The sequence below is a fragment of the Sander lucioperca genome, chromosome 1 (genome assembly GCF_008315115.2).
Source record: "Sander lucioperca isolate FBNREF2018 chromosome 1, SLUC_FBN_1.2, whole genome shotgun sequence".
Classification (NCBI taxonomy): domain Eukaryota; kingdom Metazoa; phylum Chordata; class Actinopteri; order Perciformes; family Percidae; genus Sander; species Sander lucioperca.
In genome coordinates, this window is record NC_050173.1 from 3,730,052 (window position 1) to 3,874,230 (window position 144,179).

At 41.6% G+C, this 144,179-nt stretch overlaps 2 protein-coding genes and 1 long non-coding RNA gene across 4 annotated transcripts; 2 read left to right on the forward strand and 1 right to left on the reverse strand.

Moving 5' to 3' along the window:
- Window positions 1-76,688: 76,688 nt before the first annotated feature.
- Window positions 76,689-88,723, forward strand: LOC118495295. The gene is made up of 3 exons (XR_004897661.1): window positions 76,689-76,703; window positions 88,349-88,350; window positions 88,645-88,723. It is a non-coding gene; the product is annotated as an uncharacterized LOC118495295 (long non-coding RNA).
- Window positions 80,281-90,705, reverse strand: LOC116048027. 2 transcript variants are annotated; one of them, XM_036002341.1, is made up of 7 exons: window positions 90,447-90,704; window positions 88,291-88,440; window positions 86,154-86,277; window positions 85,657-85,745; window positions 85,173-85,317; window positions 81,614-81,694; window positions 80,287-80,645 (listed from the first exon to the last, which is right to left on the reverse strand). In XM_036002341.1, exons 2-7 carry the CDS (start codon window positions 88,336-88,338, stop codon window positions 80,536-80,538), a joined length of 597 nt encoding a protein of 198 aa, XP_035858234.1. In that variant the 5' UTR covers window positions 88,339-88,440; window positions 90,447-90,704; the 3' UTR covers window positions 80,287-80,535. The 2 variants fall into 2 exon arrangements, with proteins under 2 accessions (XP_031152958.1, XP_035858234.1); XM_031297098.2 differs by lacking the exon at window positions 88,291-88,440 and having other exon boundaries at window positions 80,281-80,645; window positions 90,447-90,705.
- Window positions 90,706-91,120: 415 nt separating this feature from the next.
- Window positions 91,121-96,305, forward strand: LOC116048026. The gene is made up of 4 exons (XM_036006203.1): window positions 91,121-91,129; window positions 92,228-92,623; window positions 92,903-93,358; window positions 93,628-96,305. Exons 1-4 carry the CDS (start codon window positions 91,121-91,123, stop codon window positions 94,825-94,827), a joined length of 2,061 nt encoding a protein of 686 aa, XP_035862096.1. The 3' UTR covers window positions 94,828-96,305.
- Window positions 96,306-144,179: the final 47,874 nt, after the last annotated feature.

Below are 144,179 nucleotides of genomic sequence, written 5' to 3' on the forward strand. Positions count from 1 at the left end.
TAAAGGAGAACTCCGGCCAATTTTTACGTTAATCTTGATCGCAATAACTATGTTAGTACTGTCGATAGCAAAAAAAACGAGCCTAATCGGTCCTAGCAAACTGGAGTTGCTGCAGCCAATGCCCAGAGCTCCCACTGAGCTAAAACGGCAATTTTGGTGGCATATCATAAAGAGTGCCTTTGTGCCTCTTAAAGACAAAAATACAATTAAAATGTCTCTGAAACAGGGCCCTTACATGACAACAAGATGCGTTTTCAACTCAGACATTGTTTAAATTCACCTACCCTGTTGCTGCTAGTTGCCGTCTGGGATGAGTGAGTGTGTTCAGCCCGGCTTCGGTGATAATCAACAAGCAGCAGTTCTGTGTGTATTTGTAGCATATATATCAATTTTGTGTGTGAACGATCTGGCGTTGGTGAGTAGGAGTCTTGGCAGTGGCGATCTATGTGGTAGTTTCCTTAGCCGTGCTAGCAGGCCCGCCAGGCGGCATCCTTGCTTCTGCTTCCTCCCCGCCTTCCTCTCCCTGCCACGGCCGACAACAATCCAACTAGTGCCCGCTGGTCTGGTGGATGTCCTCCGGGGGACAGGTCATGCTCACTGAGAGCTCTGGGCATTAGCTGCAGCAACTCCAGTTTGCTAGGACCGATTCGGCTCGTTTTTTTTTTTTGCTATCGACAGTTGTTCTAGTTATAGCGATCAAGATTAACGTAAAAATTGGCCGGAGTTCTCCTTTAAATGCTGTTCACTCAAATCCATCTCTATCTGTGGACATCTATAGTAGAGTTGTGCCTTTACGCTAGTCTATGCACAGATCCAATATCACGTAATTTATTATTATCAAATTTTTTTTTACTTGAAAGTAATTTCACCCATAAACGTCCGTTTTTCCAGAAATTAATTATTCTTTGCCACTCTAAAACAGTAACCTACAAAACATGTTGTGCTGTTCTTCTACTGGCAACTACTGTTTTAAAGGCAAAGAAGAATTGATTTTCAGTAATTTATCACATGATGATAGTTGATTTACACTACATAGGCAAACAACACATGCAGTGCTAGCGTAGAGTGTAACATTAGTCAGAGCTAGAAAAATGTTTGGCAATATTTTACAATAGAAAATTGATCGGTACTCGATATCGGGAAGGGAAAATATTGCATTGGGAGATGTCTAATTTATTGAAATTGAGATACCAATTTTTTATAAATAAGAAATTAGTATCTTGGTCTCAACCCTTCCTAATCTACATCAGACAGTGAGGTTAGGCTGAAGAGATTAAACCAGTGTTACTGTAGACAGAAGTCAAAGCATCATACATGTAACCTTTCCACTCAGCCCTGATTGCAAAGTCAATGAGTCATGCATAACAATGAGTCATGCATAACATCTTAAGGTGAGGAATAGTATTGCGTAATGTTGTAATGGATACAACATGGCAAAATCAGTGTGGATTATTAAACGGAGGTATCACACTGTTTTAATTGATTGATGGCCTCTGATTTATCTGCAAGGCATTTTACTTTCTCTCTTGTTTTCTCTTTTCTTTTGAGCACACACAATAGAAAACAATTTCCTCAATACATTAAGAAGCCAAGAGCAAGTGTGATTTGATCAACCTCTCTTTGAGGAGACTGAATCTCTGAAGACTATTCTTTATCAAATGTAAATGAAGATACCAAGCAAACGACTTGGGATTTATTATGTGCAAAATATGCGTCTTAAAGAGGACCTACTTTGTTTCAAATGTGCATCTTTGACTTGAAAATGAAGGTGAGGAAGATATAAGTTAAGCAATCTGTTGACTTTTGATCATCTTTGAATTCATTTGTGGCCCGTGGGCAACATTTACTTGCTTTGTTATTGACCCCTATTTTATGTAGAAGGCTTTATTTGACATTTCCAATCAATAACTGGAGCTGCAGACGTTTTGTGCTTGCAGGAAGTGAGCTGCTACTCTGAAGAGATTGGCAGCCCCTGCACTGGGCCATGACCCTGAACCCCCCAACGGTTATTAGAGGAACAATCTGGGAAATAAAGAAATATGGAATTAAAGGTAGTCAGCAGGCCAAGCCATTCACCTTGTTGTCTCCATGGACTTCTTGGCCAAGCGCCGAGCCAAAACACTAAGGGGCAAACACTGAGGAAATTAGTTTCACCCTGATATAACACTCTTAAAGCAGATTGTGCTTTTTTGAAACGCTTTTATTTGGTTGGGAATGTTTGCTGAGCATGTGGTGCCCTTCAGTTTCACACCTGGGAGTTGCCCTGTATAACCAGTCCAAAGCAGAAAGGTTTGGCAATCATAGAACTTCCTTAGGTAACCTTTAGGACTGCACAGACTCTTTCCATGACAATGCATGACATATGGTAGATTTCTGTAGCCAGACAAGTGGCATTTTTGTTGGCTATCTAAAGGACTTTTTTCCTCCCTTGCGCCTGTTTAGTGTTTTGGTGTCTCACTGTGAACTTTTACTAGTAAAATTACCAATTGCCAATTCAAGGCAGTCATCTCTAGAATGACAAGAAATGCATGGGAAAATCTTTACAGCGCTGGCAGGAAATGGGGAGCACAAGATGGACTGTACAGGCTTCTACACTGGCAAAGCATTGTGTTATAACATAAAAACAAACTGCGATGTTGGGCAATATTGAGATAGCTTGACGACGGTGTTATACGGTAAATGACCCCCAAATTAAATTTAGATTAAAACATTCTGTTGAAGCCATTTTTATGGAAGTAATAATATTTAGTGTTTATTTTGTAATACCTGAGAAAACCTGTGTTGCAAATCTGATCTAGAATAATGTAATTTGATTGGCTGTTAGATTTAATATAAAAGAAATTTAACACTGCGAAACAGCCAGAAGCCACTGGACTTTGGAGCAACACAGTCTTTTGACCTACACGGAACCACAGTTAATTTGTAAGAAAAGTAAAGAGCCTAAGTTTTTTATATTTTATGTTTTGAAATTCATAAGTAAACAGTCAAAAGAAGAACTTTGGATTCAAGACTTTTATTTACTGACGTTTTGTGTTGAGTACAAAAGAATTTTGAGGTCCTAGGCTAGTGAGTCAGCTTCCTGCACTCACATCAAAGTCAAAAGACTGCTCAACATATATCGAGCAAATTCTGAAGTTTGCTCGACGAAGCCGAAAAACGAGCTGCGTAAAGAAGAAGCCAGCCATTCGTGAGGACGGCTAGCTAATGACGGCGAGCTAATCAACTGGGCTGAGCTGAGGAAACCTGCTAGCGGCTGCTAGCGAGGACAATAGACCAAGATGGCCGAAAACTGAAGAAATTGAAGAAATCCTACACCACAATAACTCTTTTCACAAGTGTTCGTAAATGCATAAGAAGAGTAGAAGCTGTGGACAATTCGAGGAATTGTGACAGTTTTGTGTAAAGATTTTCGAGTGACATGACATGGCAGATGAAAGCGCAGCTGCACGTGTTGACCAAAAGAGGACGCCAAAGACCACAGAAAAAGCTGTAGAGGAGAAAATACAGAGGCTGAAAGGGCAACGCAAGGGAAAGTTGGCACAAGTAACTAAACAGAAGAATGACTTGAAGGAAAATGAACACAATGTTAATTTCATTAAAGATGAAGCATTGCTAATGTTTGAAAGATACTTAGGACAGTATGAACAGATTAATGAAGAGTTGTGTGAGTTAATAAATGAAGACGATAAGAAAGCGGATCAAGATGCTTATGAGAACAGATATTCAGAATTTAAGGGGTTTATAGAAGACACCAACAAATGGATTGCAGATGTCTTAAAAGATGAGGAAGATGATATTAAGCCACATGATAGCATCTCCAAAGCTAACTCTGTGGTAAGCCACACTTCCAGTACTAACTCTGCAATGCTGAGAATTAGAGCTGAACGTGAAGTGCTGTTGGCAAGAGCTGCAGCAATGAAAAAGAGAGAAGCAATAGAACAGGAAGAAATTCGCTTGAGAATTAGAAAAGAGCAATTGGAGCTTGAAACTGAGCTTGCTGCTTCAGAAGCCAAATTAAAGGTGTATGAAGAATTTGAAGATGCTCATGAATCTATCGATTTATTAGAGCCACCTTCAGGACCCAGATTTGAACCTCTGACGTGTAGACAAGAAAAACACAATGTTGACGATTATGTGTGTCGTGGAGCTAGTAAGCCATCTCTTACCTTCAATCAAAAGCCAGCCACTCAAGTTGGTGCTTCAGATAGAAGAAAGTCATCATCAAGATTTGATGCCGGCAGCAGCACGCCGCGTCTTAATCTCATGATCACACTGATTCTTCTACAGATAGCCTGCACGAAGTGCTACAGCGTCAAAACGAAGTCACCGAGATGCTCATTAAACAACAGAGTTTATCTCAACTGCCTCAAAGAGACATATCCACGTTCACAGGAGATCCTCTGACTTACAGATCTTTCATAAGGGCATTTGAGCATGCTATTGACAGTAAGACAGACAGTCATCAAGATCGGCTGTACTACCTTGAACAGTTCACAAGTGGAGAGCCACTTGATCTCATTCGGAGCTGTGAGCACATGAGACCCGACAGAGCTTACAAAGAAGCCAGAGACCTGCTTGATCGTCACTATGGAGATGAAATGACCATTGCTACAGCTTATATCAAGAAGGCTATGGAATGGCCTCAGATAAGGCCAGAAGACAGAAAAGGATTGAATGCCTTTGCTTTGTTCCTGATTGGATGTTGTAACACAGTGAATGATGTGGACTACATGGACGAAATGAACAATCCTACCAACATGAAGTCCATGTTATCCAAACTTCCATTCAAACTGAAAGAAAGATGGAGAAGTTATGCTTATGACATTCAAGAAAGAAGAAGAAAACGAGCCAGGTTTCCTGATTTAGTGGAATTTGTGTACCGCCAAGCAAAGGTTGCCAATGACCCGCTGTTTGGAGATATCCTGGATTCCACAGGTAATCAGAAAAACTCAACGAAGCAACCAAGCATCAGCAAAAGTGAGTTTAAAAGAAGCAGCTTTGCTGTGAACGTGTCTGCTACCGAAAATGTCAGTAAAAGCCAACCTGAGAAGAAACCTCTTGCAGTCAAGTCAGCAAGTGTCTTCCAAAGTTCCTGTCTTTACTGCCAGAAGAACCATGCACTGAATGTGTGCGGCAAGATTCGAGAACAGCCTCTGAAAGAAAGAATTCAGTTCTTGAAAATGAACGGCCTTTGTTTTGGGTGTCTGACGGCAGGTCATATGTCCAAGGACTGTAAGAAAAGGGCCTCTTGCCCAGAAGCCATGGGAGATCATCAATAGCCAGAACGACGGACCATACGCTGTGAAGACAGCTCTTGGTTGGGTGGTCAATGGCCCAATCAGTAGATGCCAAGAGAAGGAATTAGATGATGGAAAAAGACAAAGTTTTCTTGTCAACCGTACTTCTGTGATAAGCATTGAAGACATGCTGATGAAGCACTACAATGCAGATTTTCCAGAAAGAAGATGTGACAACAGACGAGAACAGTCTCAACATGACAAGCAGTTCATGCACACAGTGACAACATCAGCACAGCTCGTGGATGGTCACTTCCGCATCAAGCTGCCCTTGAAGGATGACAAGGTGAAGATGCCTTGCAACCGTGGTATTGCTGAACAGAGGCTTAACTCTTTGAAGAGGAAGTTCAGTAAGAAATTCTTTCAAGAGTACAAGGCTTTTATGGACAACATACTGGAAAAAGGCTACACTAGAAGGATTCCAGAAGAACAGTTGAGTCGCAATGATGGAAGAGTATGGTTCATCCCGCACCATGGGGTGTACCACCGGAAAAAGAGGAAACTTCGAGTCGTCTTTGACTGTGCGGCAACTTACCAAGGTGTGTCGCTAAATGACCAGTTGTTACAAGGGCCTGACCTAACTAACACCCTCATCGGAGAGTTGCTGAGATTCAGACAGGAGTCTGTCACCATGATGGCAGATATTGAGTCCATGTTCTACCAGGTGTGGATTCCAGACAAGGACACAGATATGCTACGCTTTCTCTGGTGGCCAGACGGCAATCTGAATGTGGAAGCAGAAGAGTACAGAATGTGCGTACATCTGTTCGGTGCTACATCATCCCCTAGTTGTGCGTCATATGCATTGAGAAGAACAACAGAAGATGCAGCATCAAAGAGCACCCCAGAAGCCAGCATTTAGCTGTTATTTCTCCATTGCTTGTTGTTCTGTGGTTTCCATTTTACTCACCATTTGACAAAATAATTAGAAAACAGTAATGGGCATGATTCTGAACTGTCCAAATGTTGTCTCTGTTTCCATAGAGGTTTTTTTTATACAGCTTTTCAGTTTAATAATACACCATACATGTAAATGTCTTTTATTCAGAAACAGGGATGAAACCCTTAAAACTTTAAAACATTCACAAATAAAACTCATAATAAATAACTATTGCACATAAATGGGCTTTATTAACCCGCACCCCAGTCTGCTTGTTGGGCTCTGCAGTGCAGTGCAGTGCTGGCTGTGTGGCAGTATGCAGCCTGCCCTCTCTCTGACTTGTCTCTATTAAATGGATGGTGCTTTTGGCAGCAGAGCCTGTGTGGTTTGTTTGCCCTAGGTATAAATTATGTCTGGTCTCCCCAGCAGGTTCCAGACTCTGCAGACTGCTCATTAATGGAGAAAATCTACCCCAGCACAACGACATGTTAGCTGATTCTATGATCCATAAAGTGTAGGTTCCTCCTTAAACAATAATACTGGAGATGAAAGATGAACAGCATCTCAGTCAGTTTGGAGGGTGATTTGTAAATTGGGCAAAATCAATGTGGACACGTTTTTGTATGGCTGTAGAACTGAAACTAGGAGTGCCCGGACACTAGGCCATCCTGTTGTGGTGTTCAGTGTCTCCGGACCTTGTTTGAAGATGTATTGGATATACATGGATATACTAACATTTTCTCTTGAGGACTCCTCAGAATTTAACAGATTATACTTTTAGCATTCTATGGACCTCACACCTATGCAATGCTAATTACTAGAATGGCACACGAAAAGCGCAGACCTCCATAAATGCGTAATGTGGAAACAACATGGACGCTACAAAGATGTTTAAACAACACAACAACACATTGATGGCTGCTTCCAGTACTTGCCTGACATTGAAGAGCAACAAAAACAGATCAGGTGAGTCATCAAATATTCTGACACCACATGAATGCAGCATAAATGGCCTATCTTGCAGTGTTAAAACTAATCTGTGTATGCACCACGTGATTCGGATCCGCTCTAAAATGTAATGGGTTCTTCCTTGGCCCCAGTTACACCCTTACGCCCGTTTGGACGTGGCTCATAAACAGTCGCTCCGGATCTCAACCCTCTCAGCGGCCCTCCAGGATACAGCGCCTTGGGATCCATCTGCCTGCCTGCGTCCATCATCTTGCTCGACACCGACCATCAAGGCATCCTGGACTGAGGTTGTTTGCGGCCAAAAGAAAGCCTCAGATAGGTCTGCATCGCCTCCTACCCTCAGCCTCTCCAACGCTTCGATGCCTTGTCGGAGCTGGATGACGGCCTGGCAGGCTGTCCTGGCTCGCGCTCGGTGACCGGGGTTGCTGAAGCTCCCTTTCTGTCGGCGGCTGGTGGAGTGGCGGCCTATCGCGGCCCAGCCCTCCCGGTAGCGGCTGCCATGGTTCCCCGCGGCTCGGCGTCCCCTCCTTGAGTGTCCGAAGTTAAGGCCCTGATACCCTCACTCCCAATCTCCATTAAACGCATTGTGGTCCATTGTGGACATAATGACATATTCTATCAGGAGAGTTAACGCACAAAGCGGGACTTCAACCTTCTCATTGATGCTTTAAAGAGCACTGGGAAGTCGTTTTTTATTTCGGGCCCACTTCCATTTCTAGGTCGCGGAGTAGGCCTTTTTCGCTATTTAGCCTTAACACCTGGCTTCAGTTTACATGCAGAATTCACAATATAGGTTTTATTGACAATTTTAACCTATTTTGGGAACGTGGCTCGCTATTTGGCAGGGATGGTATTCATCCCAATACACAAGGCAGTCAAATGCTCTGTGGTAACTTGCGGCATGCCCTGCAAACACAGACTCATGATTGACTGTTTACATTTTGTGGACATGTGCCCATGCGCACTTCCACAGACCAGCTCCATCCACAGACCAGCTCCATCATTCCAGTTAGAATCAATAATAGACCAAACAAATTGGTGAAGTGTAATAACAACTACTTAACTGCAAAGACAGTGAATTTAGTATCCATTCCTTGTCAGCCACAGTCTGTCCCAAAAAATTAGACAGCTAATACATTTAACACACTGACATTTGCCCTACTAAACGTCAGGTCCTTGGCGGGAAAATCATTTTTAATCAATGATTTTATTATTAAGCACAATCTTGATTTTATGTTTTTAACTGAAACCTGGTTAGACCATAACAACAGTGCTGCTGTTCTTATCGGGTCAGCTCCCCCTAACTTCAGTTTTATGAGTGAGCATAGAATGAACAAGAAAGGAGGTGGAGTCGCCATTTTCTTTAATGACTCATTCCAATGTACGCAAATATCTTATGGAAATTTTGCTTCTTTTGAATATGTAGCTCTTCTGCTAAGGTCGTTCCCTCGACCTATATTTCTAAATATAATTTAAATAAATTAGTGCTGGTGATTTCAACATTCATGTTGACAACCCCCAGGATAGAGGGACCAAATAACTGTGTTGTGTTTTTGAGAACTATGGACTGACTCAGCATGTGACGGAGCCCACGCACAATAAGGGACACACTCTGGACTTGATTATCTCCAAAGGTCTGAACAATTCCAAAATTGTGGTGACCGATGTTGCTCTCTCTGATCATTCCTGTGTTTTCTTTAACGGCACTATCTCTGCGCAGAAAAGTGTTCGAAGGTAATCAGAAAATGGTACATCACTGAAAACACCAGTGAATCATTCATTCAGCTTTTCTCCTCCACACCGCCCTCTGTGGGGTCTCAGTCACTGAGCTTGTAGATAATTTCAATTGTAAAATTACGAATGTTATTGATACCATTGCTCCCACTAGAGTTAAAGCTGTCTCTAGTAAGAAAAAAGCTCCTTGGAGAAATGCCACACTGGTAAGAACAGAAAAAAGAGACTGTCGAAAAGCTGAACGAAGGTGGCGAAAAATTATGAAACCTATAAAGAGAGACTTCGCATTTATAATTTGGAACTGAGGAATGCAAGGCGGTCCTTCTTCTCTGACATCATTGCTAGAAACAAGAATAATTCACGTGCTTTGTTTGCTACTGTCGATAGGTTAAAAAAATGTCCAGTACCAGTAGCATCTGAACTTTTAACCACCGAGGCCTGCAATGACTTTGCCATCTTCTTCAGAGACAAAATTCAGAAAATCAGACAAACAGTCAATGCCTCCATATCAAGTACAGGAAATATGTTGTCACAGTGTCCAGGCAAAACAAATTCCAAAATGACACAATTTCATACAATCAACCAAAAAACCCTGGAGGACATTATACAACATCTGAAAACCTCCTCCTTTTGTCTTGATATTCTACCAACGGGTGTTTTCAAAAATGTTTTAAATTGTTTGGCTTCAGATCTACAGATTGTAAACACGTCTCTTCTTTCAGGTATCTTCCCACAGGCCCTGAAAACTGCAGTCATCAAGCCACTCTTAAAAAATAACAATCTAGACACGTCACTAATGAGCAACTATAGGCCGATATCAAACCTTCTATTTTTAAGTAAAATCATTGAAAAAGTGTTTTTTCAACAAATTAACCTTTTCTTATCACTAAACAACAAGTTTGATGCTTTCCAGTCGGGTTTTCGACCACACCACAGTACTGAGACGGCTCTTGTTAATGTCTCTAATGACATCCACTTAAACACAGACAGTGACAAAATTTCAGTCTTAGTATTACTGGATCTCAGTGCTGCATTTGATACGGTCGACCATGACATATTACTAGACCGATTGGAAAACTGGGTTGGCCTTTCTGGCTCAGTACTAAACTGGTCTGAATCATATTTAAAGAATAGGGACTACTTTGTGTCTATAGGTAATTTTGCATCTGAGCATACTAATATGACGTGTGGAGTTCCCCAAGGCTCTGTTCTGGGGCCTCTTCTGTTTAACATCTACATGCTTCCACCGGCTCAGATTATGGAAAACAACAAGATTAGTTACCATAGTTACACGGATGACACACAAATTTAGATAACCTTAACGCCTGGGGACTATAGTCCAATACAAAAATTGACTAAGTGCATTGATCAAATTAATGACTGGATGTGCCAGAATTTTCTTAAATTAAATGAAGAAAAAACTGAGGTGGTTGTTTTTGGAGCAAAAGAGGAAAGATTGAAAGTTAGTGCTCAGCTTCAAACGGCAATGTTAAAAACAACAAAGCCAGAAATCTTGGTGTAATTATGGACTCAGACCTGAATTTCAACAGCCATATTAAGTCAATAACAAAGTCAGCTTACTATCACCTTAAGAATATATCAAGGGTTAAAGGACTCATGTCTCAGCAGGATTTGGAAAAACTTGTCCATGCTTTTATTTTCAGTAGACATGACTATTGTAATGGTGTCCTTACAGGTCTCCCTAAAAAATCAATCAGACAGTTGATTTAAAATGCTGCTGCTCGAGTTCTCACTAAGACCAAGAAAGTGGATCACATCACTCCAGTTCTGAAGTCTTTACACTGGCTTCCGGTGCCTCAAAGAATTGATTTCAAAATACTTTTGCTGGTTTATAAATCATTAAATGGTTTAGGGCCAAAATACATTTCTGATCTGTTAATGCACTACGAACCTCCCAGACCTCTAAGGTCATCTGGGACAGGTCTTCTCTCCGTCCTAACTAAGAAAGGGGAATCAGCGTTAAATTTTTATGCTCCGCACATCTGGAACAACCTTCCAGAAAGCTGCAGGTCCGCTGCAACTCTCACTTCTTTTAAATCAAGGCTGAAGACCTATCTTTTTGATATTGCCTTTCTTTAAATTATTATACTGCACTATGAATTTTATTCTCGTATTGTATCTGATTTTACTTTTGTTTTCTTTTTATTATTTGTTTTTAATTGCTTTTAATGTTTTATGTAAAGCACTTTGAATTGCCTGTTGCTGAAATGTGCTATATAAATAAAATTGCCTTGCCTTGCCTCGCCTTGCCTTCCATCAAGTTTCATGACAATCCAGTAGTTTATTCCGTAATCCTGCTGACAGATAAACCGAGCCAAAAACATAACCTCCCTGGCAGGAGTAAAAAATAATATGCATAAGCATAACACAGAACATATACTGTATACCGTATATCTGTTTTGATCCCATGCAAACACCTTTGAAAAATAATATGTTTACTGTTCATTCTGTCTTTTGATTTTACAGCGAAAACACACCGGGCGCGTAAGATATAGCCCACACACAGCTATTTTTATTTCGGCACCCATGTTATCCAATCTGTCCATTCATACCGGGCATGTAGCGTCTGCATTGGCCGGGGCGCTGCAGCGATAGTTTCGGCGTCTCCTCTATTTCTTGCGCGAGACGCGAGCGTATGTGTCAAGCCAGGCAGGTAATCATATACAGGAAGACCACAGTGCAGCCGGATACTTTACAAAAATAAAACACATTCAAAATAAAACACCTAGGTTCCTGGTGGAGACCGACGGACATGACACACACACACACACACACACAACACACACATTTCCACAGTTTTCCTCACTCATCCTGTCTCTTTCTATCAGAGAGAGAGAGAGAGAGACAGAGAGAGAGAGAGGAGAAGGATCGCTTTGTGACTGGCGCATTGAAATACGCGTCTGGTATGAATGGCCAGGTGTGGGATCAGGCACGTATCTACGCTATGCGGGCTATACGTGCCAGGTGTGTTTTCGCTGTTAGTCTTAATCAAGGTCTGGAAGTGGCCTGAACCCCGACTAAAGTTGGGAAACCGACAAACCTACAAGGTTGACACCTACAAACACTAGACACTTCACACATTGCAACCTTTTCCACACAGATGTTTTCTGTAGTCTTGTCAGTCAGAAAGGAACCAGTATTAAATGATTGAGCAACTACACACAGGACTACCACAGAAACAACACACTGGGAAACAAGTAGACTGGTTACAGTCACATTGGTAGGCAACCTCTCAAAATCCTTCTGGAACATGAAACCTTGCATGTTCGTCCACCAAAACAGGCTATTATATGGTGACTATTATATGGTGACATTTTTAAGGAAAACACAAAGAAACTACAGCTACATAAGGGTGTAACGCTGAAGGCTTCTGATAGTCCCTGTCTCCATCTTGGTGTTAAATTAGGTTGTCGAAGTCATCGATGAAGAGTCAGTGGATGGCTAGAAAGAGATCAAGGGGGCCATTCCATACGCGGAGTTTGCGGGGGGGCAGGGGGAGCACTGCCCCCCTGGCAGCTGAAGCGGGTAATTGCATTGTTTCATGGCATGACCAGATATTTTATAAATATTTTAAATAACACAAAACAACTGAATTGTGGTAGGTAATACATCTGATTTCATATAGCATAGGCCTACTGCTTTAGTAAAAAAAAATTTTTCAGGGCTCTGGCTCTCACCTGAGACTATTGTTGACGCATATGCAGGACGCAAAAAATGAAAATGAATGTTGCACTAGTCTGGACATCTTACCGTGCCAACGTTGCAATAAAGGTTGCCTAAATGCCATGTAGCCTATATAAATTTGCTGTCAGCTTACTAATTGATTGCGCGTTTTGTGTAGATTTGGACTTTTATACGTTTTTATTCCACATTGTTTAAACGGCGTGGATCTACTGATCGCTGTGGATTACTTTTTTCCGTGTCATTGGATTACGGCAAAATACGGATCTTATTTCTTAACGTGTCTTAATGGTTTATGGTGTGACTGCGCTTGGTTTCTGCGTTTGGAGAGACATCTCAACAGACTGGAGGTCCAACACTGATTGTTCACTTTTACATTTTAGTTGAATTTAAGTGTCGGGGCATTCCGCCACATCTGTCTATTGCATTCCAAGACAGCCGTGCCGCGATTGGATTTCATAAGGGCGAATTGTTAAATTGTTAGAATGTAATTTAAAATCTTCTTTAAAAATAAACATATATGTTTATTTAGCATGTTTGTTTTATCCATATGTGCTCGTGCTGTGTTCCCCAAGTGGTAGGCCAGGTCTCAGCTTCTACAATGAGTTTTTTTTTTTTTTTTGCCCCCCCTGGCTCGAATGTCAAACTCCGCCTATGGGCCATTCATATCTGACCCCAGAGATTTGTTAGTCAAATGTGGTTTTTTTTTGGGAGATTTTTCAAAGGCAGGCCCTCCCTTTCTCCCCTTCCCAATTGTCTAAAAGATGCTCACTAAAATGAAAAGTAGGCTACTTTTGGTAATTTACTGTTCCTGGCCATAAAACGATGGCTGGTTGGCCGGCGTAGGGAGCAGAAAGGAGGTTTGGGGGGGGGGCAGACAGGAAAATCAAATGTTGGGACATTAAACAGATGCAACGTGACTGAAATAATGCTAAAACATTGGCTGGGGCAGCTCATATAAATGCTGAGATGTTGGCTGGCAAGGTTAATATGATTGCTTAAATATTGGCGAGGTTGGCTAATATGAATGGCGCTGAGATATTAACACTGAAATATGGCCACAGCTTTGGCTGATGCAACTATTACAGGAAACACTAGCCAGGCCATGTCTTTGTTTTTCCAGCTGTCCTTTGCCTTCTTTAAGGTTATATCTGAGCATTCTATCTTCATTTTAATCATGCAAGTTGACGGATGGATGGATGGGTGGACAGTTGAGGAGACAGCTGGATGGGACAGAGATGTGGCAGACACTCAGAGAGACATGCAGCGACAAAGTCAAACCTCGAAACTGTTTACTTTTTTACAGAGCTGTTTCATTTTTAATAGTAAAACCTGACATATGTTGGAGCTTTGTCTGCTTTTTTCAACACAAGTAAAGCAACAGCAGCGGAGGCTGTGAATCCATGCATACATAGGAAGCTGTGTGGTCCAAATAAAAAGTTAGATCACCCCCATCACAAACCTTAATGTCTTTGCTCCCTCTCTTCCTCTTGTCCCCTTTTCTCTTCCCGCCATCCTCTCTTGTTCTGTCAACACAGACAAACTCATGTGCATTTAGCAACCAAGAGACCATAACACATTTGTCTGAATCTTAATTATGGGCCTCTCCACTTGGAGGGTGAGCGCTTTTTACCAACATGAAGTAAAAAAAAAATCAAAACATTTCATTGGTCATTTGATCACAGCCGGCATGTGATTGCTTATCTTGAGATCAGACCTTTGAATTTGCCCAATCCACCGTGTTGACTGATTCATCTGGCACCATGAAAAAAAACGGTGGTTTCTTGGTTAAAAACAATTGATCCAATGAGCGCGGGGGGGATAACACCGTCTTCAAGCTGTTGTCAAGCTCTCTCAATATTGCCCAACATCGCAGTTTGTTTTCACGTTACAACACAAAGATTTTCCCATGCATTTTTTTCCATTCTAGAGATGACTGCCTTGAATCGGCTACTGGATTTAATATTATAAATATATAATGTAAAGAAGATGCTCAATGCAATTCCACTCTTAAACCCCAGACAAAACCAGTATGTTGGCATAGCTATGCATTAGTGTCAACTTAAAATCAGTTAGAGTGCGGGCGCCTGGATAGCTCGATTAGTGGAGCGGGCGGCCATGTGTGGAGGTTTGCTCCTCGACGCAGCGGGCCCTGGTTCGACTCCAGCCTGCCGCCCTTTGCTGTCCTATCCAAATAAAGGCTGAAAATGCCTAAAAAAACATAATCTTAAAAAATCAGTTAGAGTGGAGGCAATGTCAGACTGAAGATGGAAACAGAGTGTAACGAGTTGAGAATTCTGTCTGATATCAGGCAAGTGATTGCCCCTGTTACTTTTTGGCGAATACAGCAGTTTTTACTGCCTGCTCATTTTTATGTAATCACAAAGATCCAGATTAAAGTTAATCAAAAAATGTATATATTTAAATCTTCCCAAACAATAGTTTCATATCAACAATGGATCAGTTTACACATGTAATAAGAGTATGTCGCAGTGATGAAACAACAGAGAATTATAACTGGACTCTGCTGTTCTCCCCAGCTCACTGCTTTGTTTTTCTAGGCTTCACCTTTACTGTTGCGGTTCACTGTCAACGCTCTTCTAACTTGTTTTCAGCTGCCGTAGGCAGATGTTTTCAAAGAGAAAAAACTCTGATAAACCCACTGTACACCTGCCCAGCACCAAACAACACAGACAAATTTAGCAATTAGTTGTTAAACATAGTGGTGCATTGACATTGCAGTTCATTACAGTGGTAAGGTGCATTGTACCGGAAAGAAGCCTTCCCCAGTTCACAGTTAATTTATGGAAATGTTAAAGGTCCCATAATATGCTCATTTTCAGGTGTATGTGTGTATTTTGGGTTTCTACTAGAACATGTTTAAATGTTCAAAAAATACATTGGTTTTCTCATACTGTCTGTCTGAATATACCTGTATTCACCCTTGGTCTGAAAATCTCCGTTTTAGCGTCTGTCTCTTTAAGCTGTTGTGTGATCAGATGTCATGGTTGTTCACTCAACTAAGGATGTTAAATACATTGACAATTTAGATAGCATGGCCTTATGAACACATGTATGGTAATGCCTTATACAGTGATGTCCAAAGGAAGCCTTATAAAAGCTTCCTTTGGCCATCACTAAGGGATAATGAAGAGGGAAGTTTGTCTAAAATAAGGCCCTAAGGCCTGTCAAATCTGACTTCAATTTATTAATTCCCGCGCCTTCTTACATCGGACTTAAGTTTACTAGAACACAAGGATCAATCTGAGACGAAGAGTTCAGTTAAAGGTGCTGTAGGTAGGATTGTGAAGATCCAGGTCCATCGACAACTTCTCGGTCCCTCCCCCCTTTCCGCTAAAGCCCAAAACGGTCTCCTAAGCCCCTCCCCACACAAGGGAGAATGAATGCGTGTGCATGAGCAGTGATTGACACGCAGTTAGACACTGCTAATATTCTACAATAGAAACACAAAAAGAGAAATTCTTATAAAAGACTTTGGAGGCTACCTACTTTTTCTTTGACTACCTCCGACGTCTGAAGTCTCATGGTAGCTTCAGATTAGTCTAGCATAGCCAGACCATTATATCACATCTCTGGAGTATAGTCTACACTGCTTATAATTCTGGGACAGGGAGAAGAACACTGGCTTTTTTGCATTCAATCAATCGTCTTGGGCTGCATGGAGTTGGTGATGTAATGTAATGGATGCTAATGTTGTTGATGATGGTCATTGTTCATTATATTGTGTCAACTTTGTAGGCTGATATGCACTTTTCCTTCCCTATGTAGGTTACTTTGACGCTGCTATCCATGCACCTTGTACTGGTATTTATTTGTTCTCGTACTGTTAAGGTTGTGTTCCAGTTGGCCTGTGTGTAGAACTTGAATGTATGTTTGTGTCTTGTATGTGTTTATACTTGCTGCACACCTAATCGCCCTTCGGGGTAACAAATAAAGTTGAAGTTGAGTTGAAGATAAACTTTTGAGGACTGTGGATTTTGTCTCTCATTACTTACATTGAAATCAGAGTCAGATGGGATCTCTTAATGGGCAGTGTGAACATGTGGAATGATTACAGCAAGCAAAACCTGTTTTAATGTTTGTATAAGCAACTGACAGTTGTTACATTATACTATACTATTAATTGAAAAAAAAATGCGGATCTATCCTTCGTATACAGAATATGGTCCTAATCCAGTGTAGATAATACAGAGAAGTGTATAATGTTGATTTTAATGATATTTCTTTATATTTGCATCAATGCCATCTAATAATAAATCAGATACTTTTTTTTTTTTTTAAAGGTTCAATACCTTCATATTTGTGTATTGTGACAGTTTCAGGCCATCTTGACATAAATAAGATTACATAATGTACAGAGATAGCCTGTGTGTGTGTGTGTGTGTGTGTGTGTGTGTGTGTGTGTGTGTGGTCAATAGAAAGATAGAGAGAGTTTTCTGTTCGACTTGATGATGGAATTCTTCAGTCAGCCTAGTTGAACATTCACCAGGTCAGGAGCTTTTTTTAACTCAATAGCTTTTACCATGTTCAAATCAGCAGGTCAGGGAAGTCTAGCAGTGAAGCAAAAATGTCTTCACTGGCAAAGTACATGAGATGAGATTGGAATAAAAGTCGGAAAAGAGATCACAGATTTAGATTCCAAGCTGCAAAAAATGTACATTTTATCACAAGGAGGGACTTGCAGCAAAAGTATTTAACTATACCAGGTGGCCTTTACAAGACATCTAACGTTTTTACTCACCCACAATTTGAAGACCTTATGGAGCCTTTTTATGTCTCTGGGTACAGTCTAAGGGCATGCTCAATGTTGAAATTAGCCCATAGTTTATCCCAGTTGCTAAATATGAATGAGACCAAGAGCTTATTCTTCTGTGCCATAGAGCTTGATTGTTCAAAATGTATTAAAAACACATCAATGAGACACGCTGTTGCACTGGGTGATGTATTCCTTTCATTACCATGAACACACACGCTGTAGTTTATTTTGACTCAGTCCCACACACACACACTGTCCTGCTGGCCCAAATACTCACTAGAGCACCAAATGTGGATTAATCTTCCTGTTAGAGTGAGGTTTGCTGTAAACTACAGTGCCCAGCTGTTTGAGGAAATTACTGAGCCTTTAAAGAGAAAATGTAACTACATTTGTGAGACGTTTCTAAATATGTACAGTATGTCCTCAGTTGGAACAAATAGGCTCGGGGATACGAGAAACAGACACAAGGAAGTCAGAAATGATTGCGAGACACACTAAGGCACTGTTGGTTTTGGTCTTTTCATGGGATTTGATGACAGTTAAGAAAAATATATTTTTAACGTGATAACGACCACCACAGCTATAATGACATGTAAACAAGAAGTGGACTCCTATTTCTTTTTTAACAAAATATTCACTCGAAATACACAAATATGTAGTTGTTGTTTTTTTTGGAAGAGTCTTGCTGTAAAGCAATAGTTTTATTTGCTAGTTACTGTAATGTAAAAATGACAAATGTACTGTTTTATGGGACGTTGCTGCTGGAACTATTTCTTGGCCAGGTCAGTGAACTCCCAGTTAAAACTGCAGGAAGTCAAGCACCCAGCCAAGGAATAATTCCAGCGCTTAAAGATATAGTGCGTAGTTTCTGTCTCCCCCATGAGGAATTCTAAGTAATGACAACACAACACTGTCGGTGCTGTCGGTACACGATCCGTGCTGCTTGTACGACCCGTTCTGCGCATGCGCAAGATGTTCGCGCATGCGCTGTTGTATGAGGATTTATGACACTGCACGATCTGTTCCACGCTTCCGGTCGTAGTTGTAGCGGTCTGCCGTTAGCCTCCACAGGCAAGCTAACGTTAGTTTAGCTAACAGCTAATTCGGCTAACCGCTAGCTGATTGTAGCGGTCTGCCGTTAGCCTCCACAGGCAAACTAACAATAGTTTAGCTAACAGCTAATTCGGCTAACCGCTAGCTGAGACAGCATGTAATAACTTTAAAAGACCCTCAAAATAAAACCTGAAAATAACCATTAAAATATATAACAGCTGTTACATCAGTTCTGCTTTACTTGTGCTCATTGAAAATACAATCACTCAATACTTGTCTTTATTGTTATTACTGTAAAGTCTTAATTTAGCTGTAGCCTGCTTTTCCCATTGTTGTCAAGTTTGAGTTAACGTTATTTTAGACTGAATCAAGCTGTCAGCTAGTAGTTAGCCGATTTAGCTGTTAGCTAAACTAATGTTAGCTTCCCGGTGGAGGCTAGCGTGGAACAGATCGTGCAGTGTCGTATCCTAGGTAAAACAGGATTATCATCTGCGCATGCACGAGCATCTTGCGCATGCGCATGACCCCTTAGTCCCATAGGCTGATAGTTGATGATTTGGCTTTATTGTCACACGTTTTTTTTTACACCAAATTCTCAACACTAAATCAACTTACTTCATATTTTTTTAAGCTTTCGACCACATCCCTCGGTGTAATGACAACTTAACCATCTCCATGACAACAGAGCAACTCCATCTACTGACAATTTTCTTTTATCAAGCTAATGATACACATCTGATTGAAAGACAACATAAAATAAGCACGGACTCACCCAGATAGAGAGTGTTGCATTGTGCACGCTGCACCAACTACTTCTGTTACCTTTCTACGACAAACACAGATGGGGTGATGGGGGGGGGTTTAAAAGACAGAAGACAGATGAAGACAGAGACAATGACAGAGTGGCAGTGTATGAGCCTTCAGCCCCGTGCGCTGTGCTCAATGCTAACTGCTTGACTTGGTTCCCTGCCAGAAGCTTATTCAGGTCCAAGGACAGCTCCCCTGCTCTCTAAACCCTCTCACTGGGGAGGGACACATTTAGATAAAGTCTCTCTCCCTCACTTTTCATCGCTCCCATTTTCTTTTCTCTCAGACTCGTTCTGTCTCATCGGGGAGCCCACATTTAGCCACGCTCTCTTTCTTTGTCGCTCTCTCTACTCAAACTCTCCGAGGAATGTCAAATTTATAGTCATGTATCGCCCTCTTTCCCTCTCCCTCCCTCCCTCCTTCTCTGTGTCGCTAAGCTCCATTTCCCCTTGGTTCCATACCAGCGAGGCCACATTTAGAGTCTGCACTATAGGGGAACACCATGGCCTTTACCTCCTATTCAATTAAACTCTGCCTTGAACACACACACACACACACACACACACACACACACACACATAGACATAAACACACAATTACAGCCTACTGGTGTCTGGAGACTGATGGAACAGAGATATGACCTCAGAGAAATAAGCATGGGGAGACAAGCACGTACATATGCAAACATATGCAATGGACACTTACACTGAAGAATGAGTGAATTTGACACACACACACACACACACACACACACACACACACACACACACACACACACACACACGGCAACTACAACAACACTTAGCAATTACCAGTCAGTAAATCTCTATGGTAATTTTCAGATGGCAAATCTCTGTGGTAATTTTGGACCGACTTCAATTTGATCCCCCCCACACACACACCCCAATGGGCCTGCAGTATTTAGTTAAACACACACAGACTTCACACTTTGTTCCACTCTGTTTCAGGGCTATACTCATCAAGAGACATATCTGGCACAAGCCAACTGTCAGGAGAAGATTAAAATGAAACATCCACAAAGATGCATGGGTGTGCTTTTTTTTTTTTTTATATATACAACTAATTTGACAGAAATAGGTTATAGAAGATAATAAAATTGTAAATAATTTTTCCGATACAAAGCAACAAAGCAGACGGTGCGAGAATAGAATCACTTTCATTTGTCGTGTCACACAAGCAATGGGATGTCAGTACTGAAGTTGATGATGACAATTTGCAGGGTAAAACACTATGTCAGAATACATTTGAAGACACCCCTGTCCACATACTTTTGGTCTGGGGCTTTTTTTTTTTTACGACTCATCTTTACGTTTATAGTAACAGTGCCCGCTAGTGGCCGTAGTAACTATGATGGGAGCAAAGCAGGAAGTAAGGTGGCGAAGTATAAGAGCGGCAAATTTCTGCCTAAAGCGGCAGGTTGGGGTGGTTTTGGGATCAAACAAACACAGGACTTTCACCCAAAAGAGCGGAGTTCAAGTCCCGTTTGAGAATAAAAGTAAACAGTGAGTTGTTTGTTTTTTTTCTTTTACGAACATGACTTTCAGTGTCACGTGCATAACCAGAAGTAACGTCTGATTTGAACCCAAACCACAATCTTCTTTTAAACTTAACTATGTGTTTTTTGTGCCTAAACATAACCAAATTGTGACAGTTTTACAACGTAAAAGACATATTTAAAACTGCAAACTTTAAAGGGTAACTGCCGTTTTTTTCAACCTGGACCCTATTTTCCTATGTTTTTGTGTCTAAGTGACTGATGGGAACAACAATCTTTGACAATGGTCCAGTATTAAACAAGATTGCTGCAGTCAGCAGCGGCGAAACAAGCTACAATGTAAGTTAAAGGGATACTTCACCGACAGTGTTGGGGAGTAACGGAATACATGTTACGTATTCAGAATACAAATTATGAGTAACTGTATTCCATTACAGTTACAATTTAAATAGTTGGTATTTAGAATACAGTTACATTGTTGAAATCAATGGATTACATGACGATACTTCTCTGTTTCACGAGTTTATTCACTAAAAAACTTAGCTATTTGGTGATCAGTCACAATGGATTCGGAAGCGGCACAACAGAGCCAGGGCAGGAATGCGTTTCTATCTTGGAAATTCCAACAGCATTTCACATTAAAGAAAGAGAAGGGAGAACGAAATATAACTGTGCAGTGCAACCTCTGCTTGCCAGCAACCGTCCAAATTACTCCACCTCCAACCTGAAGAAGCATCTTAAAGTAAGTTATTTTTTTTATTAGCCAAGGGTAGTCGTTTTACTGGTCACCTTGCTATTTTATAGTTGACGTGCAACTTTACATTCTCCTACGTGCTGATTTACTAGCCCCAGAGCCATTGAAAGAAAACAAATTACCTCGTGGTAGCTTAGATTTGACGGTGGTTAGATTTTTGTAGTTTGCAGTTCGGGACTACAAATACAAAAATCTATCTGCTTGTTCAGGTACACATTCAGCCAGTTGGAACAGAAGAACACACCAGAATAGGCCTGTTTAGTAAGCTGTATGTGATGGCCGCATTCCTACACTTATAAAATGCAATTCAATGTGGAAGTAATCCAAGTATTCAGAATACGTTACTCAGCTTGAGGCGAGCTTTTTGGCCAGAGGCGATGGTGGATATGGCACATGGGGATCTGGTGCGCGAATCCGATGCTCGTGGCTATCTGTACGAGCTGCAGTACCAGCCCGGTCTCACGGCAGTTTGTGTAAATGTGACGTTATTTTAATCTATTGATACGTGTTCACGGAGACGTTTTTGTCGGTTTTTACGTGGTCGCCAGCACGAAAATGGTAGGGAGTAATATAAAAAGCCAAAAATCCGCTTAGGGAGGTTGGTCAAACAACACAGGACTTTCACCCGGGCGAGCGGGGATCGCGTCCCGCGTGTAGCGCGTCCCGTGTGTATCACTTTGTTTCCCGGGGATAGTGGCGCTTTGTTTCCCGAGGAAAGTTACTTGTGGCGCCTCCCCCGTCCCCCGTGGCTGTCTTCCGGCGTGTAAGGCGCCCTTTCCCCGTAAGTTATGGAGCGTCCTTTTCGGCCGCCTCCCGGCGTCCTTTCCCCGAAAAAATAACGTGACATTTACACGTAAAAAACGAGAAAAACGTCTCCGTGAACACGTATCAATAGATTAAGAATAACGTGACATTTACACGAACTGCCGTGAGACTGTGTTGGCAGTACAGCGAGGAACAGTTGCGGATGATGGAGGAACAAGAGGCGGCCAGAGCAGCTGCTGCAGTAGAGGAGCGAGACCTGCATGGCGGTCAGGAGGAAGAGCCTGGGCAGACTCAAGCTGGGGCGGACTAGTGTGGTCAGTGCTCTTCCTGTGCGCCTATGGACACAGATATAGAGTCCTGTTGCTGTCGCGAATTTCAGCGATTCCATTTTCTTCTGGAAGAAATCGCTGAATCTGCTAAGGAAACGGCACCGCCAGCATGTGTAACAGAGCACCCTAATTTTGATCCAAACATGGACAGGGGGGTCCTGGAAACTTATCGCTATCGTTGTTATATTTACATCTATGCTAGCCTACTGTAGGCGCAAATAGCTTGCATCGCTAACGTTGTGCTTACTGTTTTGTAGACAATATCGCCTAACAGCCTACCGTCACTTCGTGTTCTATTTCATATAGGCTTTGCCCTCTAAGGGCTGTCGCTATTGGGTTTATCCCTTCGCGCATGCGCAGTCGTGAAGATTTTCTTTCCCGCCCTTGCGCTTAGCACAGGCCTCAATTACGTCCGCAGATACTGTATCTTACAGGAGTCGAGGGGAGGGCCCTCTCACAACTTTTTGAAATTGAATCCCACTATCATTCAGATACTGTGGAGCAGGTTCGGGAAAGCGGAAGTGGATCTGTTCGCCTCATGAGAAAACACACAGTGCGCACTGTGGTTTTCCTTGAACACACGGGACAATCCACCCTAGTGGTTGACGCCTTCTCTCACCAACCCTGGCCCAGAGCCCTCCTATACGCTTTTCCCTCGGTCCCTCTGATCCCTCGCCTCCTGGCACGCATCCAGGAGGAGAACCTGTCAGTCATTCTGGTGGCACCAGAGCGCACGAGCACATCCTGGTTCCCGACTCTGGTTCAACTACTGGCGGGGCCCCCTTGGCAGCTACTGTGTCGCGAGGATGCACTGTCACAGCTGAATGGCGTGATATTCCACCCCCCGGTGATAAGCCAGCGGCTATGGGCCTGACCGCTGAGCGGGATCGCTTGGAGAAATTGCGTTGTGTGCACTATCTAAGGGGCCGCTTTCCAGCGCTGGTGTGTGGAGAAAGGTCCAGAGCCCACATCGTGCCCTCTGCCCCTTGTGTTAACTTATCTCCAAACATTAGTGGATAATGATTTGGCTCTGTATACAGTCAAAGCCTACACGGTGGCCATTTCATCCTGCCACGAAGGTTATGGAGAGAGGTCGGTGTTTGCGCACCCCCTGGTGAAGCGTTTTTTGAAGGGGGTCAGACGACAGAAGCCCGCTGTACGCTCTCTCACACCTCAATGGGACTTAGCCCTGGTGCTCCGAACTCTGGGGAAACTTCCTTTCGAGCCTTTGGCACAAGCCTCTCAGGATGCTGTCACTAAAAATAGTGCTTCTCCTTGCCTTGACGTCAGCTAAGAAGGTGAGTGATTTATGTGCGCTGTCGGTTTCACCGTCCTGCCTCTCCATTAGAGGGCACGGGAGCTCAGCCACTTTACAACCAAACCCTTCATTCACGCCGAAAGTTTTAACAAGCTCATTTCGGTCGGGGGTGTTTTCCCTCGAGGGTTTTTTTTCCCCCGCCTCATGACAACGACGCGGAGGAGGCGTTTCACAGACTGTGTCTGGTGCGTGCGTTAGTACGTTTTACGCACGGCAGACATCAGACAAACACAGCAGCTGTTCGTGCACTACAGGGAGCACTCCCAAGGCATGGCTCTTTCAAAACAGCGTCTGTCTCACTCGCACGGAGGGAGCAGAGCCCCCTCAGGGCATCTGAGAGCATTCTACGGGAGCGCTGTCAGCGTCTGCGGCCCTTTTCAGGGGCATGACAGTAGCCGACATCTGCGCAGCGGCTTCCTGGGCATCCCCATGCCCATTCATCCATTTCTATCTGCGTGATATGTCCAAGCCCTCCACGACCCACACGGTCCTATACTCACTCAACAGCAAATGATGCGCCGTTGTGTTTTTCCTGCTGTCCCCATCCCTCCTGCACTGGTGGCTGAGAGGAATGCAGGTGTCCCATAATTATTAATCAAACAATTTATCACTAATAATGCACTCCCACAATCATGACTTGGGCCTTACAATCAGTATTAGGCCAATTCATAATCATGACAGGTTTTTTATCAAAATAATATATTATTTGATACATTGACTTGTCAGTGCAAATAAGGAGAGGAATTAGTCTATGTTCTGCTTGTGGACCTTGTGTCGCAGGTGGCATTGACTACATCAGCTTCACCCTAACCCAATAGCGACACCCCTTAGAGGGCGAAGCCTATACGAAATAGAACGATAGTTACATTATTGTAACTCCAGATTCTATAAGTATAGGCGCAGCCCTCTAAGGTTTGGGCCACCTGCTCCACTAACATTGGCTGAAGAAAATGCTGATGTTGGGAGCAGAGCAACGATTCCGCTCCTGTAATATACAGTATCTGCGGACGTAGTTGAGGGCCGTGCTGAGAGCAAGGGCGGGAAAGAAAATCTTCACAACTGCGCATGCGCAAAGGGATAAACCCAATAGCAACAGCCCTTAGAGGGCTGCGCCTATACTCATAGAATCTCGAGTTACAATAACGTAACTATCGGAATGGGTCCTGCAAGGCGAGAGACTGGTGAAAGCCTATCGTCTTGTTTTGCCTGCCTGTGTTGTCCCAGACATCAGACAGCGATATCCAGCTCATGACGGGCAATACTGCGGCTATAAAGAAACTGCTGAAGCTCTGGATGAGCTATGAGTGTAAAATTTTTCATATTATGTTTTCTAATTAAAAGTTCGAACTCACATTGGTTGTGGTTCGTGTTATAGTCCTTAGTGTTGCTCCATTAGAGTATGTATTATTCATTTCCCTCTGATACTGCCCTCTGTAACCGGTACGCGTAGCTTGGGAGTGGCCTCGTAGGGAAGCGAAGCAAGTGCATTCTGGGAGTTGTTGTCTTTCATCCACATGAGCCAAAAATACATTCTGGCTTTTCTCGGTCTAGAAGGCACCAACTTCTAAAATTATTTCACATTTCTACTACATAAATGACCCAATTTAAATACATATTCATCTTTCCAGCGGTGAAATATCCCTTTAATAGGGCAATTGTCCATGAATCTGGTGGGTTTAACGCTAGCGACTTCAGAGCTGTTTCTAGTTAAACAGAAAAGGTCTCAAAGAGGTTTTAAAGGTCTATATCTGAAGGGCTCCTTTCCATAATGTTGTCAGACACTTATAATATTAATCTAAGCCTGTCAGTGACAAAAATGAACACTTTTGTGAAGGTAAATACAAGCTGGACAATTGCCCCATAACTTACATTGTAGCTTGTTTCGCCGCTGCTGACTGCAGCAATCTTGCTTAATACTGGACCAAAAATGGCCCAAAAAAAAAAAAAAAATATATATATATTTATAAGATATTTATAATATATATAAGATTGTTGTTCCCATTACTCACTTAAACACAATAACATAGGAAAATAGGGTCCAGGTTGAAAAAAACGGTAGTTACCCTTTAAGTTCAAAACTGCAACTGACCTTCTCTGGTTTAGTTATGAGGACTGGAAATTTGGGTCGTATTACAGGGTAGGAACAAACCACCTATATTGTCGTATGGTTAAGAGGACTTATTAGTAACGGTTCTCTAAAAACCTGAGGTGTTTGTTTTGTAAAACACCCGTGCATTTAAGGGTTAATGCTCTATAAAACAGGATGTACTGAGTGACAACAGATGCTACAGCTTTGTCTCAGTTGGGGTTGGATTTCTCTGCGTCCCAGTTTGTGGTTCTTTTGTGCTGATATGGGTTTATTTTTGCCTAAAATAAATAAAGTTGTGCATTCTGGACCCCAGCAGAGAGATGACTCAGAGGCTGGATACAGGCAAACGTCTTTTTGCTTAAAGCTCAGCAGGAGATGTGGTGGAAAACAACAAAAGACTACTGCCAACAGGAAAGTAACTAAAGTTAGTGTCTAATCCACGGAGAAAAAAACAAACAAACAGGTGCAGGCAATGACAAGCAGATTCTGGATCTTTCTTTTGGTCATCAGCTCAGGTGCTAAACAGACAATTCCTGCCACACTGCCAGCTGTGGGATCAGTACTCTTAAAAAAAAAAGCTTACAGAGTACAGTTAGAAGTCTTTATTAATAACCTGACATCAAACCTCATCATCTCTTATTGTATTCTTATTTATAGAAACAAGACGACAAAGAACAATAAATCCTGAGGTTAGAGCATACAGACGCAGCAACTCCTCTTTTATTTTCTCAATATTAAAATGAGTCATGTAGGCATTACAAATGCACATTTCACTGCAGGATGATCTGTAGAGTGTGATTAGTAAAAAGCCTCTTTATTTATCATCTTCCAATTTTTTTTTCTTTTTCTGATTGCCATTTGCACTTTGCTCAATAAGTCAATAATACACTCTCTCTCATGCACACACAGAAAAGTCTTTCAGATACCTCTAGCTGGGGGAGACTGGTTTCGGCATCAATACACACCAGGGAAACACTGACCTTTGTGTGTGTGTGTGTGTGTGTGTGTGTGTGTGTGTGTGTTTGTGTGTGTGTGTGTGTGTGTGTGTGTGTGTGTGTGCGTGCATCTTCAGCGCATTCATCCATGTAGGGGTCTAAATGTATGCATGTGTTGCAAGTGTATGTGTGTGTGTGTGTGTGTGTGTGTGTGTGTGTGTGTGTGTGTGTGTGACCTTTCTACCAACTGCTCTTTCTGTGTGTTCCAGTCATCAGGATGGTATTTTCCCTGACCGGTGTCTCTACATCACCAACATATGAAACAGGAGAGATCTCTCTCTTTTCTCCCCTTTACAAGACAATGTGTCTTGGTGTGTTTCTGTTCAACTGTAAAGTTAATTGTCATATTTTTTAAATGTCACAAGAAAATCAAATGCGAATTAGGTGTTGTTTCATTGGTTTGGTTGAAAAAAACAACCAACAAGTCCTCCAAACCATACGGGTTTTTTTTATTCCTACCCTGTAATACGACCCACAGGTGCGTTTTCCATGCTCATAACTAAACCAGAGAACGTCGCCCACGGTTTTGAACTTAAAAGTCACAGTTTTAAAGTTGTTAACATTGTGAAATGGTCGCAGTTTGGTTAGGTTTAGGCACAAAAACCACTTGGTTAAGTTTAGAAAAAGATTGTGGTTTGGGTCAAAATCAGATGTTACTTCACTTCCGGTTACTCAACATGACGCTGAACGTGATGTTCATAAAGTTAAAGTACAATTCCGGCGGAAAACGAACCTAGGGATTAATAACGGATGTGTACCCACTCTGTCGTTCTCTGGGACATGTTTTCATGCTAATTGATTGTGTTTGTAGCTTCAAAGAAGCTAGCGCAGACCGCTGATCAGCTTACAACGCTAGTATTCGGGGCACAGGGAAAGTAAAAATAAATCGCTATTTTGTACCACTAAAAAGGCTCAAAATATCACCAAACTTCAACGGTAGCATAGTGAGGGTCCCTACATGTTAACCGAAGCATTGAGAACTTTGTAAGTACAGACAGTTTATTGAATGAAGAGCTGCAGGAGCTCTGTGAAAGGGCTACGAGAGAGAGAGCTATGCCGCAACAGAGCCTCATACTCCGTTATTAATTAACCCCTAGGTTCGTTTTGCGCCGGAATTGTCCTTTAAAGCTATAGTGCATAGTTTCTGTCGCCCTCATGAGGAATTCTAAGTAATGACAACAACACTGTCAGCGCGTCCACATGACACAAGCCTTCCGTGATAGCGCTTCAGTCTTAATAAGCTTTTTATCAACTCATTTGGCAATGGCTTGAATGTAACGGACGTTCGTTATTATAAAAAAGTTACGCACTAAAGCTTTACATTTTTTTTTTGGCACTTCGTCACCTTACTTCCTGCTTTGCTCCTGTCATAACTACTACAGCCACTAGAAGGCGCTATAAACGTAAATATAGGTTGTAATTGCTGCGTGAACAAACGACCTATGGGAGCGTTTTTCGGGGGAGGACGGTCTCGAATTAACATATGTTAAGAATCATGACAACATCATACAAAAATCATAGTGTTCATAGAAGTATCACACATTTTACTCGTTCACAAGCATCAGCTCATGATGAAGAAAAAAACCAATATTCTCATACACCAGCTAGTGATTAAATACGTAGGAGTCAGGATTATGTATTGAAGCAATCTTCCTCTTTTACATAAAAACATTGAACTGGAAAACACCATTATGTTAATAGTCATTCAATAAATGTGTTCCCAGAACAAAAGGCTTTTTCACCACAGGCATACAAGCACATTTACTTTTACTTAACTGAATGACTTTTATTGAAATTGCCAATTTCATCCACTCTCTTCAATATTATACATAATCATTTACATACCAAACTAAATTAAACTCAACTTTCTTTATTTATTTTTTGCATTTTTTTAACTTCACTGCAAGAAAGCAGGAAAACAGTAGGCACATTGCATCTCCACACATACACAGACAAGATGGGGAATAATCTAAGTGCATGCAGTTTGAGTGAATAGACAGGTGGTGTTTGAAATGAGGAAAAGAAAAGCTCTACCCTGCATTCACATCATCAGGTCAACAGATCCGCTGTTTTGCTTACTTCCTGCAGACAGAGCCGTCGCGGGGGGTGGTGGTGCGAATTTAATGTGCGAGGCCCTGCTCATTAACATACACCGTGATGCACGCGTAAGAATTACTGTCAACTGTTAACTGTCAATCAGGGACTGCCGTTATTCAGACAGCTATATAATCATATCCTGCATGTGTGTGTGCACATGCATGTTCTCTGCCTTGCTGTGTGTGCATGTGTTAAATGTGGACGTGTGCCCTCTGTCCACGTCGCTGAAATATGTGCCATAATCGATAGGATGAAAGGCATTGCCACAGAGATGGTTGTGTTTGTACAGTTGTTGGCGTTAAAAGAGATAATGGACTATATAGCAGTCAGAATAATAGGTCGTCTGACCTACGGCATGGCAACTCAGCTGCATGTCACTTTATTTTAATAACTTTTCGTCAGGTCGGTCTGTAGATGCTACATGCCAAGTTTCGTGCAGGTCGGTCGCACGGTCTAGGAGGAGATCAAAAAAGTAGGTTTTTGATAAATCGCGATTTTTCACGCATAAAAGTCTAGGCAGAAATGGGCGTGGCCTATATCAGGCGATTCAGTTGGATCCAGGGAACGCGTAGATATATGGTTTTTGAATGTCCAGTGTACGGTGTTGGAGTTATAGGGCCAAACACGTTTCGTCTGCTATAGCGCCACCTAGTGGTGGAAATGAGTCAATTGTTGCGCCTCAGGTCCTTGCGGAGTTTTGGACCCGTCCTGAAAATGGCACCACCATGTACGGTTTAGGCTGTAGTGGGAATTTTAGGCAGAGAAGAAAAATGAATAATAATCCTTAGAAAAACAATAGGGTTCCACAGCCCTGCTGTGAGAACGGCATAGCTTTGCTACCGCCAGTTCTTCCAGACTCGGGCTTGGACCCCTAAGGGCCCTGACACACCAACCAGACGGGCCGACCGTCGGCAGAAAAGCCAGTTGGACTGATCAGTCGGGTCCCGAGGTCCAAAAAATGCCTCAGAACACACTGAGGCGACGCCGACTTGAGCGTACGCTCTGCGCGTGCACAAAACGTAATACGTCTCCATAGCAGCAGGCGGCGCTGCTCTGTATTGTTTCCATTAACAGTCTGATTATTTCCCAGAAAATGAAAACCGGCAGCTGATTGGATTTTCTCCGGAAATTCACAGCCAGACTGTCATGGTGGCTTGTTCAGAATACGATCTCATATTGTACTAAAATAGTTCACCGAAACGTGTTTCTGAAAACATTTTAAGCGAGAAATAGGCCATGCAGTTGCTGAATCTGTCTTCATTTCAGATTGACAAAGGTCAGTTTAAAAGATTTTCGTCAGATTTTGAGCGGCTCATCCGCTCCCCATTACCGGGTGAGTCCCGACTGCCCAGTCCCCGACTGAACATGTCAGCTGGACAATAGAATGAATGTTTAAATTAGAGTAGCCATTCGTGTAGACAAAACAAATTTAATCTTTCGGCTCCCTTATCCTGTACGGCCTTGCCAAGGCCGTTTCTTGGAACAAACAGTCACCCTGTTGGGGCTCTGCAAGCGAGATGCTCTTGGTTCCTCCCCCGTGTTCCCCACTGCCTGCTGATTGTCGTATCGGTTCTGGACTGTTCAAGGGTGTCACCACGGCAACGTGCTGTGTTATCGCTATAACATTCTGCGGACTGGGACACTAGTGGGACTGCCCTGCTGTGCGTTTCTCAGCAGGCCAAACTCCCCCATTCTACCCTCTCCCCAGTCCCACGCCTTCGCCGCTAAATGTGCAACTGTACATTTATGTTATGTTATGTTATGTTATGTTCAGCAGTGCAAATGTACTGTTTGTGTGCTTACGTGCTGAGGTGTTTTTTCCTGTTCCTACACTGTTCTTATCTTTATGAGGATAGTCTTTTTTTCCCCCTCTCCTCATGTAATGCTGTATTGTCCCTGCGAGAGTTAAGAGAGAGTTGTGATGGCGCCGCATATGGCGACTCGGTGTGTCTGTGCGTGTTGCTTTAATGTGACATACACCTACAACACCAGGACAAATTCCTTGTGTGTGTAAACGTACTTGGCAATAAAGCTTTTTCTGATTCTGATTCTGATTCTGATATGTATGGTGGAGAGAGAGTCTCTTCACTCAGAGAACCAAGGTTACAACATAACTATACGTTTTCTGGCAGTAGTTGAGACCAGTTGTTTTGTACTTGAATTTGTCAATGTACAGTAGACAGAGAGAAATAAAAGCTTATTTTACTATTGTTTCACAGTGATTACGTTCTAAAGCACAAATACATTACCATCAAACACTTAACAGATGATTTTTGTGAAGATAGATGCTCTTTTCTCCTCTGCATTTTATTCAAGGAAGTAGGCTACATTAGTATCAATTTATGACCATTATAGACGAACAGAAAATTTGTCTTTGTTTAATATCATTAAAAGTAAAGTTAGGTTTTGCTGTCCGCTTCCCGACTCATCATAACAGAGAGAGAGAGATCTGTGCGAGACAGCACAACAGTGAACTGCACGCTGCGGACACGTGTGTGCCTCGGCCAAGAGAGAGGGAGAGAGAGCGCCGGTAATCTCTAACATTCTAACTCCGGATTTCCACTGAATGCAGAACGTCTGCGGACCGGCTCCGCTCTGTGTGTCGGCTGCGTGCTCCGCCATCCGTCAATACCCACTAGGTCCGGATTTGTTGCAGCACGGCTGCGGCCATGACCGACAGCTGTAGTCACGAGAACCCACAAGATCTCGCAAATTCACGTAGAATAGAACCACAAAACCAACAACAGTTTGTTTCCATCCAGAGGAGTAGAGGGGAAACAACTCTGTGCTGTGTTTTCAAGGTGTAGTGCAGGGAAATATGATCCGCCGTGAGCACGGTGTATTTTATTTTGAAAATTAACCGGATGTTTATTTTGTTTCTGTGCTCAACTTCCTGTCCCGCACTATCTGTTGTGTGCTGAATTGCGGCGGAGCTCTCCAGCATCTGCGGATCGCCGCAGCTGTGCCGGGTCGGAACGCAGCCGTTTTGCAGTCAGTGGAAATACACACATTGACTTTAATGGAAACCTAATGACTCCGCCGCCATTACGCAACCCACTAGAATTTACAGGCAGCCTTTTTCTTCCACTATCGCTCTGCAAAAGTAAACTCAGTCAACTTTGGAGAACGGGCGGGGGATCTTCTATGCTAATTTCGAGGCTGCTGCTCTGCACTTGTGTACTGATGTACTGTACACTTTTTACCTCGACGAGAGATCTCAGAGGACATCTCATCACACCTCTACAATGATATCATATTGCAAAAATGTAGTCATTAAGGTTGATGTTGAGAACCTGCATGTTACGTAAATCGAAGTTTACTTGGTTTTCCCCTGCTCCACATCAGGTGACATTAAACACCATGTTGTGACAACCAGGTCCAACAGTCAACACTGTATTTTGACAGCCACTTAAATCCAGCCAGGAGCTAGAAACATTGTAATGCAGGTGGATATACAGTACATGCATTTCAAGATTGAGCGGATGGCACTTGCATACATTATTCAAAGGTTACCAGGGGTTCAGGGAATATGCCTCCCTCCAGAAACAGCCTTCCAAGGTTCATGGGCTTGATTCATTTTATGTCATTAATACAATCGAGCTGCTGGCACCATGACGAGCTAAAGGGGATAAAGCTCTTTCACTCGAACCCTCTATGCACACAATACACACATTCACGTACACACGTTTCTTTCAGTCAACTGGCGATTGTGTCTCCAGAAAGGCTCCCTATTAAATAAAGTGGCATCCAAGTGCTTTAATGCAGCACTGTTTAGAGCAACAGAGAGCTGATGTAGCGGTAGAGAGAGCAAATGACTGAAGGGAAAGAGATATGGAGAAGATGAAGAGGATGTATAGAGAGGCGAAATCCCTCCCCATCCGGTGGACCCCATGGTACACAACCCGGTCTCACGCCAGTTAGAGAGTTAGTCACGTTATTTTGATTTGTGTACAGGTTACGATTTCCTCACACGCCACACGCTGGCGACAACAACAGGACGGACGGCGCAGGGACACAATCCGCGGTCTCTGTGGCACGCAACAACGGGGACATGAAACGCCACAACAACGGGACGGTTGAGGTTAGGAAAACAAGATACTGGGAAAGGAACCGTCATATGCAGGACACGCCGAAAACAACGGGACGGTTGTGGTTAGGAAGAGAATAACGCGGAAACGAACTGCAACACGCCGGACGCGATCACCGCTTTGCGGGGTGAAAGTCCTGTATTGTTTGACCCATCCACCACCCCGACCAACCTCCCTACGCGGATTTTCTGCTTTTCATACTACTCCCTACCGTTGTCGTGCTGTGATCACGAAATATGCTTCCCATTTAAATACATTAAATTAAAATTCTTAATCACCACACAATAAAAACTACATAATTGTGTCCTGTTCACGAATCAATAGATTCAATAACGTAACCATTTCACAAACTGCCATGAGACTGGGCTGTGGTACAATACAGTAGTAGTCACGCAATGCCAGACCTATTTCCACAGCGCTGCAGAGGAGGGTCTGGCTAGTCAACACAGCATTCCAGGATTGGAGAAAAACGTGCTCTGGTTAATTGCCATTTCTTTAAACCAATCACAATCGTCTCAGTTTACGCCGGACGCAGAGACGGTGCCTCTGCAAAATAGCCTCTGGAAGGAACTTGTTTTGGTGGAAACGTATAGGCGAGCTCTGAAATTAAAATGGCTGTCAGTGCGATTTTTACCCAAAAATAAATAGATAAATACAATTTAATTGTCGGTTCTAGCTCAGAGGATGTTTTCCGAATCAACCGGAGTTTAGAATTTCCAACACAAAGAAAGCGGAAGGTGGGAGACATCCGGCCAGAAAAGAGTTTTGTGTGAAACCGCTCAGTGAACTACATATCTTGCCTCGCACAATTTACGCCACCCTGTTTGATGCTCGGCTTGCTTGCTAGCTAGCTAGGCTACGTTCCACAACACATGTAACGTTCTCTTACCTGATGTGTTTTATCCAACCTCTTTTTATCAGCCAGGAAGCAAAAGATCTGTTACATCTCGGTACGAAACATGCAGGCATCGTAGCTTCAGCAAGACGTCACACATGCGACTTTCTAATTAAGTATTTTCACAGTCTCATACAACAGCTTTATGACAAACTGAGACTTTCTTGACTTGCAAAATTATCTTTTATGTTGATGAACATCATGCCTAATTCTTAGTTCAGTTCAAACGTGATCAAAACATTTATTGTCTCTCCCCCTGTTCACTGCTGTACATATTTTTTCCGAAAAATAAGTTCCCGTTGTGGTCGACCGGAAGGGGAAAAACTTTGCCTCTCTATGGCATGATGTATGCATCTCCTAGTGAGTGTGTGTGTCTTTTCAACTCCTACTCTGACTCGTACACTTCATTATTCACACAGTCTTTTAGGACTGTGATGCACACATACAGCGAACATTTCGCATTCAAACCCATAAGCATAAAGTATAAAATAACCGAACACACACAGACACATTTATGCAGGTGCTAACTCACAGCGTGCCGTTAGCGCTGTGATTTATTCACACACAGCCAGGGTGTGGATGTGGGTACAAACACACTGACGCACACTTTCACAAACACGCAAAATGTACAGAGTGAGAGACTAAACAGTACAGTTTTAAATCCCTAACTCTTCACTTACTGTAACTGTGTCTGAATGTGTCTTGTGTGTGCTGGAATAAAAATACCTACATGCCTGCTTACATACATTTTTGTCTTTGTCTACTACAGTGCTGTGCATACATTATACAATGTGTGCTTTGTGCACGTGTTTCCATATGTATGTGCATTACATACCTAATTAAATATACGCTGGTCCCTGCTCTCTCCAAAAAGCCATTTGATGAATATGCATGGCAAAAAAAAAAACACTCTAATAACCGTATATAAGAACAGTATAAAGCATACTGAATCTGATTAAACATTGAGGTCATGCAGATGGGATATAAAGTTTTTTTTTGTCTTGATTGAGAATGTCTTCATAATAAGTTCTATCCACCTTTCAGTTTTATGATATTGAAGGTTTGTGGATTAACAAAAAACAAACAGATTTGGATATTATATACTGGATATTTGGATACTATTTTGGCCTATAGACCAATTGTTATTAGGATAACTGCACAAGTGAACAGCAACTGATTTTCCATTGTGAGTGTCTGGGTTTCTGTGGAGTTGTGAAGATGGTGGTGGTGGTGGGGAGAGCGATGGCCTGACAAGCAGTCTTGTGTAAAGTACTTGAAAGCCATTCTACAAAGTAAAAGTACAAGTATCTTACCAGAAAATGACTTTGGTAGAAGTTAAAGTCTCCTTTTAGAATATTACTTGAGTTAAAGTATCTGATATGTACTGTACTTAAGTATCAAAAATAATTTTCTGATATTAAATGTACTTAAGTATTAGAAGTAAAAGTAAAAAAAAAACTTTGATTATGAACTTTATGGCCAAAAGGTGTGTAACGTTATCTTCATCACCATTGTTGTCGGGGTGGTTATTGTCTGGTGCTTCCTTGACACTATCAGGCATTATGCTTCCTCCTCTTCTTCTTTAGTTTTGGCCTATGGTTTTTAGGCATTAGGTCACCAGCTGAAATGGAGGGTGCATTATCTTGGCAATTTTGGAGCAATGATTCGCCAAACCTGCTTTTTTCCAGTGTAACAAATTTCTTCTGATTTTATTTTGTAGTAACGAGTAACTAAGATGCTCAGGGGAAATGTAGTGGAGTAAAAGTATAAATTTTATTTAGGAAATGTAGTGGAGTAAAAGTAAAAGTGTCCGGAAAGATAAATAACATAGTAAAGTACAGATACATGAAAATTCTACTTAAGTACAGTAACGAAGTATTTGTGCTTTGTTACATTACAACACTGCTGACAAGTTCACTGCTGATGTGGGCTTGAGCTGCCCTGTTTCCTAAAAATGTTGTTCCATACAACAAAACTGCATTCTCAATTATATTTTCAAGTATATTGTCCCGGATGACATTGTTTTATACCTATCACAAATACATTTCTAATCAAAGTCTGCAAAAGTGTACGTGTATATAGGAAGTAGGGCTGGGTTAAAATAATCAATTCTTTGTTTGAGTGATCTGATATTGATTAATCAAATCCCAAAAATCTATCTTTTAAAATATGCCTTTTTCGGGGCGCCCTGGCAGCTCATCTGGTTGAGCATGCCCCATGTACCTAGGCTCAGTCCTTACTGCAGTGGCTAGGGTTTGATTCCAACCAGTGGCCCTTTGCTGCAAGTTATTCCCCCTTTCCTGTCTACAGCTGTCCTATCAATTAAAGGCCAAAAATCCCCCCAAAATAACCTTGCCCCATCCTTGCTTGTGAAAGACTGAGCCTTTTGGGGGTGCTTCTGTTATACCCAATCTTGACACTCACCTGTTTCCAATTAACCTGTTTACCTGGGGAATGTTCAGGGTCCGTTTCAGAAAGCAGGTTTTGTTAACCCCTGCATTTTAGCGCAGTTTGTTATCTGCATGAATACAAAAACCGTATTGGTTTATCAACTATGTTAGGCAGATTATAAAACGTTTTTTTCTCGAACACGGCATGTCCTTTTGTCGACGATCCCGTTGATGAAGAAGCTGTATTACTTCATAGGGAGTTAAACATACGTCAGGAGATGATATTGAGGCCCCGACTAGATGTATTTTCATTTCCAGATAACTACCTATTTGAGAGGTATCGTTTTTTAATCAGATATGGAGGTAACTTATCCTTCCTCATATCACTAACATCCACCATCTTGGACATGCTTTTACATCCCAGCAGATTCTTTGTGTCGCATTATGTTTTTTGCTAATGGCAGTTTTCTTTACAACATCGGTGATGTGGAGCATATTAGTAAAGCCACTGTATGCTGAGCCATCAGAAAAGTGTGCCTTGCTCTGAAACGTTTTTGTAATGTTCCCTGGACACATACCAGTGAGAGCCATTAAAAATAATTAAATGATTATAAATTATAGTTCTGTTAATGACATGGTGCTGCAGCCTCAGAATGGAATTAGTAGTAGCTTACTTTTTTTGCCTGCAGGATTGCACCTAAATGAAATTATAGGTGTAATACCATTCCAGTAATATTTTAGGTTACCTGTGATTAAATATGAAATGAATACACTGCCAATGCTTATGCATTGACTCGAGCAGCAATTTTCTCCCACACCAATTCTCGCTATTTTGCAGCAGCAGCCATGTTGCTATTTTTAACAAAATATATATTCAAACTCGCTGTATAGCGGTAAAGTATGCCATTCGATTGAACCAACTCAAATCAGCTGTTCTGGAACCGAAAACTCAGAGTTTCCCATCTCAGGGTAATACAACTCAGAATTCAGGGTTAGACTCAGAGTTTGTTAAACCTCCTTCCTGAAAGGGGCCCCTGGTGTTTTTTGAGCATTCCTCAACTTTCCCAGTCTTTTGTTGCCCCTGTCCCAGCTTTTTTTTGGAAAAAAAAAAAAAAAGTTTATCAGTTTGAACATTAAAGGTCCCATGGCATGAAAATTTCACTTTATGAGGTTTTTTAACATTAATATGTTCCCCCAGCCTGCCTATGGTCCCCCAGTGGCTAGAAATGGCGATAGGTGTAAACCGAGCCCTGGGTATCCTGCTCTGCCTTTGAGAAAATGAAAGCTCAGATGGGCCGATCTGGAATCTTCCCCTTTCTCTGCTTTGCCCAGCCAGAGAATTTGGCCCACCCGTGAGAGAGAGACATCATGGCTTTCAAATGAGCAAAGTGGCAGTTGGTCAAGGCCACACCCCCATCCTCCACCTTGACCCCCCCCTCTCCTCCTCAATAGCTACAGACACAGAAATGACACATACTAAGGAAAGCTCATTGTGGGACTGACTCTAGTGGCTGTAATTCTGCACCAAGGCTGAATTTCAGGAAAGAGACTTCAGATACAGTATTAGGGGACCACTAAGGTCTATATAAAAGCATCCAAAGAGCACCATGTCATGGGACCTTTAAATATCTTGTCTTTGTAGTGTATTCAATTGAGTATAGGTTGAAAAAGATTTGCAAATCATTGTATTCTGTTTTTATTTACGTTTTACGCAACGTCCTAACTTAATTGGAATTGGGGTTTGTAAATTAACAAACGTACGTTAAGGTACATTTGTTACTTAACAACGTTAAGTAACAAATGTACTTATTTTAACCCAAACAATTATCTTTTTCTAAACCTTACCAAATATTTTTTGTTTCAGTTCAACGTTAACCAACATTTGACTGTTTCACAATGTGCACCTGTCACTGGAAAATACGTTTCCCTGGAAACGTAATTGAGAGTTTTGTTGTATGGGAATTTTTTAGGAGACAGGGTTGGCTTGAGGCACATACTGTAGATACAGGAACATGAGATTGGGGATGTGAAAGCAAACTAATGATCAGATTCCACAAAAGGAGTACATTAGGATTTCTGATTGGATGATTCAAACTAAGAGGAAGATGCCAAAAATGAAAAATAGGGTTCTATGAAGTACTCTTTCTGATTCAACATTTGCTCCAAGCTTCATTATTTCTGATGTCCCATTAGAATTTGTGAAAATGGCCAAATCAAGATTCATGGAAGATGTGAAACATTTTCTTTATTTTCTGAGCCTAAAAGGGTTGAAAGCACACTGAATTGCCATTCCTTGAGCCTTTTTCTGTGCTGTCTTGTGGGCTCAGAAAATAAAGAAAACGATTTGCAAACCTCTATGAAGCTTCATATGGCCATCACTAGATATTTCAGCCTGGCTGAAGTGGCTGAGTGACCAAGTATACTTCTATACTTTTACCGAAGAAAGATTTTGATGGCTTTCTCTTTCAAGAAACAATGTTCCAGTTTCTAATTAAAAATCTACGGACCTTGCTGTTTTCAGTGGACCCATTTTCCACCATAGAAACACTCAAAAAACTCAAACAAACTCACCAAAAGAGAATTTAAGAGAATGTCTTTCTGAACTTCTGAGCACAGATGTACCCTCGTTGAACTTTGAGAGGCGCCGCAACTCTTGAGGTGAGAAAACGAGATTTGAGCTGGCATTACTACCTAACCTCTGCACTGGTGGAGGTGGCCAGTATTCTCAGTGTGATAAAGGCTGGCCTGCAGGCCTGCAGCCACACTGCTCGCTGCTAGACTGGAGATGACACATCACAAGCAATAAGAATCCCCTGCTGCAGCACCTCTCTTCTTTTATTCGTTTTCCCCTTTCTTTTATCTGTTTTTTTCCGCCCCTGATGTGTTTTTTTATGCCATTATTGTCTGTATTCACTTGTATTCTCTCTTATTCAAGTCCCTTCCTCTCAAATAAAGAGGTTAGCAAACTTCAAACCTCTCATTTCTCTCCTACAAATATCCTGTAACGGACATACTTTATTTTGATACCACATTATTTGGTGTAAATTTAAGAAATAAAACTGGGTGGTAAACGTCAAGAGGGTGTTTTGTAGTTTTGGTTCAGCATAGTACACAGCTGTCTGCAGTGTACACAGAGGGAAAGGAGTGGTCTTGTAATAGGTAAAACTACAGTGTCTATACTGAGTCTTAATAGGATGGCACAGGATGGTTTAACCCTTGTGTTGTCTTAGGGTCAAATTTGACCCATTTTTTTTTTTACCAACATTCTTTTTATTGTTTTCACAACATAACAGAGAAATACAAAGAAATGCAATTACATGTCTTGAACAAACATGTCTACCCCCACCCCCATCCTCTCATGTGGTTCCAAATCTTGGTTGGGAATCAGGTCAAGGAATTAGTCCATTCTGGTCCATTATATAGAAAAAAGAATAAAACAAACATATTTCTGTAATCTCAGGTACTGCAAAGTGCCACTGTTTACATGTCCCCAGGCTCTTCCATCACATGTAACAAATCTGTTCTCAATACATAGCAAATGAAGGGGTCCCATATCTGGTGAAAATTATGTTGTTGATGTTTTATTGTATATGTAATTTTCTCCAAGGGGAGAGTTGTAGATAGCTCAGACAACCACCTGCTTATACTTGGACTTCTGGTGTTTTTCCATGAGAGGGCTACTACTCTCTTTGCCATTAACACACTTAAGTCTACAAATGTTCGTTGATATTTCTTAATCTTCAAATTGGATGCATTGTTGTACATTGTATGGAAGCCATACAACATTCTTCGCAGGTAAAATTAATGACTTCCATTGAATTTTGGGTGTTTTATTGAATTAATAGCATTTTAAAAACATAAATTGTGATTCCCTCAACATCAGCTGATCCGAACTATTAGTCAAAATAATTCATAATTTCAGCTTTTTTTAAACTGAAATATTAGTTATAGTGACATTTAAATTAGGTTTATTGACCATGAATTGAAAAAAGTGACAAAACGTTTAAAAAAAAAACACCAAACGCCTTAAAAAGTTCATTTTCAATTTGACCCGGAAGGACAACAAGTTCATGGTCGACGAGGTGACACCACAAGGCTTAACTGTGATGAAAAAAAACAAACAGGCCATAATACCTTACGGGGGCCACAAGGCAGCATTTTAAAGAAAGGAGGTTGTGCGTGCAATCCAGGGGGAAATAAAGTGCCTAAAGAAAGATTAAAAGAAAGCTATTGAGAAAAAAAGGCCTTTTGGCATGCACTTTTTTGACGGCCCCTAACTTCAGCTACTCTACTGTCAAGTTTCCATGGTGGCAGTATCAGATCAGAAGATAAAATAACACCTGTGTGGCTTGGGGGTTAAGATATTGAACTCCAATGTGCGTTTCTTTCTCTCTCTTGCTGCCAGTGATTTCTTTGTCGGCATCTAATAAAATCTTAAAATCCCACAAAAAGTTGAAGTTATTTAGGAAAAAACAAGCCAAATAACTGACTATTGAACTTACAGTAAACCTTTCTGCACCGCCATGTTTTTAGCCTACAGTCTTATTTGTTTACATTTCACCACATCTACATCATGGAGAGTCATGCTGCCATGGCTACTAGCAGTTCCTGTTCAGACTGTACAGACAACAATCACCTGCATTATTGTTGACACTGAAGAAAAGGTTATGAGGGTCTTTTTTAATATGATTTGTAAGCAGATTTATGGACGTTTAGTCTGGCTAGTCCACACAGCATTCCGGGATGGGAGAAAAACGTGCTCTGGTTTATTGGCATGTCTTTAATCACAGTCGTCTTGGGCGATGCAAAGCTCCGCATGGAGCCGCTGCATAATAGCCTCGGGAAGGAACTTGTTTTGGTGGAATATGTGTACGTTCAAAGGTTGTTTTAGTCGTGCAACAGAAAACTCAAATTGGACAGATCTAGGTCTAGCTAGCTGTCTCAATATACCCTGCAAAGATCTGAGGAGAAGTTAACCATAGTCCTCATAAATCGACCGGAGTTTAAAATTCCAACACAAAGAAAGCGGAAGGAAACGGACATCAGCAAAAAGACATGCATCCGGTGTAATTTCCTGCAACACCGGAGCAATCCTGGAAGTGGAACATCGAGGATATAGACTAATGGACACCTATCCTTTCAGTTCAGTTTTGTTTATTTTGAACATGTTAAAAAATCAAATTAAAAAGTAACAGATAAATAAGAATGTGTACATTTCAGCACAATCTTCCAAAATTATAGTAAATTATTCAAATAAGGCAGTAGGAAGAATTTTTCTATTTTTATACTGTAGTTAAATACAAAACAATTTGATGCTTCACTTATTTATATGTTTACATACACATACATGTACAGTATATCTACCTACCTACACACACATACACACATGTACACATATAGTACATGCATACACACATACATATATACTTTTTTTTCTTTTACATCTATCTACTTCTATACTTCAATAAAAACATAAATTATCCTGCCTGTAAAGAGGGAGTTAGCAGTGTGTGCATGATGTGTGTGTTGTTGTTTTTATGTCTCAGAATAAGTAATGTATATATAAATACATATAGCCCACAACTAATTTTTGCCCTCAGTCTCCCTAGCAGGTGGGCCACACTTGGAGAACCCTTTGCTGTATTAACACCACCAGTAGGAAACAGAGGATGTATTTTGTATGTATCATACAATGATGATGACAAAAACACATTCAAATAACAAGATTAAACAGGGAAAAGGATAGAAAAACTTTGAAAGTGCTAATAAAAGCTTAAGCGCCTTCAAAGGGGTTGTCAATAACTTCTACATCGACAACATCAACTGCAAATCCGCCACTGGATTTCTGGAACTGTTAAACTGCTTCAACTTCTCACAACATGTTAACTTCCCCACCCACACTCATGGTCATATCCTTAATCTGGTCTGCTCCACTGGTCTCACAGTAAATCATCTCTCCAAGCATCAACCTCCATATCTCAGAACATTTTGCAATCATCACGGGCATCAACATCCCCATTTCTATCCCAAAAGACGTAAAAAGTGTAAAATTTCATTCAGGAACCTCAAATCCATAAAGTTATCTGCTCTCTCAGCTTCTCTCTCTAATTCAATATCTGCCCCCCCCCCCCCTCAGTGTCTAATTATCCAACCCACCTTGTGGACTACTACAACAACACTCTGTCCTCCTGTCTCGACCTACTGGCTCCCATCATTACTAAAACTGTCTCCTTCGCAAAATCAGCCCCCTGGTACACTCCTGAACTTCACCAAATGAAGTCCCGCAAACGTCAGCTGGAAAGACTCTACAATAAAACCGGTTTAACAGTTCACCTCCACGCATATACAGACTACCTTCACCAATACAAAAACGCCCTAAACACTGCCCGGTCCTACTACCACTCACAGCTCATACACTCCGTCTCCCACAACCCCAAGACTCTCTTCTCTACAATAAACAAACTTCTTAACCCCCCTGACAACATTTCTACAACCTTCACAGTGGACAAATGCAACTATTTTCTCAAATTCTTTCAATCCAAAATCAACACCATTTACAACAACTTGACCACCTCCCCTGATCCTTCAACCACCACACCTGCCTCTCCCCCTCCACCCTCTCAGTCACTCTCTCATTTCTCTCTGCTGTCCCATCCCATCAGCTTTCATTAAGACCTGTCTACCATCCATCACCCCGCTCATCACTACAATCATCAATTCCTCTCTCAGTTCCAGATCAGTCCCCACAACACTCAAGCTTGCATCAGTCACCCCCATCCTCAAGAAACCTGGTCTAAACCCGGACACCATGTCCAACCACCGACCCATATCCAACCTCCCCTTCCTATCAAAACCCCTGGAACTTGTTGTCGCTGCTCAAATTAAAACCCACCTCTCCTCCAATAACCTGTTTGAAACATTTCAATCTGGATTCCGCTCACAACACAGCACTGAAACAGCCCTCCTCAAAGTCACCAATGACCTCCTCCTCTCCTCTGACTCTGGCTACCTCACCATTCTTATCATGCTTGACCTCACTGCAGCCTTCAACACCATCAACCACTCCATCCTCCTGTCCCGACTGGAAACCTACTGCAACATCAGTGGCACCGCACTCTCCTGGTTCCGTTCAACTCACCAACAGACAACAGTTCATACACATCAACAACTGCACCTCCTCCGTTGCTCCTCTGTCACAAGACGTCCCCCAAGGTTCGGTGCTTGGTCCTCTCTTTTTCATCTTTTGCATCCTGCCACTCGGAAATATCATATGTAAACATGGTCTTCACTTCTACTGCTACGCCGATGATGTCCAGATCTACAGCTCTACCAAATCCATCACCACAGCTACATCCTCCACCCTGACCAACTTCCTCCAACTCAACTACAATAAATCCGACTTGATGCTCATCGGCCCGAAATCCCTCACAAAGAACACCCATAACTTCGGTCTCACAACTCCACCCTGTCGCCATCCCCACACATCCGTAACCTGGGAGTCATCTTTGACAGCAACCTCACTTTTGAAAACCACATCAACCAAATAACCAGAACTGCCTTCTTTCACCTCAAAAACATTGCACGTCTTCGCCCACGCACCGTACCTGGGGTGACAGAGCTTTCACCATTGCAGCTCCCTCCCTCTGGAACTCCCTACCCATACACATCCGTGACTGTGCTGACCTGGACACATTCAAAACACTAATCAAAACACACCTCTTCAGATTATCTTTCCACATACAATAGTCTTACAATTCTCACCTGAAAGTTACTGGTTTTATTGTTTTTAATTGCTTTTAATATGCTTGTTTTATGTGTTGGTTGTATTGCTTATCTGTTTTTAATGTGCTATATGGCCTAGTTTTACTGTAAAGTGTCTTTGAGTACCATGTAAAGCGCTATATAAATAAAATGTATTATTATTATTATTCAAGTATTTCATAGTGTGCAGAAAGGTCAATCAGCATTCATTGATATTTCATCTGCGTCTCAAAGAAAGCCCACGGATCGCCTCTCTCAGATGTTTAATGAGCCTCCATTTGTCTCCAATCACCTTTTTTTTCCTCCCCATCTTTTTAATTAAAACGTCTTCTTTTACCTTTACATGGAACTTCAAAAGAGAAGAGACACAAACTCCAGCTAATTGGAGGTAGATTTGCCACGTTAGTAATATTTTGTTTTCACTAAGAAAACAAAAAGGGATTAGTACAGGTAAAAATAGTACAGAACAGTTCATTTCCTCTCTTTTGCACAGGTGGGGTGTGTCTGTTAAGGGGGAATTAGTTAAAGTAAAAATAGGGAAGGGATCGAGAATTAAAGAGGAAGGACATGATCGCTAAAGATAGCAAGGAAAGGCAGAAAGCTATAAAGAGAATAATCAACATGGGAACCAGTAACAAGGCACTCAAGAGGAAAAAAAGCTAACACGTTATTTAAAGGCAGCAATCACTGTTTTGTTGCACCTATTTTGGCGGTTAATGACTTAAAATAGCAAGGTGATGGTAAAACAAGGTAAAAGGTCAGGTGGAAAGAAGCAAAAATAGGCCTAATTATCACTTCTTGTGTTCGTTGCATAATTATACCTTATTATCTTAAAAAGTAAAAGGCTAAACAGCTCTGCAGGGAGTTTGGTGTGCTTCTGTTTATCAAGTCAAAACATTCGCCCACTTAAAGACTTTTGGGTAGCTCACCTGGTAGAGCGCGTGCCCACATACAGAGGTTTACTCCTCAATGCAGCGGCCGCAGGTTAGACTCCGACCTGCGGCCCTTTGCTGCATGTCATTTCCCCTCTCTCTCTTCTCAAATAAAAAGGCCTAAAATGATCGATCACACAAAAAAATAAAATCTTTTGGGGCGACCTCTAGCTCACCCAGTAGTGTGTGTGCCCCATGTAGGCTGAGGCCTTGGCAGCAGCCCGGGTTTGAATCAGGCCTTTGCTGCGTGTTGCCCCTTTTCTCTCTCCCCTGTCTTCAAGCTGTCCTGTCAATTAAAGGCCATAAAACGCCCAAAAAATAATCTTTAAAAAAAAAAAAAACAGGCCTGAATAAGTGGGCTGAGAGGAACGATGACACGTTTCCATAAGAGTGCTTCAGAAAGCTCATATGTGAAATGTGACGAGCAGAGGGCCTGTTGCTTTTCGACAAATTACAGATGAAGTAGTACTAATGTAACCAGACAGGTTATTCTCTTAATGTCTATATTCTAATAATTAAAAAAACCAGTATGGGCTGTGGCATTTTAATTACGTTAGTTTTATATTCATTTAATTGTGCTTACCATCTGTGGCCCAGTTTACATTCTGACATACAATTCTGGTTGTCTATCAGGGTGATCTGCATGAAGCTCGACTTTGCATTATTTCCCACGGGACAGTGAATGTTGCACACATTTATTTAGCAAGAACACACAGGCTTGGACAACAAGTACGTGGCTTCACAGCTGAGGAGGACCGGGAGTGTTTTTAAGATAGATATACGGGTTGTATATTAACCTTATGTGAACGGATGCTTCACATATGACCAAGCAGAGTATCGGGAGCAGCAGCAGTAACAGGAGCAACACGCCTGGCCAATAAATGCTATTGAAGGGCGGGTCTTGGCGTGGCCATAGTGGGATTCGTAATATCGCGAGCAGCACCGGGAGCTGGAGGGCCACTGCTGAAGGCTTCCCTGCGGACTGCAAACGTGTGACGGTCAGGAAGACATTTTGGCAGGGGGAAAAACTGATCCGAAAATGTAACAGAATGTTGTAGAAATTTAGTGGAGTAGAAAGTATAGATAATTGCTGCAAAATGTAACGAAGTAAAAGTCAAAAGTATGCACTATTGATTGTACTTAAGTAAAGTACAGATACGTGAAAAATGTACTTAAGTACAGTAACGAAGTATTTGTACTTCGTTACATTCCACCACTGCATTCAAGCCATTGCCAAATGAGTTGCTACAAAGCTAATTTAGCCTATCAGCTCCACACAACTCTCTCTGTATTTGTCAGTTTGGCTATGTTCACAAGATTGTATCGTCTGGCGACTTTCGCACGCAGAAACTCGAGTTAAGATAATTACCTCTTCTGAAGAGTCAATCATGTATTTTTAATCCACCGGGTCGTCCTTGACTACTAGCAACTGTGTGGAGGAGGGGTGGTGGGGGGTTGCGAGATCACTGAAGGCTTTTATCACGTGGATGCGCCGGCAATTTTGTTATCATTACTTAGAATTAATCATGGGGGCGGCAGAAACTATGCACTATAGCTTTAACATTGCAAGACAGAGCATGGCCTTGGCGGAAGTCTGTACTCCCTGAGTGCCCTTCTACTTGCAAATGTTTTAATGCTGACCAACATAACCTAACCAATAGCATTAGTATAATCAACTTTTATTGTATAGAGTGAAATGTATTGATGGCTTAATCGATCTCTTTTTAGGGTGACCTCTTACCACCAGTCCAGGGACAGCGGATGTAAAATAGCCTCCAGGCTAATTCTGGCACATTTTACTTTAATGTATTATTAGTGTGCATTGTCCCTGATAAATAAACCTGAAATAAATAAAAAATAAATAAACACATTCTCACTCCCAGTGCGTCAAAAAGCGACGCTTGGTCAGGGGCCTTTGGCGTTTGTTACTGAAGCAAAAAGTCTCCTTTAGCGTCATATTTAGACGCGCCGGGTCAGGATTCTTGGCGTCACTTTTTGACGCTCTGGGTCTGGATGTACGTTTAACTAACATGCGGTACAAATACGGGACAGTTAGGTTAAGGAAAAGATTGTGGCTGGGGTTACAAAATGTGCTTTTCAGTGACATGCAGGACAAGAATGGGGACACGAACCCCAGTCTCCTGGGTGAAAGTTGACCTGTGTTTAACCCTACCATCACCACAACCTTTTCGGTCTTTCGTACTACTCGCTACCGTTGTCGCTCTTAATACTACATCATCTTACTGTTAGAGCTGCTGCTCTGCCTCGTGTTTTTCATATAGACGCTAAAGGGTGATAAAGGTTTTGCTAACAGGTCGCTGCCGGGTGAATACCTTGTATGTCCAAAACCACTAATTTGAAAACATTTTAGTGAGCTATTTATCTCAGACAAAATCGCCTAGTCACTGTTTTAATATTTGTAAAACCCGCAGACAGACGTAATGGGTGACAATAGCATTGATTTATGAAAAAAATTAAACTGGAGATACAAGGTTTCTGCCTGACAGCAATGATATGCAACATACTGTATAACTGCTTATTAGCATTAGCATTTAGCTCCACTGTGCAGCCTCACAGAGCTGCTAGCTTGGCTGTAAACTCTTGATTGTTGTTAATTTAGTCATCAATATTTAATATTTTTTGAGAAATAAATAAGGCTTGAAGCTAGATTTTCAGAAGATATACAATAGCAGTATGTTTATTATTTCAAAGGCTACTCTGGTGGTTGGGGATGGTTGTGGTCTTTCTGTTTACATGTTCTCCTCAGGCCCACATAGGTTTCCTCCAAGTATATAAACACACAAGTTAGGTTAAGTGGCAACACAGGCTCACTTTAAAGGTTGTTTGACATTAGTTTATTGGGCTCAGCCTCTCCAGTTCTGTACTTTAGAACAGTGAAATGAAAACTCCGGAGACTTCTAACTGCGTTAGAGGTAGGGTAATTCATCTGTATGTGTGACTGTACACTACACTCTGCAAAGTTGCAACAAAATGCTAATATTAACTTTCAAAATAAATGTTGGGGGCACTGCAGTGACGCAGGTTGTTGAAGTTCATCTTTCCAAACTAACATTTCAAAGAGCTTCAATTCTCTGTGGCCACGCTAAGATATGCCGTAAAATCAGTAGCATACATTCCTAAACCGTTGACCAGCGAGCAGTTTCGGCAGAGCAGGGTTCATTCAAAATCACCTTTGATGGTTTTAAAGGAGGCAGGGCAGCATTACTCACAAACTATCCCTCCCCACACTCTTCCTGTTGCCCTGAGCATTTAAATTGGGTTTTAAATGTCATATAAGCAAATGTACGCAGCTTACATCAGCTGAATCAGATCAGTGACTCACACCCTGACTCATGAGTGAACTTCACAAACTAGTTTCAGACCAGGAAACTCCAACAGCAATAACTGAGGGACATGAATAAACACTATGTGGGGATCAAGTAGCTGTGTGGCTGTGTGACCTCTGGAAAAATTAAGCATTACTACAAGTATGTACAAGGCTAAGCTAACCTCGGCTCGTATAACAAAGACACACAGCTACTAAAGGCTAACCGAGCTCGTAACATTAATCCCTCTGTCTCCTTGGTGGATGGATGGATCGGTCGGTCAAACCAACACAGGGCTTTCACCCAGGGGACCGCTGTTTGTGTCCTGTGTTAAAGCAAAAGTCAATGCTGACTTTTTTGGGTGGCTGTGGCTCAGCTTGTAGCGCGGTCGTCTACCAATCGGAAGGTTCAATCCCTACAGTCCCATGTCGAAGTGTCACCAAAATACACCAAAAAAAACTGTATGCAAACCCCCCCCCTTTATTGTTTATTTGTTTATTAGGTAAACCAGCTGGTATTCAGTGAATAAGTTTCCATGCAGACTCAGAGCAAGGGAACAAATTGAGTTTCAGGGGCAGTTTGTATCAGGCTGGGTCACCCACAATACAAATACTACTGTAGCTTCCTCCTGCAGCTTCCCTCAGACATTCTGCAGTGCTGATGTTACTCCTGGTGTTTAAAGGATTGCCATGCTGTGGAACACATGATACTGCTGTTTGTATATGATACTGCTGTTTGTGACAATTTAAATGGATTTATTTTAAACTTTTAAAGTGCTCATATTATGCTTTTTGACTTTTTCCCTTTCCTTTATTGTGTTATATATCTTTTTTGTGCGCGTTATAGGTTTACAAAGTGAAAAAGCTCTATTGTAGTCCAGCCTTTACTTCCATGATGAATGTGCGTCACTTTGTAACACACGTTATAATGCTCGCCTAGCTGCTAGCATGGCACGCCTTAATACTCTGCTTCTGACTGGCTAGTAGTCCTTACCTGCATGTGCGACTCCCAACAAAGATGGAATATAAGTGAGAAGCCTCACTCTGTAGCTAAATGTGCAGTACAACAAAAATGTGGTGTTTTTTGAAAATTAAACCATGTAAACCTATTATGATATAACCTGTAAATACAATTATGAACCTGAAAATGAGCATAATATGAGCACTTTAAGAGCACAATTTTTGTGTAGTCTGTCACTGAGGTTTTAAATTTTGCTTGGTCTTAATGTCAACTGACAGCATTACCCCAGCTTCATTTGAGTTAAAAGTAGGCTCCTACCTCCTGTAATCAGACGTGCATGTACAATGGCTTAGTGTCCAGCAGTTGTGACCGTGTGCACTGTCTAATATCTCCAGAGATCCATGCTGTGTGCCAACGACCATCAGTCCACTCTGTTCAGCTGACACAAAGCCCACTCTGGGGTCCTGTGGTGATGAATGTCTCAGTCAAATGTCAGCTAAAGGAGAAGACACTTTCACAAAGCTGAAAAAGTCCAGAGAATGGACAGTAGCACTGAAGCAGTTTTCCAGCGGGCGAGTTGCATTGTTGGTTAATGTACGGGTCATGTTTTGACAAGGAAGTAGAATGTGTAAAATCAAAAAGACGATATCTCTGGTTCTGCTCTATCGTTTTTTTTATTCTATTTTTTAAACTGGCCATCATGTGTCTGACAATAGACAATAACCCATTGAGACACTTGAGTGGATGAGAAGATATACAGTATTTACCTCGTAGCTGGTAGATTAAACATGTCGTTTTAAGAAGCTTAAACGTACAATATGTAATTTTCTGCCGCTAGGGGTCTCTCAATCAAAACAATGGATGGTAAACACAGACTTTTGATGACGTTGTGAAGTAGCGTGGAATTATGGGAGTTGTAGTTGTCATTGTGAAACACCATTGCTGATTAAAATGCATCGGGTCATGGACAATTTAAGCCCATTTTAAGTTTATATACGTTACGTTTAGTAACGTTTATTCATGTCATTCTAATAAAATAGCTGCAGTTTCCCCAACATAATTACGCTTTTTGTGATTCATTTTGTATTGGTAGCTGACCAGTTAGCTAGTGAGCAGGCAAGCTAACATTAGCCAGCAGCTAAAACCACACTATTACAATATATTTCACATGTCAATGTCACCTTTTGGATAGTTTTAACACAGGGGAGGACAGGGTTTGTTACTCAACGACGGGTGTGTGTTGGGATGGCTGGGGGAATCTCCGGGGTGGTTAGGACGTCCAATGGCCGACTTGCAGCAGCAGAAGATCTTCCAGCTGCCCGGGATTATCTCCCCCTTCACTTTTTTGTAATCTTAACTAGTCGTTTTGGTACCTTACCCACCCATCTCGGGTAAATTTAACTGTAAAGACAGCTAAACGCGAAGGGGGGAGAAATTCTGCAGGGAGGACATTTTCGGCACAAACACCGCTAACGTTAATGAAGACGTAATGTTACGGATGGCCGCTGTTTTTTTGTTGTTGTGTTTTTTGAAAGATATTTTTTTGGGCATTCTAGGCCCCCATTTTTTTTTTTATAGGACAGCTGAAAACATGGAAGGGGAGAGGGGAAACGACACGCAGCAAAGGACCGCAGGTCGGAAGCGAACCCGCGGCCACTGCGTCGAGAAGTGAACCCCTACACACAGGCCCGCGCTCCACCAGGTGAACCAAGCATATGGTCTGTTTCCCGACAGTTCATTAAACTGCCGTTAGCGTCGTTGGCACCCAGCGCTGGAGTTAAATGCTGGCCGGGTTTGGATTGCTGTAATGATAGTGGCTGGCTGCTAGCTGGCTGGGGGCTAACATTAACTATATGTACCGGGGCAGCTCTCATCCTGAAGTCTCTTAGTGCTGCGGGAGAGAGGCAGACAGACTGGGGTGTGCTAGCTGACTAAATTAGCATTAGATTAGTCGTCTATCGATACAGCTAACGTTACTGGTGAACTTATTTATGGGTTAGCCCAGTGCTGTTTATCGTGGTCAAAATAATCATACTAAAAACAACTTTATGAGCGTGTTGAAGATAGTGTAACCGTACAATGTTACCCACCAAGCATTAGCATTAGCTACTTGTCAACCAGCACATTGTAATAACTAACCTGGATCAATTGATATTTAAATGTATCAATAAATAATGTCTCTGCTGTATTATTGTGTTGCAAAGTGGCATGTAATTAATGACAAAATGATGCCGTTTGGTAGACAAAAGCAGTATTACGGTTATAAATCTTTCTGTGACACTCATTGTATGATTTACAATTACTCTCGAACATATCATCTGCGTTCCCGTGTTTTGACAGAATAACTAGAGGGTAGAAAATTGTTGGAAACATTTGGGATAGTGTAAGTACACAACTCAACAAAATATATAACATAAGTATATTCATTTTTAGACATTTTAATGCAGACATTTTACATATTGTACCTTTAAATGTTAGGAACCTAAACAAAAAAAAAAGTATTTTCACAGGAGTAGCCCTTTAAATATTGTTGTGAAATTAATCCTTGCTTGCCCTCATGTTCTGAAATGATTGGATCATTACGTTTAAACACTCGAACATTTGGTACTTTGTAGGAATTTCCCCATCTCTGCTCCATAGGGAGGTTATGATCTTTTAGTTAAAGCTGCTTCATATTTCAAGGTTAATGGAAAGGGCACGCCAACACACACACACACACACACACACACACACACACACACGGAACAATAAAATAATAAAACAATCCTTCAGAAACAAGCAATTTACAACTACACACAGATATTTGGACCACACATGCACTCAAACAAACAAAGTGCTACATCAATCCACGCACCTATCCATCAGCCTTCACATAAAATCCCCAAAACACACCCGCAGATCCATCTCATCAACAAGCCTCCTCTCTCTCTCACACATATATACACACACACACACACACACACACCATCTTCAAGATCTTCTGCTAACGAACATGGGCAGCCATTATGAAATTACCCTGCTCATTTTCTCTCCTTAAAGAGCTTCAATCAGCTAACGAACCACTTTGAAGTTGCGACAGACTCCAATAATTAGAGAACACTGAGGAAATGATGACGGTGAAAAAGAAAAGACAGGAGGCAGGTAGAGAATGAAGTGGGGAAAGATGGACAAAAAACAAATGGAAAAACTGAAAAAAGCAAATAAAGGAGAGAAGAAGCACTATATGTTTTGTGTTTTTGTCTATATTTTCCTGCTTCTTTTTGGCCAATTTCACCACGGGTACGTGGTGGAGATGAGCGCAGGGAGCAAGGATTATTTTAATTGTTTTCCATCCTGTATTTTCACCTTTATTGCCTCCAGGGAAAGAGAAAGAAAGGTGAGACCAGGAGAAAGTAGAGCGAAAGAAAAAGCTCAGGAAAGACAGCAAGGGAGGAAAAAAGGGTGGATATGCGCAGAAGAGGTGGAAGGAGGAAGGATGATGCCAAAACAGCTTCTGATAAATACACAGGGCACAAATGCTTGCGGCAAACACAGAAACAAATACAGCAAAAGGGAGAAACAAACACAGTAACGTCCTGCACACACAGTCACACACATGCACAAAATTTCAGGAAAGTGCAGACAGGAGGCCGCACACACAAAAGGGTTTGCATGTAAATGTGGGTGGATAAAAGGGAAACCGAATGAGAAACCCAGAGTAGTAGATCTAGAAAAGCAGATCTCCGCCCTGCGCGTCACACTTGGTTTTATCAGCCGAGACAAATTGAGAAAACAGTTTTATCTTCGCTGCTATTTTTATATATTTGAAATGCTCCACTGTTTTCATTCTCTAACAATGTGAATGCTTCGATATGAATCACCACCCAGCTAATAGCATTCATGATGGGGGTTTATGGATCAGATATGTCTGATAACATGTATATGTTTTTCCCTCTTCTTTAAGGGGAGCGCTGAGGTCACGGTCAGATACAGAACACAAGGCATGGAGCTGGCAGGTTTATTGACTTGCTCAAGGATACTTCAGCACACTCAAATTGCCAAGCTAAAAGGTTTCTTTCTTTGTATTAACGACCCAGTAGTTGGGTCAACAAAGCTTTAGATTTTAACATGCTAGAGCGCTCCTGTTTCCTACCAACAATCCCTTTTAAAATGGGTTACAGCTACGGCTGGAAAAATCTAAATTTAATATAGTAATATAGTTTGAATACTTTCAGCCAGGAAGCACATGTCCGTTCCTCTGGAGTGTTTTAATCCTGTGACGGCCCAGAGCCTGTTGTTTTGTGCATGTATACTGTTGTCTGTCTTGTGAACTTGCAGGTCCGTGGGTGAGGTGCTAACGAGATGACTGGGAGCACCTGGCAAGTTCTCCCAGTCTATTAAACCCTGCCTGCCCTGAGACCAGTGTGCAACATTCTCTTCACCTAGCACCATCATGATGTCTTTCTGTTTAGTTATTTACTTTGTTAGCGACCGACAACATGCACCACACATTGGTCACTGCATCCATACACTCTCATACATCACTGATCCTGACAACCACACCTCATCGCCTATCTTTGCATTCCCGTTTGCATTATTATTTAATAAATGTCAGTTTGTTATTATTAAAGCTATAGTGCGTAGTTTCTGTCGCCCCCATGAGGAATTCTAAGTAATGACAACAAAATAAACAAAAAAACCCACAAAACTGTCGGCACGTCCACATGATACAAGCCTTCCATGATTGCGCACCGCCCCCCACCCACTCCGCCAGACAGTTGCTAGTAGCCAAGGAGAACATGGAGGATTAGAAAAAAACATGATGGACTCTTCAGAAGAGGTAATTATCTTCACTCAAATTTCTGCCGTGAAAGTCGGCGGGTGACACAATCTTCTGAACATAGCCATACTGAGAAATACAGAGAGAGTTGTGTGGAGCCGATAGTCTTAATTAGCTTTGTAGCAACTCATTTGGCAACGGCTTGAATGTAACGGATGTTCATTAATATTAATAAGTTACGCACTAAAGCTTTCAGTTGGCTGTGCATCTCCTTCTTTTGTTGTGGCCTGTGAGCCAGTCGTAACATTCCAAACCACGATGTTTTTCGTTTAAGTCGTTTTGGTGCCTAAACTTAACTGTCGTCGCCGTAGCTGTATCCTTTCAAGCCTTAACCTTGTTTTCTGAGCTCTCTGGTAGAGTGCTGTACAGTATACCACAGGACAGCAGGACATGATGATTTATTTCAATATCTTAGGTTTTTTATTTGTTTATATTTCTAGAATTTCTAACAAAAATGCATAGAAAAACAGGTGAATGGAAACTAGTGATTATTTATTGTCCAACCCTGTCTTCTATGAATTACTTTTCCAGGCCTGTCTTCTATAAATTACTTTCCTATACAACTAAACTGCATTCTCATTTGTTTTTGGCGTATCAGAAATAAGTTTGTATTCAAAGTCTGTTTAGGGAGGATGTCGACAAATTCAGGACCTTCACCCAGGAGAGCGCTGTTCGTGTCCGGTGTGAAACCAAAAGTCACTGTTGACTTGTTTACGTAACATACATAACTTAAGTATGTGAATTAAATTACTTTAACAAACCCTAACCATCATATTTTCTAAACCTAACCAAGTAGTTTTCTTTCAATTCATAACATTAACCTTATGTTTAAAACTTTCCAGTGTACCTCAAAACGTAATTGAGAAAGCAGTTTCGTTGTATGGAAACGGAAATTTTATGAGACAAGTTTGGGAGGGGGAGATGAGAAGGAAATCTTTTTAAAAGACCATTACTAATATGGCAACAATACCACTTTTTGCTTTCTGGTTATGGGCGAGGGAACATTCTATTCAATGTAAATCTAACACCAGCAGCATCTGCAGGAACACCATACTTCTGTGTGTGTTTTACATTCAGTACAAAGAAACAGAGATTTCATGCACCGTAGGCCAGATTTCCTCAGAAAACGCTGTTGCTCAAATGTTCACTTTGGTTTTCATTGAGATTGAGGCTGCAATCTGTGTGTATTCAGCCCCTTATTAACCAAAGCCAGCAGCTCATTAAACGGTCAGTACTGTCTCCATAAGCACTCAGATGAAGGTACAGTTCAGAGGTGGGATTTTGATGAAATCACCAGGCTCACCTGGCATGTATCTAATTAGTAGTACATTAGATGGCAATAACTCGTTTATGGGAAGCAAAAATGAGATGATTTGAAGTATAATGAATCTAAGACACAAAACACAAGGTACACAGGACACCGCACCACTCCGGTAAATAGTAATTGGAGAGTAAGAGATAAACAGACTTAGCAGGTGGAGGTAGAGTGTTGATGTGGATGTTAATTCTGAGGAAAATTCAGCCAAACATTTACTTAAATGTCTTTTTTTTTTTAAAGAGAAGTTTAGTTGCAGGCGGAATATTTAATCAACCCCTGTAAATACATATGCTATGAGAGAGACGCACCATGCAGACACTCGCAGACTGAGTCACTGGCCACGCGCACACACACACACACACACACACACACACACACACACACATATAGACATGTATTAAGAAGGAAACACACAAGCTCATGCTGTAAACAAACTAATGCCACCCACGCATGAATGTTTGGGCCACACACATGCATTCAAACAAACAGGCTGCTACATCCATCCACAAACCAAAATACAGCACGTATTCCGGGGCCGAATGCGTTGCATCTGCATCTGAAAAACTGGCACAAAAGTCACAGTAAATCTGTTTTTTTTCTGTCTGCAGGTATGTTTGGATATATATATATGTTTTTTGTGATGGATTGAAATATTTCCCTATGGTCCCAGTCTTGGAACAAAGCAAAATATGGGCTCCAGTGAAACAGCAGGAATCTGCTACATTTTCCTACTCTTCAAAACACGTTGTTTTTTTTTGTTTTTTTTTAAGTTTGGCTTCTATCTTCACTACATACATGTCACATAGGGTGCCAACTGATCTGCACTGGCACATTAGATTAATAACAAACCTGTTAGTTAGCTTTGTTCGAAGGCGATGGCTGCAAATAAACTCTTAAACGTTGAGAGGAGAGATTTCCGTGGAGGTCTTCGGCCTCAGGATTACCACCTGGAGGGTGATTTACTGGGAGACTTAATTAGAACAAATGTTAGTAACACCTGTGGTTTTCCTACTAAGACAAGTCAAAATTGAAATGAAAATTAACATATAGTAGATAGTACCTTTGTCTTACACCTTTTATCTATCTTTCTGTCTATCTGTCTATTTAGAGCAGTGGTGGAAGAAGTATTTCAATCCTTTACTTAAGAAAAAGTACTAATACCACACTGTAAAAGTACTCTGTTACAAGTAAAAGTCATGCATTGAAAATGTTACTTCAGTTAAAGTATGTATGAAATATCCGGAAAATGTACTTAAAGTATTAAAAGTACTCAAAGCTGAAAAATCCTCAAATTTTAGAAAAATGGAAACAATCAAAACTGTTCTGTCGAACAACTAAGTGTTTAATTGTCTAATCATTCCAGCTGTACTTGTAGGCCTGTGTATTGTTGGGTAGTTTAATTTATCATAAAATATCGTATTTTTATAAACTGCATATGTTTTTTGTGCAAAAATCTTAATTTGTAAAGTAACTAGTAACTAAAGCCGTCAGATTAATGTAGTGGAGGAAAAAGTACAATATTTCTCTCTGAAAAGTAGTGTACTCTATACTACACTATATTTTGTTTAACATGGTTTTCTCACATAAAAACTCTAAAAAAAGGATCTGAAAGCGAGAAAGAAAGAGAGAAATTCTAGATCTGGCCTCGCTCCCCACCTACCATCGCTGCTTAGGTTGACCAGTGACAGAGCAGCATCAAGATGGCTAGAAACACCGGAAAGAGTCTGTTGTGCACCAAAATCTGGGACTAGCAGACGTATCAGAATGGTAAGTGTAGTTAGCATCTTTCATTTGTTTTTGTTCTTTGTTAGCTTGTAACTGGCAGTAGCTAACAGAGCGTTAGTGGTTGGGAAACATACAATAATATCTGCTACAATGTTACAGCGTGTTCACATTGTCATATTTTTATTACATAAGTAAAGGGATATTTCACCATTGGAAAGATGAACATATCTTTAAATCGGATCACTTATGTAGTAGAAATGTGAAATTATTTTAGAAATTGGTGGCTTCTAGGCCAAGAAAAGCCAGAAAATGTGTTTTTGGCTCATGTGGATGAAAGACACCAAATCCCAGAATGCACTTGCTTCGCTGCTTTAGCGTCTACTCCCAAGCCACGCCTGCCCTTTACAGACAGACAGACAGTGAGACGATCAACTCAACAAGTGTGTTTTTGTCATTTCAACCATATACACGATACAACGTTTCACCGTGGCTCAAGTGGTGTTACGCATTTAAAATATATAAAAACGACCTTATATAAAAACAACATACGAAACAGGCTACATTTAGTGCACACACATTATATGCTCCGTACAGTTCAGCTAACACATAGCTACTAGCATTAGCGCTTGGTGGGCTGTGGTATAAAAAAATGTAGAATGGCGGGCATCTAACAGTCACAAACTCCACCAGCATTTAGCAGTTCATTGGATACAAGCACCCCATTTCTGCAACAGGCATTCCGTGTTAACACAGCACACCTCGACTAGTCTTACCCGGCGACAGAGCAGCAGGCAGGATAGTCCGGTACAGCAATATTTCCACAACAACAAAAACACAGCAGTCTCTGAACTCGCGTTGGGAGTTTCGTTGAAGTTGGATGTAGTCCAGTTTGTTGTCTAATGAGCGGACACTTGCAAGCAGGATTGATGGAACAGGTGGCCGGCTAACGTCAGCTTTCCACCGACCGACACATTCGTTCAACGTCCCAGCTGATGATGTCCCTTTACCGGCCAGATGCATCGAGCAACACCGCTGGTCTCGATAGCCGGCGGTCGAAGCTTGCGTAGTGTGTTGAGTATTCCGTCTGTAATAAAGTGTCCTGCATATTCTCTGATCTGTACCAATGTATCCCGGTGGTACACGTGTGCGGTAGTTTGAATGCACATAATTGTTGTTCTAAAATTTCCTTCGGGATGAATAAATCTATCTAACAGTTGCTGCTGAGAAGCTAAGCGAGAATTCAAGATGGCTGACACTCGTTTTTTCCTCGGCAATCTCTGGAAAAAGCCGACAGTCCAACCCCCTATGGGCTATGCGGAAGTAGCTCCTAGTACTGGCTGTAGTCCTTTGCCTCTGGGCAAAAATGCCTCCGATGACGCAAAAATCGTCGATTTGCGTCATCTGAGGCATTTTTTCAGACCCATAATACAGAGATCTCTCGTCTGAAGGGGACATGAGGGAGGGAAGCATGGTCATTCAAAAATACTACCGTGTTTCTGCTGATACAAAGTTTAATGCTAAATCGGTGAAGTATCCCTTTAACTATGCACGTCTCCTTTTGAAAACAGTGAAACTTAGCATGCAAAATACCTACAATACCTAGCTTCACCAGGCTTCTTCTCTGATGCCCCTCGTTTCGCCCAGTGTGCTGGTTTCTCCTTAGCATTATTAGCTTAGGTGTGTCCGTGAATCTGTGTTTTTGAGACTGTCATTGGTACACTTTCCAAAAAACACCATATGGACATGTATACAATGTAAACAAGGTTAAAAACTTGATTTTCATTTAATGGGGGTTTTAAAATCTGTACATTAAAGGACAATTCTGGTGCAAAACGAACCTAGAACCCACTCTGTCGCTCTCTGGGACGTTTTCATGCTAATCAAATGTGTTTGTAGCTTGAAAGACGCTAGCGCGGACCGCTGATTAGCTTAGAACACTAGTATTCGGGGCACAGGGAAAGTAAAAACAAATCGCTATTTTGTACCACTAAAAAGGCTCAAAATATCACCAAACTTCAACGGTAGCATAATGAGAGTCCCTAAATGTTAACCGAAGCATTGAGAACTTTGTAAGTGTACAGACAGTTTATTGAAAAGATACATTATAAAGACACTCGCGTTCATGTTTACATGCCGCCGCCGTCTTGAAAACCAGTCATGACTTACAGCTGGCGATGCAAACTAAAATCAAAAGCAGTTTGCTCAATATATCTGAAATAATCGCACTCTGCATAACTTGTCTAATGTACTTACTCAGTGGATAACTGTCCATCTGGTCCCTCCGGTCTGGGTCGCCATCTCCAATTTATTTTCGGGACATGGAAAAAAGTTTTAAGTAGAGCCCTGTTTATCAGAGAGGGAAAATCTTCAGACTGTACAAAACACTGCTTCTCTTGGGTGTCGCGACGCAACAGGTCCCACTCCGTGCAACACAGACACTCCTGTTCGGTGGCCTTAGCTTCACAATGTCCGCAGGTACACCACCAGTTTCCCGAAGGACGAGGCTGTGTTGCGGTATTGACTACCGGTAGCTCTCTCTGTCTCGTAGCCCTTTCATGGAGCTCCCGCAGCTCTTCGTTCAATAAACTGTCTGTACACTTACAAAGTTCTCAATACTTCGGTTAACATGTTGGGACCCTCATTATGCTACCTTGAAGTTTGGTAATATTTTGAGTCTTTTTAGTGGTATAAATAGCGATTTGTTTTTACTTTCCCTGTGCCCCGAATACTAGCGTTGTAAGCTAATCAGCGGTCCGCGCTAGCTTCTTTCAAGCTACAAACACATTCGATTAGCATGAAAACATGTCCCAGAGAACGACAGAGTGGGTACACGTTAATAACCCCTAGGTTCGTTTTGCACCGGAATTGTCCTTTAAGTCTGCATTGTCCAATTAAACAATGTTAACACAACACATGATGCATTGTGTTTTTTATAACCCCTTTATGCATGTAATTATCTGCAGATTAAGTAAATTAGTTTATATGAATGGGGACGGGGGGTTTATGGCTGTGTGGGATGTGTTGCTTCAAGTTGTTTTTTCAGGTAATTTCTAAGTGTAAACAAATCTCATAATTCCTGTTCTTTTCTTAACCGCTGCTCTGTTTGTTGTTTTCCCAACATTTACATATATTATTATCTACTGATTAACTGCGTATGAGTATCGGTGGTGTTTTTTTTTTCTCCATTTCTGCAGGTTATGATCCATGTGTAAACAAGCCTCACGCTTTATCATGACTGTTCATCCTTTAGCATCCTGTAGTTTGGCTCACTGCTGCACAACGGTGTGTTTAGCCTGTGCTAATTAAAAGAGCTGGCAACTCATCATGCTTTGTTTGTCCCCGCTGCTGTTCCTTCTCTGCAGTAACATTGGAGGGGGGAAAAATGCATATTTATTAGACCTGTGTTGGATGTTGCTGTGTTTTTTCTTCTTCTTTTTTCATGTCTTTTCCACAAAGCTGAATAAAATGTAACAATATCAGCAAAACAGCCCATGGTCAGCAGAAAAATAAAGTAAACGATAAGGCATTCGTGATTCTGTTACGGCTGGTGCACACAAGAGCTGTGTCCAGGCTACAACTGCTAACAGGCCTGAGGGGGAAAGCCTCAGACCTAAAAGACCAATTTATCCTCTTAGCCCTCATTTAAACATATTGCCTCTTTTGTCATGCGAGCAGGACAGGCAGCGCTGATTTTGGATCCACTCCTTTAATTTTAAAAGTGCTATCCATTGCTTTGTAACGTCAATAAATCATTACCACGTTCAATCTTGAGATATGGGTAACATTTTGGGACAAATTAGTTGCCTGGAAGATTGGCAGCCTCTGTTGCTGCACAGTATTTAACACAGTCCCACCACCTTGTATTTGGCAGGAAATCAGTTAAAGTGCTTTATGGCACAAAACAAGAGGAGAGTGCTGCTCTTCCAAAACAAATGAAGCAGAAGCTTTCAGAGTTTCTTCCACTAACAGTTAGTGGAAGGAGTAGATGTAAAGCCAAGGACTCAAGAAAGGGAAGGAAAAGGATTTATGAGAATCTTGGTCCTAAAAGTCCATACCAATTGTTTTGCATGTTTTATCCATTTTTCCTTTCAAATCACAACAACTTCACATAACAGCTTTCATATGATAAAAAAATAAATTAGCAGAATCTTAGTGTAATCAACGACGTTTTCATTTCTGGGATAGTTCGGAGGTTTCCTTCCGCTTTCATTGTGTTGGCATTCTAAACTCCGGTCGATTCGGGATACATCCTCCGAGCGAAAACCAACAATCAAATGATATTTATCTTCTTTTTTTTAGAGTCAAATTCTAATCACACACTCGACAGCCATTCGTAATTCCTGAGCTTGCCTATCTACGTACACGTTCCACCAAAACAAGTTCCTTCCCGAGGCTATTTTGCAGAGGCAACGTTGCTCCGTCTGACGCCCAAGACGATTGTGATTGGTTTAACGAAATGCCAATAAACCAGAGCACGTTTTTCTCCCATCCCACAATGCTGTGTGGACTAGCCAGACCCTCCTACGCAGCACTGTGAAGGAAGGTCTGGCAATGCGAGACTAGCAGACTCTTGAACTAAGGTAGAAGAAGATTCATTAATTAATACATGTATATTTGTTTGTCAAAGTTATTGTATTATTACCTTAAAGACCCCCCTCCCCCCATTTTTAATGGAAGGTTTTGTTCAACATAATCTCCAGAAACAAACACTTTTGATCATATTCCTACTATGTGCAAAGGGGCATTTCCATAAAGACCAGGGACTTGTGAGAGACTGATTAAAAAAAGAATATTCAGAATAGATGCAGCAGAGCCTGATATATCCTGATTTTTAGTCCTCAGTGTGGGTTAATTAAGAGAGAGGTTGGGTTTTAAAGCTGTTGTGCGGTTCACACTCTGTAATGGGGTGATGTTGCGCCTCTAGTGTATTTGTTTACATCTGAATGCACCGGGTGGCCGGGTTTGCCACGGAGCCCGGCCGGGCACAGCCCGAAAAAGCTACGTGGCACCTCTCTCTCCAACCCATGGGCCCACCACCTGTGGGAGGAACCGCTGGGGTTGGGTGCACTGCCACATGGGTGGCAGTGAAGGTCAGGGGCCTCGACGGACCAGACCCGGGCAGCAGACGCTGGTCTGGGGACGTGGAACATCACCTCTCTGTGGGGGAAGGAGCCGGAACTTGTGCGGGAGGTGGAGCGCTACCAGTTGGATCTGGTGGGGCTTACCTCTACGCACAGTCTCGGTTCTGGAACCATACTCCTGGATAGGGGTTGGACTTTTTTCTTCTCCGGAGTTGCCCAGGGTGTGAGGCGCCGGGCGGGTGTGGGGATACTCACAAGCCCCCGGCTGAGCGCCGCTACGTTGGAGTTTACCCCGGTGGACGAAAGGGTCGCCTCCATACGCCTGCGGGTTGTGGGGGGGAAAACTCTGACTGTTGTTTGTGCGTATACACCAAACAAGAGCTCGGAGTATTCGGCCTTCTTGGAGACCTTGAATGGAGTCCTGTATGGGGCTCCAGTGGGGGACTCCATTGTTCTGCTGGGGGACTTCGACGCGCACGTGGGCAATGATGGAGACACATGGAGAGGTGTGATTGGGAGGAACGGCCTCCCTGATCTAAACCAGAGTGGTTGTTTGTTGTTGGACTTCTGTGCTAGTCATGGATTGTCTATAACGAACACCATGTTCGAACATAGGGATGCTCATAAGTGTACTTGGTGCCAGAGCATCCTAGGCCAAAGGTCAATGATCGATTTTATAATCGTTTCATCTAATCTGAGGCCGTATGTTTTGGACGCTCGGGTGAAGAGAGGGGCAGAGCTGTCAACTGATCACCATCTGGTGGTGAGTTGGGTCAGGGGGTGGGGGAAGACTCTGGACAGACCTGGTAAGCCCAAACGGGTAGTGCGGGTAAATTGGGAACGTCTGGAGGAGGCCCCTGTCCGACAGACTTTCAACTCACACCTCCGGCGGAGCTTTTCGTGCATCCCTGTGGAGGCTGGGGGCATTGAACCCGAGTGGACAATGTTCAAAGTTTCCATTGCTGAAGCTGCGGCGAGGAGCTGTGGTCTTAGGGTCTTAGGTGCCTCAAGGGGCGGTAACCCACGAACACCGTGGTGGACACCGGTGGTCAGGGAAGCCGTCCGACTGAAGAAGGAGTCTTTCCGGGATATGTTATCCCAGAGGACTCCGGAGGCAGTTGCAAGGTGCCAAAGGGCTGCAGCCTCTGCCGTGAAAGAGGCAAAGCAGCGGGTGTGGGAGAAGTTCGGAGAAGACATGGAGAAGGACTTTCGATCGGCACCAAGGTGCTTCTGGAAAACCGTTCGTCACCTCAGGAGGGGGAAGCGGGGGACCATTCAAGCTGTGTACAGTAAGGATGGGATGCTGTTGACCTCAACTGAGGAGGTAATAGGGCGGTGGAAGGAGCACTTTGAGGAACTCCTAAATCCGACTAATACGCCCTCTATGGTAGAGGCAGAGTTGGAGGATGATGGGGGTTTGTCGTCAATTTCCCTGGTGGAAGTTGCTGAGGTAGTTAAACAACTCCACAGTGGCAAAGCCCCAGGGATTGATGAGATCCGTCCAGAAATGTTTAAAGCTCTGGGTGTGGAGGGGTTGTCTTGGTTGACACGCCTCTTCAACATTGCGTGGAAGTCTGGGACGGTGCCTAAGGAGTGGCAGACCGGGGTGGTGGTTCCCCTTTTCAAAAAGGGGGACCAGAGGGTGTGTGCCAATTACAGGGGTATCAAACTTCTCAGCCTCCCCGGTAAAGTCTACTCCAAGGTGCTGGAAACGAGGGTTCGGTCGATAGTCGAACCTCAGGTTGAAGAGGAACAATGCGGATTCCGTCCTGGAACAATGGACCAGATCTTTACTCTCGCGAGGATCCTGGAGGGAGCCTGGGAGTATGCCCAACCGGTCTACATGTGCTTTGTGGATCTGGAGAAGGCGTATGACCGGGTCCCCCAGGAGATACTGTGGGAGGTGCTGCGGGAGTATGGGGTGAGGGGGTCCCTTCTCAGGGCCATCCAATCTCTGTACGACCAAAGTTAGAGCTGTGTCCGGGTTCTCGGCAGTAAGTCGGACTCGTTTCAGGTGAGGGTTGGCCTCCGCCAGGGCTGCGCTTTGTCACCAATCCTGTTTGTAGTATTTATGGACAGGATATCGAGGCGTAGTCGGGGTGGAGAGGGGTTGCAGTTCGGTGAGCTGGGGATCTCATCGCTGCTTTTTGCAGATTATGTGGTCCTGATGGCATCATCGGCCTGTGACCTTCAGCACTCACTGGATCAGTTCGCAGCCGAGTGTGAAGCGGCTGGGATGAGGATCAGCACCTCTAAATCTGAGGCCATGGTTCTCAGCAGGAAACCGATGGAGTGCCTTTTCCAGGTAGGGAATGAGTCCTTACCCCAAGTGAAGGAGTTCAAGTACCTTGGGGTCTTGTTCGCGAGTGAGGGGACAATGGAGCGGGAGATTGGTCAGAGAATCGGCACAGCGGGTGCGGTATTACATTCAATTTATCGCACCGTTGTGATGAAAAGAGAGCTGAGCCAGAAGGCAAAGCTCTCAATCTACCGGTCAGTTTTCGTTCCAACCCTCACCTATGGTCATGAAGGCTGGGTCATGACCGAAAGAACAAGATCCAGGGTACAAGCGGCCAAAATGGGTTTCCTCAGGAGGGTGGCTGGCGTCTTCCTTAGAGATAGGGTGAGAAGCTCAGTCATCCTTGAGGAGCTCGGAGTAGAGCCGCTGCTCCTTCGCGTCGAAAGGAGCCAGTTGAGGTGGTTCGGGCATCTGGTAAGGATGCCCCCTGGGCGCCTCCCTAGGGAGGTGTTCCAGGCACGTCCAGCTGGGAGGAGGCCTCGGGGAAGACCCAGGACTAGGTAGAGGGATTATATCTCCAACCTGGCATGGGAACGTCTCGGGATCCCCCAGTCGGAGCTGGTTAATGTGGCTCGGGAAAGGGAAGTTTGGGGTCCCCTGCTGGAGCTGCTACCCCCGCGACCCAATACCGGATAAGCGGACGAAGATGGATGGATGGATGGATGAATGCACTTCTTTTTTTTTAGCCTAAAGGTCTACCGTATCATTTTATCACTTTTTCTCTTTAATTTTTCTTTGAGTACAGTTTTCCAGTAGTCTTTTAATCCCTGCCCATAATGCAACTCACACTGTTTTTCAGACCCTACTGTACCTAGTTGGTAAAATGTCACAACTTTCAATCTCCACAACCTCAATTTGTTAAGCAGGCTTTCTGTTACGAATGTAGTTGCCAAGCGACATATTGACTACGTTTACATGCACATAATTTTAAGTTTTTTTGCCCTTATTGCGAAAAAGACGATATTCCGACTAAGCCGTTTGCATGGCTAATAAAAGTGAATATTCCACTAATATTCCCGTTTACATGTAGCTGTGCAAAATACTATTTTTTCAAAGTTTACCAGCGGTGGCGGACTTGTTAGACCATGCGAACACAGCCTCCCTCTTTCATTCCTTCAACCAGCTTCTTGAAAAGGTCGTCGTAGCGATGTGTGCGCATATCCAAAAACCTGTTGATATCCAAGTCTTTGATAATGTTTAAAAGTAGCTGTAGTTCTCCTTCTTACTGGGTATGTAGTCTTGCAAACGGTTGGCTGTTTGGATTGTTTACAGCAACTATAGCAGCACACAGAGCTGATCATATAAATATAAGAAGATATAAGACCATATATAAACAGACAAGAGGCCGTAAACTGCGGTTAAAAACCCAGATTGAGACGCATATTCAGAATGTGCTGTATACATGTCCAAAGAATGCCTCTAAACCCCGAATAATACCAGAATATCCCATGTCTTAATCGGAAAAAGGCCTTATTCAGAATATCCAATATGCCGGAATATGCTGTTTACATGACCCGTATCAAATTCGGAATATTGCCATATTTGAAACAATAGTGGAATATTGGTGCGCATGTAAACGTACTCAGTGAAAGTTTTTTGTTAATCAAATATGTGCATAGTCGACTAATCATTTCAGCTGTACTTGTAGGCCTATATATTGTTCTACATATTGTTGGGTAGTTTAATTTAAAATAAAACTTTGTAACAGGGTAGGTCATGAGATGAAGCATCTCATTTACAGGATTATCTTCTCAGATTTGATAAAAGCTCCTTCAGAGCCACAGACGATGTGAGAAAACTTAGTAGTAATCACGACGAGGAAACTGATCTTCATGTGGCAAGGTGCCTTTTTTATATAAAGAGGCATGTTTAGATCTTATATTATATATATGTGTCTGTGTATACAATATAAGGTTTGTAGGCTAATGTTGAGGACAGATCTTTCCAGTAAAAAAAAAAACTAAACTAGAACTGCAAGCAGTTATGACGGGGTCGAAGCATCCCGGCGCCAGTCGCCCCTGATGCGAGTCGCCCCCGACGACCCGGGGAGCACGCGGAAGCAGGACCCAAAGCGTAAAGGTGGGGAGGCAAATGTCAGTAAATATCGATAGGTGTGAGCCGCAAGGTCTGTGGTACATTGCCATTGCAAATATCCCATTAACACTGATTGAGTAAAAGGGCCAAAATTGGTCTACGTGGACTATAGCGGCCCCTAATGGCCGCTATAGTCCAGAGTCCAGAGAGTAGAGCCGCAGAGTGGCATGTCGAACAATAATCTCAAGTTTTGTGATGATAGCATTTACTGCGGCAGAAATATTGCCATTGCAAATGTCCCATTTAAATGCATTGACTTATTTGGCAAAACGCATCTACATTCATTATAGTGCCCCCTAATGGCCAATCTTCACCAAATTTGGTACAGAGCCTCGGAGTGGGATGTCGAACAAGTTCTGCTCTGATATGCTCTAAGTTCATGTTTTGTGGCTAGCTATGAAAATTTGTTTGGTTGTGAATTGCGCATAGTTTAACGTAGCAAAATTCTTTTGATAACTTTTGCTCAGGTCCGTCTGCAGATCCGACGTACCAGGCTTCGTGCAGATCGGTGGCATGGCCTAGGAGGAGTTCGAAAAAGTTGGTTTTGCACATTGCGCGATATTGCGAAAAAACTTCTTAGCGGAAATGGGCGTGGCCTATATCATCAGATTCAGCTCGATTCAAAAAACACGTAGATGTAAGGCTTTCTAATGTGCGATGTGTAATGTGGGGGTTATAGGCAAAAACGCCTGGGTCCCATAGGCCATGCCCACTTTGACGAATCAGTACCCCACTGTATGCTTGGCCTCAGGAGTGGCCCTAGATAGTAACCTCAAAATTTCGTAAAAATAGGAGGAGCCGTTCATGAGATATTAACTTTTTGTACTTGTAGCACCCCCTAGTGGCCAATTTCCGTAAAAGTTTTGCGTTGATAGCATTTATTTTGGCCGAGATATGGCAAAGTTCGTGTTTTCGTAGCTAGCTATAAAAATTCTTTTGATAACTGTTTGTCAGGTCGGTCTGGAGATGCTTTGTACCAAGTTTCGTGCAGATCGGTCGCGCGGTCTAGGAAGAGTTCATAAAAGTAGGTTTACGATAAATCTCGATTTTTCGCACATAAAAGTATAGGCGGAAATGGGCGTGGCCTACATCAGGAGATTCAGCTGAATTCAGGGAACGCATGGATATGTGTAAGGGTTAATGCCCGACGAGGTGTCCATTGTCAGGTATTAATGGACAACGGTGAGGCGTGAACCGTCAAAACCGGCCAAAAGCGGTTTTTTGGAGGAAGTGGGTGAATTTTTTTGTCCGAGGTCCTTGCAGGGATCTGGACCAGTCCTGAAAACGTCCCCACCCACCATGTACGGTTTAGGATGTAGCATCACTATTTTAGGTGGAGAAAAATAATAAACCTTAGGAAAACAACAGGGTTCCACAGCTCCGCTGGTTCCCAGCCCACTTGGACCCCTAAAAAGATCCCTGTGGGTAAAAAACCATTGAAAACCCACTTAATTCCGTGACTTTAGTGATATGCTGCATGTGAATGAATAGAGGTCATGCCAATATTATATTATATATAAACAGAGATAATGCAATTGTCTTCCTCTTGGGCCGTCGTCCTAAAATAATACATAAAATTCACAACGTTAACCATGTGTTTAAAAAAAAAAAAAAAGACCATTTCATAACGTGTGCCGGTCGCTGGAAAATAACGTTTCTCTCAAAAGGTAATAGAGAATGCAGTTGTTTTGTATGGTAACGTACATTTTAGATTTCCTTCACATGGAGATGTGAAGGAAATCTATTTTAAGGACCATACTTGTATTTTTGCATGTTTCTTCCCCATTTTCTGAATTAGGCTGAATGTGGTTTTTCTAGCCATCCGGACACTGGAAGACCAGTTATCCATAACACGGACATCGTGGTTTATTAATTGTCCAAGTAATGTTATTATCACAGTGTTGTAATTCAGCGCAACATTTTAAACTTAAACTTATACCTACAACTGCATTACACTAATTTAACAAAGCACAAAAACATGCAGCAACATCCTAACACAACACTACGTTTATCATATTTACATCCAAAGTGAACTTAAGTTAAAATAATTTCTTCACTTAAACAATGAATCACAGATTAAGATTCTACTCTTTTTTTTTTTTAAACACTCACTTTTGTTGAAGCAGGAGACTTTGAGGATTGTTGGCACAATTTAAATTTAAATGCTGATAATTTGGGCCTATAACAATATCCAGTTGGACAAATGGACAACTCAGGCAAAACCTCTGGTCTGGTCCTTTAGACGGTGAATATAAAATGTGTCACGAGTTAGCTACAGTTTGACTCATTATCGATACATAACTGTAATCAAAAACTATGTATGTTCTGCATCACAACCTATATCGAGTCGGACTGGAGAGAAAAAAATGGTTAGAGTTGAGTCATTGTAAAGAAGAAATGAGGCTGGATAAGGAGGACAGATGAGAAAGAGAGGAATAAAAAGAGAGGAGCTCAGAGGGGACGAGTGTCAGTAAGAGTATATCAGCAGGAAGTCACAGGTACTCAAGGGCTAAACACAGACATTCTCTCTCTCTCTCTCTCTCTCTCTCACACACACACACACACACACACACACACACACACACACACTCACTCTCACACACACACACACACACACGCTCCCCCTCAGGCTCTTGCAAACACAGATGCAAGCAAGCAAATAATACATTCAGACTTTGACACACACACACACACACACACACACACACCTGCACACAAAAAAGCTATCAGGAGGTAGTCACAGGTACACGCTTAAGGGGTAAAAGCATGCACACGTGTCTATACAGCCGCTTTGGTTCACAGGCACACAGGTGTATATATGTGAGCACACACACACACACACACACACACACACACACAGAGAGAGAGAGAAAGAAAGAGAGAACTGTCTCTCACTATCACACATATACAAAAGCTCACAAAGAAAATAACTGGGTAACTTTTTGTCTCCTACTGCTTCACTGATAGATAGTATAACTCAAGTGAGTGAAAAATAACCAAATCAAGCTTCCATCTAAATAACGTCTCCTCTCATCCTATTTTTCTACTTACCAACCTCTGATAATACATACAGGGTTTGACACCTGATGCTTAGATTTCCCTGAAAGTTGCTTTGAGTTTTGTCCACAAGGGAAAGAGTAAATTTACCCAGTTTGAATCCGGGCACAGCACTATTACTGAGCCAGAGTCTGAGAGCGAGCGGAAAACATTTACTCAATTACTTATTTATTGCTCTCTGCTTCCTTTCCATTTCCCCTCTCAAAATGATTGCATACTCCAGACCACAGGCATCTATCTAGAAAGAGATCTGCCACTGGAATCTGCAAAGCCCCCAGTTCCCAATGCGTAGACTGTTCAATGAGATGATGCTGCCAGACAACAAAGTGCCAATTCTAGCCAATGAGCACTCAGATATAAAATAAAAAGTAAAAAAAAAACTCAAAAAGATGTATCCATTGATATACAGATCTTTCGCCATTTAAGTCCATGGGAAAAAGTATTTTTGGGCCAGAGTTGCAATTCCCCCATTTGGCCCATGGATGTATTAAGAGAACTGGATACAGCGTTCGACGGGAAGCCCCATTCATTCCAATGAGAGTGCTCAAAAGCACATAAAGCAATCATGGAACTTGGATCTTCCGCGTTGACTGGCCCATGACGTCACAATGGACATGCGCACTAGCAACAATTTGTTTGTGTTGTAGTAGCAACCGGTAGCAACATGCTCGTTCATGCGCTTCTCTCTCGTGTCTTTTACAAGTATAGTTCATACAATGGTATACGTGGCGAACTCATGAACTCGCCGTTTCATTGTATAAAATATTCACTAACGTTAAACATTGTGTTTTCGTTGTTCCTGATCATTTACATGCTTATCTAAATAAACAATGGATGTATTTAGACAACCAAGGAGATGTAATTATGTCGTGCTACTAGCTAGATGCTAGCGCTAGCTACCAATGTTAACCTGCAGTCACTGACATCAACAGTCAATGACAATGTTCATTATAACACTTCACTTTGGCATGTATTAATTTGTAATGCTTATCTAAATAAATGATGGCTGTTTTGAAAGAGCCAAGGCGATGTAATCACTATGTCTGTAGTAACGTTATCTAGGCATATAGCCATGCTAGCTACCGCTGATGTTAGCTACTAGCCGATAGCCCCGGCAGTTTGGGAAACGCTAATGACGTTACATCCACGTTACAGGCTTGACAGCATCCATACATCCCTCGGATGTATCATAAGATAATACCATGGATGTATTAATAGAACACGTGGTGAATTACAACCATTAGCTATATCCATTATTACAGCTACAGGACCTTGGGAGAACCGTCACATAAGCATGCGCAGTTCAGGGCGTCATGGGCGGGCACAGTCCCGCGGGTCTGCTCGCGTCCATTATCCGTGTTCATCATGCCTCGTTTAATAACTCTGGATTCGGCTACTAGTAAATGTTAAAAATGTTAAAAACGTGACGTTTTAAAACAAGGACCCTTTAAGTGTTCGGGCTGGTAAGTTGATATATCCCCCAAAAAATGATCCGCTGAAATATAGATGTTTCTTTCGCCATGTTCCACCGTTAACCGCTAAGCCCATGGTTGCTTTAAGACATGGCGCTGTTCCTGGGGGCTTGGTTTGGCCGCTTTGTTCTTCCAAACAGTTCCTGGGGACCTGAGTCTGGCAAATAAAATAAACCCTTTCCACACCATGGAGATTTAACTCACGCTAAAGGGTTGTAGATTTTATTTCTAGTCAGTCCATTAATTTCTGAACAATATGAAAATCAATCAGGAGACCCATAAACTTTGTTACGTAATCTCACACCATGAACATCAACCGTAATTTGTGTTAGTGTGACATTATTGCTGTGTTGGAAACTAATTTGAAAAGTCTGCACGACATCACCTACAACAATTAGAATGGCACTCAGAGAGCACAGACATCAGCCAAGGCCAACGGTGCATTCACATGCCCTTCCGTTGGTCCAATTTCCGGAGTTGGGAAGTCGTGTTCATGAGCTTAAAGCTGGAAAGTGGAAACAACATGGACACCCCAAAGAATATGAGTTGTATTTTCTTGCTCAGAGCGCTTAAACAACACAGTGATAGCTGTTTCCAGTATTTGTGTGACAATGAAGAGCAAAGACTAAACGAATTAGGTGAGCCATGAAATATGATCTGGAACTGGAATTTTTCCGATTATTCTGACACCACATGAATGCTAAAATTCAAACTCTCGCAATGTTATTAAAGGTATAATATGTAGGATTTTCCTAAAAACAAAACAATATTTTCTAAATTAAAACAATTTATGGACTAATACAATGTGCGGGACGAATGTGGGCGTCCACAAAGAGCCTTTGGGCCCCACGTGGGTGGGTAGCCCCTAGCCAATAACAGGGTGCAAATTGTGCAGCCCACTCTTATTTCCAACCGCCGCTTTGCCCCTCAGCCATCTCATATCGACGCACATGTTAATCTGACAGACACACAGAAACAGATAGGATGAAGCTCTGCATTTTCTTCTTCTTGTGTGTGTGTGTGTGTGTGTTCGCTCGCGCGTGTGTAGAGTGCTTTAGAACATAACCGTGTTGCTCAGCTATGCAGCGTCTACAGTTAATTTAAAATGCGGCTGCACGTGTTCTAACCGGAAGTAAAACGTATGAGCACATTACACCTGTTCTGCAGTGGCTCCCCATCAAAACTAGAATTGATTTCCGAACTCTGCTACGTATACAAAGCTCTAAATGGCCTTGCACCTCAGTACATACTCTGTGCATACACACAAACCAGCAAGAACCCTCAGGTCCATGGGCAGAGAGAGGCTGCCTTCTGTATTTATGGCCAAAGTAGATGGAACGCCCTGACCTGAGGACCTGAGGGAGGCCCCGAGACGCACACACTTTTAGTGTGTGTGTGTGTGTGCGCGCGCGCGCGCCCAATGCTAAGCTGGTGGTCTTGTGAGTCACTCTGGGCGACATTAAGACTGGAAAGCAGACTTGAATTATGCATCACACACTGGTTCCTCTCTCTGCCTGTCCTCCTCATTTCTTCCCTCTCTCTGTCTGCTACTATCCACATTTATTTCTCTTTACTCTAATTTATCCTCTTCCTCTTTCATCATCTCTCTCTCTCTCTCTCACTCTCTCCCTTTCTTTGTCTGTCTTTCTTCCTTCTCTCAGATCCCTTTTCCCTTTAATTCTCAATGTTTGCTGTTGTTGGAACCATGCGACTAATTTTAGCACTAAATAACAGCTGGGGGGATGAACTCTGCATTTTCAAGACACCACATGCACATGCAAAGTTGGAGCAATGGAGACGTTTCTTGACTCTGAACTCAGCTCTCAGCTGTAATTATTACAGTTACTTCTTAGGATGTTATGTGTGTCCTTTTTGGATGCTTTGTTGATTTTATTTTATGTTGATTTTAGAATGTTTTTTTCTGTTACATATTTGTGTTGTGAATAGTGCTGTCAGTTAAACGTGTTATTAACGCCGTTAACGCAAACCCATTTTAACGCCGTCAGTTTTTTTTATCGCAAGATTAACGTTCTTTTTGGCCTCACATGCTGTTGCAACAACTAGTAACGTTAGAAAAACTACAACACCCCACCGGATCTAGCTAGACCGGAAACAAAACAACAGACACACTTGTTTGGGCTTGCGAGCCAAAGAGTAGTACATACCTGCTTTTCACCGAAAATCGCCGTTTCGAATGGGAATCGAAGAGTTTTTATTTGGGGGGTTAGCGGTGCTAATACGGCACCGGTGCCTTAACGACCATTATCTAAGCGGACCGAATAGCAACGTGGATTTCGGTGCCTTATTTAGGTGCCACTTAAAGGACAATTCTGGCGCAAAATGAACCTAGGGGTTATTAACAGATGTGTACCCACTCTGTCACTCTCTGGGACATGTTTTCATGCTAATCAAGTGTGTTTGTAGCTTGAAAGATGCTAGCGCGGACCGCTTATTAGCTTACAACGCTAGTATTCGGGGCACAGGGAAAGTAAAAACAAATCGCTATTTATACCACTAAAAAGGCTCAAAATAACACTAAACTTCAATGGTAGCATAATGAGGGTCCCTAAATGTTAACCGAAGCATTAAGAACATTGTAAGTGTACAGACAGTTTATTGAACAAAGAGCTGCGGGAGCTCCGTGAAAGGGCTACGAGAGAGAGAGAGAGCTACTGGTAGTCAATGCCACAACACAGCCTCGTCCTTCGGGAAACTGGTGGTGTACCTGCAGACATTGTGAAGCTATGACCACCGAACAGGAGTGTCTGTGTTGCATGGAGTGGGACCTGTTGCGTCGCGACACCCAAGAGACGCAGTGTTTTGTTCAGTCTGAAGATTTCCCCTCTCTGATAAACAGGGCTGTACTTGAAACTTATTTCCATGTCCCGAAAATAAATTGCAGACGGCGACCCAGACCGGAGGGACCAGATGGACAGTTATCCACTGAGTAAGTACACTAGACAAGTTATGCAGAGTGCGATTATTTCAGATATAATGAGCAAATTGCTTTTGATTTTAGTTTGCATTGCCAGCTGTAATTCATGACTGGTTTTCAAGACGCCGGCGGCATGTAAACATGAATGCGAGTGTCTTTATAATGTATCTTTTCAATAAACTGTCTGTACACAAAGTTCTCAATGCTTCGGTTAACATTTAGTTTAACAACAAGTGTGGTGATATTTTGAGCCTTTTTAGTGGTATAAATAGCGATTTGTTTTTACTTTCCCTGTGCCCCGAATACTAGCGTTGTAAGCTAATCAGCAGTCTGCGCTAGCGTCTTTCAAGCTAAAAACACATTCGATTAGCATGAAAACATGTCCCAGAGAGTGACAGAGTGGGTACACATCTGTTAATAACCCCATGGTTCGTTTTGCGCCGGAATTGTTCTTTAAATGCCTGCGCTTTTCTCTGATGCTCCAAAAACGGTGTTTCGGTGTTAAAGTGTGACTGTATTTCACTGTAGAGGATTTTAACACCAGACTGTAGCTGCCGTTGTCTGAAAAACACAGACTCAGCCTCGCCGTGCATTCAAATTTATTGTAAAATACCCTTTTCCCATCCAGTGGTTGTTCTCGCTGTTTTGTGCTTTTTATTGTTTTATATTTTTTGAACATACAAATACAATTGAACAAGGTTCTCGTTTTTTATATATATATATATATTAGGGCTGTCAAAATAACGCATTCATTTCGATTAATTAATCTGAGAAAAAATAACGCAGATTAATCTATTCCATATTGATGTTTGACACGGAGCCGTTCTAGCCCCCATTCGACTGTAAAATGAAGGAGGGAGACGAGAATGTGCTGCCTGGATCATTGATTGGAACATTTACTTGTAAAAATCTTCTTCCTGCCAACCCTGGCTACAGAAATCTGGTGACACTGATATGTCTGCACTTCTCTCTGATGCTCTGAACGCTAGTTAACACTACACTCGACAGCAGCTAACGTTAGCCTACCGCTAGCTAGTAGCTGGATTAAACCATAGACAGTATATAAGAACATGGATTAAACACGGTTACAATGCTGACAGCTAACGCTAAACGGTGTAAAGTTTGACTGTGTTTTACTATAGAGGATTCAACACCAGTATGTAACAATCTGCAGCTGCCGTCCAGACGGTGCGTTCAATGAAACTGGTAAACTACAGCCTCGTGGTGCATTTGAAGTTATTGTAAATGTCCTTTTCCCATCTGGTGGTTGTTTTTGTCGTTCAACAGCAATTTACTAGTGAAATAAGTTATTGTTATTGTTATACATTATTATTAAATCATTTAATTTTGACCATATGGCCTTAGCAATAAACAAGCCGTTCTTTAATGTCACCAACTGTTGTTTAGTACCCTTTTTTTTTCTTTTCTTTTCTTTCGGTTCAGTCACCGTTAATTATGTATGCGATTAATTTTGATTAATTAATCAGAGTATGTAATTAATTAGATTACATGTTTTAATCGATTGACAGCCCTAATATATATATATATATATATATATATATATATATATAAATAAATAAATCTTTCGGTTCAGGCACCGTTTTAAAAGTATCGTTGTATCATGTTGATAAGAGCATTAAAATGAGAAAAAATAATGGGACAAAAAGAAATCAAGGGCATTTAGAATGACATTAATGCGATTAATCGCGATTAAATATTTTAATTGTTTGACAGCATTAGTTGTGAAGCAACAGATTGTAGCACTATGTCCAAGACAAATTTCCCCTCTGGGACAATAAAGTGTATTCTATTCTCCAAACAATAAAACATCAAACTGAATAACACAATCCTTTCCAAATGATTGAGTCCCTGCTTAGTAATCAATGATGTAATAAATTCTTCCTCATCGTTGTAATAAGATTGCTGGAACCACATTTCATGTGATCTATTATAATATTCAAATGTTTATGCAGGCTGAACTTTCATGCTTGCTCTCTGTGTTTTTCTTTCTTCTGATAAAATTATTTAGGAATTTCTTGCCCTGTATCACAATTCACAGAATGTTTCTATATTTATTGTGTCAGGCGTGAGCATGTCAAAGTTTCTAAGACTGTAGCTGAGATTAAGGTAAATAGAAAATAAACTTTCTTGATTTGATGCTATAATTGCAGCACAAGAAACGTTGCGAGGTAATGTAAATTGCCAATTTTGCCTTGCGGAAGAATGGAGACTGTCAAAAATCCATTCACACGACAGACGGTTATGAAGGAACAACAGTATAATGAATGGACACAACTCCCTGCTAATTGCACCATTCATTGCCTCCAAAACATTGCCATTTATAATATGAACTCTATTTTCAGCATTTCTGCTTTTTACTCTGAGATTGTTAAATCCCAAAACAAAGTCCAAGAAGCATTATTAAAAGGTACAGTTGTGTTCAAAATAATAGCAGTGTGATTTAAAAAAGTGAATAATGCTCAAAATCCTTAGAATAGCTTTTAATTCCATAATATCATTGCATTGGGAACACTGCACATTCAATTGCAAATCAAAACATGACCAAAATTGATCAAGTTTGTGTTATACCTTTACAGAAAGTGAAGAAAAAGGAATATTAGGCTGTTCAGCAGTATTTGCATTTTTCTTTACAAACTCAAACATTTACTGTATAAACTGAAAAACGTCTCAAGGGTTTGCTTTACTTTGAATCACTGCACTAATATTTAGTTGCATAACCATTATTTCTGAGAACTGCTTCACATCTGTGTTGCATGGAGTCGACCAACTTCTGGCACCTGTGAACAGGTATTCCAGCCCAGGACGATTGAACTACATTCCACAATTCCTCTGCATTACTGGGTTTTGCCTCAGAAACAGTATTTTTGATGTCACCCCACCCCAAGTTTTCTATGGGATTGAGGTCTGGGGATTGGGCTGGCCACTCCATAACATCAATCTTGTTCATCTGGAACCAAGACTTGGCTCGCTTACTGGTGTGTTTTGTGTCATTGTCTTGTTGAAAGACCCATTTCAAAGGCATTTCCTCTTCATCATAAGGCAACATGACCAAGTATTTTGATGTATTGAAACTGATCCATGATCCCTGGTATGCGATAAATAGGCCCAACACCACAGTATGAGAAACATCCCCATAACATGATTTTTGCACCACCATGCTTTACTGTCTTCACAGTGTACTGTGGCTTGAATTTAGTGCATGTTGGGCATCAGACAAACTGTCTGCGGCCCCTAGACCCAAAAAGAACAATTTTGCTCTCATCAGTCCACAGAATGTTGCCCCATTTCTCCTTTGGCCAGTCAATGTGTCCTTTGGCAAATTTCAACCTATTCAGTACATGTCTTTTTTTCAGCAATGGGACTTTGCGGGGGCTTCTAGCTGATAGCTTTGCTTCACATAGCCTTCTTCTGATCGTAACAGTACTCACAGGTAACTTTAAGTCTTCTTTGATTTTCCTGGAGCTGATCATTGGTTGAGCCTTTGCCATTTTGGCTATTCTTCGATCCATTCGAATGGTAGTTGACTGTTTTTTCCCACGTCGTTCAGGCTTTGGATGTCATTTCAAGGCATTTGAAATCATTTTGGCTGAGCATCCTATACTTTTCTGCACTCCTTTATATGTTTTCCCCTCTCCAATCAACTTTTTAATCAAAGTCCGCTATTCCTCAGAGCAATGTCTGGAACGACCCATTTTGCTGAGTATTTCAGTGTGAAATGCACTATAACCAGCATGCACATCATTTGCTTCCTTCCTGCCTTAAATATGGGCCATAACTGACCTCTGTTTCTTCAGAATCAATCACCTCACTAATTGAACACAGCACTGCTATTATTTTGAACATGCCCCTTTCAATTACAGATTCAATTGCACAGAATGAGCAGCATGCATGTCATGACTGTTGGGTCTGTTGGTTTTGTATGACTCTACAACACTTACTAGTAAATTATTTGCCATGTAGAAATATCACTTCTACCAAAAAATTTGATTTATGAGGTTAGTGATGTTGGACTGCTATTAATTTGAACACAACTGTATGTAAATAGCTGTCATGCGGTGAAAGAGGATGTCAGGTGTGTGGAGGTAGCGCTATCCCCTGTTTATCATAGTGTTACAAGGCTAAGCTAACATGGGCTCGTACAAAAAAATGTTGAATATTTTGAATGTTTTAATGCATTGCGTTACCACCACCAACTGTCATTCTGGAATAGTGAGGGATTGGGGATCGCCATAGGATTGTTTATGGCGCCACCTGGGAACAAAATGGGGACCCACTCGTAACAAACGTAGCGCTACTAGTGTTAAAAACATGGATTTTGTTCAATAATAACTTAACAACTTACAAGTTTTTTTTTTTTATCTTTCTTTTTATAATATGTTAAATTAAGCCGATAGTCGAACCTCGGGTTTAAGAGGAACAATGCGGATTCCGTCCTGGTTGTGGAAAAACGGATCAGATCTTCACTCTTGCAAGGATCCTGGAGGGAGCCTGGGAGTATGCCCAACTGGTCTACATGTGCTTTGTGGATCTGGAGAAGGTGTATGACCGGGTCCCCCAGGAGATACTGTGGGAGGTGCTGCGGGAGTATGGGGTGAGGGGGTTCCTTCTCAGGGCCATCCAATCTCTGTACAACCAAAGCGAGAGCTGTGTCCGGGTTCTCGGCAGTAAGTCGGACTCGTTTCAGGTGAGGGTTGGCCTCCATGTATTTATGGACAGGATATCGAGGCGTAGTCGGGATGGGGAGGGGTTGCAGTTCGGTGGGCTGCGGATCTCATCGCTACTTTTTGCAGACGATCTGGTCCTGATGGCATCACCGGCCTGTGACTTTCAGCACTCACTGGATTGGTTCGCAGCCGAGTGTGAAGCGGCTGGGATGAGGATCAGCACCTCTAAATCTGAGGCCATGGTTCTCAGCAGGAAACCGATGGAGTGCCTTCTCCAGGTAGGGAATGAGTCCTTACCCCATGTGAAGGAGTTCAAGTACCTTGGGGTCTTGTTCGCGAGTGAGGGGACAATGGAGCGGGAGATTGGTCGGAGAATCGGCACAGCGGGTGCGGTATTACATTCATTTTACATTAGACCAAAAGAGACTCTTTTAAAAAACAGTACCCTTTAGCTTCATACTTTTTAGTGTGCATGCATTTTGGAACAGCCCATCAAAGTGTTCTCCCCTTTAAAACCACACGTCAACCTGTTCCAGAGCCCAAGTTTAATGTGTGTCACGCAACGTTTTATATTGGAGCCATAGTTTTAATATGATCACGCTTGTTCGCTCATATCCTTCATATTCTGAGAAGGTCAATGACAGTTTCACATTATTGTCTTGGAAAGCTGAGTTTAAATATGTATGATATAAAAATATCACACAGAGAGGTGATGTTTGTTTCTCATTTGCAAAATGATGAAACCTCATTCTAACAGAAAATTACAGCACCATATGTGCTCCACAGCAAGCCCATCTTCTGCGCACACACACACACACCACAAACTTCAATCTCTCTCTGCATTTGTTTCTTCCCATACAGAAATGTAATATATGTCAATATATGTAAATTACATATATAATGTCAGTGCCCATGTATGTCTGCTGCCTATATGGGAATATATGCAAATTTCATATATATAAAATACATATACATATGAAACATATTTCAAAATATAGCAAAAATGGCCGTTTTCATATAAGTGCCATATATTTTCCCGTATATGCACATAAATGTTTAATATATGTAAGACGCATATATGTATACATGCATATATGTACTTATTTCCATAGTACATACTTTCACTTATATTAGGGATACATATATGCCTCTAATATGATGACACCATGTACTTTCACTTATATTAGGGATACAAATATGCTTCTAATATGATGACACCATGTACTTTCACTTATATTACGGATAAAAATATTCTTCTAATATGATGATACCATGTACTTTCACTTATATTAGTGACACAACTATGTTTTTATACAGCCTGCACATATATTTGTACTCATTCCACAGAACACACAATTCCAAGTATTTTCAAATACAAACTTTACTGAATTTTTTTTCAGAAAATACTTGACAAGTACAAACAAGTACAATCTTTTCAAGTAAAAACTTTACTTCATTTAACTTTAGACTTTATTTTCTTTTTAAAACCTTTTCAAAGTGCTCACTTTTTTCCCTCTATTACATTTTCAAACATTTTCAAACATTTCTAAACTCACTCACTGGGGAAACACATTTCTCATTTTAATTTTAAACACATTTCTCATTTTAACTCATTTTTAAGTAACATTTTTCCTGGACATTGCCAGTCTTAGCTCTGCCATCTTCCCATTCAGGGCTGTTCCGATCTGGCCAGTCGAAACAGCCGAGTGCTTTGACATAACTGCATCTGAGAAGGTAGATTTTAAAGAAAAAAGTTTTAAGTATAAAGCAGACAAAACACTGGTGGATAAACTTATCACCAAGATAAAAAAAAATCTTTATTGCAGTTTCTTCTAGTGCAAGTCAGTAAAATTGAGTGACAAAGTAAGTGAGTATGCAAGTAAGGCCACACTTACACTGCAATCAGTGTGTAAGCATGGCAACCAGTTTTGCACCAATTTAATTTGCAGGCGAGATAGGGTCATAGTGCCAAACACCACCACCACCTCTCATCGAAAATAACTTTTTTTTGGAACGCCGAATGAACATATACATTGAAAATTTCTGGGATGCACTACCTGCAGCCCCATGAATGATTGTCCATTTGTTCACTGATATCTCCATGGGTGTGGTTCGGACACAGGCACGAAGCCGAAAGGGGTGGTGGTAGCACAGCAGTTAAAGGGATACTCCACTTTTTTGGGAAATAGGCTCATTTTACAACTTCCCCAGAGATAAAAAGTTGAGATTTACCATTCTCGAATCCATTCAGCCAAACTCCGGGTCTGGCAGTACCACTTTTAGCATAGCTTAGCATAGATCATTGATTCTTACGAGTCCATTAGCATCTCTTTCAAAAAAAAGAACAGAGTTTTGATATTTTTCCTATTTAAAACTTGACTCTTTTACAAGTTACATCGTGTACTAAGACCAACGGAAAATGAAAAGTTGTGAGTTTGCGTCTGCAAAATGCATAAATGTAAATGAAGGCTGAGTGCCGTAGGTTTTAGGTAGGTAACCACTTTTAAAGTTGACTTCGCTCAGCGTTGGAAAATGGCTGTCATCCTGCTACACAGAAAATTAATCATGTACAGCCCTGTGCACAGGATTTTAAAATATTGTCAGCACAGTAGCTGATTTGACTGAGTCTAGACTCACATCACTTTAAATACAGACCTGTGGCAGATGATGTCAAATAGCAAAATCATAACTTACCCATTATAGCTTTTACTTTTATTTCATCCAGGCCGCTTCTTCTCTCCCCATCTCCCCCCTTCCAAACCTTGGATTCCCCTCCTGAGGGAAAAAAGTTGTTTCTCAGTATGAAAAATAACCAGTATATAGTTTACGTTTTCATTATCAGCAGCATGACAATCAAAATGGTTGAAAACAGACACATACACACAGTCGGTCCATTTACACGCACAGCTTAAATGGTAAATTGACTGCATTTATATTGCGCTTTTCTACTCCTACGAGCACTCAAAGCGCTTTACAATGTATGCCTCACATTCACCCATTCACACATCAGTGGCGGAGGCTGCTATGCATGGTGCCAACCTGCCACTGGGAGAAGTTTGGGGTTCAGTATCTTGCTCAAGGACACTTTGATGGGGTCAGGCAGAGCGGGGTTCTACCACCTGCGCCACCATCGCGCCTTTAATCAAATTATTACTAATAATCAGGCTAAGACCTGAATTCCAGTATAAGGCACGTAACACAAATCCTATGAAAATGTTATATATAGGTTCCATTGGAAGAAGGGGCAGAAGGCAGACAACACGGCACACAGGGTTCCTCCAGTCCAACTTCAGTTCAATTGGTGTATACTGTACATGCACAAGTTATTTGACTTTCAATTCAGACCTGCCAACCATGAAGACATTTTATGAGTACAACTGCCCCCCCGAGCGCGCGCGTGCACACGACAGCCCGCCGCCAATGTTCGCTTCACCGTTGCCCACCCACCAGTGAGAAACCTAACACCATAATACATAATAGACACATGGCGTTTGCAATCTGAAAATGTAGGTGGAGAGGGGATAGATTATGATAGGCTACTATGAGTAGGTCACATTCCTGCATATTGTTACAAATATTATGAATTACGTCTCACACACACACACACACACACACACACACACACCTAGATATATGTAATTTATATTCAAATACATTGTTTGGCTCATCACTACCTCCTAGATTACAATAAATTATTATTACTGTGTAGAAGAATGGAGTGGATGAATGGCCGTAGGTGTACTGAAACTAAATGTTTTCTTATATCCTGTCCAATTTTGTGCCCATATATTTGTTAGTCTAGCCAATAGGAGGCAGAGAGAGCTAATAAATAGGCCTAAGTACTTCTGTGTTAAAGATGAGAGTCAGACCAGGTAACACATAGCCTTCTTCTGATTACTAAAGTAGTCTAAGTAATGATTTACTCATAAAGCAACTTTAAATAGGCCTAAAGCAACTATGAAAAAAGCACAAGATTGAAGCCTGGCAGACACGATTATAGGCTAATAAATAACATGGGTCAGATATTTTCAGATAGGCTTTTCAAAGGTTGACATGGGTGACATTGCATTATGTCAGTTGCCATCACATTGGCCTAGCAAATAGCCCTACTGTATGCTATGCATCATTAACTGAGCTCATCACAGCTGGACTCCCTGTTATGATGTCAAGGTCATTATTTATGTTCATAAATTCAATTAGGCTAAAAATACTCTGTTACCTTTACGTTAATCAGCATCTGGCCTGTCTAAAACCTTCTAGTTGTCTAGCCATTCCACCACTTTTCTAACTTCCCCCAACTAATGGGAAGGATGGCGGGTGTGATAGGCTAGCCTACTGACACTATGAACGTTTTGTTTCTTATCATCCTTTTATTTTTAATATCATTATGTTTCGGGGGGTGGGGAGTATTTGCAAGAGTGTATCGCTGCAGCCTGGAGACCTCCCGTCTCATTCCTGGGCATGTCCAACGCTAAACTCAGATGTTCAGAATACGACGGTAAACTCAGATGTTCAGAATAGCCTACAAAATCGTGAATTATTTTCTAAATGAAGTCACGGTTAACTTAGCGGGCATGAGAGGCATGAGACGGGAGGTCTCCAGGCTGCAGCCATACCCGACTCGTATTAACCATACCCGAGTATTTGCGTGTGGGACTGTGTTCGTTACCTGTTGTCCCTTCGTGACTGATATCGTTGTTTGTCTTGCACACGGTGCAGAACGCGTGATGAGGTAGCCTGGACATGTGGATTCAAGGCCTTCTCTCCCAATAGCTGTCAAGTTTCCGTAGTTGGTTTCCGAACCTTTTTTTTGAGGCGGTTCAGTCATGGCATACAAGCCTACAGTTATCCGGCCAGCCTAGCTTGCTTGAGGCACTGAATTGAATTAAACGTGCGAAGCATTTGGCTAGGAGGGGCAGGTGGGCGGAGGGTTAAAATGCAGCGCTCCGATTGGCCGAAAGCTTTTCACTCCACTTACACGCTGTGGCTGAGCGGCAGAATCAACGTCATATAGATTGCATAGAAACTGAAACCGGCGAAATGAAAGATGCAACAAAATCATACATCCATGAACAAAATGCGTACCTAGAGAGCAGGCAATCGTACAAGCGTACATAAGGGTCAAAATGCGTGCCGAGTACAAAAAATGCGTACATGTTGGCAGGTCTGTCAATTGCATTATCTGGGTGTCTTAATCGGAATATGAGTAGACCAGTTTGGTTTGATTCCAATCAGTTCAGTAAGGTAGTTCTTGAGCCAGAGTGTTGGTCGCTACCATCTAAGGGCAGTAAGGCACATTGTGATTCCTGGAATGGTAGTATAGTGGTTAAGGAACCTGGCTAGCATGCTTATAGCCTTAAAATTGTTCTTTCAAAAGTATGTGCTCATTCATGTGTAATTACTTCCACCTACTAATCAAAGTATTCTCCTAAGTGTAGAATCTGCTATTCAGAATACATACGCGCAATCCATGTTGCGCCTCCATCTTTGAAATACATTCGCCAACAAGGGACATTCCTGGAAATTCAAGCTCCACCTTTCGCGCTTTAATACCAGGGGGAGATTAGTCTCGCGACTGCCGGCAGATTTGAAAGCCTGTTGAAGATGGAGGATCACACCTATTCTCGAGGATGTGAAAAGGAGTCACCAAGGAAGCGAAAAAGAGAATTATAACGACAATGCGACAGGAAAAACAACAAGACCAAAGTTAATATTGGAGTGGCTTTTCCAAGATGGAAAGAGCTCGTGAGGAGCAAAGATTTTAAAAGGGAACGCCAAAGTTGCCTGCTTTCTTCTCGACAGGTAATTCAGCTTCGTCTAAATCTATACAGTCTATGGTGTAAATTCGAAGTTTTATAGTTGCTTGGCTAACTATAGCATGGTTGTGCATAACGCTATAACGACGTCTAGGATACTTTTCCTTGCGCCGATGAAAAAGAATTGTCTAGGCTACGTTGTAACATAAATCTGTGTGCTATGACGGATCACAGGCAAAGGACACTCTAAATTGTAGTTATTTTTCATTGCTTTTGCTTTGTACTGGAAGCCATGTTAACCTTTACATGAAACGGCCACCGTAGGAGTTAAAACGAGCTCGGAATGGGGGGGCTAGAAAGTAATATTCAGTTGGTTGTCATATAGAATTTCACCGCTAGATGGGAGAAGTTTTTATACAATGTAGCTTTAACATAACAAATGTGACCATGGAATAAGCATTTTTAACCACACTCTACACTGCACAGACAATACTAACCTCTCAAATTACTTTTGACGAGTGTTTCAATGTCAAACACCCCAAGCAGCAAAATCCTTGCCATTGAAGTCCCACTGGATGCCTGGCAAGCAGAGCGCCACACACTTCGCGGTACGTAAACACCTGAACCCGGGACAATTTCTTCCTGTTGAACAAAATAAAATTGATAGGCTTAAAAGTTTTATTTCAGTATAGTAAACAAAATATCCAGCATTCCAGATTTATGTACAATTGACTGTTGAAAGTCACTTCCCAATAGTATTATGACAAGCATTCCTGGTCCCTACTGTCAATGTTGGAGATTTCATATTATCAATAAGTAGTGTCAAAAAGAGCCATTGCCACAAGGTACCAGGAAATTTGGGAGATTAGATAGGACAAATTTACAGTAAATTGTATTCGACTATGACCAATTAATATAGAAGACAAGGTGATGCAAGCAGTTCACATACTTTACAACAGCACTACATAAAAAAGTACTCACTATTTGAACAGGGTTTGAAGGGCTGGGGAGAGATCCTGGACTGCCGAGGTGCATGGAGCTATTGAGCATTTCTTTTATCTGAGGTATCTCTGCATCAACAGGAAAAAACGGATGTGAAAGACTGTAGCCAATAAGTATAAGAATAGAAGTATACTCTTTTGATCCTGTGAGGGAAATTCAGTCTCTGCATTTATCCCATCAATGTATTAGTGAGACACACTGTTGAAAACATCACGCTTCTTATCAGTCCTTTTAAAATAATGAGGCCATCCTTAAAAATATTGCAGTAACAGCAAAAAAAGAAAAAAAAGGGTCGGTAGGTAGGTCTATTTTTTTCTAGATTCAATGTAAAAAAAAGTAACATTTTTGTCATGGTGATTAAATAGCAGGTCGAGTGTTATGATCTGGCAAAATAAAAGCCCCGGCTATTTAAGTTTTCCTGTGTGTATGTGTGTATATATGTGTGTGTGTGTAGAATGGAAATATAATACATTTACCTCTGAAGATGAATTTTTTTATTTCTAGCAATTCTTGACGTACAAGTGAGAGCTCGTTGTCACTATTTTCTGCTTGTTCTTCCAAGGAAGCTAGGATTTCTGCCCGTTGATTGTGAATGGCAGCCTGTGGCAACATATAAATGAATTTTTTTAAATTAAAACATACAAATGATTGCCGTAGTTATATATATCATTATGCTTACAAGCTTACTGTATGACATTTTTGTCCCAAGCCACCTAAAATTTATAAACAATAGTGTTGCATGGGAGGGGGGATGCGGCATATTTGAAATGAGCTCCGGTTTTGAAGTACAAACAGTAGGCAAATCTGAGCAGCTTGTTTTGTAGTTTGTTTGTAGTATGGTACATAGTAGATATAAATGATATAAGATGGTTATGCAAGCATGCAGTATTGTAGGTTTATATATCACCACTTACCTGCCAACCTATAAGAAATTTTATGAGTACTATTCCCCCCGAGCACAAGCAAGAATTGGTTTTTAACTTAGCCCGTCAATATTCATTTTAAATATCTTCTCTCTCTGTGTGCGCGAGTCCGTGTTTGTGAGAGAGCTCGCGCAGCACTGATACGTTGGTAATTTTTAATCCATAACTAACTAATGCGCTAGTTTTCATACAAAATAAATATGTAACATGATTAGGTACTCCAGTTATTATTAACACAGTAACGTAACACATGCAGGCTACGTTTCTCAACACTGAGAATGAATAAATAAATGCCTGTTTCTCCATATTCACACTTACCAGTCATCCACAAATCACAGCACATTCATAATCACAAAGACATAGCGATTTTAATTTTATTTAGCTTTATTGTTCAGCATTACTTGAGCATTTTATAATTTGCATGGCCGAATTATGTCTTTCTCTTATCTGAGTAACCATGAACGAATGATGGTGTATTTTAAAATAATCCATTCGATCACTCCCGTGTGATAATCGAATCCATTTTAAGTTAACTCAATACAATATTTCAACTTTCCACATCCACCCCAGCCCGTTTACCTTCAGGAATCAGAAGTACCGTGACTGACTACTGTAGCTAGTGTAAACGCAAAATGCGTACATGTTGGCAGGTCAGACTCTGCACTCGTTACTCCTTTGGCGCAGCTGCGCATTGTAAGCAGTCTTAAAGGGATATTCCACCATTTGGGGAATTAAGCTCATTTTCCACCTCCACTCGAGTAAAACAATTGATTTTTACTGTTTTGGAATCCATTCAGTCGATCTCCAGGTCTGGCAGTACCACTTTTAGCATAGCTTGGCGTAATTCATTGAATCTGATTAGACCATTAGCATCTCGACCGCATCACACTTAAAAGTGACTAAGATTTCCAGAATTTTTCCTATTTAAAACTTGTCTCTTCTCAAGTTAGAAAGTGCAATAAGTGTAACGGAAAATGAAACACGGCAATTTTCTAGGCTGATTTGACGGCTCATTCTGACGTAATAATCAAGGAACGTTGCGAACGTACCATGGGCGCAGTGATTTCACGCAGCACCTGAAAATAGTCCCCATAGGCATACAAGCAATGAGCCTACGGGGCCTATTTTCAGGTGCTGCGTGATATCACTGCGCCTGCTGCACCCATGGTACGGCAGCAAAGTTTCTTGATTATTACGCCAGAGAGTATAGTTCCTAGCCATATCGGTCTAGAAAATTGCAACTTTTAATTTTCCGTCTGTCTTAGTACACAATGTAACTACAGAAGTGTCAAGTTTTAAATAGGAAAAATATTAAAACTCTTTGGCCATTTTTGATGCTAATGGGCTAATCAGATTCAATAAATTACGCTAAGCTATGCTAAAAGTGGTACTGCCAGACCAAAACGGTAAAAATCTATTGTTTTACTCAAGGGGAGGCGGAAAATGAGCTTAATTACCCAAATGTTGGAATATCCCTTTAAATCTAATTTTGGCGGTTCTGTGCCATCATCAGCTCATTCAGCTCATTTTTTGGCCATATCGCCCAGCCCTAAAGCTTGTTAATGATGTGTTTAAACGAGAAACAAGCCAAAACAATTCAAATCTCGTCATTATGGGTACAGGGGGTGTCGTCAAATATCGTCTTTATGGGGTAAAGAGTTAACTGTTAGTACATTAAACAAAAACTCACTTTGGTTCCACTGACTGTGGCCACGGCAGTAGGGGGGGTCATCCTCATCCTCCCACAGACGTTTGGCAACACGGATTCTCTTTCCCACAATGGCGTCTTCGGAATCTTTCTTCGAACGTTTGTCCAACTTTCGCTCCAAAGTATTCATGTCTATTGCAGAGAAATATCAGTCACCACTGCCACTAACACACTGATAGTTACCAACAAGTGTCTGAGTTAAAGAATAATGTAATGCCCACTCAATATGATATTATCACATTATCGGTGTTCCGATATGAGTGATCTATTTGTGATAATATCACAAACAGATCACTCATATCGGAACGCCATTCATTAACGTTATCAACAAGTCAGGTCCTTTGGACAAGTACATTTACATTTCACTTGTCCATGCACAAAAGTCACTTGTCCGGGTAAAGATTCATCATTTTATGATAAAAAATGGTTTTGCTAATGCAGAATTCGAACAAACCGCCGTTGAAAGCATCCAAACACTATTAGCATTAATAAAATACTAAGTCAATATATTGAGAAGTCAATATTTTACATTTTCTCATTACTTTGACATTCTTAGTTTATATTCTGAGATACTAAATCAATATTTTGACCAGAGGTAGTGGTGACTTAAACTTGAACTTATACTATATCTAAAATAATTTTGTAAACATAACAATGGATTTTGCCACTAAATGTTGGTGTTAACTTTTTTTATTTTATACAATTTCACTAATTTCTACCCAGCAGAGGCTGATTAAGAGATCCTTTAAAAGGTGTAGCTACTTTACTTGATTATTACCTGATATTTAATCTGCATATTATTTATTTATTTGTTTCAAAAAGGAGCACAAAACGACCACTGGATGGGAACGGGGTATTTTACAACAACTTTGAATGCAGCACGAGGTTGGCGAGGCCAATTTCAAGTGAACGCAACATCTGTGTTGCTTTTCTGACGACAACAGCAGCTGCACCATAGACATGAGCTGCACACTGTCATACGTTACTCTCCAGTGAAATACAGACAGACAAAATTTTACACCGTTTAGCTGTCAGCATTTTAACCGTATTTACTCCAGCTGCATGTTAGGGGAGGGGATACACATTATATCAGGTGAAAAAACGGCCTGATATACTGTTGATCCCCTCTGTAACTTATATGGCAGACAGGTGAACAAAGCGGTTAATCGAAAAGCCATATTAAACTAAATTAAATTAAAACAGAAATCACGTTAGAGGGCAGGGAGGGATGGGTTAGCAAAGACGATGAAAAAATATGGTTCATTAACCTGCATGACTAACGAAGATAGGCCTATAGCTAAGGAGCATGTCAATGTGGAACTTTGGAAAACACTGTCGATTAATCCACAATAATAAACGACGCATTAACCAATTCACACGCCGCCTTAATGTAACAGACAAATACAAGTATTTATGTAGATAAATGAGACCCTTACTATAGAAAACCCTGTCGAGTCTTCTACTATGTAACTTTTAGCTGCAGCTGTAGTTCCAATGAGACAACCTGTAGGGGGACCGAAGCTCCGCTCCGAGTGCACGCGCTACCGCGGCCAGGGGATACAAATCTGGCGGGGACAAGTACCTTGGCACGACACCGGTCACATCGTCTCTAACAGTCCGCTCACGGTGAAGTCCTGCACGGATCAACAGCTGGCGGCTGCTCGCTCTGCCTGCATGCTGCGGTTCAGCGGCTAACGAGCGAGCTAACTGCTAACAGACACCGCTGCGGCCAACAACCAATACACATTCTGTCATTATATATGTCATTTATAAAAGGTTTCTAGTGTCAGTCTATTGGCCGTGCAGTGGCTGCTTGATCTTTTTCCATGATGAACATAGAATGCTGCTACGTCAGAGCGGCCAAAGCCTCAAACAGCTTCCCCGGACTTTCTGACAAGAGCCCTTGACCGGGCGGCCAGAGCTTCTTTACAGCTTAAGTCGGCGGCGGTGTGGATGTACAGTTAATGTCGAGCCCTGCAAGTCAAAGAAAGCTTTTTGCCTTAAACTAAACACATATAACGTTAACTAAACACATTTTTGACAACGTAGTTTCGTTATAAATTATCTATTTATGTTAATGGAGCATATGTCCCTGTGTAGCTAACTAATACAAAGCAGTAAAAAAAACGTTAACTTACCTCCAACTGATTGAAGGTAGCCATATAAATGGGGAATCCACCTTTTGGTCGTTTTCCCACACCCCACTCGACGGCAAATTCGTCTTCGTAGGTAATCACGCCGTTTAGAAAACTTCCCAGATCAAAATTTCGTATGTATTTAATGTGAACAATACTAAATTTCCCCTCATCGACCCCGGCACACCATTTCACAAGCGCATACATGTCTTCTCCTTGTCGTGTCTTTAACGTTTTTTCTCAGGTTGTACGCGGGTGTTGCTATAGTGACAGAACTGGTTACTAGGGAAATTGCATAATTTCAAAAAAAAAATCTCGGTTCAAATATAAAATTCTCGGTTCAAATATAGATACATTTGATAGTAAATGATATTTTGCAAAGGAATTCTGGAGATTTATGTTTTAGGTTTTTCTTTTCTTTTTCTTTTTTTAGAAGAACTGGTTTAATGAAGATAATTTAAGTGTAGGTAAATATATTATTCTGACATGCACTTCATTTCAGAAGGTGGCGGTAATGCAACCAGACGTTGTTTGTCAACTGCCGTAACAAGAAGAAGAACAATAAGGTTCAAGTGATTTCAGAGCTATGGAAGACGGTATTTTGATTTTAAGTTCATAATGAAGTATCGAAAATACCTTACCACGGGTGCAGCAGTTCCTGCGCGAACAGCACGTCGATGGAAAAGGTAAGTGCACTACATAGATAGCTAACTTTAAAAGACAATTGCGTGCATAAGACATAACGTTAGTTACCTTAGCAATTCTCGCTAGCTAACTTGAACTAGCAAGCATCCTTCGATTATTATTATCCGTTTCTGTTAAATTTAGAAAGCTTAAGAAAAGGGAAAACTTGAGTATTATTGACCTTTTCCGCATTTCGTTCATGAGAATTGTTTATGTATTACCAGGGGTGGTCCGTGTATCTGATATTCAGTTAAAAAAAAATGAGGGAAGTGACTTTGTTTTTATGGTTTATCTCTTCACCAGTTTGAAAACCAATAAAGAGAAAAGCACACTTTTTTAGTTTTTCATTTATTTGTTTGTAAAGAATAATAAATTAACGAGAAAGTACACGGAACGTTAGGTAGGTTCAGAGCCATAGAAAGATGGCTCTGGGTAGGTTTAAGCTTATTGTAGCCGTGCAAAGGAGACATATAGGACATGTAATGTTAACCAGGAGAACAAATGCTGCTGTATCTAATGATTGGGGAAAAAATAACAAGTATAAAGTATACATTTGTAAGTGTGTGTTTGTACTGAAGTTTTAGCAACCTCAAAGTGGTGTTTTTTAAAAATCCGTTCATAAAAATATCTACATATATGTGTAAACATGGCCTTAAAGACAATTATAATATAATAAATTGCCAAAACCTGAAGGAACGGTCAAGCTTAGTGTTAAAATACAATGTTAATTTTTTTCTTATTTTCTTTTTTTCAGGTCAGCAGCATGTCCAGGCTCCCCAAGGAGAAAAAAAGTAAGTCACTTTACATGGAACACAATGGAATTCTGTCTAATTCTACACTGATCTGTGTCAGGATTGTAGACTACCTGCTACCATTTTTACTATTTTACCTGCACCAAGTTTATAAATTCTAACCTAGTTATAATGTTATCTTTGCAGTGTATTAGCTCTAGCTCGTGTTTAGCCATTTTAAGTTGGAAAGTTATTGTACAAAAACATCATGTGTTATCAGAGATTAAGGAAAAATGTTGAATTGAAATACTGCCTTGAAGTGATATTATTATTTTCATAATAATATGAAATATTGGTTTCCTATTTCAGCTATGTGATTCTGCTGTTACCCTAAGTGATCCTGCACTCGTCTCCTCTGATCCTGCACTGAACTCACATGGTCCTGGTCCTGCACTCGACTCCCGTCATCCTGGTCCTTCACTCGACTCACTTAATCCTGATCCTGCACTCGTCTCCTGTGATCCTGCACTTGACTCGCATGATCCTGCACTCGTCTCCTGTGATCCTGCACTTGACTCACATGGTCCTGATCCTGCACTCGTCTCCTCTGATCCTGCACTGAACTCACATGGTCCTGATCCTGCACTCGTCTCCTGTGATCCTGGTCCTGCACTCGACTCACATGATCCTGATCTCGCACGCGTCTCCTGTGATCCTGCACTTGTGTCGCCTGATCCTAATTCTGCACTCATTAGTACTATATCGGTAAATGTTAATAGCTGTCTCTATATCTATAAATATTATATAAAATAATATTATAATATTAAATTCTTTAAACTACTCCCGGTCACATATTAAGGCTCGTTTTTGCTTATTTGTGAAATCTCAACAAACCTGAATGTTAATTGTTATGCAAGTTTTACTTTATAATAGTAAGATTAATACACTTACTTTATCATTTATCAAACATGTTGAATTGAAATACTGCCTTGAAGTGATATTATTATTTTCATAATAATATGAAATATTGGTTTCCTATTTCAGGTATGTGATTCTGCTGTTACCCTAAGTGATCCTGCACGCATCTCCTGTGGTCCTCCACTCGACTCCCGTCATCCTGGTCCTGCACTCAACTCACTTAATCCTGGTCCTGCACTCGACTCCCGTCATCCTGGTCCTGCACTCGACTCCCGTCATCCTGGTCCTGCACTCGATTCCTGTCATCCTGGTCCTGCACTCAACTCACTTAATCCTGGTCCTGCACTCAACTCACTTAATCCTGATCCTGCACTCGTCTCCTCTGATCCTGTACTCGACTCACATGGTCCTGCACTCGTCTCCTGTGATCCTGCACTGAACTCACATGGTCCTGATCCTGCACGCGTCTCCTGTGATCCTGGTCCTGCACTCGACTCACATGATCCTGATCTCGCACGCGTCTCCTGTGATCCTGCACTTGTGTCGCCTGATCCTGATTCTGCACTCATTAGTACTATATCGGTAAATGTTAATAGCTGTCTCTATATCTATATCTATAAATACTATAAATATTATATAAAATAATATTATTACATTAAATTCTATAAACTACTCCCGGTCACATATTAAGGCTCGTTTTTGCTTATTTGTGAAATCTCAACAAACCTGAATGTTAATTGTTATGCAAGTTTTACTTTATAATAGTAAGATTAATACACTTACTTTATCATTGATATTTGGAATCGTTGGCTGAAATAAAATAACATTTTAAATTTCTTTGTGTGTTGCAGGTCTGTGAAGAACCTCCCCTCTCATTCATACCACCAGTCCACCAAACCTCTACAAACACTTCCTGTGCAAATGGGCAGGTATGGCAAACTGCTACTGTCGAGGATACAAGAAAACAGCATGAGTTGCTACTTCTTGCTTTAAAACTCAAGCATGGACTGACTGATGAAGCTTTAGAAGACACACTTAAAGTTGTTAACGTTATAAGTCAGAGGCATGCTGTGTCATCTACCAAACATCACTTTTACAAAACTTTTGATGACTTGAAAAGAAATATTCAGTTTCACTACATATGTGAGGGATGCACAATTTCTGTAAACATTGAGGGAGAAAAAGTGGTTTGTCCTAACTGTCAATATTCTTGTAGTGTAGCCGATCACATGAAACAGGGGCACTTCTTTATTGTTTTTCCACTAGAATCACAATTAAGGAATATGATGGAACAAGAGGAACTCTTCAGCCAGTTGACTAGGCCTAACAGTGGTGCTCACTCTAGCCCACTGACAGATATCACCGATGGTGAGCTTTACAAGAGGGTTAACGGAAATATTGAAGGCCAATCTGAGCATCACGTCAATCTCACACTAACCTTTAGCTGTGACGGGGTACCTGTGTTTAAGAAATCTTCTTACAGTATTTGGCCACTTCTCTATACAGTCAATGAATTACCACCTGATTTGAGAGCAAAACAAGTCATGTTGTCAGCCTTATGGTTTGGTTCATCAAAACCAAACTGTAACACATACTTATCACCATTTGTGAAAGAATGCAATCAATTGCTTACTCATGGGTTTGAGTGGATCAGTGCAAATGGTATTCGTGGCCGGTCCAAAGTATTTCCCTTGGTGGCAGTATGTGATTCTGTTGCAAGACCGATGATTCAAAATTTTAAGCAATTCAATGGAGAATTTGGATGTTCATACTGTTTACAAAAAGGTACAGTGGTTGAGAAGGGTCAAGGTCATGCACGGGTCTATCCTTTTAAGTCTAATACTGAAAGCAGAAATCATGGTAGCAGCCTAGATTTCGCTCGAGAGGCTATAGAAAATCACACTACTGTGAAAGGAGTGAAAGGACCGTCTATTTTGTCCTTGATCCCATCAGTTGACCTGATACAAGGTTGCGTACCTGACTACATGCACGCCTGTCTTCTTGGTGTTGCAAGATCTATGACTTATATGTGGGTTAGAAGTGACTCATGAAAACCCATGGTATGTAGGAAGGTGTATCCAAGAGATGGATCAAAAACTTCACCTTATCCAACCACCCTCCTGTGTTTCCAGAGTGCCTAGATCACTGCAAGAGAGAAACTATTGGAAGGCGCATGAGTGGTACATGTGGCTTTTCTACTATAGCATCCCAGTGCTTAAAGGGATCTTACCAGAGCGCTATCTAATACACTGGACACGGTTTGTGAAGGCTTTGGCATTGCTCTTAACTGAAAGTGTCACCTTGCAACAAATTCAGGAAGCAGATATCATGCTTAGGAGATTTGTGATGGAAATGGGGAATCTCTATGGTATACAAAACGTGTCCTATAATGTCCATCTCTCTCTTCACCTTGCACAAAGTGTGCGAAACTGGGGTCCTTTATGGGCTCATTCAGCTTTCACATTTGAGTCATATAATCACAGCCTGCTCAAAATGATCAAGAGCACACAAAGGGTCCCTTTGCAGATTGCCAAAACATTTCAGTTACAGAAGGGTCTGCCCTTATATGCCAAGAAAACACTTTCAAATGTATCCTCTGAATGCATTTCGGCCTTTGAAGACTTAGTCAGTCCTACACACACCCAGAGTGCAATAAGGTGTAAAGAGGTCATTGCACTTGGAGGCAGACATGAGAAAGTAAGACTTGAGCAAGATGACTACCTTGCCCTCCACAATGTAGCTAATCACATTGAGAGAGAACTTCTTGTCAGTTACCGTGACAGGGCAGTAATTAATGGTGAAGTTGCGCACTCTAAAAGACATTCGAGAGAGAGGAAGAGAAACTTGCATGTTGTAGTCCTCACAGATAACAGTATTTTCAGTGTTAATACGTTTGTTGTTGCAGACTTAGGAAGTGGGGAACGCTGCTATGCCATAGGACATTATTTTGAAACAAAGCGGCACAGTTTTTTTGCTTCATTGTCGAACCCACACCACTTTGTTGCTGTTGGCAAAAAGTTGGGACATCTGACAGCTGTTCCAGCTGCAGTTATTCAGAGAAAGTGTCTCTTTATGAATCTTCCAAACCTGAATGTTAATTATGTTTTTATGTTTTTGAATCGTAATGAGTTGACGAATTGATTATAAACAAAACAAAGGGGTCATAGAATGGAAAACACCCATTTACCCATGCAGACCAAATAGTGAAAACACATCTTTTAGAGTTTTCGCTTGTCAGTGAAATGCCAATTGATAGTTAAAAAGAATATTGTCTAACTCTGAATACCTTGACATGAAATGTCAATAGGTTAAAAAAGAATGAACTTATGTATCTAGTGGAGTCCTAAATAGTAAGAATACTGCCTGCACATGTCTGAATGTGGAATGTCACTTAATAGTTAAGAATATTGTCTGTACTTCAAAATGTCATGTAATGAAATGCCAGTTAATAGAAATGTTGTATGTACTTGTCTGAATAGTTTAAAAAGATGATACTTAATGTACGTATGTATGTAATGTAATACCTCAAACGCCAATATTTAAAATGTAATGTTTTATATCTTATATCTGAATGCCTTGTAATTAAATGCCTATAGTTGGAGATTTTGTGTCTGTATTGTGTGAATACCAAATATAGTATTTTTAATACATTTTTGACAAATACATCGACAAAGTATCATAACCATATGCCACAGCTTTAAAAATGCATCAGTATCACATGCATGTATGTTTACATACATTTATTAAATATGTGGAAAACAAATATGTATGTCACATATTTATACTTAATGTTGTCCATATATGCGAGAAACCAATACTATACTGTAATATATGCAGATGAACTCAAATATTTTCTTAACATGTTTGGACACATACATGTTCATATATGTTGCAGGCATATATTGTGTTCTCAGATAAGTCAAATATATGTATAGATATATGTCATGCTATTTGAAATATAAGTACATATATGGCCATATATTACATTTTTGTATGGGATTGATTGACCATGTAGAAGAGTTTGAAGTATATTGACAACTGGGTTATAAACAGTGACTGTAAAAAGAATGGACAAAGTGTCCGTGACGTCACCCATTGGTTTCTGAAGAGCACGAATGAAGCTCAGTGGGCGTGTCCCGCCGTCGCCATCTTGGTAGTACTGACATCAGGAGATGGTGCTGAGGCGGGCAGGGCGGGCTCTGAATGAAGCTTGTTTGCTGAAACCATGCCCACCTAGATCAAGGCGAAGGCTAAGAAGCTAGGCTAAGTAATGTTGCTACTCTCTCGGCTACCCCTCGGCTCCTGTGGTTGCTCCCGCTTGCATGGAATATTTACTGATTTGCCCCAGCTTGTAAGCTACTTTAGGTAGTTAAAGTATAAGTTAACCTGAAACTAAAACATAATGTATACTAATTATTAATCTGTTATTAAGATACTAACGTTACACAAGCTTAAAAATGTTTGAAAAAGTAAAAACATCGAAGTGTATAGCTAGCTAAGATTAGCACACCTGCAGTCCCTCATCCGCGCTCTCGGTAGAAGGGAGGTCGGCATCCTGGCTGGAGATATTGCTAGTTTTTTATCAACCTGATCTCACAGAATTCCCTCATGAACACGGCCCCTTAACTCAAAATCTGTGGTAGTTTCACGGAATCGTAAAATATTCCGTGATGGGCCCACGGAAGAATTTTGTGAAATGAACACGGCGCCTTAAGTTAAGGAAAAGGTCGTGGGTGTCATGTTCAGCTCCTGCTTTTATTTTGTGTTTTGTTTATTTGTTTGCTTTTCCTGTTTTATTTTGATATTATCGTCTATCTCATTTCAGGTCTCTTGCCCTTCCTCCCTTTGTCTGCTTTCCCGCCTGTATGATTACTATCCCCGCCCCTAATTTGTTTCACCTGTTTGTTTTCAGCTTCCCCAAGCCTCATGCATAAATACTCACCAGTCCCACTTACCTCTGCCAGATTGTAGTTGTACGTAAGTCACTCTCTCCAGTGTTTTTCCTTGTTTATTGTATTCCCCGTGTTTTCTAGACTTTTGACTGTTTTTTGACTATGATTTTTGCCTGCCACTTTTTGTACCTTTTGCCTTCATTGTTCATTGAACAATAAATAGACTTACCTGTGATTCCCTGTCTTGAGTCGTGCATTTGAGTCCGCCATTGTACCGTGATAGTCGGTGGGCTTATGTTTCCATGACACGCGGGACAACAACGGGACGGTTGGGTTTAGGAAAATAAGAACGGGATGGTTGGGTTTAGAAAAACAATAACGGGATGCAGGACAACAACGGGACGGTTGGGTTTAGGAAAAGAAGAATGGGACGGTTACGGTTGGGTTTAGGAAACGTGACACGTGGGACACGATCCCCGGTCTCCTGGGTGAAAGTCCTGTGTTTGACCCATCCACCACCCCAACCAAACTCCCTACGCGGATTTTCGGGCTTTCATACTACTCGCTACTGTAGTCGCTCCTAATGTTACATCATCTTCTCATTGACTTTACATTGGCATTGTTTTCCGTAGTGGCCACACGGAATTTTCACACATTCTGTCCCACCACCACATAATGCGGTGTTAACAGTTCGTGATCATTTCACGGAATTCTGTGAGACCAGGCTGTTTTTATGGTCTATGAGACCATGCTGGAGCAGCCCTGGGGTCACGGCAGGTGGCCAGCGACGGCAGCGACAGTCTGAATATTCAGGACTCGACCTCGTGGTGCTCTGAACCAACCCGGCTCACAGTAACCTCTTGTCGGCTGAATTTGACTGCAATGGCGGGACCTTGCGGTGGTATGAACCTGGTTCACAGTAAAGTTTTTTCGGGTACATTTTAGTGTATAGTCCGCTAAACGCATCCGCACTCTGATAATACTCTTTGGAATCTTTAGACTCTCAGAGTCTAACTTAGAGTTCAGAATTTAGACTCAGACAATGCTGTCACGGTTGTGGGTTTCTGTTGTAGTTTTTTATTGTATTATTTTCTGTTTCCTTGTTTTACATCTCATGTTTCTGTCTTCTGTGTTTTACCTTGTGTCTATGTTTCATGCTTAGTTTCCTGTTTTATTTTGTAGTCTCTCTTTTTCTCCCATGTCATGTCTTGTTTTACTTCCTGCCTTGTGTTTTTCCCACCTTTGTGATTGTCTGCCAATGATGTCTTTCACCTGTTCCTCAGCCCTTGTATCACCTGTCCCTTGTTTCAACCTCATTTACTTGTGTATTTAGTCTGTGCTTTCTGTGTCTGTTGCTGGTTTGTCGTCATTCGTCGTCTGTCTTTTGTGAAGAGTGCTGTCCTGTGTGTTACTGTGTTTTTGTGCTCCTGGATTTTTTCCCCGTTCCTTCCGTGTTCCTGTTTCTTTTGGATTATTTTCCCCTGCTTACACGATTGTAAGTCTCTTTGTGTTTCATTAAACTATTATTTATTCAAACTGCTGCTCACTCCTCGCCTTCCTGCACTTGAGTCCAAGCCTCCATCCTTACAGTCCTGACAATACAACTTCCTAATATAATATTACGGTACTGATGTTCAGTGAGGGACTGCGATGTGCAAGAGTAATATTTTAAATATGACTGTTGAGAAAAGAGCCCTTTTTTAGGCTTCTTTGCTTCATTTTATCATACAGATAAAAATATAGCTAACATTTTTATATTTTTCATTACCTGAAACAATTATTACACATCTATTTTTCTCCCATAGTCAGTGTGGATCATTACTCATATCACATCATCTTCTCTTCCCACTCCCTGCAGAATTACAGCTCCGGGTGTCCTGGTGCAACAGTATCAAGCTGATCCCTGTGATGGAGGACCCAGCTTCACTTTCGACACCCTGGCATGAAGATCATGTTTCTTTTTTATACTGCCCCAAAGGTGCATGTGGAAGGCTGCGGCTGGATATTAGTCAAATGGGTTATGGCTACATTTGTTTGTAGCTTAAATAGTTTTTTATGTTCATTATAGTTAGTTTAATAACACCTGCAGCAATAATACTGTTACCACCTTTGCTCTTTTTCATCTCTGCAGAAACATACTTTGTCCCCTTTTTCCCTACAGCCTCAGGAACTCTCTAGGCCGATGTTGGGCATATTCTTACTGTACAGGCCTAGTCTGTTGAATTTTTGTAACTGTTGTGAGAAGGTTTACTGTTGTATAATTTTAATATTAAATTATTTTTATATTTACTCTGCTTATGTCTTTTCAAAACCTTAAGATTTCACATTCAAACCAGTCAATTTAAAAACAATTATCTCTTAATTTTAAAAGGTTAAAAATTCACAAATGATTTAAGTACACTTTAAATGAAAAATGTCCATCCAGCCATCTTCGTCCGCTTATCCGGGGTCGGATCACGGGGGCAGCAGCTGCAGCAGGGGACCCCAAATTTCCCTTTCCCAAGCCACATTAACCAGCTCCGACTGGGGGATCCCGAGGCGTTCCAAGGCGAGGTTGGAGATATAATCCCTCCACCTAGTCCTGGGTCTTCCCCGAGGCCTCCTCCCAGCTGGACGTGCCTGGAACACCTCCCTAGGGAGGCGCCCAGGGGGCATCCTTGCCAGATGCCCGAACCACCTTAACTGGCTCCTTTCGACGCAAAGGAGATGCCGTTCCTCCCAATCATGCCTCTCCATGTGTTTCCATCATTGCCCACGTGCATGTTGAAGTCCCCCAGCAGAACTATGAAGTCCCCCTCTGGAGCCCCATGCAGGACACCATTCAAGGTCCCCAAGAAGGCAGAATACTCCGAACTTTTGTTTGGTGCATATGCACAAACAACAGTTTGTGCATATGCACAAACTGTTGTTTGCCTCCCAACCCGCAGGCGTTGGGAGGCAACCCTCTCGTTCACCGGGGTAAACTCCAACGTAGTGGCGATCAGCCGGGGGCTTGTGAGTATCCCCACACCCGCCTGGCGCCTCACACCCTGGGCAACTCCGGAGAAGAAAAGAGTCCAACCCCTATCCAGGAGTATGGTTCCAGAGCCGAGACTGTGTGTAGAGCACCACCAGATCTAATTTGTAGCGCTCCACCTCCAAGCGACGGCTCCTTCCCCCACAGAGAGATGACATTCCATGTCCCCATAGCCAGCCTCTGGTCCGTCGAGGCCCCTGACCTTCGCTACCACCCGTGTGGCACGAATGAAAAATGAAAAGTGTGATTATAATAATAGAGAACTGATTATAATAATAGAGAACTGATGAATAACAACCCAGTGTCATAATTTGGCAACATTTTAATGGTGTCTTAAAACAAGTGAAGTCTTCAAAGTAGTGATGGAGTGATGACTCTCAAAGTGTTCACTGCACAGAGAAGTCTTGTTAGGAGTCCAGTTCTGTCTGGATCTGTCAGCCGGTCTGGATCACCTAACGTTAGAGGGAAACAATTCAAACAGATAAATGTGCTGTACCTTCAAAGACGTCTTCTACATGCAAACAGTACAATTTAAATTATTTCAATGTTCAACAGGTCATAATCAAATTGTTTTGGTTAAAATGAAGTAATAATATGCCTAATCTCAAAATGCCTATTTTATTTATAATAAAAATAATGAAGTTAAGGTTTGTGTACCGTACAGCCTCGGTAACCAACTCCAGCATCTAGGTTAACATCTTAATTCATGCTGAAATGTGACATTTTTCTTTTAGCTTACACACACCATTTCACACAGTTCTCGTAGTCTAGCATTAGCCCATATGGCGAGTCATAAATCAGAGAGTATGCTGTCACCAGAGACAGTTTCTGTCACAGGTCTTATTTTACATCCATGTGCGGAGTGCAGCAAAGCTCTAACGTACACCCGGCCGGAGCTGTTTTTCTCGGTCTGGTGTAAAGCTTCACCACTACGTGGCAGCACGGTCCCAAATTACGTAGTGACCATTTATTTCCAACCTCATACAAACGCATTTTGTTCAAAAGTATTATCACTGTACATTTAAACGCTACAAGGTTACGTTTAAACTTCGGTGCAAGCCGGTTTAGCATACGCTCCTGTTAGCGTCCTTCTTCGAGGCTTCTTTCTATGGCTAATTAACGTAAACGTTAGCTAGCTAGTTAACGGGCTAATAATGCTCACAAACATTAAAAAAACATATTAGAATTTCACTCACTGAGAGAACTGGAGCATAGACTTCTTGGGAGGGTCCTTTAGTACAATCAAACGTACAGCAAGCCATATCATGCATTGGATATTTGCTTGAAAATTGTCCGAAAGGCAAAAACACGGCCGGGAGGTCAAGCGCAGTGACTTGGATTAGCTTTAGCTGCTGTCGGAGAGCGGAGCTGCAGGGCTAGCCTGGTCTCACTACAGGCACCTGTCAATCAACATGACCATGGCCTAATTTATGCAGAACTTTAAGCCTGAATATAACTTAATCTGATGAGTCATAAAAAAAAAAAAAAAATCATACCCCCCTCCCAGAGCTGTCATGAAGGGTAAACTTATCTATATAGACCAAAAACGGTTTTGGTACCAGGCAGTAACCATGTTTAATTCCGCTGTAAAATTGAGCATTTTAACATGGGGGTCTATGGAAATTGATTCACTTCTGGACCCAGCCTCAAGCAGCCATCGATGAACTGCAGTTTTTGGCACTTCTGCATGTGTTTCATTGGTCAGCATGGGAGGTTGCCCCTTGGTTATAAACTGTAAACTCCATGCATATGGTGCCATAGTTACAAGCTTAAATTGTCAACAGGATTAACAGATATGGGTCTGTCTCTTCTACACTGTACCCATTTTAGCTATAATCCATGGGAGTGTAAAGGAACTATCTCTACAACCAACGCTGTGTTGTTTTTTCTCATTAACACTTTTCCTTTAATGATCTAATTTTAAAGACAGAAGGAAGAAAGAAAAATCCTTAACATTGAAAATAAAGCTGAAAAGATGGCCAGAGCTCTTTTAAGTATAAGTGGGACAACATTTTTTTCAGTAAATATGCTGGCCATTCCTCATTACAGCTGAACAAGCCTTTAGGAAACGGATTGGCTTAGCTGTCTATAAATAAGATAAGCTTAATGTTTAGGCCTAATTAATCATAGCCCATGTTTACAACCTTAGCCAATGATTCAGAAACAATTCTATCTCAGTTTTTTTATTATATAGGTCATGGAACAACCTTGAAGAAATTGCTGCTGTCGCATTAAGATAGAAAATGGCTGATTATAATCTTCTCTATTTGAATTTTTCTTTTCCTTTACCTTATGTTGAAGTCCCAGAGAGTGTCTGGATTGTGCTGACCTCATTTGCATCACAGGGGTTGTTAAAATGTGTACAAAATTGGAGCCATCTGCTTGTGCCAGTATTTTACTACATGGCTTACAGCCCTTAGAGGAAGCATCTCTCTGTCCCAGATCTATTGAGAGGAATAGACCCTCTGTCTACATGCTGGCGTCCTGGCATTAACAAGTATCCTGGATGTTAGGACTGTGTTCAGACAGCGCACAGACACTTTGAATAGGCTATGGATGGAAATGCACCCAAGATGCTCTAAAGATACTATCCAAATATTTAATTTAAGGGATTGCTCCGGTGCCGCCAGATGTCCTTCGTATTCGGCCGGATGTCTGTCACCTTCCGCTTCCTTTGTGTTGGCATTTTAAACTCTGGTGGATTTATGACTATGGTTAACTGCTCCTCTAGATCTCTGCAGGGTAAATCCAGACATCTAGCTAGACTATCTGTCCAATCTGAGTTTTCTGTTGCACGACTCAAACAAGTTCCTTCCCGAGGCTATTTTGCAGAAGCGCCGTCTGGCGCTTATTTCCGCCCAAGACGATTGAGATTGATTTAAAGAAACGCCAATAAACCAGAGCACATTTTTCTCCCATCCCAGAGTGCTGTGTGGACTAGCCAGACTTTCCTCCGCAGTGCTGTGCAGCTAGGTCTGGCAATGCAAGACTACTACCAAAATAACTTCTAGTAGAAGTTGCAGACTCATTTTCCCACATTAAAAATATATCTAAATGGTATCTATGTCTCATATGCCAGTCAAACAGTGGTGGAAATTAACTAACTTAACTATTACTTAAGTACTGTATTAAGAATAAGTGAGGTACTTGAATTAGTTTATTCTATGCTACTTTATAGTTCCACTTCATTGCATTTTAGAGAGAAATATTTTTTTTGGGATACTTTTTTTTATTATTTTTTAGCACCATTTATCATACAGACATACAAAACAAATTCCACAATACGTGCCAGGTAATGTCAAGTGGTGAATAGAACAGATGAACACAAATTGAACAAGAACAAAAACCCTCTGCCACCCCCAACCCTCTGCGGTCTCGAGGAAAAAAAAACAAACTGAAATCACACCTTGCCTAGTCGGTCTCTAGTTTTTGTGGCGTTGAGGTCATTAGGTCTGGTATTTGTGCTGCTGCGCTTTCCCATAAGCTGATAGTTGATGGTTTTGCTTTGTTAATCCTTGCTGTAGAGAGCTCAAGCATAACTATGTCTAGGAAATACACTAACCACTGTTTTATACAAGCGAGCGTGGGGGGAGCCAGTGTTGAGCTATCATTTTCTTGGTTGCAGTTAAGCCAGCTAGCCAAATCTTCCTCTGTCTCTCAAGCAGGGGTAATTTAGAGTCATCATTAAGTAACAAAACAATCAGGGCAGTAGGGATTAGATATCTTATCACATGAGATATTATTCGTTCGGGTCACATGGCGTCACTGTAGCTTTGTGCCGCCATCTTACCGACCGACTTGGTCTCAGTCATGCCTGCAATATGTTGTGCAGAAAGCTGAAGTGCTCACTAGCAGCACTGACATCAACAATGATCAGAGTAACCCACCACAAACTTTCACATAAAGTCACAATCGTCTCGTTTCCCTTCCATGTTCTTTCAATGCGTATAAACCCATCTGACTTTAAAGAACATTATCTAGATTAATGACAGCTAGCCGTGAGCTAAGTGGCACTAAGATGTGTGGTAGCTTGCTAGCTGTTAGCCACTTAGCTAACAACTCGCTACCTAGTCAGAGTAAACTACCACCAAAATCATACATTTTAATTTTTTTTTTAGAATACTTACATTTCCCATGATTAAATATAAATCCTTGGTGGCCAGGTGCTGCACGTCTTTCACCCATCCAGCCACAGCATATTGATAAGCATCCGTACTCTTGAAAGCCTTCAAGCTATCCCCACTGTATGGGGAGGGGTTATGCACAAGATAAATGTATATATCATGGAAAGCCAATTGGGGCAAGCCTGGGGGCAGATAATAAGGGACAAAAGAAAACTGGGGGTAACAAATAAGGATCGGAGCCTAAAATTGAAATTTTCTCCAGATATCTCTGTCTCCCTCTCTCATTCAAATGGGCAGTGTGGGCGGGATCGGTCGTGAATATGGCGGTATTCTATTTAGTAGTGATGTAGGAGGCATCTAAGAATTTATGTTGTTTTATGCCAGAACTCATGCACCTGTTCACACTCCCAGACCATATGTAGGAAAGTTCCAGTTTGTTCAGGTTGACAGAATGTACAATAGGGAGTGGGAATGGCTTTCGAGACATATCTCTTCTGAGGAGTCCAATATTTCCTATGGCATATGTTGAAGTGGATATACTGGTGATTTGGGTTCTTGGAACAGTGGAAAATATTGTCGCAAACTGTCTCCCAATTAATTGTGTTCCCCTCAGGGCACAGCTGTCTTTCCCATTTCTTTACTATTGGGAGTTCTCCTTAGAGAGAAATATTGTACTACTTACTCCATTACTGTTAGTATATTAGTATATTCTATAGTATTTTAGTACACATAGCATATTAATGTTATATTTGAAAAAGGTGGCGCTAACTTTAACTACTTTATATACTGTTTGGTAGTTTAATATAATAATGATCAGTTATCATAGGCTCATCATAGATTTTGTAGGGCTGTTAATCGATTCAAATACTTAATCATGATTAATCACACGATTGTCCATAGTTACCTTGCAATTAATCGCAAATGTGTAACGTTTAACATAACATGTGCAACCCTGTCTCCCAAAAATTACGTTCCCATACAACTAAACTATTTATTATAGGAGGCCGCTGTTCGAATTAACCCTATGTCACATAAATAACATACTTACAGGTTTTTTTTCTCGATTGCTTACACACTCTTACGATTGCTTAAAAGGGATTGCTTAGACAAAAGCATCAAAACCTTAACCTTTGGTAACCATGCCTTAAACAAAAGCACAAAAAGTACTAACACATTTTCTGCTTTGCACTTTATTTGCAATTCTGCAACACACTTTTTGCAAAACACTACACCCTGTTTCTTACACCAGACAAATTATTCAAGAATGAAAACTCTTCCAATCGTTGGGAAAACACTGCTATTCAAAATGCAAAACACTATTTGAAATTGGCAACACACCCACACATATGATCACCTTGTGTGCCGCCATTAGTCTGCAAGGAGTCTTCCATCACAATGCTACTCTAGGTTCCTACTTGACCCCTTACTTCCCATTTCTCAATCCGATTGAGGAATTATTCTGCAAGCGCCTCTTCTGCAAGCAATGGAAGAGGCATGCGGAGACATTGGGTGGATCTCATAGCCCTTAAATTGCCTCCTTGAGTCCTCCACTTGCTACCCTTCCTAAGGGATTATAATTGCACTGTGAATATTTTTTTTTCTGATAATATTTCTGTACTTTTACTAAAGTAAAACTATTTAATATTTGTATTGTTGCAAGATTGTTTTTCTGAAAAACTGAACTGAACTTGAAAAAACTTGGGTTGAAATGCAGTTTTCAACAGCAGCACTTATAAAAGTGTGCTGCCAGCGTAGTTATCTTTATGACATTGCCGAACATGCTGTTTTTATATTTTAATACCATTTGGCCGACATAACCTCATATGCTTCTGTCAAGATGAGATCATTGTAAAGACTCCATACTGAATGTTTTGCTAAAATATGTAGCAATACATTTTTCTAATAAATCTATAAATCTATCTATTTTTACATCGTGATATTGCTATTTGTACAAAGTAATTAACAAAGAACAATAACACTGCACACATCAAATCAAACGTGTCTTTGTGAGAATTTTCATGAATGGCAAGCTGAAACAGTGAGATGTTTATTACCAATGTCAAAGGATATACAGTAAATACACGACTAAAGGATGTGCAAAGTCTGTGTTTAGCTCAGGGAAACTAAATTGCAGCTTTGTGAACAGTGTTGGGAAGGATACTTTCAAAACATATTCCGTTACACAATACAGAATACATGGCCACAAATGTAATTTGTAACGTATTCCGTTACGTTACTCAATCTGAGTAACGTATTGTGAATACTTGGATTACTTCCACATTGAATTGCATTTTATAAGTGTAGGAATGCGGCCATCACATACAGCTTACTAAACAGGCCTATTCTGGTGTGTTCTTCTAAACAAGCAGATAGATTGTTGTATTTGTAGTCCCTAACTGCATACTACAAAAATCTAACCGCAGCCTAAGCTACCACGAGGTAATTTTAGCTAACGTTAGCTAGCATGTCAAACGGGGCTTTCAACGTCAGTCTTTCTACGGCTCTGGAGCTAGTGAATCAGCACATTAGAGAATGTAAAGTCGCACGTCAACTATAAAATAGCAAGGTGACCAGTAAAACTACAGCAGACGACTACCCTTGGCTAATTGAAAAAAAAAAAACTTACTTTAAGATGCTTCTTCAGGTTGGAGGTGGAGTAATTTGGACGCTGAAAGGAGCTTGGTTGCTGGCAAGCAGAGGTTGCACTGCACTGTTAGCCTATATTTCGTTCTCCCTTCTCTTTCTTTAATGTGAAATACTGTTTGAAAACGCATTCCACACATGCCAAGACTCTGTTGTGCCGGTTCCGACTCCATTGTGACTGATCACGCAAATAGCTAATTTTTTCGTTTTCATATTGGGGCTTCTGGGAAATGGATGGAGTTGCCTTAATTTATTCAGAGAGTGAATAAACTTGTGAAACATAAGTATTGTCATGTAATCCATTGATTTCAACAATGTAACTGTATTCTAAATACCAACTATTTAAATTGTAACTGTAACAGAATACAGTTACTCATAATTTGTATTCTGAATACGTAACGCCGGTACATGTATTCCGTTACTCCCCAACACTGTTTGTGAACTAATTTCAGTGTTTGAGTTTCAATGCCATCTATCATGAAACTGTGAGGGCAATTTAAATTTAATTTACTCTGAGCCTTCTGATTTGCTTTCAAGAGAAAGAACAGACAAAGAAAAGATACAACAGAGAAGAAATGATGATGGGTAGAGAGAGAAAGGAAAAAAAGTGGAAGGATGAAAAGTAACAATAAGTAAGGGAGTAGAGAAACAATGGGATTTCCCATCAGCATTTGTGCACCAGTGAAGTGTGCGTGTTTGTCCTGTCTGCCGACGTACCGCAGCTATTTGAGCCTCTCTCTCTCAATCTCTTTCTCTCCTTCCACCTTCCTGTTGTTTCTAAAAATAGCCGTTCCCAAATCATATTATCTACAGAAACAAACCTCCTTTCTGCCTCTCCTCCATCAATTTAACACCTAGGAATGTTTGACAGCTGGGCTGGGGGGGTCATTTTTCACTGCATTTGTGTGTGTGTGTGTGTGTGTGTGTGTGTGTGTGTGTGTGTGTGTGTGTGTGTGTGTGTTTGGCACTGTGAGGTGCCAAATTGTAACCTGGTATAAGAGTGAAATATCACTGTGCAACACACATGCTCATTTGTGTATGCCAAACTGTGCTTACACACACACACACACACACACACACACACACACATGTATCACTACAAATGCACACCAGATATATAAAAACATTTTCAAGGGATAATTTTGTGCCGAATTTCAATGACAGCAAGTTTGCATACACACACACACACACACACACACACACACACACACATTAATTAACTAGTTTTGGAGGTGGGGTTTATTTCCAATTACAAGTTGTTTTCTCTGATATTAGGAATAAACAAGCACTTGGAGCACTGTTTCAAATTGGGTCCTGTTTGTATGGATGTACCTGTTACAGAGGTATTCCCAAGCTCCCGCCCACAGCTAGATCCAGCATTGAAAGAAATCACAGTGGAGGCCTAATGAGGGCAGAAAAACATCCCAAATAGCTGAAAATCTATTTTCTGATGAATATGAATCTGCCACAGGCTTAACATCCTAAATCTGTGAGAAGTAAAGAGTGTGTGGGAGGCAGAAAGTCGCTTTTATTTTTGTACCGGCAATCTTTCAGTCTTTAGACCTTTTAGGATACATTAAAGATGCTAGTCCTTCATAGTTGATGAAAAAAATAAAAATCTAATTACCCTTAATGGAAGATGTGGTTTGAGGCACAACGTATATAACACAATATTCTCAGAAACAGTTAAAACACAGAAAAACCTCCTTTAATTGAACTCTGGAGCGAGCTTTAAGTCTATTTCCTTACTCAGCTCTTCACTCTGACATAGCCACAAGGAAATTATAAGGGCACTAATGCCTGAACCTTTGTTCTTCTTCTATTATGCGGTTGCTTGGAACTAATACTAGTTTTAATAGTAAGTATTATTGACAAAATGCCTTAACTGTAACATAGCAACTCAATGTGCTGTGCAGATGTTAATGTGCATTGCTGGGCAATGTGCAAAGCAAATGTTAGCGCTTAAACTAAAATGGTGACCATGGTACACATTATGTGCTTTGCATTAGCGTGTTAACATTATCAGTAAAGGTATGTTAGCAAGCTGACATTAGCATTTAGCTGAATGCAACGACACCCCTAATTACTGTTTAAAGCTGCACTAATTGACATATTTTTATTTTGACAATTAAATAAATCATGACCCTAAATTATATTAATGGCTTTATTCAAATAATGGCTGAGCCTCCGGCAGTCGCTTATAAAAGCTGGGTCCATTTCCACAGCACCAGCACCATCAGTACATAAACAGTCATGTTATATTCACCACTCCACTGCACCGAGATTATTTTTTAAATTAATTTTCCTTCTCTAAATTATTCCAGTTGTTTCTCCTCTGCCATACTCCTGAAACGATGTTAAGCTACCGTCAACAAAACTCAACATTTCCTGATTTAGTTCACATTAAAAGCTTGTTTTATTATATAGAGGTTTACTCCTCAACGCAGGGGCCGCGGGTTCGACTCCGACCTGCAGCCCTTTGCTGTATGTCGTTCCCCTTCTCTCTCCCCTTTCATTCATCTGTCCTGTGGAATTTAATGCCTAAAATGCCCCCCGCCCCAAAAAAAAAAAAAAGCTTGTTTGATCGTTCAAAATATAATATTAAATGAAGTTAACTGTTCACACAATACAGTAACGTGAGCTTTAAAATAGCTGGTTACATGGTTAAACATAATTTGTTCTTACCAGCGACCAGCGTATCACCGTGTGTATTTTGTCCATAGCAATCCAAGTGCTTGTGTTAATGGATAATGACCCAAGCAGGGTCAAGGGTGGGGGTTCGCTGCCTTGCTCAAGGGCACCTCGGCAGTGCCCAGTAGGGCAAACTGGCACCTCTCTAGCTACCAGTCCACACTCCGTACTTGCTCCGTACGTTAACTGGCATCCCTGCAGTTCCCAAGCCAAGTCTCCACAGACTGAACTACTGCCGCCCCAGATGGAAATGACTTGCTCTATGTATTGTTAGAAAGCCTTCAATTTTAAGAAAAACTCTAAAAAGGTTTTGGGAAAAAAAGTAGGGAAGCAGAAAGGAATGAAGATAGATTATGTTTTAAAACAGAACACAGAGTACAGCCTGCCCCATATACTGTAAATTTAACCACACACACACACACACACACACACACACACACACACACACACACACACACACACACACACACACTAGAGCGGTACTACTGTAAATGTAAATTCACACTGTTAAGGAAAGACACAGAGACTTCAGACACTTCATTTGGCCATCACTATTTATTTGTCACCATATGTAGAGATAGTTCCCAAAAGAAATGTGCTAGATAGCAAGCTAAAACAAACAGCAATAACAATAACTGCTTTTCAATTGCTGTAGTATGATTTCTCATTCTACAGTGCATTAGGTTCATTGTGTGTGTGTGTGTGTGTGTGTGTGTGTGTGTGTGTGTGTGTGTGTGTGTGTGTGTGTGTGCGTGTGTGTCCATGGCCAGTTGTAGGTGGAGTCCATCCGCATGTAGAGATGTCTCCCTCAGCGACAGGCAGCCGCCAGCTGGCAGAGAGGCACGTCCAACCCTGGACAGCGCCCAGACCAGGAAGGGAAGGCCGGGTGGGTGGGCGGACAGATGCAGGGCAGGCCAGACACTTCTGTGTTCATACCAGCATCAATCAAGGCACAGCCACAGGACATCACTGTCACATTCATCTGCTGCAGTTCACTCTGAATCTTTTTTTCTAATCTACAGCTACAGTAGGCCTGACTTCTTTTAGGTATTGCGTTTTTTGTGAAAATGTTCTCATGTGGTCAAGTTGATGCTATTTAAGATAATACTGTGTGGCTGCACGTACTGCTTATATAAATATTTCTTTAAAAAAGATTTTTTTTATGTTTCACGCTTGTCATTTGTAACACACTCAAAAAAAATTAGAGTAAGAGACATTTCACACTAACTACCTGTCTCTGGCTGTGATCATTGCACAGTGTGTGCATTTTACACAATTGTTCACTTTAGGCTCTCATTTGACTATTTCTTCTTAGCAGTACGGAGTAGAGCTTTCAATCTTCCTCTATAATACCATTCGAATTTCATTTGTTATTTTTTTAATATTCAAATATTTTTCAAATATGTATTGCTCAAATGCAGCCTGTTATTAATATGTATTACACTACTCAGGCTTATGCATTGCCAATGCCACTATAAGCATGTGGTTGTTGTTACACGTTCTGTCCTCTAGAGGGACTTCCAACATTAACCTGGCCTTGAAGAGGACCTACGTCATGACGCATTGCATTTCTTGCACGCCACTTTGTTTACATTCATTTTCCACCACAAGCACACAGCGACAAACACAAGTCAACAGAGAACTCTGTAAAGAAACATCATCTAACAAGTGTTTTGAAGCGGCTCTGTTGTAAAGGCTAACGGTGCTTGGTTAGCTCAATGACATCATGTTAGAAAGTACAACTGAAAAGATTTGTCATAAACTAAGTAACAACACCCTAATGCCAACTGCATTGATAATTAAGCTAACTATGCTGTCACTACTATTTTTGTGATTTATAAGCAACCTTTCTTGCAGATTGTCATGTTACTATTAGAAGGTAATATATTAAGTCGAAGCTAACTCTGACAGCTATAGGGCAGCTAACATAAACTCTAGTTGTCTCCATGAAGCTCCCAGCTAACCTCCTATAACTCGCGACAAAGTTATGAAACAAGAACGAGCTAACTAATGACAACATAAGCATTTTGGCTCGGTGGATGTCGATTTTAAAGTCATGTTAAAACTTTTTCCAATCCGTTTTCCGATTTCCAGCCGCAGCCTGTCACTCCCCCCTGTACTTACGTTACTCTGTAATGTTACGTAACGTTAGCGCCGTGATCTTAAGACCTCACAATGCCTTGTGTTTCTCACTCCCGCTAACTTATTGTTCATTAGACGTGACATGACAAAAGCATTTCGTTTTCACATGCGGGTAGGCCAAGGCGAGAAGAGGGAGATTAGCTAACGTTAGCCAACATATTTATGAAAAATAACATTCAAATAGTAATTTCAGCATTCGAATAGTATTGATTTTTTTACTATTCAAATTATATTCGACTTTCAGAATTCGTTCCAACAGCCCTAGTACGGAGTGTCACAGCCTACATTTTTGAACATTGTCTACACTCTAGAATACAGGCAGAAATAAAAAATAATATTATAATAGAAACACTGCACTTGAGAAGTGGTGCTGCATTCCCAATAATTGAAATGACTGCATCATTAGTTGTGAACCAAATGGCAGACGAATGGTTTGTGAGCAAAGAACCACGAACCATGAGGTGTTTACGAAGCTTTGTGACGCCGTGTGTCTCTCCAGATTCTGCAAATTAGTAGCAATATGCTTGTTTATCTCAAGTATTTTTGGTAAAAACAGTCTAGTGTACATATCGTACACCCGACAGGAACTTTTGGACATCGGCTCCTGCAATTCTGACATCAACGGCACATCCGGATATCCCCACACCGACTGCAGGGCTCTTCAGACGGACATGCAAACGCCGCCGCAGAGGGCCTCGTGGTGGAATTCGGCAGAGGTTAAAGCTAACTCCACATCGACTCGCTCTTCCAAGCCTTTTCCTCGCCAATGTTCGCTCGCTGGCGAACAAAATGGATGAACTGTAGCTGCGGATCACCACACAGAATGATTATGGACTGCAACATCATGATTTTCACAGAAACTTGGCTTAACAGCGGAATACCCAACAGCGCTATCGAGCTAGCTGGACGCTGCCTCCTCCGTGCGGACAGAACAGCTGTTGACTCCGACAAAACCAGAGGTGGGGGTTTGTACATTTATGTTAACAAAACGTGGTGCATGGACATCACTATCACCGAGAGTCACTACTCAGCTAACCTTGAGTATCTCATGGTTAAGTGTAGACCTTTATTTACCCCGAGAGTTTACATCAACTGTAATAACAGCAGTTTACGTACCTCCTGATGCTAACGCTAAGATTGCCATGAAAGAACTGCATTCTTCTATTAGTAAACAACAAACTCTGCACCCTGAGGCAGTCTACATTGTCGCGGGTGACTTCAACCACTCAAATTTAAAGACTGTACTGCCTAAATTCTATAAAAATGTATCATGCCCCACAAGAGGAGAAAAGACTTTAGACCAAGTTTTCACTAATGTAGCTGATGCATACAAAGCTACTCCCCTCCCCCATCCAGGCCACTCAGACGAGTACCCAAGTACTTAGCACTCATCAAACGTGTGAAACCAACAGTAAGGACGGTCAAAGTATGGCCAGAGGGAGCTGACTCTGCACTTCAGCAGCGCCTTGGTAACACTGACTGGAAAGTGTTCGCAACTCAGGCCACCCATGACTCCCACACTGACATTGACTCATATGCCTCCTCCGTTCTGGACTGTATCAACTCTCATATCAACAGTGTCACCACCCTCAAACGGATTACCACTTTCCCTAATCAGAAGCCATTGTCAGGGTTTTGGTATTTTGTTCTGTTTTATTGTGTAGTCTTGTTTCTCTGTTTTGCTTAGTTTCCTGTTTTATTTTGTAGTCTGTCTTGTCTCCCTTGTCTTGTCTAGCTTTCTTCCTGTCTTTGTTTGTTTCCCGCCTTTTTTGATTTGTTCCACCTGTTGTGTCACCTGCCTCTCGTTCCCTCATTACCTTGTGTACTTAGCCTCTCTGTTTTCCCTTGTCTCTTGTCGGATCGTCTCGTTATTTTCGCTGTGTGTTCTGTCCTGTTTTAGTTCCCTGTCTTGGATTACCTTGTGTTCTGGATTATTGCTCCCTGTAAGTGTTGCCTGCTTCAAAATAAAACTCTTGAACTGCATTTGGGTCCCTACCTTGCTTACCTTCGCACCAGCTCGTGACAGAACGGTCCGACCACCATGGACCCAGCAGAGAGGCGACTCTTCGAAGCAAAAGTAGCGGAGTTCGAGCACACGGTGGAAAGCCTGTTGAAGTCGAGACCCGGTCAGCGTGCTCACGTCTTGGAGAGGATCGCCGCCCAGCAGCGTTGGTTTAAGGAAAGGCTGTGGGTGAGTCATTTTGTTCCCCACCTGGATGACATCAAGAAGAGGCTTGAGTGTTTTCGTCAAAGTCATCTCAACGACTCACCCACCAGCCTGCCTATTCCCCAGCCAGCTAACACCGTGGCTATTGGGGCAGTGTTTGTCGCCCCGTCTGCCTCCTTGCCTGCTTCTCAGAGTCGAGCCACAGCTCCACCCAGAGAGGAGCCTAGGCCCTGCACATCGTTGTTTGAACAGTTTTATTTGTGGCTTGAACGGACTGGGAGAGTCGAGGGAGCCAACCTCCAGGCTGCTATTCGGAGGCCCAGTACATCCACTAGCAGCTCCTCGGATGCAGCCCGGCCAGCGTGCGCCCCCGCCCGCCAACAGTCCTATGAAGGAACCCACCTGGCTGTGTTTTCTGGGACTCGTGGAGGCCGAAGACGGAGGAGGGGAAGACATGGCTCCCAGCGCCATGCCCTGCATCAACCTCTTGTCGAGCCTGAGCTAACCTGTGTACCTGAGCCTGAGCTAACCTGTGTACCTGAGCCTGAGCTAACCTGTGTACCTGAGCCTGAGCTAACCTGTGTACCTGAGCCTGAGCTGACCTGTGTACCTGAGCCTGAGCTAACCTGTGTACCTGAGCCCGTGCTGTGCAGTGGACCTAAGCCCGTGTTCAGCGGACCTGAGCTCGTACTGTCCAGCGGTCCTGAGTCCGTGCGGACTAGAGTTACTGTTCCTGAGTCTACCAGTGTTCCTGAGTCTGAGTTCACCATTGATCCTCCGCTGACGTGCAGCCTTCCAGAAGCTTCGCTGACGTGCAGCCTTCCAGAAGCTTCGCTGACGTGCAGCTTTCCAGAAGCTTCGCTGATGTGCAGCCGCCCAGAACCGCTGCTGACGTGCAGCCTTCCAGAATCTTCGATGACCGCTCAGCTAGAGTCATCCAGTCGTCCAGAGTCTTCGATGACCGCTCAGCTAGAGTCATCCAGTCGTCCAGAGTCTCCGATGACCGCTCTGCTAGAGTCTTCCAGTCGTCCAGAGTCTTCGATGACCGCTCTGCTAGAGTCATCCAGTCGTCCAGAGTCTTCGATGACCTCTCTGCTAGAGTCGTCCAGTCTTCGATGACCGCTCTGCTAGAGTCTTCCAGTCGTCCAGAGTCTTCGATGACCGCTCTGCTAGAGTCTTCCAGTCGTCCAGAGTCTTCGATGACCGCTCTGCTAGAGTCATCCAGTCGTCCAGAGTCTTCGATGACCGCTCTGCTAGAGTCATCCAGTCGTCCAGAGTCTTCGATGACCGCTCTGCTAGAGTCATCCAGTCGTCCAGAGTCTTCAATGACCGCTCTGCTAGAGTCATCCAGTCGTCCAGAGTCTTCGATGACCACTCTCCCAGAGTCTACGTCGACCGCTCTCCCAGGGGGTTCGTCTACGGGTAAGCCAGTGACCTCGCCAGTCACCGGCGCCCCTGAGACTGTCCCTGAGGCCTTGCCGGTCTCCAGCATCCCAGAGACTGCCCCTGAAGCCTTGCCGGTCTCCGGCGTCCCAGAGACCTCCCTAGTGACTTTGCCTTTGTTCTGCACCCATGAGACTTTGCCTGTGGCGGTCAGACCGACTCCGGCCCCTCATGTCCTGTCGGTGGTCCGGCCGACTCCGGCCCCTCGTGTCCTGTCGGCAGTCAGACCGACTCCGGCCCCTCGTGTCCTGTCGGTGGTCAGGCCGACTCCTGCTCCCCGTGTTTTGTCGGTGGTCAGGCCGACTCCTGCCCCCCGTGTTAGGTCGGGGGTCCGGCCAACTTCTGCTCCAGTTACCCTGCCGGTGGAGTTGCTGACTTCTGATCCTGTTGCCTTGATTCCTGTTCCTGATTCTGTTGCGTTGTTGGCAGACACTGGCCCCGTTGACTCATTGCCTGTCTCCAGCCCAGCTGACCCGTCGCCTGTCTTCTGCCCAGCTGACCCGTCGCCTGTCTTCTGCCCGGCTGACCCGTCGCCTGTCTTCTGCCCGGCTGACCCGTCGCCTGTCTTCTGCCCAGCTGATCCGTCGCCTGTCTTCAGCCCAGCTGACCCATTGCCTGCCCGGCCTCCGGAGGGGTTTCGCCTTCGCCGTCGGTCTCCGGAGGGGTTTCGCCTTCGCGGACGGCCTCCAGAGGGGATTTGCCTTCGCGGACGGCCTTCTGATGGGTTTCGCTTTCACGGACGACCTCCAGAGGGGTTTCGCCTTCGTGGACGACCTCCAGAAGGGATTCGCCTTCGTGGACGGCCTTCTGATGGGTTTCGCCTTCGCAGCCAGCCTTCAGAGGGGTTTTGCCTTCGCAGCCGGCCTTTAGAGGGATTTCGCCTTCACAGACGGCCTCCAGAGGGGTTTCGCCTTCGCCGCCGGTCTCCAGAGGGATTTCACCTTCGCGGACGGCCTCCAGAGGGGATTTGCCTTCGCGGACGGCCTTCTGATGGGTTTCGCCTTCGTGGACGGCCTCCAGAAGGGATTCGCCTTCGTGGACGGCCTTCTGATGTGTTTCGCCTTCGTGGACGACCTCCAGAAGGGATTCGCCTTCGCTGCCGGCCTTCAGAGGGGATTCGCCTTCACGGACGGCCTCCAGAGGGGATTCGCCTTCGTGGATGGTCTGCTTATGGGTTTCCCCTTCGCCACCGGCCTCCAGAAGGATTCTGCTTTCGCCGTCCAGAGGGGTTTCGCCTTCACGGACGTCCTTCAGAGGGGCTCTACCTTCGCCGACCTGTTCGGCCACCTGAAGGATTCAGCCTTCGCCGCCTGAAGGGTTCTGTCTTCGCTGCTGGTCCAGGTGCCCATGGTTCCCGGTTGCCGAGGCCTCTCTGTTCCCTTTGCCCCAGTGACTCTCTGTCCCCTGTTGTCGGGGCCTCTCTGTCCCTGTCCCGGGGTCTTCCTGTTCCCTGTCCTGGGGTCTTCCTGTCCCCTGTCCCGAGTGGCCTCTCCATTCCCTAGCCCCGTTTGACTTTTTTTGTTCTCTGTTTGGCCCTCCTCCGGTCCCCCTCCGCCCTCCCTGGGTTGTCTTTTGTTCTGTTTTTGTTTTTGGGACATCTGGGATCTGTCCCTTGGGGGGGGGTACTGTCAGGGTTTTGGTATTTTGTTCTGTTTTATTGTGTAGTCTTGTTTCTCTGTTTTGCTTAGTTTCCTGTTTTATTTTGTAGTCTGTCTTGTCTCCCTTGTCTTGTCTAGCTTTCTTCCTGTCTTTGTTTGTTTCCCGCCTTTTTTGATTTGTTCCACCTGTTGTGTCACCTGCCTCTCGTTCCCTCATTACCATGTGTACTTAGCCTCTCTGTTTTCCCTTGTCTCTTGTCGGATCGTCTCGTTATTTTCGCTGTGTGTTCTGTCCTGTTTTAGTTCCCTGTCTTGGATTACCTTGTGTTCTGGATTATTGCTCCCTGTAAGTGTTGCCTGCTTCAAAATAAAACTCTTGAACTGCATTTGGGTCCCTACCTTGCTTACCTTCGCACCAGCTCGTGACAGCCATGGATGAACAGTGAGGTCAGACTCCTGCTGAACGCACGTGACATTGCATTCAGATCAGATGATGCTCAAGCCTATAACTCATCGAGGGCTAACCTGAATAGGGACATCAAAAAAGCCAAGCACAACCATAAGCTAAGGATTGAGGATCACTTCAAGAACAACTCTGAGCCCCGACGCATGATACAATGACAATAAAGTTGAATCTAATCTAAAAAAGGTGTCGCTGATCAGCTGGGGAATAGTGAATAAAAAGGTACAGAGGTAGCCTGTCTGAACGCCAGCTGGATTCATGCAGCAGCGTGTATTAAGTACAGGAGAACTGGCAGAGCTGTCAATCAACTTAACCTTATTTAATTTATTTAAGAGTAATGAAATCATTTGGAGGAGGAGGCCTTCAAGTGACACATTTTGACAGAAATAACCTCTCCCACTGGAATATAGCTTTGTGTGGACTCATTTACAGCTGTTAACATGTCGCAGTCATCATAACTGAAGTCTGTGGTGACAGAAAACAAAATTTATAATATTTTACATCAGCTTTAAAACTTTTAGTAAGATTGAGGCATAGTTGCTTATTGGAAGTTTCGCTGTAAGAATTTAAACTAATTTCTAATGAGGAACATAACTCCATCAAAACTCCAATGAATTTAAAGGAGACATATTATGCTTTTTTGTATTTTCTGTCACATCTACAACGTTATAATGTCGGATTTTCAAATAATGAGGTACATGTATTTTAGAGAAACCACAGTGAGCTAAAACGTTCAGATTTCCAACTGTTCTGAACGCTCCGGTTTCAACAGTTTGTTTTAGTTTGATACTGACTGGTTTTCGGACCCCTCCCGGACCCCCCCAATACAGTAAAACTGCACATTTTAGAGTGGCCTTTTATTGTGGCCGGCCTAAGGCACACCTGTGCAATAATCATGCTTTCTAATCAGCATCTTGATATGCTGATGCTTGATATATATGGATTATCTCGGTGTTGTGCCCAGTCAGTACCCAAGACAGAGGTGCATGTTAGCATTGTTGTTTACAACTGTAGGAAAGAAATTCATAGGAATTGAAATTACTTAAATCAGCTGATTGTGAGGACTACATCATCTTTTTGCTCTTCCTTTCCTGACACACAAATATATTTGAACGCTGACCTTGTTTGGAAATGTAATTCGTTTCAGTTCGCCCTTCCCGACAGGACTGTTGAGTTGCAGTTCACATGCAGAATCCCATACACACATACACACACACACACACACACTCTGGCGCTCTCTCACTCACCCACTCACGCACATACACCAAATCAGTTTCTCTGCAGCAGCTGCTGGGTTTGCATCTTATTTCCTGAGGTATTGATTTCTTGCCTGGCATTACGCCCTGCTCTTCCCTTGTCATTATGCCTACTCTGCCCAGAACCGAGCGGAGGACAGCCAACACTGCCTCTGGCTTAGGGATTGTATCTGTTGCACAGGAATAGGAATAGATCGATATATTGTAAACTGATGAAAATGTTCTTTTTTTTTCTGTACTACACAGAAGCATTTTTCTATCACCCTCACTCTCTTTCTTTACATTGAAATTGATCAACTTAAGGGACATACAGTGGAAGCAGGGATATATTGTACAACTCGACCAACGTTTCCTGTAAATACCTCTGTACACTGTGGGGTTGGGCTTTCCCTGACGAAAATGTGAGAGATTAACATGGTGACATCTTTGGCTATCACTCCAAAATGGTGGTCAATGTGAATTGACAAGCAATTTAGGGCTTCACGAGATCGAGATGAGATTTTAACACTATTTAAAAATAAATAAATGAAGAAATAAGATATAGTCCTTTATTCAATCGAAAGTCACAAAATTAAAAACGAGCACTGAAAGGTTTTGCCACAAACTCAAATGACTGACTTCTCTCCAGTAGGCCTATAACTAAAAGTTACACCGTTACTTATTCCATATGTACGGTGCAGAGATAGTCTCTTTACTCAGAGAACCAAGGTTACAACATAACCAAGCGTTTTGAGGCAGTAGTTGAGACCAAATGTTTTGTACCTGAATTTGTTGTTGTACGGTACACAGAGAGAAATAAAAGCTTATTTTACTATTGTTTCACAGTGATTTTGTTCTAAAGCACAAATAAATTACCATCAAACACTCAACAGATGCTTTTTGTAGAGACAGACTTTTCTCCTCCTCTGCATTTTACTCATTGCAGCAGTAAACAAGCAAGTAGGCTACTCTAGTAGTTTTAATCTCGCTAATTTAATAAAATGTCTTTTTGAATATAATATATACAGTATGTATTTTTTTTTTCTAAACTGGTGATTGACTGATGGTCATTACTTTTGCAGTATCACTGTATCTCACTCACAATATTTGAGTATGTCCAATCACAACAGTAGCAGTATAAGGATGATTTGCTGTAAACACTCATCAAAGCAGCATCTAAGCATACTTTTATTCACACTAATCATGAAAACTTTGACATAAGACTGATATTCTCTGCTTGCCTCTTGTTAGTGAAATGACCCATTCACTATCTGCACAGCCTCTTTGAAGTCTTCCCTTTCCCTTTGAAGAAAACTGACACCCTGCAAATGATAATGATCATGTGCATAAGCATTGAATCACACACCTTAATCTAACTTGTTTACAGGCAGGTAATAAAAGTAACATGTACAATTTATTCTGGCTTTGTTGTCTTTGCGCAAGGTCAAACCAAAACTCATCTTCATTTGTAAGGATAATTAGTGCTCTTATTTAATTATTTTTTCTTTATTAGTTCTGTTCTGAAGTGCGTCAGCTCACGAAATGCTAATTAATGAACTCGAGCGAGCAGTGATTTAGATTTATTTTCATTTTAACCCTAATAAAATTGAAATATGCACTGATACCAGGCTGAGTCACAGTTACAATTAGACCTGCTGAAAATCAACAGCCATGCTAGCAGCTCTATGACATAGGTTGTGTCCGAAATCGCATACTATGCACTACATACTCAATATGTATACTATTATCAACATGCCTTTGTGTAAATAAACTAGTGTGTATCTTTTCGGACGCACTAAGCTGTCATTTTCAGTGTCACTTCCTGAGAGCCTCCTTGCTGGTTGGAGACACATAACCATGGTAACCCCTGCCGAGCTCAGTTCATCACCAGATACTTAAATTATTTGAAAAAGTAAGCAACTAGACCAACAGTTGCAGGTGACAAAATCACAGATTTTTATATGTAGAAATGTAAATTAAAGCGATTTTGACGATACACAGCTGCCTTGGTCGCCGTCTGTTTGTCTGTTATAAAGATTACTACCGCCTTGCACTGTGGGATACTTATTCCGGCGTAGTGTCCAGTGGATGATACGTGCCTGATCGTGCGCCTGGCCATTCATACCAGACGCGTATTTCTATGTGCAGGTCACGTCTCTCTCTCTCTCTCTCTCTCTCTCTCTCTCTCTCTCTCTCTCTCTCTCTGTCTCTCTCTCTCTGTCCGATAGAAAGAGACAGGATGAGTGGGGAAAACTGTCGTAATTGTAGCCTATATGTGGCTGTGTGTGTGTGTGTGTGTGTGTCTCTCTCTGTCCATCCATCGGTCTCTCTCTCTGTGTGCCTGTGTGTCACCATAAACCTGGCTGTTTTATTTTGAAATGTGTTTATTTTGGTAACGTATCAGGCTGCACTGTGGTCTTCCTGTATGTGATTACCTGCCTGGCTTGACACATACGCTTGCGTATCGCACCTGAAATAGAGGAGACGCCGAAACTATAGCTGCAGCACGCGGGCCTACGTGGACCTTCTGGTGGCGCTAGTGGAAAGGTAAACAGATCACTAAAGTTAGTAGGATATATCATTCAGGAACGACAAATGCTTGTACAAAATGTTGTGCCAATCTATTCAGTAGTTGTTGAACTATTTCAACTGGGATAATGAAAACTCTGCTCTCTCGTGGTACCAGAGAAAAAGTCAAGGGATAAACTAAGAATTAAGGTTTCATCCGCTAGGGAACTTGAATGTCTGGACCAGATTTAATGGCAATCCAGTAGTAGTAGCATTTTACCCCTAACCAATAATGTCAACCTAATGGTACCGCTATAGCAAAAGTCAAAGGGTCCCCAAAGTCAGTCTGTAAAAAAATGTAATGGGTATTCTTTCATTGGTCTTTTGATTTATCTGGTTTGACTGTGATTTAGATGTGGTAAAGACTGGGGGTAGGATCTGATAAGCCTAGAGCTTCTACCTATCCCTTTTCGAACGGGTCGAGTGTGAATGTTGATATTTTTTCTTTTTTAATTTATTTTCTTTTTTTGTTATTTGTTCATACATTTTCTTTCTTTCTTTCTTTCTTTTAATTGTTCGAAATAAAGATTTCTTTCATTCATTCATTCATTAAAGTCTCATCCCAGGTATTACGACTTTTAACCTGTCTAAGTTGAATACCAAATACTGGTGTTTCCTCTAAATGTATTGTATTTATGTCTTTTATGATATGAAGAATATGATTGGGCATTTGGTGATGATGCCCCCTGGGCACCTTCCTAGGGCACGTCCAGCTGGGAGAAGGCCTCAGTGAAGACCCAGGACTAGGTGGAGGGACTAGATCTCCACCCTGGCCTGGGAACGCCTGGGGATCCCCTGGTCAGAGCTGGGAAATGTAGCTCGGTAAAGGGAAGTTTGGGGTCCCCTGCTAGAGCTGCTGCCCCCGGGACACGACCCCGGATAAACGGACAACGATGGATGGATGGATGGATGAATAAACACAATAATAGCTCATGCCCCTGCATGCTGGATCACAGTATGCAGGGTAGAAGGAGATTTGTAAGACAGCCATATTATACCATTGTTCGGTGACTCATTAGACTGTGATGCACTGGGCAACTTCTGAAGCTGTTTGAAAGGCAACACGGGCAATGATTTCTTTCAGCAGCCGTGCATTGCTTGCGTGTAGATAAATTGTACTTTATAGTTCGCACTTTGTCTTAACTCCTTTTTGTAATGGACGGGTTTGTTCTTTCTACAAGCTTTTGATCAGTTCTGGAATTTTAGGAGGCTTAAGACCTACAGAACAGACCTTTCATGTGCTAAATGAGAGGCACTCATTGGTGTTACGGTATATATCCAATGTCACCGCCTTTGACGCCGTAAGCATGGGTTCAAAACACAGACAGATGATGATGACAGCATGTGTCAGAAGGAGATCAAACATCCAGCTGCTGATGTTACGAGACAATGTTGGAAAGAGATGAGGGAGTAGAAGAGTGCCAGAATGACAGGCAGATGGGAAGAGAGAGAGAGAGAAAGAAACACAGCCTTGCTTAAAGAATAAACCATCATGCGTGCAGCTTGGGGAGGTGAGCCCTGTAGGTCTAAAAGTATTGACCTTCGGTGGTCTTCAATCAGACCCTGAGCCATCAAAGGCACTCTTCACAGATGTAGCAGTGTATTCGCCCGAACACAGAGCATGTGCATATCACAGAGTACAGTCGGAGTTCAAAGGCAGGACCCCCTCCTACCATGTGTTCCCTCACATACATCAAGGAAACACAGCAAAGACAAAAGGGTAAAACATAGGACTTGGGCTGGTTACCTGCTGAGCAATATAATCACTACAGGACCTCCTACCATGGATTGTATTTTATTTTCTATTTTAGAGAATTTCCAACAACACATTCCTAGTAGGTCCTATCTTTAAGTCGTGATGCATGATTGATGATGAATGATTCTTTATTATTTGGGGAAATCATAATGGGCCTTAATCATTACGTTTTTGTATGCGCATCAAATTTAGAACTTATGTCAGATTTACCAATGTTTTCTTAAATCCAAAATGTCCGTGGGTAAATGGTCCAGACCATTCGTGAACTGACACAAATTACAAGTGACGTGAAAAAAGTACCAGATTTAAAATATTCAATTAGTACATTTTTCATCATGTTACAAAAAAAATCTCCATTTAGTAGCTTTTCTTGAGCTTTTGATTTTCATTCGCAAATGGAGTCTGCCCATTTTTCATAGCATTGTAAATGTTAATGTTTACATTCTCTCATCTATGTTAGCTTTATTACAAAAAAGCTGAAAAGCTCCAGAAAACCTATTAAATGGATCTTAAAATGAGATTTGAGTTTTGTCAACTGTTGTTTCCAAGACCAATAATAAATGCTGAACCAACGGTGGGAAAAAAACAGTTTGGAAACAGTTTGTTCAATACAAAAACAACCTATTTATTGTATATGATATTAAGGTGAATGTTTCCCACTATATGTGGCATGTTTGGATGAAGTGGTTTTAGAAACAGAAGGTCACATGTGTAACTGTGGTTCTCTAAATTGTAAAGACTGTCCAGCTCAAGGCCACTCAGTAAAGCCCACAAGCACCATGCTTGCATCAGTCCCTACATATGAAATATTATTTGGAGGTTGGAGAGAAAGCATTGTTATAACAATATAAACAGAATAAACAGACTAAGACAACACACTGCAAACGAGTATATCCAGCTATAATGCAATAAACAAGTATGAAATCCAGTTAAGATGCACAAACAGGGAGACTTTTCCAAAATAAGAATGATACATTGCTCCAACAATTTCAAGTCTTTCTGTGCATTGTTCCAGTAGGCAGGGGCAGCATATTTAAGAGCTTATTTATCCAACTAAACCTCTACCTTTTCTAACGTTGTGTTAACACATGTACGTACTGCACACAGGTACAGAGGAAGGAGCTCAGGGAGAGATTTATATATAAAAGCCAACCAATGGAAACGTCTGCACACATACAGTGATGGCCACTCAGCAGTAAAGTACGTAAGTAAGATGTACAAGATAGTCAGAACCAGTAATAAAACATAAATCATAGTGTTTTACAGTATCCAACGTGGTTAGCCACATAAAGAGCAGTTCACTTTAGTCCAATACAAGTGAACAGAGGTTGACAACATCAAGAGTTTTCTGGAAGTAAAAACAGGATTACCAAAACTTAATCTCAACTTCAGCTTGGAAACATGTTTTCAATTTGACATGATATAATAATATTAATACCTACATACTGTCAATTTCAGTCATTGGACAGTTGGGAAGTTTAGATGTAACTTTATCATTTGAAAATAGCATGATTTTGGATTTCTCTCCCTTTAACACCAACTTAAGTTGAGTTAAACCGGTGTTTTTCAACCTTTTTTGAGCCACGGCACATTTTTTACATTAAAAAAATCCAGCGGCACACCACCAACCAAAAATGTTACAAAATGACACATTGTAGCCTAATAAGATCAGAATCTGCATTTTTCCTTTTTAAAAATATATGCATGGCTGTTGCAGGTTTACATCGATGACCTCGGCCCTACTGCTTACATCCTGTCACTGCCACCAGGGGGCAGTAATTCTGTTGTCTTAAATCAACAAGGTAATTATTGTGCTATACTGCCACCTACTGACACAGAATAGTATTTAATTAATCTGCCAGTCATCACATTGCAGGCACAGATGCGCAACAATGGCAAATTATTTGCAGTAACTCAAAAAAAATTGTTGGACCAATTAAGTAAAATCGGATAATTTCCCATGGCACACAAGACGATCTCTCACGGCACAGTGGTTGAAAATCACTGAGTTAAACAGAGCCAAACAACATTAAAGGCAGACATCACAAATCCAAGGCGTTGTGCTAATAATGGGGGTGAGCAATAGATAACAGAATCATCGGCATAAAAGTGTACAGTGTATTTAATAATTTACATAACTTACATTACATGCATAATCAAAATTGATGAATAATTTACAGAAGCAGAGTAGAAAGCATCAGATATCATTCAATATACTCTCTTGAACAATCACAGACACACAGACAGGAAGACACGTGGTGCCATCTTGGCATGTGAAGTATGTAGGTTTTCCAAAAAAAGCAACAAAATTACAAAATATACTCAACTGGGTACCTTTCAGAACAGTACAGGGGCCTGTTTTACCAAATACGCAAATTGTGAGCTGTGACTTGCAATATGAAATAAATTTGTCTTGCGTTAATTTGAAGCGTTTAACTAGTGATGGCCAAATGAAGCTTTATGAAACTTTTGGTTTAAAGAAAAATGCTCTACAAATGACAATTCAACCCTTTGTTGAACAAATTGGTGCCATCTAGTGGGCTCAGAAAATAAAGAAAACGGTTCACAAAGGTTCATGAAGCTTCATTTGGCCATCACTAGCCATCCTTACGTTTAACCGATCAAAAAAGAAAGGCCATATTTGTGACCAATGCATGAGCACACAGGATTATAGGGCTAAATTTTATCTGCATTTTGTGAGTGACAATCATTTGTGAAACGTTGGCACCATTCAGTCTGTCTGTAAGCAGTGCTTACATTCATTCAACCTTTATTTATACATGAGCGATCATTGAGGGGCAGCCCTCATTTACAATGACATTGAGTTACAAAGACAAAGAAAACAACACAGAAAAGGAAACAACACCATTATAAGAACATAGAAAGACACCAAAACGTTCCGAAATGGAAAAAACTATTTTATAAACAGATCATGACAACCAGGATGCAAAAGAAATACATATATGTAAAGGAATTACAAGTAGAAGTCTGGAGGTCCAAAATAAGATTTCTTTAATGTCCAAAAGGCACAAGTGAGTTGATTTTAAGAAAATGTTGTATTTTGTTCCAAGAGTCAGGTGCACTAACACTAAAAGCAGTTTTTCCAAGTTCAGACCAAGCTCGTGGGAAGCAAAAGCCAGTCAGCAGAGCGAGTCTGATAATGTCCCTCTGAATGACATAGTAGTTCTGTAAGGTAAGATACCAGTGTGTATCAAATCTAACAAAGCCCTTTTGATGTGACTGACAGTCAATTTAATCATGTGTGTCAGGTCAGTGGTCATCTGACATGTCTGCATTCTTTTGAGTGTCTAAAAGTTCTACTTATTTTATTAAAATGTGACAGTGTGGTCTCTGAAACCTCAAAGGGAGTCCTCAAATATGTACCTGTAATTGTGATTAGCATATATAGTTCATTTTGAGCTTCTTGAATTAAAAATGTACTTTGGGCTATGCAAATCACGGTGTCCTGAAACAAAGGAAACTTCTGGTAGCAGTCAGGCAAAAGCTAAATCTCAGAATTGGGAAAGGCTTCTCTCCTGGTAGAGGTATTATTATCTGGTTAATTAATTATAACTGCACTTTGAATTAAATCATTTAGTTACATTTTTTTTATTTTATTATGCTGGCAGGCACAGTGCTCAAAAGTTTTTGGGCAGGCTAAGAAAAGTTACAATCCTCAGAAATGTAACACCGGTTTCGCACAAAAGCCATGTTATTTTTCAAAGTCCAGGTAATACACTAGACCAGATTTCATTTATTTGCTTTTAGTGTCATATTTTGCACTTTGTGGGAGCTTGCTCTCTTAGGGTTCACCATGTCTCAACAGAGGTTTTGGGACTGGGCTTATTCATTAGAAATACCTTGATGGAGTTATCAACTACAGAGCAGATAGCTTTTAACTTTCCATTTAATTTGCTGCCTTAGAGTGTCAAAAGCAAAAATGGCCTTAGTAATGTAGAAATTCAGCTGAAAGCTGATGTCCTCAGTAGCAAACCTTTCATTCTGAGCTGGTTTCTAACACTGACATATCCATGGTGTCTGTCACTGAACAGCATCTGTGCCTCACTGTCAAACCTCAAGCTCATTTTAGACTGCCATTGGGTTAAGAAAAAAAAACTCTATAGGGATACATTATAAATAAGTTAGACTGTAGATATTCATTCTCTGATGTTGTCCAGTATAGTCGAGAGTTTCTTTTTTCATTTAATCTGCTATCATATGTTAATTGAAAAAGTGTACTGTTTGTTGGCTGGACATCATGGACCAGCCCTCGGACCTCGAAATTCTGTCGCTGAGTCACTGAGTAATGAAGTTTCACCATTGGCGCAACCACCTCTGCTATCGCCCATCAATCAGCTGATTAACTTCCTTAAAGGTACAATATGTAACATTTCGGGATGAGAGCGGACAACAGCCCTGGGGACACGACACATCCACATTTAGCCAGCAGCCTGCCATTATTAGTAACTTACAGCAATCCGAACCCAGCCAGCACAAACTCCAGCGCCGGGTGATAACGATGCTAACGGCAGTAACGTTAACAGAAAGTTTTATGTTCCATTGTGGGAAACAAACCATATGGCCCCAGGTGTCCGAGTCTGGCTGGCCGCGGTGTTGTGCTGAAATTCTCCCCACTTTAGCGTTTAGCGGTCTTCTTTACAGTTAAGTTGACCGACAAATGGTGGGGAGAGTCCAGCAGCAACACCTGGCAGCCATCCCATTGATCTAGGAGTATTTTCGGCTGTTATCTCCGGGGCCACGGCTCGGACCCAGAGATACTCTGCGGCAAACCCAAGCCGCGAAGTAAGTCTCTCAGTGGTGTTGTAACGTTACAACAAACCCTTTTTTTTCCCCGGTGCTGAAAACATCCAAAAAGTGACACTTACGTGAAATATATTGTGATATTGTGGTTTTAGCTGAGTGGCTTGATGTTAGCTTGCTTACTTGCTAACTGGTCAACTAACATTAGCTAGCTACCAATACAACTCTAATCAAGAAAACGTAATTATGTGGGGGAAACTGCCTTATAAACCTATCCATGAACAGATGTTTTTTTTAACCTGCAACTGTTAAACAATGAAAACTACAACTCCCATAATGCCACTTCATGACAACATCAAAAGTCTGTGTATACATTCATTGTTTTGATTGAGAGACCCCCTAGCGGCAGAAAATTACATATTGTACGTTTAATACACGGTTGTTGTTGTTGTTGTTGTTGCTGCCACCAGTTTCAACTGTTTTAAAGCATGGCCTTAGCAACACGGGCAGAGACGATTACATGCAGATTCGCACGTGTGTGTCTGCCTGCTCCTCTCTGTTGCTCTCTCTTCAGACACACATGAATGTGTGGAACAACTTGGCCTATTAAATAATAAAACCACAATCACAAACAGCAGTGACACAACTTCTAAATAAATAGTGGATGGGCAGGTTTTGATATTTCATCAGGAAAAAATCGGGGGAATTGAAACTCCAGGAGAACAGCAGGGACAGGGGCAGGGAAATCAAAAGGGTTGGAAAACATGGGATGCATACTTGATTATTTATCAGAATCAGATGAATTATATCATAAATGTGTTTTCTTCGCACGTGGCTTGTGGAAGAAAACAGACGCTACACTATGGGTTGCATGACTTTAGATTTTTTAAAGTTGACTCTGATGTGATGAAAGTCAAGTCGACGTTGACTAGTAGCTGATGACGTCATTGACATGGTGTCTTAACACCAACAGCTGACTGCACGTCCTTTAGCGTAGCAGAAATCCAAACAGCTACAAGGCGGCTCTCCTCATCCTCTCATGGCGTCTCATTACGTCCTAAATGTTCCGTGTGTTAGGAGAGTAGTGTAAGTTAGGGCGTTTTCACACCTGAAAGTCTGAACCAAGGTCCAGACCAAGGTTCATGTTTTTGTTACATTGTATACATTTGAAAGTTTTGGTTTCACACTTCAGTTATGCAAGCGCACTAAAGAACTATCCATGACAAAACTACGTCCTGTCGTCATCACATAAGTGCGCTGCGTCTCCCGACAGTTGTAACTGATTGGTTTGTAGACGGGCTTCCCCGTCTTCTCGTATCCTCTCTCTGTCAGAGTTTTTGCCGGCTCTTTTTGTTTTGTTGCGTTGTTGAGAAGCAAGACACGGGAACTTTACTTGGGGTTTCAGGAGCTGCAGCATTTATTCAGAGACAAACTGAAACCTATGCTGTACATGTACTACCACTTAACAAGTAAACTGCTGATTTATTCTCTGCTCTGATAGCCGACAGCTGTCTGCTCTGAGCACATTCACCGTCTCTCTCTCACATACACGTAAGCACTGAACTATTCTTTAAGGAGCTTCCCCGGTCTTATAAAACGATGATAGCCTGCCAGAACTTCCTGTAATTGGTCCGAAAGTCCAAAAAGTGTTTTCATACTGCAAATGAACCAAACCGAGACGACCTCTTTTGATTGGACCAAAATTTGGTCTTTTGATCTGGACCGTGGTCCGAGGCACCTTTCTCACCTGCAATTTTGGCTCGGACCAAACTGAAAAGTCCGAAAGTCCAGACCAAATGAGGTAGGTGTGAAAACGCCCTTAGAGCGAGAATAGTCTATATCAACGACCTTCCACTTCCAGAATTGCTCCATTGCCGCCGGAAATTCCGCCGGATGTCCTTTTCAGTTGGATGTCTGTTACCTTACGCTTTCTTTGTGTTGGAATTTTCCGGTATTTATGAGGACTATGGTTAACTGCTCCTCAGATCTCTGCAGGTTAAATCCAGCTAGACTATCTGTCCAAAGTTTTCTGTGTCTGTCAAAACTACTTTTGAACGTACGTTCCCCCAAAACAAGTTCCTTCCCGAGGCTATTTTGCAGCTCCACCGGGGCTCTGTGCGGCACTTAGCGCTGGCCATTACAATTGTGATTGGTTTAAAGAAATACCAATAAACCAGAGCATGTTCCTTCCCCATCCCAGAATGCTGTGTGGACTAACCAGACCCTCCTCCGCAGCGCTGTGGAGGAAGGTCTGCCAGTGCGAGATTAGAGCGAGAATGGCAGGTGCGTAGAGTGAGTGAGTGGTCAAGCAAGTGAGAACAGTGTCTCTGGGTGAAAAAGCATCGGCCCTGGAGGGAACGTCTCCCCTGTGCTTCCCAACCACGGACTGGGAGCCCAGAACAGGAAAGGTGTAACATGTGGAAAAGACGCCAGTATTGTGTGGCGAGCACGCAAGGTCTTTCTCTCACCACCAAAACAGTCACCTCTCTCTTCTGTTCTGCTCCCTCCATACGTGTAGCAGCACTGCACAGGCAGTTAGAAGGGGAGGGGGGACAGGGTGCGGGGGACGGTGTAGGTACGAGAGACAACGGGAGAAAGGCGCTGAGCTGGCCTGGCCCTGGGCATGCCAGCCTTCTTTGAGAATTCTTTATCAATCTTTCTCCCTCGCTTTGTAGAATTTCTTTTTTTTACTTCAAATATAGGCTACCTAAGTAATAATTATAATTTCATATAAATTCCTGTAGTGAGTTTGTGATTATTTGGCTAAAGATTTATATTTCTTTCTAGCTACCTTGCTGACTCAACCACTAAGCTTTATGCAAATTATTGCATAAAGACGTCACATATATGCAAATGAGCGTATGATGTCATCTAGCTACTTTTAGCGACTTTTGGAGCTAGTGCTAGCTACTTCCATTGGAAAAGCGTTGGCAACACTGGATATTAGCACTGAAGAAAGCAGAGAAGAAACAAAACAGTAAAGTTGTCAGGTGGTAGTAAATGTACTGTGTAGGTTTCAGTTTGTCCATAGTCTATAGCCACGACGTTCCACTTCGGGGATTGCTGTTTTGCCAACGGAAATTCTGCTGGATTTCACTCATTTAGGTCGGATATCCTTTGCCTTGTTCTTCCTTTGTGTTGGCATTTTAAACTCCGATAGATTTATGAGGATAACCTTTTCTCAGATCTCTGCAGGGTAAATCCAGACAGCTAGCTAGACTATCTGTCCAATCTGAGTTTTCTGTCGCACGACTAAAACAACGTTTGAACGAACACGTTCCACAAAAACAAGTTCCTTCCCGAGGCTATTTTGCAGAGGCGCCGTTGCAAGATGACTGTGATTGGTTAAAGAAATGCCAATAAACTAGAGCACGTTTTTCTCCCATCCCGGAATGCTGTGTGGACTAGCCAGACCCTCCTCCGCAGCGCTGTGGAGGAAGGTCTGGCAATGTGAGACTAGTTTGTCCATGAATAAATGATGCAGCTCATCGAGACCAATATTTGAGGCTGTGGTTGATAATTGCCATGAAGTGAAACCTAGGTCTGGTCGGTTTAACTAAGTAAAATTGAATTACACAATTACACTTTAGATGAGTAATCTAGAACAATAACTTGTTGAAAATAGCATGATTACATTGAAAAACAGTCCTCAATAATTTGTCTCAAACATATCTTTAACATGTCATGTGATATGCTACTTCAGTACACAACAAACAAATATTACTGGGACCACTACAGATAAACATTGAATATCTATATTCACATTATAGACACCACCGCTGACTATCCATAGTCTTGTTTCACATAATTTCTGGATGCATGAGTTTTTCTTTGTGAAATTGTAAATTAATTTCATCTCCCGCTTGTACACTAAGGGAATTTATATTCAGCTGTCTGCATGTTATTATATAAACCCATGTCTCTATCCAAATTTGTATTTCAACTTTCCACTTCATCAGTGAGGAAAACTGATTTGTTATTATGCTGGTATGGTATATCTGAACTCAAAACACAGGGCCTTTAATACGAACTGTATTTGTTTAGTCATTCTCAAAATAACACGGCAATTACAATGAAGTAAAAAGGGATTAAAAAAACAAACAGGAGAGAATAGACTCAACTGGATAAAATGTCAACATAGCTGATATGATATGTAATGGCATTTTTTAAAAGATCAGCGCTGATGTGATAGTGACCCAGTTTAGTTTAGTTTTTGGGATCACAAGTGGACAGTACTAAATACCAGTGTAAATGACTCCCAAGACGTATTGTGATCCGATCACTATAACAATCACTATGACGTTCACTATAGAATATAACGCCCATTTTAGAGTTGGATGAAGTGTAGTCTGGATCAACGAACGGCCAGATGTTCCGCTGGATGTCCCTCACCTTCCGCTCTTCTCTGTGTGATGCCGCTGTCTCACTCCATTCTCTTCGGTAAACAACAACAAACTTCGAGCTTGCAAGCTACACGCTGAAAATGGCAAATTTTGAAGAAAATCTGGATTGTGCAACAAGGCAGGCCTGCTTGGTTCTTCCGAGTTATGATTGTAAAGATTTACAAAGAATATGTTTATGGCATTTACTATCTAACTGTGACGTTTTGGGACCGATTGAAGAGGATTGCTGTGGACAAAATACACACAGCGATACACTGGTAAGAACAAATTACGTTTTACCATGTATCCAGCTAATTTAAATAGCTCACCTTACTGTATTGCAGGAACAGTTAACTTAATGTAATATTGTATGTGGAGTTTTCTTTTGTGGGGTGCAAATGTTTCACCAAAACGAGTTCCTTCCCGAGATTATTTTGCAGAGCCACCATCTGTGGAGTTTAGCGCCACCCAAGACGATTTTGGTGGTTGGTTTAAACAAACAACCCAGTGCATTTTTTTTTCTCCTATCCTGGAATGTATGTGAGGAGGAGCCAGACTTTCCATCGCAGCGCTGTGGAGGTAGGTCTGGCAATGCAAGACTAGATGTGTGTTGAATACTGCTGACAGTGATATCTCCAGCTGTTACTGACTGAACTGCTAACGTGACTGCCGATAGTGTGGACATTATATGCGTAGGGCCCTTTCACCTTCTAGCAGAAGTGATGTAGGCTGTAACGAAATCTGAACACAAGTAGTGTCAGCTGGAGACGCATGATAGACAGGTATGATGTGTCTTGGCTGTCCACTTGTGTTCGGATTACCGATAAAACCAAGTGTAAACAGGGCCAGTTTGATTGAATTAACTAAATCTGTTGTTGTGGCTTGACTGCAAACATTAAGGGCATTTTTCTATTTACTTAATTTGTCCTCACTTATTTAAGAAAATTTTTTTTATGTTATGTCATTGATTATTATACACTCTGTGAATTTATCGTCTTGTGCTGATGTTATGTGTTGAGGACCACAATGGAAATAAGTCCTGGACTTTATTGTGTTTTTATCCTCGATTGTATTTGATGTCTTTTTATTCATATGTAAGGCATTCTTGATACAATTAAATAAATCAAATCAAACAAATCAAAATGATGGGGTGACGTGTGTTTTTGGCTCACCACCCTTCACTGACATGTCCTTGTCTTATGAATTCAGACTTAAGCACACCCTGTCATTTTGATATTCACATTCAATGCTAACACAGTAATAAACCTATAAATCACTGAGATTTAATGAAGGAAGCTGGTGGTTTATTAACAGTAATGCCAACCCTCCGTTACGTGTTTCTTTGTCCTGTTATTTTTTTGTGTGTGAGGTATTTTTTGAGATAAGCCGCTTCTGTAATGCTCAGCATAGGAAAAAGCTGATTTATAGTCTTTCAGCTGCTGACTTGTTAGAGCATTGTGTGTATTTGTGCCTACCGTGGATAATTTGTTGGAAACCTGTGGCTTAAAACATACATTAAGAAAATCATTACTCAGGTGGGGATCAGCATTGTAAAGCAGTTAAAACTCGATTGGCCGACACACACAAACACCAACATATTAAAAAATACACACACACACACACACACACACACACACACAGTATCCCAATGTGCAGATGCCAAATAGCTCTCTCACACAAATATCATCTCCCTGAATCAGCAACATTCATTTCTGCTTTAGTGCCGTGAAAAGTTGAGCATTACATATTGAAAAGCCTGAGGCACTATTTTATATGATGACTGTATATTCCACAGCTACAAACGTCTGTCTTTAATTTATAATGATATCTACCTTATTACTGTTTCTCAGGAGCAGATCATGCTTCATGACCCTGGTGGCAAGCAAATATTGGTAAGATATTCAAGAAGTACTGTGTATTAAATTACACACAAGATAGGAAAGAATGACACATTTAATCTGTGGGTGGAAAAACCTCACTTTTGTGGCAATACAAGGTTTCCTCGCTGACAATCTGATGCTACTTTCCGCTGCATTTTCAAATCCCCAATAGCAAAGCCTGAGGGTGACACACATTAATATGACACTCAACCCCTCACCCTTATTAAACACTGTTGTCTTGTTCAACAGAGATCTTTAAGGAGAATACCCACAGGGCACGCGCAGAGCTGTGCAATGGGGAATCCATTACAAGTACTGGAAATACACCTGTGTGAGTACACAAAACCACAGCTTAAGGCACTTTGTGAAAGTTGATTTTAGTAGCTTCGTTATGGTAACAGAAAAGCAAAGGTTATCCGATCTATCCAGGTATGTTTTGCTGAATGTGCACGCTTGTTTTGCAGCAGGGAAACCTAAAACTGCACATGCGCCCCACTAGGGATTTGGCCAGCACAAAGTTTCATTCTGTCGGCTGCTGAGCAACTAGCAGATGGGGCTGAATGCGCCTCTTAAAGAATGAGAGTTCAACATCGAGACAAACAACTACAAAATTTTCACAGCAGAATGTGCATTACAATCTCACATTTAAACAGCTTTGAAAAGTAATTTAGGCATCCATTTAAGAGAGAATGCAGGTAGAAGCTACAGTCACAGATGTCTTTAAAGCAGCCATATTATGCTCATTTTCAGGTTCATAATTGTATTTTAAGGTTGTACCAGAATAGGTTTACATGGTTTAATCAAAAAACACCATATTTTTGTTGTACTGCACCGCTCTCTCTCACTGCTGCAGCTCCTCTTTTCACCTGGTCTCTGTTTTAGCTACAGAGTGAGACCTCTTTTCTTCTTCTTCTTCTTCTGTACTATCTTTGATTGCACTGCACATGTGCAGTAGCTCAGATGTAGATCATGTCAGCTAGCTAGCTCCATAGACAGTAAAAGAAAGGCTGTTTCTACAACTTCAGTCAGTTACAAGGCAGGATTAGCTGGGAGATTTCTAAATGAGGGCGCACATGTAAGTAGTTCTTTTGTAGATTATGGTGAACTTGTGTGTGTTGTAGCAGTGCTTTGCTATTGAGAACGAGGTAGCATGCTAGCGTTAGCATTAGCTTTAGCATGCTAACGCTAACGCTACGAGCTAATGGTTGCGGTTAGCCTGCTCGTTTTGGCTTGTGACGTCACAAGCCGTGCCGATTTTGAACAGCTCACCCAGAGACTGAAGGCAGGACACATTCAGGAACCGTATCTCAATCTAAACAGCATGGATGGATTTTTTTCAAAGTTTGTATGTGTGTGGAAGCACCAGAGACACAACATAACACCCCAAATCCCAGAAAAAGTGATTTTTTCACAATATGGGCACTTTAAGGCATACACACACGCACGCACGCACGCACACACACACACACACACACACATATTTTAGCAGTTAACATACAACAATTTCAAGTAATGATATGACCTGTTTTCGTTGGCCCCATTACACCTGCATTAAAATGCGTCTCGTATCCAGATTGTATCTATACAGATTTAACTAAATGCATGGTGTTGCATTTTAGCTATAGGGATGGCCAAATGAAACTTCATGAAGCTTCATGAACCATTTTTTTTTTGGTTTACCAAGCTTCATGAAGCTTCATTTGGCCATCACTAGTTATAACCACACTGAATTGCCATTCCTTGAGCCTTTTCTTTTAAACAAAAAGCCCAAATAATTAAACTCAATAAAAAACTACACGTGTAGGACCCCCCATTTATTTAACCTTTACCATGCCCCTTCAGTTTTTGCCCAAGTTGCTTTGAGGGAACCTTTGATTTAGCTAGATTTTCAGCACCAAAGCCATTATCAGCCATGCAAGTACACCTTGCACTCTCTGCAACTGATTTCTCTGCTGTATTACAATCTTTTAAATGTCTCAATCAATATCTGTCATTACCTCCGCCAAGAAGGTAATTTTTTCATTTTTATTTTATTTTTTTTTGTCTGTCAGCAGAATTATGGAAAAGCTACTGGTGTAGATGGATGTAGCATGAGCCAAGGAAGAACCCATTTCATTTTTGGATCAGTTTGGAATCACAGGGCAGATACACAACTTACTTTTCACTTTTGTTGACATTGTGCGTAAGGGCATGGCAGTTTAATATTGCTTTCCTTATTAAAAACACTTTGAATTGCTTTCTTTTATATAGTTCACAATATAGATAAACTCACCTTGTGTAGAACAAGATAACACATTGGACCAATTCCATACAAGAATACCACTTGTTTCTGATGTCATTCCAGGCCTTTCTAGAGTCTCACTGTCTCATAACAAGGCAGAACCATAGGCCATTGATTGGTACACAACAAAATGGCGATTGTTGTTAGTTGTCATGGTGACAATACGCGTCAGTTGGGCCGTAAACTGTGTTGTAGCTCGCTGGGAAGAGTGCTGAGGGGAGATGTTCTCGGAGTTGCAGGGAGTGAGGAGGGACAGTTAGACCCAGAGGCAACGGGTCGGCAGACTGCTAATGTTAGACCCAGCCCACCGTTCAGCTCATTCTCTGCAACCGATGCAGCATAAAAGCACGGCGGAACCTGCAAGCCAGCCAGCCGATGTTAGTTGGCTAACGTTAGCTTGCTAACTCCGCCTTAACGTTACCCCCTCGACACATCGTTCACAGAAAATGAGCCGAACAAAGCTGTCACTCGTGGCGATAGCAATGTGCTTTGTATGGATGAAGCATGAAGTTAATCTGACTCATTTAGCAGCTGTCTCTCTGCCTCGCGAACCTCAGCTCTGTGACTTGCCGGAAGTCAGCTTATTATCAGAAGTTTATACGTTATCATGGCAATGGTACACATAAAAATGGCTGCTGCTCTGACCAATCTGCTACGTTGATTTGAATGGAAATGGCTTTTCTATCCATTTTATTTCTATGAACATTGCTGATCTCATCAATAGGAAATCAAATACCACCTTAGTCAAGCAAATAGTTTAAACAAGTTGAATTGCATTGGAAGCAAGCAGAGTTTTCTCACCTCACAGGCAAATTTATTCTCCCCTTGTTTTAATCAAGTAAATGAAGATTTTAAGACTGAATAGGAGACTAATTACTACACTTGATTAAATGGCTTAAGTGGAAGTGTCCTTGGGATGTGCCGGGTGGACACACTGTCATTAACCCTATATAATATATTGCAATCCAATTCAGGAAACGCTACAAGCTAAGACCTGGAACATTACCAATGAGATTATTATAGAGGAGAAGTAAGCATTTCTGACATCAACCCAACAGAACATGAACATAATCTTATTGCAGTGCTTCTGGCTTGGGTTGCATTACACTGTACAGGTGTTCATGATTTCGTAGTCTATTTAGTTTAATTTAGTTTATTTGTTTCACAGAACATAAAATACAAATTACATGGGAGGGTTTGGTAGAAACCTGTAACGGCTTACTTAAAAACCACAACCGAAGGACATACACAAATGCAGACAAAAATCTAAATCAAAAATACATTTTAAGTGTTAGTGTGCAAAAGTTTCATAAAAAATGTAATAAAGAGAAATACATGCAGAGAAACAGAAATAATTGCCATATTTAAAGCTGCTGTCTCTCTCCCAGACAAGTCATCTGCCTTTACCTCTGCCTGTTATCCGGCTCTCTGACACTGCCATTTTGGCTAATCCTTCCTAGTCTGACTAGCTCGTTGTAGCTCTCTCTAGTTCTGCCCTACGCCATTTTCTCTACGTCGTCTCCTACTCCATGGCAGATTTTTAATTCGACTACAGCCTCAGCCAAATGCTCTGCTTTTTTGCCTGTAATCTCAAGGAAAATCTAATAAGGGTGTAGCTCCCCCACTACTTGCTCTCTCTCTCTCTCTCTCTCTCTGTTGTATGGCTCTTTTTTAAAACATCCACAAAATTCATATTACAGCTAAATAAGACAACCACATCAGTGAAGGACAGTACATGCCACACCAGCTCCCACTTCACTTCCTGCTATCAATTTCAGAGCAATTATGGCCTGCAAAGGGTTTTAATTTCAGATGGGAAATTGAATTCTGTCAAGATATGATCTGCATTAGGATGCGTTTCAGAGTTTAACACTATACATATGTGTATGTGTGAGTGTGAGTGTGATGGAGCACAATACAAAGACTATTTTATCACTGTTTGACAGGATGGGAAGACACTGGAATATATTAGTTGATAATGGCATCTTAAGAAAGCCTAACTCTTAGATAAGTTACATCATTATTTAGACGCTGCAGTTTTGACACAACAGAGGTGACAGCAGATGTTTTTATCAATAAATGAAAGAATTTTAAATAACAGGTAACAACTAATGAGTTAAAGGAATAGTTCAACAATTTGGGAATTGCACCATTAGTTTGTGTTTGGACTCTGGTAATCTATATCCACAACGTTCCACTTCCCGGATTGCTCCGCTGCCGACGGAAATTCCGCCGGATTTCACTCATTTCGGCTGGATAGCCGTTACCTTGGGCTTTCTTTTTGTTGACACTTTAAACTGCGGTTGATTTATGAGGACTACGGTTAACCTTTTCTCAGATCTCTGCAAGGTAAATTGAGACAGCTAGCTAGACTATCTGTTGTACCACTAAAACACCTTTTGAACGTACACGTTCCACCTTCCCGAGGCTATTTTGCAGAGGCGCATTTGCTCTTTACGCCACTTAGCGCTGCCCAAGACGATTGTGATTGGTTCAAAGAAATGCCAATAAACCAGAGCACGTTCCTATCCCATCCCGGAATGCTGTGTGACTAACGAGACCCTCCGCAGCAGCACTGTGGAGGAAGGTCTGGCAATTCGAGACTAGAGGATGGATACCCGAACCGAGCCCGTCGGGACCCGTTGGGACCAGGCGGTACCCGACGGGCCGGGCTGGGTTCGGACAGATATTTAGAAATGATGTTCGGGTTCGGGTCGGGCTCGGTCACATCAGCGTGATAAGGCATTGAACATTTTAAATTTAAAACAGCTTATTATGTAGGTGCGTGCCATGTGCGCTTGTTGCCCCATGTGGGCTGATGCGCTGCTCATCTGTTGACATTTCCGAATGCCTTCCTACAGTTGCTTAATAAAAGCAGGCTTTCCACACAAACAAACGTACATGTGTCATTAGTATGAGAAAAAAAATTAGATTTTAACTGTGTCGGGCTCGGGCCGGGCTCGGACAGAAAAATGCGGCCCGATCCGCACTCTGTTCGAGACTAGGACTCTGGTAACTTTTGCAGCTCACTGAACTGAGAGGATGAAGGGGTAAAAGACATCAGCAAGACATTTTGGTTAACAGTGATTCAATCTTCATTTTCAACCCTTTCGCACTCCCAGCTCGTCAAATACTGCAGCTTGTGCAGTGGCCCTCAGCGTTTGCACAAGGAAGGCAGGAGGAGGTCAGGGTGGATTGAGGGGTCAAACAAACGCAGGACTTTCACCCAGGAGACCGCTGTTTGTGTCCCATGTCAAACCACAATTGACATTGACTTATTTTAACTCACCTATGTAAGTTAAGTTACATACAAAACCAGGGCTTTAAATTGACACCTGCCAAATGCCGGTAAAAATAACTTTGGCTGTTATAACATTGTAAAGTTATGAGCCAATTGGCTGGTAATGAATGAAGCGAAGCATCTGTTTTTAATCGGCCGGCTGCAGAAACTATCTGACAAGTCAGCGTTTACAGATTGGTCTGTTTTCTGGCAAGATATTTGGGCAGTTTGGTGTGTGTTTGGCTTGGAAACAAACGAATGGAACGCCATTTAAATTAAATGTAAATGTATATATTTTATCTGCCATCAACCAAAACACATATTTTTTTAAGAAACATGGATGCTTAAATCTATTCAGTGACACTCAGAATCTGTTTTTATTTTCCCCGGAAAAAAAATTGGCTCGTGGAAATTCTGATTGGCTGGTAACTTTAAAAATGTACTAGCCATGTTGCCTGGTGATTAAAAAAGTTAATTTAAAGCCCTGTACATAACATCGTTAACTAACAGTCACATATGTAGGTTACGTAACAAACAATTCACAACATTAACCACATGTTGAAGTCTATTGGAATACCCTGCACGTGTATACGTGACGCCAAGGGGTCCAGACCAAGCGTCTCTGTATGTGAAGACTTGGGAATGAGAATGTGTTTCCATTCTATGACTCACAGCAAGTAGGTACAGAGAGCTAAATGTTAGTGTGATGCTTTAGTTTTCTTCACTGTTAGAAGGCTAACAGCAGCATGCATTCTGAATGAGCAGAGAGCCTTTCAGGGGAGACCAGAAATAGAAGTTACAATAATCCAAAAGCATTGAGACGTTTCTCTACGTCTTGCATGAATCCTCTGACTCATACTGCAGAGTGTTTTTAAGATAATGGTCAACACACTTTTGGTAGGGCTATAACATAATTTGATGGTAAACCAAGATCACTAACACCATTGGTGGCACACCAAGACGGACAACATGAGGCTGTGAGTGTTTCCTTTGAACTGGACATGAGTCTAATTACTTGTTAGGTGTGGACAATTGCCGCAGTGAACACTTGGAGAACACTTCATTGATTTCATGCTTTTGGTCACTTTCAGTTTTGTAAAAGTGTGTTCTGCCTCAGCAGACAGTTGTGCTGACACATTAATCATGGCAGGAATCAAGACAGGGATTCTGCTAGCTGACCAGAGTAGACTGATCATCATTAACACACAGCATGGTTCTTCTATTTTGGACGGCACACGCACTTACAACTGGTTGACCCAAAGTCATTATATATGCAAATCTGATTAGGTAGTGATTAATCATACCAAACGTACCAATTACAGCTGTGTCACTGAAGTCGGTGGCTACTATAGTCTAGTGAGCAGGATTACTGTGGGATTCAGGCTAGAGTTACCTGAGTCATGGTGTGAGTGCAGGGGTGATTATATTCTGTTCTTTAGGCCCAGTGTTATATTTTGGGTCATTACATCAATATGTTAATGACTCTCATGCCTTTGGGCAGACTGAGGTACCACATGTTGGAAGTGGTTCAGTATGTGTTCTCATTCAGTCACTATGCATTCACTGCATAAATCAATAACACCCAGTTTAATTTTTTTCTACAGTTAGAAAAGCAACTTTTCTGTTGTGTAACATTTTACTAAGAAACACATTTTCATTTTAAAGCTGCATTAATTACATTTTTGACCATTTGGGGTGGAAAAACTTACATAATAAGCTAAATACATGCATTAGGCATATTGCCTTATAAAGCTGTTTTGCCCCAGTTGCAGGTACCCTACTACTGGTATGAATGAAGTTTTTCTAGCTTATAATCTTATATTTGTGTCTCTCTTGCAAAGATGATCTTAATCTCTGTAAAATTTCCTGAATAAATAAAGCTTAATTGTCTAGTTAACTCTTTACACATCCAGAAGACACAGAGCAACATTTGCATTTATTTTGGGTTGGAGTGTGAGCCAGGTTCGGACAAATACTTACGAATGATCTTCGCGTTCAGCCAACCTGACAACGCATGAACGCAACACAGGCATTACATATTTTTTGTAACACAAACTCAGTGTTTCAGCTTACTTTAACTGCGTCGGGCTCAGGTCAGTCATGAAAAACAGACTTGGGACAGAAATATGCGGCCCAAGCCACACCCTATTTTGACTTTTTATCTTGTTTGTACCCACCAACTCTTGAGAGAAATGTGGGTCTTTAGCTTTTAAATATTTGACTTTGATTACCACCTAGTTGCTAACCTGTTCTGTCTGTAGTTTGGCACTGGCTTTCTGTAAACAGCTAATAGAAACAATATTGTTGCAGTTCCCACTGGTTGCTAATAGAGATCTTTAACAGTCGTAGAGGACGTAATACCACTTTAACAACTGATGATGACAATGTCCCCTTCTAGTTTTTTTGTATGCAGCTAACTGTTAGTGACATTATAATGGGGACACGTCCTCATGCATCTCTATTAATTCCCATCCAACACACATTCATAACTATTGATCGACCTTCATCTCCCATTCATTCCCAACCATTCCCATTCCTTCCAAGCCTCTTACACTTTATTCATAGCCTGACGCAGCAGCCCTGACATTTGATTAAATCCCCAATAAACACCTCTTTTGTGTGTGTGTGTGTGTGTGTGTGTGTGTCAGATCAACCACAAACATCATCAGAATTCCAGTGGTCCACGCTGTTGTCCGCAGTTGCCCTGTGCCTCTCCCGAAACCCAGACAAATGGTAAATATAACCTTTGGTGGTCCAGACATGCTAACACACACATCCACACTCAGACATGAAACAAACATGAGTCAAAAAAAAATTCCATAAATGAGTGCTCACACCTTTCAGTGGCTCTGCTATATTAATTTCTAGACCTACTGGCCATGTTTAATGCATCAGGCATCAGATTAGCCTTGTGGTTAGGGAGACACTCCCATAATTAGACAGTGCCTGGTTTGATCCCTTCTGTGTAGAGTAATAATAATGACTGAAGTTTTGACAAATGTGGGCTCAAACTTTGAAACATTACTCACCATCTGTTATGGTTAAACATCATATTTACATTTTTTTTTACAATATTCTCATATCCAGGCTAAAATGTATATCAACCTATTACAATAATGGTACATGTCAATGAATGTGTGTAATATGAAAAGGAGATGCCAAAAAGTGTCAGAAAATGTGTGTTGAGAATTTCTGAAGAGAAAGAGTTTGCATAGTTTTTAATGATTTATCATGCATATTGCTCAGAATGTAAATGTAAATGGACTGTATTTATATGGCGCTTTTCTAGTCTTAACGACTACTCACAGCGCTATTACATAGTACAGGAACCATTCACCATTCACACACGTTCATACACTGGTGGCCGAGGCTGCCATACAAGGTGCCACCTGCTCATCAGATTCACACACATTTACACTACGAAGGCACAGCATTGGGAGCAGTTCAGGGTTCAGTGTCCTACCCAAGAACACTTCGACATACGACTGCACGGCCAGGGATCGAACCACCAACTTTCCCAATTGGGTCTTGCCTAGAAGTTGCGTTGGTTCCCATGTACCTGCTTATCCCAGGTACATGGGACTCACAAAGCAGGGCTGTGTTCAACTTTACTGTTCAGGGGGACACATTTTCAGAAAGCTCAGTGCCCGGGGCTCAGGGTCAATACAATAAATCATATTTCTGACATCAAAATATTGAGTGAAGTTGAGAAAGAATAAAGAATGCAGACATCTCACTACTCATCATATCAAGGTCCAATGGTGTCATTGACATGCATAATGATTTGCCATGTGGATTTACCGATGGTAGAGAGAGAGGGGCTGCTTTATTTCCGCCAGCACATAAGTTTACAAGACTTGGTCTAAAATAAACAGACAATTAGACTAATACAGACATATTTCGTTTTAGCTTGTTTGTAAAAAAATTCACTTTTTTTGTAGAGTAGTGCGCTGTAGTTGTGTTAACAGAGCAGGTTAAAGTACTGCTTTACTACATGTTTATGTCACGGCCCACCGGCCGTGACCTTGGCCTCCTTCATGGTATGTGTGTGAATGTCGTTTTTGTGTTCTTTTTCTCCCTT

Excerpts from the sequence above, each read along its gene's own strand:
- LOC116048027 (XM_031297098.2), bottom strand. The coding sequence starts at position 90,650 with ATGTATGCGCTTGTGAAATGGTGTGCCGGGGTCGATGAGGGGAAATTT. Across the intron at positions 86,278-90,446 it reads CTACCTTCAATCAGTTGGAG|GCTGCCATTCACAATCAACG; the intron begins GTAAGTTAACGT and ends ATGTTGCCACAG. Across the intron at positions 85,318-85,656 it reads CTTCAAACCCTGTTCAAATA|GAAGAAATTGTCCCGGGTTC; the intron begins GTGAGTACTTTT and ends TTTGTTCAACAG.
- LOC116048026 (XM_036006203.1), top strand. Across the intron at positions 92,624-92,902 it reads CACTCATTAGTACTATATCG|GTATGTGATTCTGCTGTTAC; the intron begins GTAAATGTTAAT and ends TTCCTATTTCAG. Across the intron at positions 93,359-93,627 it reads CACTCATTAGTACTATATCG|GTCTGTGAAGAACCTCCCCT; the intron begins GTAAATGTTAAT and ends TGTGTGTTGCAG.